Source organism: Leucoraja erinacea, chromosome 21 (genome assembly GCF_028641065.1).
Source record: "Leucoraja erinacea ecotype New England chromosome 21, Leri_hhj_1, whole genome shotgun sequence".
Classification (NCBI taxonomy): Eukaryota; Metazoa; Chordata; class Chondrichthyes; order Rajiformes; family Rajidae; genus Leucoraja; species Leucoraja erinaceus.
In genome coordinates this window covers 19,962,985-20,107,163 of record NC_073397.1, presented here as the reverse complement: position 1 = coordinate 20,107,163, position 144,179 = coordinate 19,962,985, and the positions used below count along the sequence as shown (strand labels likewise).

General features: G+C 41.8%; 2 protein-coding genes across 3 annotated transcripts; one reads left to right on the top strand and one right to left on the bottom strand.

Annotated features, from left to right (window-relative positions):
• The first annotated feature begins 51,901 nt into the window (after positions 1-51,901).
• LOC129707361 (EMILIN-3-like) lies at positions 51,902-85,150 on the top strand. Of its 2 annotated transcripts, none has more exons than XM_055652342.1 (6): positions 51,902-52,137; positions 52,529-52,654; positions 56,670-56,833; positions 59,649-61,523; positions 77,017-77,148; positions 82,621-85,150. In XM_055652342.1, exons 1-6 carry the CDS (start codon positions 51,941-51,943, stop codon positions 82,956-82,958), a joined length of 2,832 nt encoding a protein of 943 aa, XP_055508317.1. In that variant the 5' UTR covers positions 51,902-51,940; the 3' UTR covers positions 82,959-85,150. The 2 variants fall into 2 exon arrangements, with proteins under 2 accessions (XP_055508317.1, XP_055508318.1); XM_055652343.1 differs by having other exon boundaries at positions 51,916-52,228.
• Positions 85,151-89,089: 3,939 nt separating this feature from the next.
• Positions 89,090-123,444, bottom strand: LOC129707360 (phosphatidate phosphatase LPIN2-like). Its single transcript, XM_055652341.1, has 20 exons — positions 123,155-123,444; positions 122,126-122,337; positions 120,077-120,172; positions 119,074-119,357; positions 117,277-117,381; positions 117,072-117,192; positions 116,050-116,524; positions 113,773-113,872; positions 111,393-111,580; positions 109,988-110,081; positions 109,467-109,536; positions 108,041-108,130; positions 105,420-105,493; positions 102,902-103,046; positions 99,691-99,839; positions 96,583-96,669; positions 96,179-96,331; positions 95,036-95,150; positions 94,496-94,599; positions 89,090-91,871 (listed from the first exon to the last, which is right to left on the bottom strand). Exons 2-20 carry the CDS (start codon positions 122,315-122,317, stop codon positions 91,706-91,708), a joined length of 2,808 nt encoding a protein of 935 aa, XP_055508316.1. The 5' UTR covers positions 122,318-122,337; positions 123,155-123,444; the 3' UTR covers positions 89,090-91,705.
• Between the last annotated feature and the right edge of the window lie 20,735 nt (positions 123,445-144,179).

Below are 144,179 nucleotides of genomic sequence, written 5' to 3'. Positions count from 1 at the left end.
GTCCAGAAATGAGAAGATAAAACAACCAGAGATCCTGATCCATATCACTACCAATGGTATAGGTAGAAAATGAAATAAGATTGAACAGGCAGAGTTTAGCGAGCTGGAAATAAGGTTAAAAAGTAGGTTCTCAAAGGTTGCTATAAAATAATGAATCCCTGTGCCATCAAGAGTCAAGAGGCAAGAGTGTTTTATTGTCATATGTCCTGAAATGGAACTGAATTTTTTTTCTTGCAGCAGCACAACAGATATGTAAATATAATACTCTATAAACACCATGATAAATGACAAAGAAGTTCAGTATATAAAAAAATAAACAAACAATAAAAGTACAAAGATAAAAGCAATGCCCCCAAGTCTATGTAGTTGCAGCTTGGTACGCATGACAACAATAAACTAAACTAAAATGGAACAAAACCAAAGAAGGATATGGAAGCTTTGGAATGTGTGCAGAGCAGGGTTACCAGAATAATCCCTGGACCAGGGGGTATTAGCTACAACGAGAGGTTGAACAGACTTGGATTGTTTTATCTGGAACTGTGATGTTGTGGTAAAATCTGATCAAAGTATATACAATTACGAGAGCCAATAGATACGGTGAATAGCTAGAAGCTTTTTCCCAGGATGAAGAAATCAAATAATGGAGGACATCACTTTCAGGGTTAGTTTTTTTACACAGAGGGTGGTGAGTGCCTGGAACGTTCTGCCGGAGGGGGTGAATGAGGCTGATAACTCATTGGAGACCATTGAAGTATCTTTAATCAGACTTTATCTTGCACTAACTGTTGTACACTTTCTCCTCTATCCGTGCACGATGGGCAGCTTGATTACAATCATGTATAGTCTTTTCTTTGACTGGATAGCACACAAACAAAATCTTTTCACCGTACCTCGGCACACAAGACAATAATGATAAACTAACAAACTAAACTCAACTGGCATCATTTATGAGACTTGTTTATATTGTTATTGCAAGGGGCATCCACTGAGCTGCTAAGGAACTTGAATCACTTCATCAGTATGTTTACAGCGCACTGGACAATAGATGTGCGGAACTCATGCGCCACATTATGTCTATGCCCGATTGATCTGTGTGAATATCTCATTAGAGTCGTAAGCCAAGGCTACTGTAGCTGCTCTTCCACGATCTGCATAGTAGCAGAATTGAAAGGCATAAAAGGCTTGTGGAGAAGCTAATACAAGTATAAGCTAATAGAAGAGTAACAGAAGGAGGTCATTCAATTTGTCAATTATCTGCAGACGCAATGTAGATAATCCTATCTTTTCCCTATCCTTTCACCCTCGCTCTGTAATTGCCTTTTCTTTGAAGTACTGATCCAGTTTCCTTTTGAAAGCCACAGTTGAATCTACCTTCAGCACCCTGTCAGCCATTGGCATATCACAAGTGGTCTGTCCCTGCAGAACAAAAATATTTCTTCATGTTGCCTTTGGTTCTATTATATGCCAATCATATTAAATCTGCATCCTCTGGTTCTTGATACCAATGAGAACAAGTCCTCTTCATCCACACTATCACATCTCTCCCTCATCTGTTGTAAGGATTACACTCCATGGTTTTTCAGCCTTCCTTCATCTCCAGAAGCATTCCTGCAAATCCTGTTTGCATGCTTTCCAAGACCTTCACATCCTTTCTATGTGCTAGATCTAAATACAAAACAGCAAATTGTGGACTGATATTATTTTATAAGTTAGATATATCTTCATTACAATTCTTACAAGATGTGGTCAGATCAGAAAACTACAAAACTACAAAACTTCTGGGGTCCAATATTTGGGAAGAGTTTGTGCATTGTGGCTGAAGTGCAAATAAGGCAATTTTATAATGCATTCAATTCATTCAAAGGTCACCAGTGTTTTTAATCAAGTATATTTCTTACTTGACCATGAAAAGCATGAGTTTTGAAAAAGTATTATTAATTTTCTGTGGAATATCAGTGGAATTCATAGCCATGGAGGGCCATGGAGGGCTGTGGAGCGTCAATGTGAGTATTTTTAAAGCAGAGATAGAAAGGTTCGTGATTAGTAAGGGTGTCAAAGGTTACAGGGAGAAGACAGAAGAATGGTCTGAAAGATCTTGACCCGTAACATCACCCATTCCTTCTCTCCAGAGATGCTGCCTGTCCCGCTGAGTTACTCCAGCATTTTGTGTCTATTACCTGTATTAAACCCCATTAAACTTTCTTCAGCCCACCTGGTGCTCTGCTTTTTTCTCTCCCACATTCCAAGTTAACGTAGGTTGGCTTCTGTAAATTGCCCGTAGTGTGTAGGATGGGAGAACATCGCGTTAGTGTCGGCGTATTTCTATACTGAGTCTCTAAACTCTAAATCAAGTTACATGGTTTTTATTGCCAGTTGTGGAAAAAGTTATGCTGTGCCTTAAATAGTTAAATGAAGAATGAGATCACCTTATAGTTTCCATTCTTAAACAAATATTGGAAAGTAACTGTGATTTAATTTCTTTAAAACAAAACAGATTCTCAGAAACTGTCGACACGGAAACCCAACTTGTGTTGACTGTTAATTAACAAGTTTGACACAGATTGATAATTATTTCATGAGACAGCTTAGATTAGTTCTGGTATTCATTCGCAGACCTTATCTCACTCATAGGGCAGTAAAAAATATCCATGTGAGACTGCCCTGTTCTTGGACAACTCACAACACTCTGTTTACCACATTTTACTTTTAAAGTATAACTCCTCTGAGATTTGAAGGATTAGAACATGTGTGTTCCTCTGAACAAAACTCCTCAAGTTCTTTGTAATTTAGATCAATTTGTTGATTGCTACTTCTTTGAAGCCACAGGCGTGGTGGATCAAGAGAAAAAGAATGATATATAGGAGTTTGTTTGAAAGAGAGTAAACAGCTTATAACAAAGAACTGCATTGTTTCAGACTTAGCTGGATAAAGATCTTTTTAAAGTGCCCTAGAAATGCCTATAAACAGAAAATAAAACAAAATTATCAACTGCTTTCCAAATTCTTTAAGACAAACTATTAACTTATCACAATAAAAATGGAAACAAAATAATGGAAAGCAATCCTGTAATTTCATATGTTAATATTTTTAATATACATTTTTAAACTTGCCAATCAAATTTGAACTTTTGACTTTGGATAGAAGGAATGGGTTTCTCCGGCATTTAGTGTCATGCTGCCTGTCATCCATCTCCTCCCCTTTCGGCTTTCCGCAGAGTCACCACTAACTTCCATCCAGCACTCAAATTCACCTGGACCATTTCCGACATCTCCCCAACGTTTCTAGACCTCACCATCTCCATCACAGGTAACAGACTACCGATCGACATCTACTACAAACCCACTGACTCCCATGGCTATCTGGACTACACTTCTTCCCACCCTACTTCCTGTAAGGCAGTGGTTCCCAACGTGGGGCAATTTGATTTTTAAGGGGGGCAATTGAGCGTGACTGAGGAGGTCTGGGTCCAAATTTTCGATTTTTATTTTTTTGGATTTTCCATCAGGTAAACATATGTAGTTTATATGTTTCAGATGTTATTTTGAGTAAATAATTTTTTTTTGGTAAAAAAGGTCTTTATTGTGTAGTTATTACATAATCACCGCGCCATCGCTCTTCATGCACGTCGCACGAAGTGCGCGAGGTCATGGGAGAACCTTATTTATTAAATTGGGTTTAGAAATGCGATTCAAAGAGCTTTTGCTAAGTTACCCTTATAATATCTATTTCCTCTGTTTTCTCTCAAGGGAAAGCAATCCATTTTCTGAGAATTATTTCTTTGTCTGCTCGTGCTAAAATGAGTAGTGCAAGCAAGAAGAAAGTTCGTCAGTATTCAGAGGAATATTTAAAACTTGGTTTATTACCCGCTGTCCATGATGAACGGTCACCTTTCTGCCTCTTATGCTAACAATGCTTGACCAGCGAATCAATGAAACCAGGTCGTCTTGAGGCGCATTTCAGCTGAAACGGAGTTCACTTTTTAAATGATAAGAATTATATATCACCACATGGGGGATGGGGGGGGGGGGGGGGCATCAGGATTTTAGAGGTGATTAGGTGGGGCATGGCAAAAAAAAGGTTGGGAACCACTGCTGTAAGGACTCTATCCCCCTACTCCCAATTCCTCCATCTATGCACCCAGGATGAGGTGTTCCAAACCAGGGCATCGGAGATGTCCCCATTCTTTAGTGAACGGGGTTCCCCTCGTCGACTATAGATGAGGCCCTCATCTGTATCCACCTATCACTTGCCAGGCTTTATCCTGTCCCCACTTCTTTTCCACCTTTCTCACCCCCTCCACAGGTATAATCAGTCTGAGGAATGGTCCCGACCCGTCACCTATTCATGTTCTCCAGATATGCTCCAGATGTATTGAGTTATTTCAGCACTGTGTTTTTATTTTGAATGCTGGCTTTTCTTTAAAAACTTGTAGCTGCACTGGTTTTGAGCGGACAAAAAGAGAATAGATACGTAGATGAACATTATGTTCTGCAAAAATTGTGAATAAACGCCATTAGCTTTTGCAATTAAATCGATAAAAGCTTCAGAATCATAGTATTGGCAAGTGTCTGGTTCCTGATGCTTGATGGGGGGTCATTGGTGGGATTTCTGATTTGAATGTGAACAAAGGAAAACATAATAATAAAACAAAAGGGCAAAACAAAGACTGAAAAAGAGATGGGCGAGCAGATCGGGCATAAGCGGTTCTGTTTTCAATCAGATCTTTAGATAAGCTTTAGCCACAGCCTCCAAGCCAAATGCAGAAGGATATATGCAAACATTACATGGTTTTAAAAAGGCTACAAAATCACGTGGTGACACATGGAATCCTATATTGGCCAACATTACACCCATTTTTTTTTTGACATCATGTGGCATCTGATGGTCAAAGAAAGGTCAAAGAGAACGTGTACACTTCCAAATGAGTCCCTGCATGTACATCTAATGGATGCGGCAGAATGTAGATTAAAAAGATACCGGTGTGCAACAAACTATCCCAGGTATTGCTACCACCTCTGCTTTAAGCAGTATGAGCTGATTATTACCTGATATCTGCTGCCAATGAACACTCCATCAAATGGTAGCACACAGTAATCTTCTGCAACTGCCACCAGCGATGAGTGGTTGCTAATCCCTGAATGGGTTATCTATGCTCTCAAGAAAGATATGGTCTCTAAATGAGCACAGAATAATCCATACTTCACACCTCTATTGTGCCCAAATCAATGAAATCCCAAATGTGTTGGCAAATTTCCATTCATTGCAAAGAGATTGAACAACATTGCTATTTCCAAAACTTTGCTACAACTTTCCCATTAATACTTTAACGTTTCCTTTACCATTAATTCCATCATGTGCATCACTCCTTGGAGGTACTCTTCGGAGGTACTCATGAAATCCTTTCACTGTCATCCTAAATTCTGCTGCAAATAAACCCTGTGTTCGAGTTTCTATGACAGACTACCATGTTCAATTCCTCTGCAAACTTGGAGGGCAGGAAAAAGTTCCTAGTGATGTTTTCTTATGGAAGCTGCAAAAGCTTGCAGCGCAGTGAATGCAAATTTACATCTTTTCCCCCGCTATCTTGGAAATCATCCCAAGTAATGTGATGGCCGGCTTTTTTGCTTCATTATCTATGAAATTGCAAAAATCACAAGGGTAGTTCTTGACTTTGGTTGGGTGGTAAAACAGGCAATAGCAAGCTAACAGGCCATTATCCATCCCAACCCATGTCCTATTGCATTGACTTTAGTGGAGCTATCTGTCTAATACTGAAGGTGAAGATGGCCAGTAGTTTCCGAATACATGTTTTCATAATTTGGTGATGTTTAAGCATTCATAAGCATAAAGATTCTTCGAACACAGTTACAGTCGGTATATTGTTCCCCAATAGCATTGATGCACTGAAAGTTCAGCTCCAGTTTATCTGCTTAATTTAGTAAATGATCTAAGATCTGCAACACCAAAGAATGCTATTCACTATTATCAGATTACAATTTTATTCAATCATTACTTATTCAAGTTTTGTTACAAATATATTAACTTGCTTTGTTCACATACCCCCAAAATACATCCATACAAAATAATCATGCAGTATCTATTATCTATTAACAGATACTTTTGTTGGATGTGGACATATTTTCGAATTTAACCAGGGACAAATAAAACAGACTGCAACTTATTTAGAGCATAGAACTCAAAACAGTACTGCACAAGAACAAGCCCTTCAGCCCACAATGTCTGTGCCGAACACACTGCCAAGACCATCACTTACCCACTTGCACATAACTCATATCCATATACATATCCAAAAGTATTTCAAATACCACTAATGCATTTGCTTTAAGCACCGTTCCTGACAACACTTTCCAAGCACTCACCACCCTCTATATCAAAAATTGCCCGCATATCCTTTAAGCGTTGCCCCTCTTACCTTAAAGCTATGCCCTCCAGTATTTGATTTTTCCATCCTGGGAAAAATATTTTGGCCCTATCAAAGCCTCTCAGAATTTGATATACTTCGATCAGGTGTCCCTGCAACCTCCAGCATTCCAGAGAAAACAATTCAAGTCTCTCCAAACCCCGTAATTAATGTTCCCTAATCCAGGCATCATTATGGTAAATCTCCTCTGAACCCTATCCAATGCCTCCACATCCTTCTAGTAATGGGGCAACCCATACAATATTCCAAATGCAGCCTAACCAAAGTCCTATAAAGCTGTATCGTGACATCCAGACTCTTCTCGTCAATGCCCCGACCTATGAAAGCAAGCCTGCCATCTTGCTCTTTTATCACTCTTGATTCTTGTGTTGCCACTTTCATGCATTCACCTGTCCTATCTTCCTATTTCTATCTTCACCAGCACGTGGCACCAGGAGTGATCCAGAGATTACTACCCTTGGGGTACTGCCTAACTCCCTACATTCACTTTACAGGACATCCCTTTTCCAACGTGCACAATGACATCCCGCTACTCACCCTCCTGTTTCTACAAATTGAAATGGCCACAAAAATCTACCCACCCAACATGCAGCCTTTTTCTCACATGGTTTAATTAATTATTTGAAAGAATTGATCCAGATTTTTCAACTTAAATGCCAAGAAGCAATGTAAATAAATTCCTGACACGTGCATCAATTGTCTCCAAAGAACCCCTGCGGTTGGGTAGATATTTCTCTGCAATGTGAGCATTTGGAAGCTCTCGGCATTTGTCCACTCTATAAACTATAGATGAACACCAGGAAACCTACCAAATTAAAACAGATTCTACAGTCAGCTCATTGTAAAACACTGCTTTAATAGTAATGCTTATTGAAATAAACCCAAAGACTGCCTGGAGTGATGGCAAACTAGTTGAGCACTGTTCAATGGAAAATGAAGTAAAAGATGGTTGTAAAATTGCTGCTGTTTATCATAAAACTGGGTACATAGGTTGCACTTTATGCTGATTTATGACCTGCAGATGAGTTGTAAATCGAGGACTGTGGTTTGTATTCTTGAATGATTCTTGAATAAGAGCAATTATTTTATTCTGCTGAGCAGCACACATGGTGATTTCTCAAATAGCAGCTTTTATTCATTGGAGTATTAGATATTATATTTATCCAGTCATCTCCTTCTATGGTTATGCCAGAAGAATTTAGAAAGCTGTAGCACCACTTTAAATAGTTCCATGCAGAAGGAAAACTTTGCAGCTTTTGGTTCCTGCTTAACTTTCCTGGCTATGGTTGCTGCTTAACTTTCCTGGACCCGAAACGTCACCCATTCCTTCTCTCCAGAGATGCTGCCTGTCCAGCTGAGTTACTCCAGCATTTTGTGTCTACCTTCAATTAAAACCAGCACCTGCAGTTCTTTCCTACACATATAGAATTTAATATCCTATTCACTTTCACAATATTCTTGGAACCCTCGTAAGGATCTTTCACACTGTGCAATGAAATGAAATAGGATAAAGCTAGAAAGAATGATTAACGGAGAAGCAAAGAATTGCAGATGCTGGTTTATACCAAAGATAGACACAAAGTGCTGGAGTAACTTTGCGGGTCAGGCAGCATCTCTGGAGAAAAAGGATAGGCGATGTTTCGAGTCAGGACGCTTCTCCAGACTGTACCAAAGATAGACACAATTGCTGGAGTAACCCAGCGGGTCAGGCAACATCTCTGGAGTACCAAAGTTGGACACAAAATGCTGGAGTAATTCAGTGGGTCAGTTACCAAAGATAGATACAAAATGCTGGAGTAACTCAGCGGGTCAGATAGTGTCTATCTTTGGTATTAAAATGATTAATGACAAGTTTAGTTTAGTTTAGGTTAGAGATACATCACGGAAACAGGCCCTTTGACCCACTGAGTCTGCACTCATTTACACTACCCCACACACACTAGGGACAATTTTTAATTACATTTACACCAAGCCAATTAACCTACAAACTTGTGCGTCTTTGGAGTGTGGGAGGAAACTGAAGGTCTCAGAGAAAACCCACACAGGTCACGGGGGGAATGAACAAACTCCATACAGACAAGCACCTGGAGTCTCTGACGCTGTAAGGCAGTAGGTCTACCACGATGCCATTATGCCGACTAGACTACATGCTTGCATATTAGTGTTGTAGCTAGGGACTGTATTATAATCAAGGCTAATAACTTATCTATCCATGAATAACATATCTATCCATGCCCTGAGTTTATCCGCCTTCCCCATTAGGCTTCTCACAGTAAAATTATTGCAATTCAATCCAACAGTTCTTCCCTGCTCCCTGTCATGTTCCTGCTTATTCTGCCCACTCAACTATCTTTCACCACACTCCATACTGGCATCCAGTATTTCACCTGCCTCAGTTCTGCATTGGATGATGCCAATCAAGTTTAAACCTACCTACCTACCCACTATCAAACCTGTCTGGCAGGATATTAGTTCCCTACCAGTTCAGGTGCAAACTATTCCTCTTGTACAGGTCACCTCTGCCCCAGAAAGGATCCCTTCCCCCTGTACAAACTCCTTGGCATTCATCTATCCTATCTTCCTGATCCTACCTTCACTAGCATGTGGCACAGGGAGTCATCCAGCGATCACTAACCTGGAAGTCTTACTCTTAAACTTTTGTCAAACTTCCTATTTTTTGACAAACCTCATCCCTGATCTCCCGGTTGCTCAGCACCTCAACTCCTCCTCCCCTTCCCAATCTGGCCTCTCTGTCCTGGGCCTCCTCCATTGCCAGAGTGACGCCCAGCACAAATTGGAGGAACAGCACCTCATATTTCGCTTGGGTAGTTTACACCCCAGCAGTATGAACATCAGCTCCCACAAATCCTACTGTCTCCGCCTCTTCCTTTCTTTTTCCCGCCCCCCCCCCCCTTCCCCCGACATCAGTCTGAAGAAGTGTCTCGACTCAAAACGTCGCCTATTCCTTCTCTCCATAGATGCTGCTTCACCCACTGAGTTTCTCCAGAATTGTCTGTCCACCTTTTCCTCCCTGTGTCGTTTGTGCCAACATGCATGACATCTGGCTGGTCCCCCTCCCCCTCCACCTTGAGAACATCATACCGCTGCTCCGAGACATCCTTGATCCTGGACCAAAGGGCCCACCTCTGTGCTGTTCTATGATCTATGCAATAGGATATAGATAGAGTGAGTGCCTGACTGAAAACTGATCAGAGTTTAATATTGGATGTGTGAAATCATGCACTTCCATAAGAGGAATCAACAAGTGGATTATTATCTGAGTGGAAAAAAATGTCAATGATTGAAGTTCACAGGGTCCTATATGTTCTAGTGGATAAAACAGTCAGAAGGCACGGTCCAGCAAGTAGGTAAAAAGGCAAACACCATATTGACCTAAATTACAATGGAGTTTAAGAATAGGGACTCTTTTTTGCAGTTGCACAGAGTGTTGGCAAGCCCACACTTGGAACACTGTGCGCAGTTTTGGTCTTTTTACTTTAGAAAGTAGATGATCCCCTACTTGCTCTAGTAAAATTATTTAATGTTGAATTTTGGCAGTCCAAAGGAGATTCACCAGACTAATTATTGGGATGAGAGTTCTGTTCTCTTAAGAAAACATATTTCCCTGTTATAGGAAAGATGTTGTTAAACCAGAAATGGTGCAGAGAGGATTCACGAGGATGTTGCCAGGACTCGAGGGCCTGAGCTAAGACTTTATTCCTTGGAGAGCAGGAGGATGAGGGGTGATCCTACAGAGGTGTACAACATCATGAGAGGATAAGATAGGATAAGGAGAAGGAGGCTGCGGTGAGGCAGTGTGGAGAGAGCGATGGGAGAAGGAGGCTACGGCTGCGGTGGAGGAGGGGAGAGGCCGTGTGACCAAATCAACAGGCTGGCTGGACGAAGCAACAGCAAATGCGAGATGAGGGAGCCCCACAGTGACCGAGCCCATCCTGTAGGTGGCGGCAGCCTGCAGAAAGTGCCGAACCCAGGGGTTACAATGTGAGCCTCGACCATGTTAACTGGATTGTCCAGCGAGTTACGAAGGGTTGGCTGGTGCACTTTGTGATCCTGGGGTGGCATCGGCAGCCAGGACTGGGTAGATGGTGCGAGCCAGGGAGATAACAGCAGGTCCATCCCATCTAACCAAAATCCGTTATAAAAGGGTCCGTTAAAACGAGGGTTTACTGTACAATAATAAACTAAATTAATTTAACTAATTGAGGATTTGGGGGAAATTGGCACAGTAGAGGATTTGAGGCCAACATAAATCGGCCATGACCTTATTGGGAGGAAATCAATAATCTGCTTCCAATTTATTGCTACCCATTCGGAAAGGTGAATGGAAACCTAACATATTTTCCTTGCAATAGAGCCACTTTGTCCTCTGGCACCTTGCTCCCCTCTCTGTCTCATTGGTGCAAGCTCCTCAATACTAAATTACGATGTCGGCATTAAGTAATTCTGGAGAAACTTTTACATCATTTTCAATCATTACAACTTAACAAGTCCTCTCGAATCAAAGAAAGACAAATTATTTGATCTGTTAGGAGAGGGCGGGGTAAGGTATAATAATTTACCTTTATGCTGCTAACTAAAATTGCACCCGAATGCAACCTCAATCCTGACAGAGAACAATTCCCCCTTTCAAATGCTTTTCCTAAATAAAGTAGGACAGAACAGCCATTGAAGGAATAAAGTCTGCTCTGCAGCTGGCCCAGAGTAAGTGCCAAGATATCTGGGAGTTCTTCTCAATGAAGGAAAAAAGAGATTGGGGGGGGGGGGGGGGGGGGGGGGGGGGGGGGGTCATCATTATGAAATCCTGCTGTTACCAGAGGTCCATCTCTTGATGAGTTCAATAAATGTAAACAAGTGTAAAGGGGCAGAAAGGATTGAAATATTTTGTTTAGTTTAATTTTTTATTAATAGTTTATTTTAATATATTTTAATAGTTTATTGCCACATACACCGAGGTACAGTGAAAAGCTTTTTATTGCGTGCTACCGAGTCAGCGGAAACACTGTACGTGATTACAATCGAGCCGTCCACAGTGTACAGATACGGGATAAAGGGAATGATGTATAGTGCAAAATAAAGTCTGGTAAAGTCCGATTAAAGTTAGTCCGAGGAGGTCTCTGAATTTGTGTGCCAATGATTTGAGCATATTTAAATGATTAATGATGCAGTGGTAAGGGGAACGGGCTCTGCATGAGGCAGTGGTCAACAATACACGCCATTAAGTAAATTTCCATTGATGGCATTGACGTAAACAGTGCGGCAGTATGTAACTGTACTGTACTCGGTTTGATCACTGATGATATCAGCTTTTAGTATCACTAGAAAATTTCACATGAAAGTAAACACGGTGATATACGGCTCTCATTATGTCGTTCATTCTCTGATACTTTAAACTAATTATTTTTATTGTGTTCAATTTATGGGATGCTCATGCAAGGATATAGTCTACCTCACTTAGAAAACAATGTTTTTTTATTAAGCATAGTAATCCTGATACCTTCAGGGCAGTTGAAAGAACCTATCTTCGTACTTTATCTTCATTATATTCTATCATTTGCATGACGTCTCTGTCACTTGATTCAGCAACACTGGGTAAAGTTGCTTGACTTTCACCATAGACATTGTTTACTTGAAAATTATTATTTATTTATTGGCAATACAAGATACTGGAGTTATTTTAGACAAAAGGTTGCAGGGTCCTCAGGCTGAAGCATATTTGAGGCAGGCTCCGCTACACCAAGTACAGAGGGAGTGTATCCTGATGATATGTGCTGTCATAGTCATAGATTCTTGGTGTTTTACAACATGGCTCTTTGGCCCATTTCATCCATGACAACCAAGTTGTGTGCTGAGGCAGTCATACTTGCCTTCGTTTGGACGATATCCCTCCGAACCTTTCCATGGATCCCTCTGATCCATGAAACTGCTTCAATGTTTTTTTAAATGCTGTAATTGTATCCATTTCGACAGTTTCCTCCTGCAGTTTGTTCCACATACCCACCAACATCTGTGTGTAATGGTTGCCATTCAGGTCCCTTTTCATTCTTTCCCCTCGCACTTTAAATATATTCGCTCCAGTTTGAGTAGAAACAAAGACACAAAACGACTCAAAGTGCTGAAGTAACTCAGCAGGTCAGGCAGCATCTCTGGAGAACATGGACAGTTGACATTTCGACTTGAGATCCTTCTTCAGACTGATTGTTGTTGGGGAGAATAAAGCTGGAAAAAGGGAGAGGCGGACCAAAGCAGGGCAGCTAATAGAATGACATAGGTGAGGGTTGGGGTTGATAGGCAGATAGTTGGAACAAAGGCCAAAGATGAGGGGAGTAATCGGTGGGAGTCCAGGTGAGGGGCAAAGGGAGAGATGGAGGGGAGACGGGGAACAGGATAAAGGAGGGGGAGGGGTGTTCAGTAGGGGAAGGAGGTTAGAGGTTACCTAAAATGTAAGAATTCAATGTTCATATCATTGCATTGCAAGCTACCAAATCAGAATATGAAGTGCTGTTTCTCCAGTTTGTGTGTGGCCTCACTCTGGCAATGTAGGAGGCCCAGGACAGAAAGGTCAGTGCAATGGGAAGGGGAGTTGAAATGGATAGCAACCAGGAGATTCCACAGGCCTTGGCAGGCCGAGTATAAGTGTTCAGTGAAATGGTCACCGAGTCTCAGTTTGGTCTCGCCGAAGAACAAGAGGCTCAGGAACACTGGATGCAGTAGATAAAGTCAGAGAAGGTGCACGTGAAGCGTTGTCACACCTAAAAGGATTGCTGGGGTCCCTGGATAGAGGCCAAGGAGGAAGTATAGGACAGGTGTCATGTCTTCTGCTGTTGAGGGAGAAAGTACCTGGGGAGGAGGCGGTTTGGGAGGGAAGGGGTCAGTGAACCAAGAGGTTGTAGAGGGAATGGGCTCTGCTTGAGGCAGAAATTGATGGAGATAGGACGGTGACTATTGGTGGAATTACATTGAAGGTGACAGAACCATAGGAGTATGATGTGCTGGGTGCAGAGACTGGTGGCGTGATGGGTGAGGACCAGGAGAATATCCTTGTTCAGTCTTGTGGGTGGAGGAGCAAGAGCAGAGTTACGGGACACAGAGGAGATGGTGTTAAGGGATCCATCTATCAAGGCGAAAACCACATTTACTAACGAAAGAGGACATCTCGGATGTCCTAGAATGGAAAGCCTCATGTTGGATGCAGATGCGACAGAGATGGAGGAACTGAGAGTAGGGACTAACGTCTTTGCAAGAGGCAGAGTGGAAGGATATGCAGTCCATATATCTGTGGGAGTTGATCGGTTTTCAAAATATGTCAGTTGATAGTCTGTCCCCTGTGATGGAGTGATCAAGAAAGGAGGGAGAGATTTCAGAAATCGTCCACATGAATTTAAGGGCAGGATGGAAGTTAGTGATGAAATCATGAGTGCTGCATGGGTGCAGGAGGAAGCCCCGATGCATTTGTCGAGTCGCATGTATTGAACATAGTTAGAGGAGTTACAGGAAAAGTGCAGGTAAAAAAAATGAGCCATATGTGATGTGTTGGACTCTGATGTCACGCAATTTTTTCCTACACAATTCTTCATTGTAGGAAAAAATAATATTTTTTGTTCAATTATTCAGTCAAGCTGCCAAATATGTGACAAAGCAGTCAGCAGCTCTCTTTAAACAACATCCTCCCACAAGTACAAAATGGATCGGCATGCAATCGCTAACTCGACTAGATGAGAAGAAGCACCTGGTGTAAATTCCAGAGAAGACTCAATTCAAAAATTGCATACAACATGTTTCAAGGTACACTTAACCAGGGGATTTCACAGACAAAAATTCAGAAGTGATACAAGGAAAACATTTGTTGTTGGTGACAGAATGATGCAGCAATATACCTGAAAATTGGTCATGAAATCTGAACTATTCTGCTTAGAGTCTTAGAGTTTATGGGATACAGTGTGGAAACAGGCCTTTTGGCCCACTGAGTCAATAGACAATAGATAATAGACAATAGGTGCAGGAGTAGGCCATTCGGCCCTTCGAGCCAGCACCGCCATTCAATGTGATCATGGCTGATCATCCCCAATCAGTACCCCATTCCTGCCTTCCCCATATCCCCTGACTCCGCTATCTTTAAGAGCCCTATCCAGTTCTCTCTTAAAAGCATCCAGAGAACCTGCCTCCACTGCCCTCTGAGGCAGAGAATTCCACAGATTCACAACTCTCTGTGAGAAAAAGTGTTTCCTCGTCTCCGTTCTAAATGGCTTACCCCTTATTCTTAAACTGTGGCCCCTGGTTCTGGACTCCCCCAACATCGGGAACATGTTTCCTGCCTCCAGCATGTCCAAACCCTTAACAATCTTATATGTTTCAATAGCAAGAATGTCCTTCCTCAAATTAGGGGACCAAAACTGCACACAATACTCCAGGTGTGGTCTCACTAGGGCTCTGTACAACTGCAAAAGGACCTCTTTGCTCCTATACTCGACTCCTCGTGTTATAAAGGTCAACATGCCATTCGCTTTCTTCACTGCCTGCTGTACCAGCATGCTTACTTTATAGACTGAGTGCATGTCAACCAACAATCACACATACTAGACATACTATTGATCCTAGACCCTAGGGACAAATTCCAGAAGCTGGAGTAACTCAGCAGGACAGGCAGTATCTCCGGAGAGAAGGAATGGGTGATGTTTTGGGTCGAGACCCTTCTTCAGACTCATTATTTGGAGGTGATAAGCAGGATCAGAGAGTTTCACAAATTCCAGAAGCTGGAATGGTGGAGAAAACCAGAGCACCCGAAGAAAACCCACATGGTCACAGGAAGAACATATAAACACAGTACAGACACCATCCATAGTCAGGGTTTAACCCGGGTCTCTGGCATTGTGAGGCAGCAACTCTACCTCTGCCCCACTGTGCCACCCACAATGCCCAATGGTACGATACCACTCACAGACAAGATACTGCTTTGTCCCTAGAATTATGGACACAATAGCCCCTCAGGAAATAGTATTCATGTCTTGCAAATCCAGTCAAATTGAAAGAAACCTCCAGGGAATCACCATGGGTCACTTTTAAATCAGACACTGATTGGTGTTGCTTCAGGACAAGTTTCATATCCAGCAACTCATTAAAATAACACAGTATGAACTGGAGGAGCAAAATGGGCCATTCACAGAAACAGTGGAAACTTTGGTCAAATACTGAATTGATCCTTAATGAAATAATCATTCAAGTAGCTTTAAACTCAACCCAAGGCCTATCCTCCACCAGAATAAAACAACGACCTGCAAGATGAATAATAGATGCCCACAATAATGACACCTGACAAATAATGAAAAGAGGAAGACATTTCCAATTAATCTGTGAGAAATAATTTGATATTTTTTGATTGAAGAAATAGCATTTTTGTAGTATATTTGTTTCTGTTATCAAAATTGACTTTTTTTTCAACTATGCATTTTATTACATTTGCATTCGATAAGAGTCTTTCGCAGTTGTACTGCATAGACAATTGCTTTTCACTTCCTCTGTGTGCAGTTTAAATGCCTCAAATAATGTGGTTTTAAAAAAATCTTGACAAAAGATAATTGTAAAAATAAGGTTGTAAAAATGCCTGTCTGTTCAAGGAAGAACTATTTGCGCACATGTTTTATTTTTAAACAGGTTGGTATTTGAATGTCATGCACAGGCAACCAAGTAAAAATGAACTGAAATTATCTCAGGATTTTTACACCCACAATGTATCTCTTTGGACACAATTCAAGCAAATCAATATGCAGTTTGATGCAACCAACGTCCGTTGCTGGTATGTATTCGATTATTTGTGAAACTCTGATCTTGCTTATCACCTCCAAGTAATGAGTCTGAAGAAGGGTCACGACCTGAAACGTCACCCATTCCTTCTCTCCAGAGATACTGCCTGTCCCACTGAGTTACTCCAGCTTTTTGTGTCTATCTTCGGTTTAAACCAGCATCTGCAGTTCCTTCCTACACAATGTTCTCTGAATGTTTATTTAGAATTTCCATTGTTTCTACAGCTAGTTTATCTGTCATATTAAGTTTTAAATCATATTATTTTTAAGTGAAACAGGTTGTAAATACCTGCTTCTAGATATAAATAAGATACTTTATATAATGATCAAAATTTGTTTTCATTTAATATTTACTTAATTGAAGACAATTATTTACAAAGTTAAATGTAGGCACATAGTGTTGGGCACAATGGCCATTTCTTTGCAATATTAAAAACATGCAGAAAATGAGCAGAAATAGTAAGATTAAACCAGTTTGAAGTTTGATCATTATTTTATGAGGAGTAACGTTGAGGGAATACGTGAAGAACCCCGCCAGGACGCATGCGTGTCATTCTTCAAAGCAGCGGTGTGAAATCACAGATAACTGTAATGACTAAACATAGTAAGATTAGAGAAGAGATACCAGTTGAGTATATGATCAAGGGTGGGAGCGGAGGGCACGTATTCCCTCAACGATACTCCTCATGTCGGTAGTTAACTTATTCCATGCATCCAGATAGAAGTGTAATCTCCCACCAACCTCCATGCTCCCTTCAATTCGTAAGGAACCAGACCCACCTACCTCCATGGTTACCAGTGGTAGGTTTGTTACTTTTTCGGCATCCTCCGTGGACGTTGAGGCGCCAGTGTCTGGATCTGTAGTTGGGTCGGTGTTGAGGGTTTGGGCATTTTCCAGGAAGGCCGGTCTGGGCCATGGCCTAAAAAAGACCGATGCTGAGTGTACCTGGCCTTCGAGCTTTCACCAGTTTGTCTTGGCCGACTGGTGGGTGCGTAGGGGTGCTGTTTCTGGCCGAAGTAGTTTTTGGACGTTGCTTTAATGAGCCCCAGGGTTTTAGCCTCTTCGTCAAGTTCTTTTACCTGTTTGGATAAGTCACCTCCAAATAGTAATATTGGTGGTTTGAAGGTTCCAGGTTTGCACAGGCCTGCAAATTTGGGGTCTAAAGCCGGTTGGATGGCACTCTTCCTAATACTATTTAACTCGTATTGGGAGTTGCAAAATAAAGCCAGTGCATCCTGGTGATCTTGTGTCATGTCTTGTTCGTTTAATGTGCGGGCAAAAGCCGTAATTCCCGCTGTTAGGACTTTCAGAACTTTTTGTAGTTTCAAGTCCCTGGCTCTGATTGATGCTCCGACATGTTTCCAAATACACTGGTTGACACTGGGAACATTCAGTGATTTGCAGTTCCCTGGTGGTAAGTGTCTTGCTGTGGTGTCCAATAATGCCTGTCCTTGTAGCTGGTTGAATGACATGTAGTCGATACTTGCAGCTATTTTAGGCTCCAGGTTTTGGCCAGTTTGGTCGGGTTGAATAAACTGGGACACCATATCCAATAGGTTTTCTTGCACCCCATGCACACTAGGGGTATGTTCTGCACACCCCTCTTCAGGGTCAGCCCAGAATTGACCCCCCGTACTCCCCTCTGATGAGGGAGAAACACTGTGCAGCCTACAAGAGGTACTGCTGTAGGACTTACTAGCTGCCCACTGTGACTAGGCTCCATCTCCCAGAGCCTGCCACTTTGGAATATTTGCTCCAACAGTCGCTCCAACTGACTCCTATACTCTCGGGCGCTGGCCACTCGCGGCTGCTCCTGTTCCTCAAGCCGCTCCAACCGGCCCCAATGCTCACGGGCACTGGCCGCTCGCGGCTGCTCCTGAAGCCGCTCCAACCGGCCCCAATGCTCACGGGCACTGGCCGCTGGCGGCTGTTCAAAGTCGGACTCATTGTAGTCAACGACTCTGTCAGTTTTTTGCTTCGCTTTACCGCCCGGCCGCGGTGTTGATTTGGCCGGTGCGGGAGCGAAGTCGGGCACAGCTGTTCCCATTACGGGAGATTGGTGAGCCGTTGGCCACTGCTGGCTGCCCGCAACTCTGCGGTTCTCCCCCGCCAGCTTTTTCACAGCCTTCTTGTTTCTCGTGGATCTGTCCATGCCCCCACCTGTGAAGTAAGTGGAAAGAACACAGTCTCCTTACCTGCTGTTCCCGGCTTTTAAATTCTGCCGCTAAGGGGAACATTGTTCCCCCTGCTGTGACTCGTTGCAATGCGTGTAGCGATATGACACGCATGCGTCCTGGCGGGGTTCTTCACGTAGTCACTCACGTGACTCTGAAGTAAAATCTCTGTTAAACTTTGGTGCTTCTAACATGCCATAGCCTTTGCATAGGCGAGGAAATAGAGAGTGATTCACTGTGGGGTTGTCTTTAATTGGGTTCTATGTTTGGACAGTATACACTACTACTTGTTTGATTTACTCTGTGTGCCAAGTGACATCATTCCAGCAATTCATTTCAAATAGAAATAGAAAAGTCCCATGTGGGCATGTAACTTAAAAGGTTGATGTTGTAGAAAGCTTAAAAGCTCAAACTAACTGTATTAATACAAACCTCTTCAACTGTCCACAGAATTCTCTCAAGTATTGATGGATTCAACAAAAACATATTGAACAATAGACAATTTCTTTTGAGAAAGGTACAATCCATATCTCCAACAAAAGCATTTAATCAAATTGAATTAACCTAATAAAATATAATGTAGTTGAAAGGTACAACAAAATCTAAAGGGCCATTCTAACATTTTTCAGGAAATGATTGGTATGGCAGTTAGCAGTAAAGGTTTTTTCAATATGCAGTGATTATAACTTATTTTTAATTATATTTTGTTTTGTTTGTATTTAACAGGCACCTAATGGTATTGGTTAATACCAGAACGTGCATATGATGCCAATTTGCAATCCTCTTTAATTGTAGTCATCTTTAAAACATAAAATACTAAACTCACATTAGTAGTATAACTTCATTTGGATTTCATGACTTTGGACCATGAAAGTAACTTATAAAATGGATCAACAGTACCAGACTTCCATGCACATTTTAAAAGTGATGTGGTCAAATGTGTTATTGAAGTGTCTCAGGCTTCGATATGCTAGCAAGGAGTTGCATTTATAACAAGATTTGTCCAAAACTCACAAAAAAAAATGTTTTTTTCCATTTTACAACCATCAGGCCCTGGAAATTATGTTTAAAATTCAATTTTTCCAATGGGACACTGGTTAAAATAAGCTGCAGTTGTGGGATTGAACCAGGTCATATATTTGAATTTATCCTTGGAGATAGAAAGAGAAATTGCCTCGCATCATTGGACTGTGAAGGGAAAACTTATAACAGTGGCCCCTACTTCCCAGTCACAAATCGGCAGTCTCTGCAGCAAGGCAACAGGTGAGAAAGATCAGGCTGCAAACAGTCCATGTTCAAAACGTTCACTGACACTCATACATGTGCCATAGATATGGAACAGCCACCTGGGATGAACCACCTGAGGGGTTTTGTCTGTAAAATTAAAGTAGTGCCAGTCATAAGGCTGAATGAGCATGTGAGAGAGAAAATCTGACAGTAAGTGGGAGTGGAAAATGAGGGCAAGTTATTTCTAGAGTAAATCAAATACTGTGCTTCTTTGTGAACATTGCAGTATGAAAATTGCATACCCATTGAATAATTTGTAACAATCACTGTCAGAGTAATTCTGCCTTGAGATAGTTTTCTTCTGAAAAGAATTAAAATTACCTTTCCCAATGGCCATATGGTTATAAGAAAGAACATTATAATCATTCCAATAACAATATGTTAGGAAATATAAGATCCTGTCATTTTTTATTTAGAGTGTTCAAAAGAGGGTTGGTTGGTTAGGCGCTTGAGGGATCAGGTGAAAAAAGTGAACAGAATACCAAAAAGCAAAAATCTGCAAATGTCGGAAATCTAAACTGAAAACAGTGCTGGCAATATTCAACAGATCTTGCATCATCCACGAAGAAAGAAACAGAATTATTATTTCAGTTCAAATACCCTTCATTAGAACTGTGAAAGATTAAGGAAATAGACATGTTTTACTTGCAGAGAAGGGGGAGAGTGCTAGGAATAAACGCAATGTCTGTGGAAACCAAGACAGAATAAATGATGTAATTAGTGGTGATGCTGGCTGTGAGAGGGTCGTGAAGATTTGTAAACCAAAGTTGGTGGGAAAGGTAAATTAAATAGGACAGATGAGAGAGAGAGAGAGAAAGAGAGAGAGGAGACAGAGAATATATATATATTTTTTAATTTATTTTTATTTTTATTTATTATATTTATAATATTTATTATCACATTACAATGATATAAGCCAAAAATAACATAATACATTTCCTGTACCACTTCATATTTTAAACTTTGAAAAGAAGAAAAGTAAAGAGAGTTAGATAGGATAGTAAGTGCGTGAAAGAGTGATCAAGAGTCTCGGCACTTGATCACTCGGCTTGTACTCGTTAGAATTTAGAAGATTGAGAGGGGATCTTATAGAACCTTACAAAATTCTTAAGGGGTTGGACAGGCTAGATGCAGGAAGATTGTTCCCGATGTTGGGGAAGTCCAGAACAAGGGGTCACAGTTTAAGGATAAGGGGGAAATCTTTTACGACCGAGATGAGGAAAACATTTTTCACGCAGAGAGTGGTGAATCTCTGGAATTCTCTGCCACAGAAGGGAGTTGAGGCCAGTTCATTGGCTATATTTAACAGGGAGTTAGATGTGGCCCTTGTGGCTAAAGGGATCAGGGGTTATGGAGAGAAGGCAGGTACAGGATACTGAGTTGGATGATCAGCCATGATCATATTGAATGGCGAATGTTGCAGGCTCGAAGGGCCGAATGGCCTACTCCTGCATCTATTTTCTATGTTTCTATGTTTCTAAGAGAGGCCCTTAGAGACGAAGAACTCGAAAAAGAGTTATGAAGCAAGCCAAAGAAAAAGAAAAAAAGAAAAAGGGAACAGAAGATATATTAAAAGTGAAAAAAGAGATAAAAGGGATATACCAACTTCGTATTTTTACTCACCCCTCACCAGGTCCTGAAACCATTTATTTTCAGAATTATGTTGCGCCTTATACTTGTAGTAAGTCGACAAATGGAGACCAAATCTTTTGGAAATGGTCTGGTTTGCCTGCTAGGAGGAATCTCATATCTTCCAGGTGTAACATTTCGGACATTTGAAATCCACATATTTATCGTTGGTGTTGGGGCATTTTTCCAGAATATAAATATGAGTTTTTTTCCCATTATTAAACCGTAATTAAGTAAGCTCTTTTGGGACGAAGTTAGCTGAAGGCTGACTTCCAATGTTCCAAAAATAATCAATTCTGCGTTCGGTTTCAGTTTTATTTTAAATAATTTTGTAAAAATCTTAAAAATTTCATTCCTAAATGTTTGGATTTTTATACAAAAAACAAAGGCATGTGCTATAGTTGCTTCTTGGGATAGACATTTATCACAAGAGACAGAGAATATATAACTGCAACATGAGCTCCCAACTTTTTTACTCAATACTCCGACCGATGAAGGCCAATGTGCCAAAAACCTTTTTGACCACTCCGTCTACCTGTAACAAAATCTTCAAGGAACTATGTACCTGCACTCCTAGACCTTTCTGCTGTACAATACTTCCCAGAGCCCTACCATTCACTATGTAGGTTCTGCCTATACTAGACTAACCAAACTGCAGCACCTCACATTTCTCTGTATTAAATTCCATCAACCATTCCGCAGCCCACTTGGCCAACCGATCAAGATACCGCTGCAATTTTTGATCACCATCTTCAATAATTGCAATATCACCCACTTTTGAGTCATCTGCAAATTTGCTAATCTTGCCATGTGGATTCTCATTGATAAAGATGACAAACAGTTATGGGTCCAGCACCGAACACTGAGGCATCCAACTAGTCACAGGCCTCCAGTCCAAGAAGCAATCTACCAAGCTCTCTGCTTCCTTCCATTAAGCCAATTTTCTATCATTTCTTATCCCTCCTTGGATCCCATGTAATCCAACCTTCCAGAGCAGCCTTTGTCGAATGCTTGGGGGTATACTGGGGATCGCTCTCCTGAACTTGTCATAGAAGAATTGCAACTATCAGATGGGTTTGAATTAATTGTGTTTATTCAAAAAATGTAATTGGCTTGTGTACTTACTAATGTTTATGTTTCCACTTTTTATATTATATTAATTTTATTTTTTTGGTGTCCAATGGTTCAACTTTGTATTTTTACTAATAGCTTTGGAATGTTTTGAAGATGTCTGAATAATAGAGATATTCACAAGTTTGACACTTTGTAGGTGCGGCCTAGCTGCTATCATAGATTTCTCATCATTACTGTGTTCGTTGCCATTTACATCTGTATTTTGTGGAGTGTTAGGAACCAGCTGGAACAAGCTCTGTTACAAAAGTTGTTGCTCATCACATCACTAAAGCTAACTGTGGACTTAGTGGGCAGATGAGCTGACTGGCTCATTATAACATTCTGGGCTACTATATCCCTGTTTTTAAATGCTCCAACAAATATCCAGGATAAATCATTAACTTTGATAGCTGTTATATAAAGGCAATAATCCCAATTTATTTGTTACCAGCTGAACCTTTAGTCAAATCAAACATCTTTTGCAGCCAACATTCATTTACTGTCTGGTGTCAACAATCAGCTGTGTAAGAAGGAACTGCAAATGCTGGTTTAATCCAAAGGTAGACACAGAATGCTGGAGTAACTCATCTCTGGAGAGAAGGAATGGGTGACGTTTCGGTTCGAGACCCTTCTTCAGACTAACTGTGTAAGATCTCCTCTTCCATTTGTGCTGTAATCAATCTGGGGGGAGAAGCAATTTTCCAGTACTCCTTATCCATTCACTATTCTGGTTTTCAAACTCCTTTTCAACTTTATTCAACCACTTTCCACTATCTTATAAAAACCTTGCATAACCATCTCACAAAATAATCCAAAAAAAAAGTTGGAACAAATGAAAGTGTCAGTTTTGTTTCTCTTTCCCCTGTAAAAGGCAGCTTTGTTCTCTGAGACTGCCTTCTGTAGGTTACGTCACAAACAGACTTTTCTACTACTGACAATTCCAACTGTTATATTCCCAAGCAGAGGTGTGAATTCAACACTCATTTACTTCAAAGTAATTGACGACATTGGGTAATGTTTGTACTAATCCTGCCAATTTAGTTACTACCGAAACTGTGATACCGCACAAGAAAGCAAGCCTTGTAGCGCCACAATGAAACAATAACACCAGATGTAAGCATGGTATGTTTTAACCTGGGGATAGTTATTCAGATTCAGATTCAGATTCAGATTCAATTTTAATTGTCATTGCCAGTGTACAGTACAGAGACAACAAAATGCATTATTGCATTATTGCAAGGGACCTCCTGGACATCAGGTACACAGGACTATCTCCTTCAGATAAAAAAGACAGAAACTGGGCAGAAACAGGTGAGTTATTATCAAGATTGAAGCAGAAAGAAATAATGAAATAGAAAGAGCAAATGGTTCATTATGGTAAACAAAAAAATAAATTGAAAATATTACATTCAAAATACTAAGTGATCGATATGCCACCACAATAAAACTCCATCATTTAGATTGTTCCTTTTCTGACACTCTATTCAATGTCATGGCAAATCCATAATTAACTCACTTTGAATTATGTAAAAGACTGCAACCCAGTTTATTCAAACTTACAGTGAAAACCCAGTAATTTCTTAACCCCCTTCAAGTAGAAAAAGAAAACTTCTATAATTATGAAGTTGCTAGTAACAGGGAGTATTTGAGGACGCTAGTAATAACGTGAGTCTGATGAGTGATCATCTCAAAATGAGGCTAAAGAAAATATGGATAAATTCAAGAATTCTAATTCAGAAGCCATTGACTTTCAGTTGATTTTCATGGATCCTGATCTGGGGATGCCTTGAACCAAATGATATATTTGGCACTGGAGGTGAGTGCAGAGAAGCAAAATTGTGATATGTAACATTAATTCATTTCCCACCACTAAACCCTGTGAGCTTACTTCTGCACTGCGGACAATACTGCTTTCTCAATAAATATTGTCTCATTTACAGGCAGGCCAATTCAGATCCAACTCCGAGAGTGATCAGATCCAAATTGGCAATTGAAGAATTACTTGTTTTTTATGGACTCTGGCAATCCCATTCCTTCTTCATCAGTATTGTCCCCAGACATTCCTGAGTATTATTTTGCAGCTGCTGTGAACAGAAATACAGTTAAAGCTTATTCGATGTATAATATTCTCATTTAAATCAAAAATAAAAGAAGACCAATAATAAACAAAATCTAGGTATTGGCTCCTGCTTTAATATTCTGTGTTTGTGATCTTTTCTCCATTTGATTCCAATATTTATCATTGATCCTTTATGCCAAAACAATAAGATCATCTGTTCCATAGACATCGACACAAATATTATATATATTTTTTAAATACTGCATGAGAATTATGTGTGTACTTCCAGAATTACCCACTGCAGAAGTGTTGGTCATATCAGAAAGCTCAACACCTCTGTGTTAACTTTGGAAATTATATCTTGCTTATTTATGACTTGTGAGGGTCTTCTTGATCTGCAACATTAATCAAACAATACGTGGTTACAGTAGTTTGAACGGCCTAAACCAGTTAGACAAAGAAAGGGGCAAATTGCCTTGCTAAAAGTATGAGAGCAATTTTTGATAAGCACTTTGTATCTTCTTTTGGAAACTATCATCTGCAATTTCTTGTTTCAACATTTCACGGCTCCACTGCAAACTCTCCTCATCCTCCTGGGCTCCAAGGAATAAAGTCCTAACTTACTCAACCTCTCCCTATAGCTCAGGTTCTCGAGTCCTGGCAACATCCTTATAAATCTTTGTTGCACCCTTTCCAGCTTAACATTTTTCCTCTAACAGGGTGACCAAAACTGAACACAATACTCCAAATGTGGCCTCTCTATACTAAATACTCTGACTGATGAAGGCCAATGTGCCGAAAGCCTTCTGGACCAATCTATCTACCTGTGATACAACTTTCAAGAATCTATGTACCTGCACACCTAGATCCCTCTGCTCCTCCACACTCCCCAGAGCCCTGCCATTCACTGCCTAGGTCCAGCCCATGTTAGACTTCTCAAAACTCAATACCTTGCACTTCTCTGTATTAATCTCTATCATTCCTCAGCCCACCTGGCCAATGGATCAAGAGCCTGCAACAAATTTCGATAACAATCGTTGCTATCTACGATACCACCCACTTTAGTGTCAACTGCAAACTTACTGATCACGCCTTTCATGTTCTCATCCGAATCATTTAAAATAGATGACACACACCTCCAGTATGTTCACAGGCCTCCAGTATGAAAAACAACCTTCCACCGTAACCCTCTGTCTGCTTCCTTCCATGAAACCGATTTTCTATCAGTCAACTAACCCTCCCTGGATTCCATGGGATCTAACCTTCCAAACCAGTGTGCCATGCAGAACCTTGCCAAAAGCCTTGCTGAAATCCAGCAACAACATCTACAGCTCTGCCCTCATCAACTTTTTTGGTTACCTCTTCAAAACACTGAATCAGATATGTGAGACATGATCTCCCACTTACAAAACAAATGCTGATTATTCCTAAGATATACATGGATTTAGATGTACATCTTAGCCAAAGTGTCTATCGTCAGTTTGAATCAACATCTGCAGTTCCTTCCTACACATCAGACCAACCATGATATTATTGAACGACAGAGGGAACAAGGGAACATAGGACACACTTTTTTTAAGAGGGAACTGCAGATGCTGGAGAATCGAAGGTTACACAAAAAAGCTGGAGAAACTCAGCGGGTGCAGCAGCATCTATGGAGCGAAGGAAATAGGCAACGTTTCGGGCCGAAATCTATTGCGTCCGCTGCTCTAGATGTCAGCAGATCTATATCGGTGAGACCAAGCGGAGGTTGGGCGATCGTTTCGCCGAACACCTCCGCTCGGTCCGCAATAACCAAGCTGACCTCCCGGTGGCTCAGCACTTCAACTCCCCCTCCCACTCCGTCTCCGACCTCTCTGTCCTGGGTCTCCTCCATGGCCACAGCGAGCAGCACCGGAAATTGGAGGAACAGCACCTCATATTCAGTTTGGGGAGTCTGCATCCCGGGGGCATGAACATCGAATTCTCCCAATTTTGTTAGTCCTTGCTGTCTCCTCCCCTTCCTCAACCCCCCTGCTGTCTCCTCCCATCCCCCAGCCTTCGGGCTCCTCCTGATTTTCCCTTTCTTGTCCCCACCCACCCCCGCCCCCGATCAGTCTGAAGAAGGGTTTCGGCCTGAAACGTTGCCTATTTCCTTCGCTCCATAGATGCTGCTGCACCCGCTGAGTTTCTCCAGCTTTTTTGTGTAACCATAGGACACACTTTGGTTCTTATTTGTCACCTTATGTCCCCTCGTTTAGTTTGAAGGTGAAAACAGTGGAAGGAACGGGCTGATTCAAGGTTAGAAATTTTGGACAAAATAGTTTCCCTTGGGTCCTGCTTTGTTTAATAGTGCAGCCATAGTTTGAATCTGATTTAGAACAAATGATAGTTGTTCAACCTCAGAAGAGTTGCAGTGAAATTAAGTGCTGGACCAATTTGTTCCTGAACTCTGGAATTCCCTTGAGGCACCCTCTCCCTGGATGAAATGCAAACTATTTTAAATTGACCTTAAACAATTTGCCTGTGCTTTAGCTGAACTGTCACTGCTTGATAAAGAATACTGTTCTTCCAGCAATACCGTAAATGATCACACCCATCTGGCTGCAACCAGATTTAACATCTTGTGTAGCATCCGGTCCAGAAAGCATTATGACAAATGCACCTGACACTACTGATTTATGCCTGTTGAGGTTTGAACAGCATATGCACGACACATTAACAGACTGAACCATGTTTACCTAAGGTACCTGAGGCAACTGATAAAGATCAGATGGCAAGTCAAGATGTATGAAAAGAAGGTTCTGAGAATAACTGAAATGCCAAATAGGAAAACTACACACAGAGGCAGAATTATGCTGTTCGAGATATGAAATGGTAAGATCAGATAATCAAATGGCAAAGGAAGACTTTATAGGACATTAATAACTGGAAAGCATTGATTATCAAAAGGAACATAAAAATTACATAAATATGGTACTAAAACAGCGCAAACTAAGAATCTGCAGTGGGTGCAAATCTTTTAAAATAAAAAACATGACCAAAGGCAGATTGAAAAGGCAATTTCTACTATGAAACCTGTCTTATCATACTTACTGAGTATAAAACCTTCTTACAGAAGGTTTGACTTAACAATCAAAATCACTAACCACTTTTTGCGTTTTCACTGTTCACATATCAGGAACTGACACGTTGGCCCATGGGTCATCAAAATGCAGAAAATGAGATGATACTTAGATTTTCTTCATGGATAAACAAGGAGCAAGAACTTGGATTCACAGTCTGATGTCATCCTGTAGTGTTTTGTATCTAATAAAGTAATATTAGATTTACTGTTGTAACTGCAGGAGTTTAAACTAAAAAATCAATTAAATCCAATTTCCTGCCAATATTGTAAAGTTGCAAGTCTTGTTTACAGAACATTAACTCTCATTCACTAATATTTCTCAGCTCCACCCATATAGCCTCGCTGGACGAACCATGAAATCTCTGACCACTGCTGTGACATCCTCCTTAATCAATAAAGTAATACCTCCTCTTTTAGCCCCCCCCCCCCCCCCCCTCCTAAAGCATCTGTACCCTGGAACATTAAGCTGCCAGTCCTGTCCCTCTCTTAACCTGGTTTCTGTAATGGCGATAATGTCCCTGTCGCACGTACCCACCCACACCATGACTTCATCTGCCTTAGCCAACAGGTCTCTCGCATTCAAATAAGTGCAATTCAAACCAATTGATTGTTGGTTAGTTTGCAGTTCTAGTTTCTCCCGTTAGAGGATGAATGTGGAGTCTTTGAAGGTGGATAAGAGTGGCTGACTGGATTTGAGGGTAGTAGCTAGAAAGAGAGATTGAACATACTTGATGTGTAGGAATGAACTGCAGAAGCTGCTTTACACCAAAGATAGATACAAAATGCTGGAGTAACTCAGACTGCTTCAGGGTCCTGACCTGAAACGTCACGCATTCCTTCTATCCCAGAGGTACTGCCTGTGCTGCTGAGTTACTCCAGCATTTTCTATCTTTGGACATACTTGAATTGTTTTCTACAGAGTATCAGAGGCTGAGGGAAGACCTGTGAAGTTTACAAAATGATAAGAGATATAGATGGGATTCAAAGCTAGAATCTCAGGGTGGTAATGCCAAATATTAAAAGGGATAGCTTTACGATAATGGTGTTTAACAGCACATGAATATGCAGCAAATGGAGGGATGTGGATCATGTGCGGGCAAGAAGTATTAATTTAATTTGGCATCATATTCAGCACATATTCCATAGCCTGAAGGGCCTGTTCTGTGCTGAACTGTTCTGCGTTCTATATTGACCTTTTTACCTTGTCCTTTACCAACTGAACTGTCAAACTGAGGTATCTCTGAGACATAATGTTTTTCCATTGTTCTATGAAAATATGTGTTACCTGGCCCCCTGTGAAAATGGTTGATGAAAGTGAGGCAAATAGATCTCTTTCAATAATGAATCATGGAAGGGAAGACTGTTGTTTTTTCAGAGCAATTTTTCCAAAAAAGATCGTATTCTTTAATTTTGTGATCATTATCCTGCATTTCTGGCTGTAATTTTGGAATTCACCCTTTATTCCTGTTGCAATTTTTTGATTGCTACAATTGCAATTCCATAGATGAGTTTCCTAGTCTGCACAGTCATGGGATAAAATTCCATTATCCTTCATAAAGGTTCAAGTAGTCTCATATTTGGGGGGCAAATTAGTGTTAATAAAACTCAGTGTTGTGGAGCAGAGGGATGTAGGAGTGCAGGAACATAGTTCATTGAAAGTGGCATCACAGGTACAGAGGGTGGTCAAAAAAGCTTTTAGCACATTGTCCTTCATGAGTTGAGTATAGAAGTTGGGAGGTCATGTTGCAGTTATATAAGATGTTAGTGATGCTGCATTTAGAGTATTGTGTTCATTTCTGGGCACCATGATATAAGAAAGATATTGTCACGCTGGGAAGGGGTGCAGAGAAGATTTACGAGCATGTTGCCAGGATTCAACAACCTGCTGTATAGGGAGAGGTTGAACATGCTAAGACTCTATTCGTTGGAGTGCAGGAGGATGAAGGATAATTTTATAGGGGTTTACAAAACCATATGAGGTATAGATCAGGTAAACTCTTGCCCAGAGTAGGGGAATCAAGAACCAGAGGACATAGGTTTAAGGTGAGGAGGAGGAAAGATTTAAATGCAACCGGAGGGGTAAATTTTTCACACAAAGGGTGGTAGATGTATGAAACGAGCTGCCAGAGGAGGATGTTGAGACAGGGACTATTGCAACATTTAAGTAACATTTAGACAGGTACACGGATAGGACTGGTTTAGAGGGATAAGGGCCAAATGTAGGCAGGCAGGACTAGTGTAGATGAGATATGTTGGTCGTTGTGGGCAAGTTGGGCCGAAGGGCCTGTTTCCACACAGTATGACTATGACAGGATTTTATAGGCAGATCTCTCATTTTTTAATCGGGGAAGTAATTTTTTTGGGGGGTTTAGAGAGATGGGGGTGAAGGAGATAATTTGTAATAGAGATGGAGTGTTGTCCAATCCTAACCAGGCCAGCTGCATCCATGTACTGAGACACTCCCACAAAGGAGTGTCTGAGGGAAATGGCCTTCTCAGTGAATTGTGCCATCTGCTGGAATCTAAATTAAAATCAAGCTTCATCACAGCGATGTGTTGATTGTTAAGTGAAGACAGTCAAAGCCGTGAATCTATAGCAACAGACGCTTTCTGTACAGTCACAGGGCCATCAAGTAATCTTGCATTGTATGTCACGTAATCTATGTACAAGTAAGATTTGAACAAAACTTACTCACCAACACAAATATTCTTGCAGTGGCAAATTGACCACATGATGGAATGCATGTTTACTGCGTTGAATAGTTCCAGCAGGTCCTTATTCACATGCGTGTACACCCAATATTACTTTGTTTCAGTCTGTGTGAAGAGCAAGGGTGTTTCACCCCAACCCTGTGCCAACTAGAAGCTGCCATTCACTTTAGCTGCTCAATGTCATAACTACCTGAAGAAAATAAATCAACCAAGAGGTCTTATGAAACAGAACTTTCTCCTGTCACTTTTAGCTTGGCTAGCTTGGCAAAATCCAAGGATTTAAAAAAAATATATATATATTTTATTTATTAGAAGCACAATACAGTGGTATCTTTTTTCAGGTGCCGAATATATGTTGACATGTTATTTCTCTGTACAACTTCATTTTTTAATTTTTTTTTAAAGAGAGAAATGAGAAAGGGAGAGATAGTAGAGAGTAGAAACACGTGTAGTGTATAAAAAAAGAAAGAGATAGTGAGGAAGAAGTAAAAAAGAAGAAGGAGCAAGAGAGAGATTAGCAAATAGGCGACAGGAGATGAGTTTTTATATTGTTGATCATCTTTCACCCAGACCTGAAACGATTGTTTTTTACGATACTGTTGCACCACATTTGCAAGGATGATCGCCTGCTGTGGCAGCACGGTGACACAGTGGTAGAGTTGCTGCCTTACAGCGCTTGCAGTGCCAGAGACCCGGGTTCGTTCCCGGCCACGAGTGCTGTCTGTACGGAGTTTATATCTTCTCCCCCTGTCCGCGTAGGTTTTCTTCGATTTCCTCCAACATTCCAAAGACGTACAGGTTTGTAAGGTAATTGGTTTGGTATAAGTGTACATTGTCCCTAATGTGTGTAGGATAATGTTAATGTGTATGTGTAAAGGTATAACTGATTATTTATGACTGATTCATTCTTCACTGTGAACAGAAAAAGGCCAAAGAATGAACAATGAACAATGGTAAAAGCAGTGTCCAGTGTTCAATAATTGAAACAAGAGGTGGGCAATACAGTTATGTTGAGGGACAACACAAGAGAGGATGGATCAAATCAATGTTCTGTTGCTAAGGATGGAATAAAAGAATGATAATACAAAGAAGTGTCTTTTTCAGTGTCGGGGCAGCAGTGGGAGAATTCAAAAGGCAGCTGTTAGATTGGTTGTGTGATCAAACTTGGCTAATAACATGAAGGCAAAGTGTAGCAGAGCGTCACATTGGGAGCGCCCATGTTGGGAGAGAGCCAGTGTTGAGGTGAAGTCTGCGGAAGGATAAGTGTGAGCCTTTGGCTCAAGAGGCTTTGGTGAGGAGGCTGAGCAAGGACTGAGCAGAGGGGGGCAGGAGGTAAAGGTACAGTTTGCTGTTTCTTGTGTGTGATTGTTGCGTTTGTTTTCCTCTTGGTTTGAGTACTGTAGTGATTGCAGGTAGAATGGTCTAAGCCCAGGGTCAACAGTGACATAAAGGCACTTCTCAACCAGAAGAAGGGGGCCTTCAGGAATAGACAGGGAGGAGGTGAAACGGGTGCAGAAAGACCTGAAGGCGAGACTGAGACGGGGTAAGGATCACTACGGGAAGAAGCTCGAGCTGAAACGTCAGCAGAACAACATGAGGGATGTGTGGAGTGGTATGCAGAGCATTACAGGCTACAAGAAGGCCAGTGGCCTGGGGAGGGAAAGCAATCAGGACTGGGCCAATGAGCTAAACCTGTGTCTTAATAGATTTAATGGTGGAGCCTCTGCCCACCCTCCCCCCTGCTCCTTGACAGACTCTCCCCTCAATCGCCCTTCCGCTGCCCTTTCTTTGTCGTGCCTGACCATCAAGGCTGAGCAGGTGAGGAAGGAGCTGAGCAGACTCCGCCCAAGCAAAGCCACGGGTCCCGATGGTGTCAGCCCGAGGGTAGTCATGGCAAGCGCTAGCCAGTTGTGTGGAGTACTCCAGCATATCTACAACCTGAGGGTTGAAGAGGGTTCCTGTGATGTGGAAGACATCCTGTCTGGTTCCTGTGCCAAAGAGGACGCACCCCAGCTCCTCCAATGATTGCAGACTGGTAGTGCGGACTTCACACATCATGAAGTCCCTGGAGAGGTTGGTGCTCACTCACCTGCGACCCCTGATTAGACCCTACCTGGATCGTCTGCAGTTCACTTACCAAGCAAAGATGAGAATAGAGGACGCTATCAAACTGTACAACTCCTCCCCTTTCTGTCATGGGGTAGACTAAGCCTGCCCCCCCCCCCCTCAATCTTTGCTCATCCCCAATCCTTTCCACATCACTTTAATTTCATGTTTCATGTATTTTGTGTTTTTATGACTGTTGGCAGATCAATTCCCCTCCTGGGATAAATAGAGTATTATCGTAACATATCGTGTCGTACAAAGTTCCTCTGGCAAGATGTGGGAAGTCAGGGAAACTGCTGGTATCCATGACGACTAGACCTGTGGGATTTATGTCCAAGTGACCTCCATAGGGAACGGGGGACTCAGCTGGACAACCTCGGGATCATCCGGGAGAATGAGAGCTTCATAGATAGGAGATAGAGAGAGGTGTTCACACCTAAGATCTAGGAAAGGAGTGGATGGGTGATACTAGAATAGGGAGTAGGCAGAGAGTACAGGTGACCCCTGTGGCCATTTCCCTTCAAAACAGGTATATACTGTACGTTGGATACTGTTGAGCAAGATGATACAACAGACGTGAGCAATCAAGTCTGTGGCGCTGGCTCTGAGGTAAAGTGGGGAAGGGTGATGTCAGGCAGAGCTATAGTGCAAGGAGACTTATTAGTTAGGAGGGCAGGCAGGAGATTCTGTGGCACCAATCGAGACTCCAGCATGGTGTGTTGCCTCCCTGGTGCCAGGGCCCAGATGTCTCTGAGCGGCTTTATTTGATTCTCAAGGGAACAGAAGTTGGATACATGTTGGTACAAATGATATAGGCAGGAATAGAGATGAGGTCCCGTACAGCGAATACTTGGAGTTAGGCAAAAGGTTAAAAAAACAGGATCTACAGAGTAGTGATCTATAGGTGACTCCTGTGTACTAGTGAGGGTAGGAACAGGAGGATAAGAGAGATGAATGTTATACTGGAAGGCAGGTTTGCCAGTGCTACAGGGGTGGGTTTAACCAAAATTGGCAGGAGGGCAAGGGGGGAGTGGGGGTCCTTGGATGAAGTCAAGGGGGGAGGGGGGGTTATAGGGTCAGGTGTTGCATCTCCTGCGGTTGCTGAGGAAAGCACCTGGGGAGGGGGTGGTTTGGGTGTGAAGGGCCATTGACCAGGGATTTGGGGAAGGAATGTCTCTGCGGAAAGTGGAAAGGGGTGGAGATGGGAAGATGTGGCTAGTGGTCAGGTCCCATTGGAGGTGGCAGAAATGTTGGAGGATTATGTGCTGTATGCAATGGCTGATGGGCTAGAAGGTGAGGACTGGGGACTGTCCCTGTTATGACTGGGGGGAGGGGGAGCAAGAGCAGAGCTGTGGGATATCGAGGAGACCCTAGTGAGGGCATCATCTTTGATGGAAAAGGGGAATCCCCGTTCCCGAAAGAATGAGGACCTCACTGACGTCCTGGTATGGATCACCTCATCTTGGGTGCAGATGCAGCATAGATGGAGGAATTGGAAGTAGGGGATAGAGACTTTACAGGAAGCAGGGTGTGAAGACATGTAGTCTAGATAGCTGTGGGAGTCAGTGGGTTTATAATAGATGTCAATTGATAGTCTGTCTCCTGTGATGCAGATGGTGAGATCAAGAAAAGATAGGGAGATGTCGAGATTGGTCCAAGTGAAGCCAATAAATAGGAGTTTCATATGTGCCCTTGTAGTCTAGGTGTCCCAGAACATGGGGCCAGGGCAATGGTGTCTGTTGTGCATCTGTTGTGATGATTGGCAAAGTTCAGTGGATCAAGGCTGGCTGGGAGGCTGGGGATGATGTGCGCCTTCACCAGTATCTCGAAACACCAGACCCACTGGACGGTAGTCATCACCTTACCTTTCTGTGGCACCAGAATGATTGTTGCCTTCTTAAAGCAGGAGGGGACCTTAGAATGAAGTAATGAGCCGATATCTCTGAATACCTTTGCTAGTTGGTCCACACAGACCCTCCAGGCCAGTTACGTTCCATGGATTTACTCTCAGGAAGGCTGACCCTATGTCTGCCACAGTGACCATTGGTACAGGGGTAACTGAAGCTGATGTGGGCGGGTGACATGTTCTGTTGACTTTTTGTTCGTTCAAAGTGACTTTTGTTCAAAGAATACGGACCAGTGTATTGACTAAAGTCACAAAGGATCTCATCTGCTTCCTCATATCACTTTATTTCCCAGATCCTCTGACTTCAGTTTCTGTTTATATGCAATGTGTAGAAGCATAGCCAAGTGATCAGATTTACCAACATGCAGCTGAGGGATGGAACAGTAGGCACCTCTAATGGTTGTGCAGCAGTGGTTAAGGTTGTTTGAGACTCTGATTCAACAAGAGACGTGCATGTATCCATTTCTCTAATTTATTGCATCTCACTGATATCAATGCTCGAGAAACTATTATTCTTATAAAATGTCTATTAGATGTTAGCAAAAGCCTCTGATAATTCAAATTGTGCTTTGCTAGATGCTGGTATTGAGATTCACAAAGAAAGAATAGTGGGGATGTATGTGGACTTGGCTTGACAAAACAGCTCATGTAAATTCAGCGATACTTTGCAGCGAGCATACTCGGATTAATCCCCTGGTAAACTATATTGTTTAAATGCCCCAAATAATTGCAGTCATATTGGAGGAAAGGATTTGAATGTATCAGATTTCAAAGGAGTTAAGCAAATGCTTCCTGATGCCTTAATTGCTGAGTGAGTAAGCCATTGTGGCAAGAAGAGTCTGCGGAGTTATTCGATCTCATCTGGGCATTAAAACTGATTCCAGCCATCCAAGTTAAAGAGTAAAATCAACAGGGTTTCATTATCCTGGAATCCCTGCTGGAATCTTACGTGGTAAGGAAAGAGTTGTGCTATTCTATGAACGGCCTTAATAAAGGCACATTTAAATGCTGCCACTTGGGCAAGGCACCAGAAAGCACCTGCAAATTGAGACTTTGGCAACAAGTCAATGCTTTGACAAGAAGAAAGAAAATTATCAAGCAAAAAGAAAGTAAAACCATGTTATTTTCCCAATAGACGTTTGTACAATCTATTGGGGTTGGAAGGGCAGTTTTACTTCATGAAGGTTGTCTGGGTTATGGAAAGAGTGCACAATGGATAAATAGAAGTGACAGGAGTGTTGAGGAGATATATTTGTGTATTACAGAAGTGAAATAGACTACCATAACTCAGCCCATGGATGGATGTGGATGGAGGGCGTTTATAGTGTTAAAGATTCTGGTAACAATTACGGGGGCAGCAATTGGGTTCCACAAACAAAATGTACCATTTTTCATGAGCTCCTTCCTTGTCCTCGCAGAAGTTCAATTTCAAGAGGCAGAGCACTCCAGCTTTAATTACACACTTTAGCAGCTCACTCTGGACGTGAAGCAGGAACTGCACATTTTGACATAAGGGTAAACTTTGGCTCTGACATTCTCTCGTTGCTTGCAGGAATTACAGGAGTGTCAATTTGATGTACATCAGTAACTGTCACAAATTGGACATCTGGTTTAAACAATGTAGAGCCTGGCTGTTCTGAAGAATTTGATGAACTTTTATTGCACATCTGTAGTTATTGAGCTTGGCATTTTCTCAGAGGAATGCACGTTGACCTCCCAAATATAAATCAACCCTGGACATTGAATTTTAAGAGAGGAATTTCACAGTGATAATAGAATCCGATTAGCATTGTTAAAACACGGTTATATTGAAACCCTCACTGTCAAGCAGAAGTGAATGTATCATTTAATGGTCTACCGTTTGGGCCAGTGAGGTTCCTTCAGAAAAAAAATCTCATTTTTAAATGTTTAAGAGTGTCAAATAAAGCAGGCTTTTGCATGTGTATATAGAACCGCAAACATTGAGCTCTCTCTCTCTCTCTCTCTCTCTCTCTCTTTCTTGGCCAGAGGACATCGATTCACAGCCAGACAGCATAATTTCACAGCAGCCAGCTGTAAGATTGGTAGCCACATTTTAACCACAGCCTGAATCACCAGCCCAGAAACATAAGACTCCTGTAAGTTACTGACCATTTCTCATTTCAGAACATGATCACTGCCCTAGAGCCCTTTTAGTTTTGGATGCTTCTTAATACTTTCTGCTTTGAGGGAACATTTTCCTCCTTAAAAGTTTGTTTGTGGCAGGTGATGGCTTCATGCATAGCACAGCATTTGAACATGTGATTATGTGCAAATGATGAGTATTGCCACTGATGGATAAAGGCACAAACAGCCAATTTTGGCTTCAATCAATTAAATGCAAATAGTAAAATATATGTATCTTAATTGCAATACTGCCATTCTAGGTATTATGCTAACAATCCTCAACATCTCAATTCCCAGCTGTTATCAGGCAACTGAATTATCCTACCACAACCAGAGAGCAATGCTGAACTACCATCTACAATACCTCTTTGATGACCCTCAGATTATCCTTTGCTGGCTTTACCTTACACTAAACGTTATTCCCTTATCATGTATCTATACACTGTAATTGAAACCATTGTAATCATGTATGTCTTTCTGCTGACTGGTTCGCACACAACAAAAAGCTTTTCACTGTATCTCGCCCCACGTGACAATAAACTAAACTACTCTTCAGATGAAGATCAAGAATTGTTTCCTTCATAATTACTCTGTTAAGAAATCATTTTCTTAAGGCGATGCTTGGTCTCATGCTTCACCTTAAAGTAGAAATGTGAATTGTTATGATGGATGTTTAATAAAATCTAGAATTTTCATCATTTAAACTACTTTCATTAATGGTCCACCAGCTCTCCTTCCCCAGCGCCAACCAATTTAGCAACCATCACTAATCCAAAGGAAGCAGAAAGCCAGCAGCAGTACATTTCCCACCTCAGTCACCCACCAACTTTGTATATATTACTGTGTGTAAGGAGGAACTGCAGATGCTGGGTTAAACCAAAGACAGACACAAACGGCTGCAGTAACTCAGCGGGTTAAGCAGCATCTCTGGAGAAAAGGAATAGGTGATGTCTTCAGACTGAGAGTCAGGGGAAAGGGGAACGAGATATATAGTCGGTGCTTAAAGAAATGAATGGCAGATATGTAAAAAGCAACAATTATCAAGGAAATGTGGGTCACACAATAGGTCATTGTTGACTGCGAGATGGTTGGGAACGAGTATACAGATGGAAGAACTCAACAGGACAACGGTAAAACTAGTACGATGACTAGGGTAGGGGCGGGACGGAGAGAGAGAGGGGATGCGAGGGTTACTAAAGTACAGAAATCAATATTCATACGGCTGGATTGTAAGCTGCCTGTGGGAAAGATGAGATGCTGTTCCTCCAATTTATGTTTGGCCTCACTCTGGAGCAGGCCAGGACAGAAAGGAAATGGGAGTTAAAGTGTTTGGCAGCCGGGACATCATGTCGGTCGAGGCGGACCGAGCAAAGTTTGGGTCACTGTTCACTGTGATCACTGATGGGTCAAAATTCTGGAATCACATTGGCACACGTAGTAGATTCTGAAGAAGGGTTTTGGCCTGAAACGTTGCCTATTTCCTTCGCTCCTTAGATGCTGCTGCACCCGCTGAGTTCCTCCAGCATTTTTGTACACCTAGTAGATTGTCTGCTTCACAGCTCCAGAGACTTGGGTTCCAATCCGACCTTGGGCGGGGACTGGTGGAGGTTGCACATTCTCCCTGTGACTGTGTGGATTTCCTCTGTGTTCTCCAGTTTCCTTCCACATTCTAAAGATGTATAGGGTGGCCCGTTAATTGACCATTAGTCTTGAGTTGTCCCTGTGTGTGGCTGAGTGGTAGTTGAAATCTGGAGGAGTTGATGAGAATGAATGGAGATTTTGTTTTTAAAGTGGGATTAGTGTAGAATTCCTCTAAAGTGGGTGGTTGACGGTCAGCTCAGACTCAGTGCTGCAGAGTTCCATCAATTCAGCGGCTCAGGAAAGAGACTCACCATCTCCTTCTCCAGAGCAACATTTTACTCCAATTACAATTCCTCAGAAAATGAAAATGTTCATGTCTACATGTACAGTACAGCAAGACTTGACGAGCAGATAAGTGGAAAGCAATTTGTTCACCACTCCATTCCTTTCAATTGCTGTCTCCCCCAACAAAACAAGGTCCACTGACCTAACGTTGATGTTCAATCGCATCACCATAATTGATTTCCCCCCAATATCAAGATGGTGCTGGATCTAGGAGACTCTTTGTATGCTGGTCCCAGAATAGGATCTGCTATCTTCCATTACAATTGTTGCACTCTTTTACATCTTTACTTCCTTTTAGCTGCACACTGTAGATGATTTGATTGTAATCATGTATCGCCTTTTCTTAGGCTGGGTAGCATGCAAACAAAAGGTTTCACTGCACCTTGGTACATGTGACAAATAGTAAACTAAACTAAAACTGAAGATAGCCAGCTGAATAGCCAAATAAATTGTCTTTGCAAGGGAAGGTAACGCGCCTGCTATTCTATTACAAGTAACACCTCCTGACACCACAAACATTTCCACTGTCGACAGGATGCTCAGCACCCGGATGGGTGGAGCACAAACAACACTCAAGAACATAGAATAGTACAGCACAGAAACAAATCCTTCAGCCCAGAATTATCACCTCTGCCGCACATGATTCATATCCTTCCATTCCTTACATATCCATGTCCCCAAGTCTGTGAAATGCCACTATTGTCTCTGCCTCCACCAACAACCCTAGCGACAGGTTCCAGGCACCCACTATACTCTGTGTAAATAACTTGCTTTGCACATCTCCTTTTAACTATACCCCACTCACCTTATAGCTATGCACTCTAGTCTTTCCATGGCGAAAAAAAAATGTTCTCACTGTCTACCTTATCTATGCCTCTTATAATTTATATACTTCTATCTGGTCTCCACTCAGTCTCCAAAGAAAACAATCCATGTTTATACCACCGCTCCTTATAGCTAATACCCTCTAATCTCTTATATTAGGAAGTCATGATGTATCTCTACAGGAAGTCATGAAGCAGCTCTATGGGACGTTGGTTTGGCCACATTTAGAGTATTGCATGCAGGTCTGGTCATCACATTGCAGGAAAGCAGTGGAGGCTTTGGGGAGGGTGCGGATAAGGTTTACCAGAATGCTGCCTAGATTAGAGGGTTTTGGCTACACACACAGGTTGGATAAACTTGAATTGTTTTCTCTGGAACATTGGAGGTTGAGAGGAGACTTGATAGAAGTATATAAAATTATGAGAAGCATCGATAAGGTAGACAGTCAGAACCTTTTATCCCAGGGTGGAAATGCCTCATACTAGAGGGCATAGCCATAAGGTTTAATGGAGATGTGTTATTTTTACAGTGGGATCACAGTGGATTCATCTTCTTGCGTATGGCGTGCACCGCCTAAAGTTGTAGGTCAACTTGGTCTATTTGATCTTTTGTTTGTGAACATTGGGTTGATAGCATTAGTCAAAACAGGGTGGACCACATGAAGGTTGCAATCTCCCACCCCGGATCCTGGATTGCATTGCCAAGGTTGATGGTGGGGGCAGTTATAATTGTGGTGTTTAAGAGGCTTTTAGATAGGCATGTGGAAGTGCAAGTAACAGAGGGATATGGACCATGTACAGGCAGATGATATTAGTGTAATTGGACATCATGTTAGGCACAAACATTGTGGGTTAAATGGCACTATACTGCGCTGCAATATTCTATGTTCTACACTCAACATCCCAACCAATGAAGGCCATACAACGTTATTTCCACTCTATCTACTTGTGTGTCATTTTCACGAAGCTATGGATTTGGACCCCAAGATCCTTTTTACTTCAATGCCTGACATTTGCCAAGGCTTTTCCAAACTGCTCACCAAAGAGTGACAAAGGCAGCAGGTGCACAGGAGCACCACTACCTGCAGGTTCTCCTCCAAATAACATAATTCTGATGAGTGTATTGCTGCCACCACCACTGCACGTTCTAAGTCCTGGAACTCACTGCCCACAAACTCCACACTATCATTCCCCACCAACCCCCACCCCACGTAAGATCCCATTGTGAACCACTGCAGTTGTTCAGCAGCAAATAAACTTTCTCAAGGGAGGCCAATAAATGTTCTTTCCACACCCCTGCAGTGAACAATAAATAACTTGTGATGGGCAGTAATTGGGGGACTCTCTCTGCACATGGGCTAAAGGTGATTCTTCAACATAAAACAAAATCTGGCATACTGTATAAAGTACAGCCTGTTTCCAACTCAATTATTTTTAAATACACACTTGAAGATAATTGATCGGAGTAAGCTACCAGGTTTGTGTTAGTTCAATTTTCAGCTACAGGCTGCTTAAAGGCATCCAGGCAGACTTGACCTGCACTAACAAAGTGATGATGAAGTCAATGAAACTTCGATCATTGTGGGGAGTGTGTGCCTGACTCACATCCAACTGATGTGCCGAGCGCCATGCTTCAACCTCAGGAGGATTGCAACAAATCTTAAGTTTCTAGAGTCATAAAACGTGGAAACAGGCCCTTCGGCCCAACTTTCCCACGCCGACCGATATGTCCCACCTACATTAATCCCACCTGCCTGCATTGGGCCCATATTCCTCGAACAATATCCTATCCTTGTACCACACTAAATGTTTCTTAAAGGTTGCGTTCGTACCTGCCTCAACTACCTCCTCCAGCAGCTTGTTCAATACACCCACCACCCTGTAAAAATGTTACCAAGTTCCTATTAAATCTTTCCCTCCTTACCTTAAACCTATGTCCTCTGGTTCTTGATTCCCCTACTCTGGGCAAGAGACTCCGTGTGTTTACCCAATCTATTTTTCTCATGATTTTGTACATCTCTATAAGATTACGCCTCATCTTCCTGCGCTCCAAAGAATAGAGTCCTAGCCTACTCAACCTCTCACTATAACTCAGGCCCTCGATTCTTGGCAACATCCTCATGAATGTTCTCTGCACCCTTTCCAGCTTGACAACATATTTCCTATAACATGGTGCCCAAAACTGAAGACAATATTGGCTTCACCAATGTCTTGTATAAAATGCAACATGACCTCCCAACTTCTATACTCAATATTCTGACTGATGAAGGCCACTTTCAATGGACCATGTACCTGTACTCCTAGATCCCTCTGCTATACTACACTCCCCAGAGCCCTAGCATTCACTGTGTGGGTGCTGCCCATATTAGACTTCTCAGAACGCAACACCTCACATTTATTTGTATTAAAATCCATCAACCATTCCTCAGCCCTCCTGCGCAACCAATCAAGATCCTGTTGCAATTTTTGACAACCATCTTCACTATCTACAATGCCACGCACTTTTGTGTCAACTGCAAACTTACTAGTCATGCCATGTATATTCTCAACCAACTCATTGATTTTGATGGCGCTATGGAGACCTAAAGTCCAGCGCCAACCAGCTCCGACTCGAGGAAGGGAAAAAACGGGAGAAAACGGGACCTACCTGCAGCGATCGTAATCTGAAACGGCAGCCTGCGTGACGTCATCAGGCCTGCGACTCAAGATATGTCGATACAACACACCCCCCCCCCCCGTGGAAGAAAACCGGGTAAAGGAAGATCCCAGACGGAAGAAGAAGGCCCTACAGAAGCCTCGGCCTCAGTTACAGTGATGGCCCAAGAAGAGCTTCCAAAGAAAGTGATGGCCCAAGAAGAACTTCCAAAGAAACCCAAAGGGAGAAAAACGGAAATGGATGATCTTAGAATCTTTTTGGCTGCTGAACTGAAGATTTTTGGAGAGAAATTAGACACCTTCAAGGTAGATCTTAAAGCAGAAATACACGCCACAGTTGAACAAATGTTTGAAAACTGGAAGCGGACGAGGGAGGAAGAGGTCAAAAACCAGATGGAAGCGATGGAAGCTAAACTCGTTTCGTTGGAAACAAAGGTTCAAACAGAGATGGACCCTATCCGCCACGAACTTAATCAACACAGAATAGCGATAACCGAGCTTGAGAAATGTGCGGCGACAAGTGCAGAAACAGTAAGTCAGCTCCTTATTGAAAACCAACGTCTCACAAGTATGGTGAGCAAACTAAATGATAAATGTATTGATCTGGAAGGGCGTCAAAGACGTAAGAATCTAAGAATTGTAGGGGTGAAAGAAGGAAGCGAGAGGGAAATGGGCACTCGGGATTTCGTGGCAGACCTTCTACATACAGTCTTAAAACTGGATCACAAACCTCTACTCGGTCGTGCCCATAGAGCACAGCGACGTCGTACGCAAGATGTTGCCCACCCAAGACAAATAATCGTAAAAGTCCTACAGGATCATGAATTTGATGAGATAATGAAGAAAAGTGTTCGGAGCGGTCAACTTCTTTTTGAAGGCGTGAGATTTAGCATATACCGAGATTACTCGACAGAGGTCTTCAAGAAAAGAATGCTGTTCAATGAGACCAAAAGAATATTGAAGAGTGTACCGGATCTGAAATACAGCCTACTCTATCCCGCAAGACTAAGAGTCACCTACAATTCCAATGAGTTATTTTTTACAGACCATGAAAAAGCACTCGAATTCGCCAAGGAAGTCGGTAACACACCTCCAGACTGAAGAATCTACATCACTCCTTAGGAGACATGGTCTACGATGACCGCCAGATCTAAAAGGACCTTTAAAATTCGTTCAAGAACTTTAAAGACACTTGGAAACTGAAAATGATGGAGGACATTGGATAAAAACTGCGATCTTTCGAGGGTTTTTCCCTCTTTTTTCTCTTTTTTGTTTGGGCTCTTCTTCGGTTACTAATCACTGCTATTATATATAAATTCATATCAAACTATATAGGTAACAACTAATACTTATTAAATATCTTTATTTCCACTAATATTATTAACATTATTAATTCTTATAAAAGTTAATACGGTATAAGATGGATAACAATGATCAACACTTAATAGTCTTTGATAAATGAAGAAAGGAATTATATAATATAGTACATAGAAAGATATGTTAGAAGTAAATTAACCTATATCATAACTAAGATAGACGGATTTCCTTTTCTTTTTTTCGCTCTATTTTTCAATTTAAAATCATTTTGGTGGCTTGAACCTTCTTACAGGGTTACGCGTTGATACTAATAGGCATGTGGGTATGTATACATATACATATAAGCGTATACGTAGGTAGGAGCATATATATTGTGTGGGTATAAGTATGACTAGGTAAATAAATTTTGATACTCCCATAAGAAGTTTATTGAATGTTAAATATAATTTCCTCCCCCTTTTTCCCTTTTTTTTTTTTTTTTTTTTTTTTTTTTTTTTTTTCCTTTCCTCTTCCTCGGGCACGGAGCTGGGAATTTTTTCGTTTTACAAAGGCTACGGAAGTCCTTAGAATTCTAGCCACGTTAGTGTGGCTATCACTAACTACACCAATCGTAGATGTAGTTTTTTTTCCTCACCCTACACTAACCAACCCTATCACTTTTCTTTCTTCAAATATTTTTCTAACTCAAGGTTTGAATGGAAAAACAAGACCAAGGCAAGGAGATATGATCGGAAGAATGATGTATTCGAATTTAAATTCATCTATCTGAGGTTTGGGAGCAGGGTCAGATTCTATGTGTTGTTCCTTCTGCCCGGTTATAGACCACCTCAGATGCAATATGCAAGATGCTAACATGACAAGAAGGGGTCAGGGAATAACATTTTGTAGTTGGAATGTCAAGGGAATCAATGAACCAATTAAGAGAAGTAAAGTTTTGGCACACCTAAATCTAATTAAAACAGATATAATATTTCTTCAAGAGACACATCTTAAAAAGCAATCTCAACATAGACTTAAAGCTAAGTGGATCGCCGAATCATATCATTCCTCTTTTTCCCACAAGTCAAGAGGAGTAGCAATAGTAATTCGTAAAGGAATACCTTTTGTGTCCTCTTCAATAATAGTGGATATGGATGGCAGATATATAATAGTGGTTGGAGAGTTAAACGGAGAAAAAGTGATCCTCCTAAATGTTTATGGGCCTAACTTCGATAACCCTACTTTTTTCAACAAAACATTTAATAAAATTCCTGAATTTGCACAATACAAATTAATAATTGGAGGAGACTTCAATTGTACATTAGACCCATACTTAGATAGATCATCAAGGCAAAAAAAAACAAAATCCAATTCAAGTGTATTTTTAAATTCATTTATTAATACCACTAATATTAAGGATATCTGGAGAATAGAAAACCCAACCGGACGGGAATATTCATTTTATTCACCAGTACACAAATCATACTCAAGAATAGATTACTTTTTAGTTGACTCTACGTTTATTCCATTTATTTATAATTCAAAATATCACAACATCATAATTTCAGATCACGCACCAGTAACATTTATGATTAAATTAAATGGAATGTCCGAGAAACAAACAACATATATTGGAGACTTAACCCACAAATCTTGAACGAAAGATCATGCCAGGAATATATTACTAAACAAATCCAAATATTTTTTGAGGTAAATGACAACCCTGACACACCTGCTTCCCTTATGTGGGAGACGTTTAAAGCGTATGCGCGAGGTACATTAATCTCTGCACAAGCATTTTATAATAAAGATAACAGGATTAAACAACAAGCACTGGAAAGTGAAATTAAGTTACTAGATATAGAAAACGCGCGAGAACGCCATCTACGTTAAAACATAATAAAATTGCTGTACTGAAATATAAATTAAATAAAATGTACTCAGAACAAGTAATAAAACTTTACCAAAAAAACTAAACAATTACAGTTTGAATTTGGAGACAAGCCACAAAAAAAATATTAGCACGCCAGTTGCGAAAAAAATGGAAGGGGAAAAAAATAATAATTCATAAAATTAGAACAGAGACAGGAGAATTATTAAAAAATGCCCAAAGATATAAATGATAGATTTCTACAATACTATCATGACCTTTATTCAACTAAAACGGTAGCACAACCAGAGAAGGAATAGCAGATTTTTTAATAAAATATAAATTAAAAGGTTTAGATGTAAATGATAGAGAATTATTAGAAAGGGAAAATACGATAAAGGATATTGAGGAGTCTATTGTCTCTCTAAAAAATGGTAAGGCAATAGGGCCAGACAGATTAGGTTCAGAATTTTAAAAAAAATTTCATGATCTGCTGAGCCCACGCTTGAAAAGCCTATATGATTACGTTTACACTCAACAGAAACTCCCCAGACACCTTAAATGAGTCTATAATAACGCTTATTCCTAAAGCCGACAAAGATCCGGAAGATCCGGGATCATACAGAGCAATTGCACTTCTGAACACAGACCAGAAAATACTAACTAAAATACTAGCACGTAGATTAAGTACAGTGATAAATAAATTAATACACCCTGACCAAACAGGTTTTATTCAGAAACGGTATTCATATTATAATCTAAGAAGATTATTTAATATTATATATACCAAGAGAATTATTAATGAAGATTTAGCAATAATCTCACTTGACGCTGAAAAAGCATTTGATCAGGTCGAATGGCCTTATTTATTTTCGGTGATGGAAAAGATGCAGCTAGGGGAGAAATTTTGCACATGGATAAAACTACTATACACAAATCCTACGGCTAGAATACTTACCAACCAAAGACTTTCATCTAAATTCAGTCTATCTAGAGGTTGTAGACAAGGATGCCCGTTATCTCCATTACTATTTGCACTTGCAATTGAGCCACTTGCAGAAAGAATTAGGGGGCATCCGGAAATATATGGGTATAACACTAAAGACACAGTGAATAAAATTTATTTATATGCAGATGACGTATTAATTTACATCACTAAACCAGAAATTAGTATCCCAAACCTATTAAAACTAATAAACCAATTGGGTGCACTTTCAGGATACAAAATAAATTGGAATAAAAGTGAAATTATGCCAATAAGGGAACATAACAAACAGATAATACAACAATCCCATTTAAAGTAGTAAATGAAAAATTTAAATATCTAGGTATCTACGTAACTAAGATATATACATCATTATTTAAAGCGAATTTCCCTCCATTATTGAATAAATTACATAAGAATATCCAATACTGGAAAACATTACCTATCTCAATGGTTGGCAAAATTAATGCCATAAAAATGATTTTTTTACCACAAATATTATACCTTTTTCAGACGATTCCGATATACCTGGCAAAAAACTTCTTTAAAAAAATTGGACTCTATTGTTAATGATTTTATCTGGGATTATAAGAATCATAGGATAAGCAAAAGACACTTGTGTAAATCAAAAAATAATGGAGGCTTGGTTTTACCTAACTTTTTGTTTTATTTCTGGGCAGTTAATATTAAAAATATGAACTTCTGGTTGGGAGAAATAGACCAGCAACCAGACTGGTTAAAAATGGAAAAGGAAGATTGTATGCCTTATGACATTGGTTCGATATTATTTGCTACGTCCAAATTAAACAAGAAAATTTACAGGGAAAACCCTATAATATTTAGTGCTATAAAAATTTGGAAACAATTAAAAAATACATTAAAATTAGATAATTTATCTCTTTCTCTCCCAATCGTGAATAATTCATTGTTTAAGCCTTCATGTTTAGACGGGGGTTTTACACAATGGAAGAATAATGGAATTAAAAATATGGGACACCTTTACAAGGAAGGCTCTTTTTTGACATTTCAGGAGTTGCAACAGGTTTATGGACTTCGAGGGAATGATTATTTCAGATATCTTCAACTTAGAAATTATGTTAAATCAAATTCTAAAAACTTTCGAAATAGAAACCCAGAGATTCTTGACGAATGTTGGAATAAGCATCCTAATACAGAAAAATTAATATATTTTATATATAATATCTTATTAGACAGTGACATCCCTATGACGGACTTACATAGACAAGCATGGGAAAAATAATTAAATCAGGTAATAACGAAAGACACTTGGGAAGAAAGTTTACAACACATACATCAGTGTTCACTAAACGCCAGACACTCTCTAATACAATTTAAAGTAATACATAGGTTACATTACGCCAAAACAAAATTACATAAAATTTTTCAACATATCTCACCTATATGTGATAAATGTCAACATTCAGAAGCTACGTTATCGCACATGTTTACAAGCTGTACAAAAATTAAAAATTTTTGGGTAAATATTTTTAGTATAATATCCAAAGTAACCAAAACACAACTGGAACCAAACTCAAAATTAATAATACTCGGAATATTAGAATTAAATCAAACACTTAGAATAACACAAAGAAACTTTATCGATTACAGTTTAATAACAGGAAAAAAATTAATCCTAAAATTTTGGAAAGGCCCTACGGCCCCCACAATCAGAATGTGGATTATAGAAATGACGGAGACCTTAAACGTGGAAAGAATTAGACTTGCCCTGTTGGACAAACAGGAATTATTCGTTGGAACATGGTCTCCTTTTATTGAGTACTTAAAGGGTCAGAATAGTTCAGCACAGGAACCTGACTAGCACCCGGACTAAAGATTGGATGAAATACTACACTTTGAAATATACGAACATATCTCGAATGATGTCTTTAAACTTAAACAAACTTTTCCATTCTTCCTTAATTACCTTTTTCACCCCTCTCTCCTTTTTTTTTTTTTTTTTTTTTTTTTTTTTTTTTTTCCTTTTATTTTCCCCCTCTTTTTCCCTCTTCTTTCCCTCTATTTCACCTATCCTTTTAGTTCTATCTAGTTATAAAAAAAAAACGAAGAAAAATGTAAAAAATATTGGAGACAATGTAATAATAACTGTCAATGTTATCATTTTAAAAATGTAAGACAGTAATGATGTAATAGACTATGTACTTATCTCCAATAATAATAAAAATATAAATAAAAATAAAAAAAAAAAGAAATCTGTAATCACAGCTGGAGAAAGAACAAGATGCAACAGATATTAAGGAAGTACTTTAGACTTTCGAGATACAGTGCTGAAACAGGCCCTTCGGCCCACTAAGCCCGTGCCAACCAGTGATCGTCCTGGAATATCTTTACGGTACTGCTGCATCACATGATTCCAAAAAGTCGATGAAAGGAGACCAACTCCTTAAGAATGGGTCATATTTATCTATTAGTCGGAGTCTCATTTCTTCAAGGCGTGCTATGTCCATCATATTCCTAATCCACATTTTAACAGTTGTTGTGGTTGTATTTTTCCAAAGTTTAAGTATCAATTTCTTTCCAATTATTAACCCATAATTAAAAAAAACATTTTGATCTTTATTTAAATTGGTATCTTCTCCTATTATTCCAAATATAATCCATTCCGTTTTGGGTTCTATTCTTGACTTGAAAAGCTTTGTAAATATATCAAATATATCACTCCAAAATGTATTCAACTTTGTACATCCTACAAATGAATGTGTTATATTAGCTTTTTAAAACAAACATTTATCGCATCTGGGAGAGACGTTTGGATAAAATTTATTCAACCTCGTAATTTGAATTGAATTAAATTATGTCTTGCATTAATAAAAAATAAAAAATAAATTAAAAAAAATAAAATTAAAAAAAAAAAATAATAAAAAAAAATTAAAAAAAAATAATAATAAATAAATAAAAAAAAAAAAAAAAAAAAAAAAAAAAAAAAAAAAAAAAAAAAAAACAATGCAATGGGACCCAGAACAGAACCATGAAGCGCACCACTAGTCACAGGCCTCCAGTCCGATAAGCAACCATCCGCCATCAACCTCTGCTTCCTTCCATGAAGCCCATTTGCTAACCATTCCGCTTGCTCTCCTTGGATTCCGTGTATTCTAACACTCCAGAGCAGCCTGCTATGCGGAATATCGTCCAATGCTTTGCTGAAACCCATGTATAACAACGTTTACAACTCTGCACTCATCAACCTTTTTGGCCACATCCTCAAAAAATTAGACACTCCTCCCACATTGCTGGCTATCTGTTTTAGTTTCATTTAGTGATACAGCGTGGGAACAGGCCCTTTGGCCACCGAGTCTGTGCCGAACTGCAATCCCCGTATACTAGCACTACACACTAGGGAGAATTTACCACATTTACCAAAGCCAATTAACCTACAAACCCGGAGGAATCCCCATGTGGTCATGAGGAGAACGTACAATCTCCGTACACACAGCGCCCGTAGTCAGGATCGAACCCGGGTCTCTGGCGCTGTAAAAGGCAGCTCTACCACTGCGTCACCGTGTCGCCTGCGGTGTCCGGCTCACTGTTCCAAGGCTTTTGCCTGCCGCCCTTCTTAAAAAGAGACACAACATTTGCCACCCTTCAGTCTCCCTGCTGAACCCTTTGGTTTAAATGGAACGGACGCAAATTAATTTCAATGGTGCTCCCAGATCACTGGAGAAAACAAGCCATTGTGGACGGGTTTCAGCTGATTGTATTAATCAAAGGAGGAACTTAGCGAGTCGGGCAGCATATGTGGAAAGAAACGCACATGCGATGGTTTCTGGCCGAGTAAATCAGTTCTGAAGAACGGCGCTGTCCCGAAGCGTCGGCTGCCCATTCCCTCCACAGATGCAGTCTGACCCGCTGAGTTCCTCCAGCGGAAGTACACAAAAATGCTGGAGAAACTCAGCCGGTGCAGCAGCATCTATGGAGCGAAGTTCCTTCGCTCCATAGATGCTGCTGCACCCGCTGAGTTTCTCCAGCATTTTTGTGTACCTTCGATTTTCCAGCATCTGCAGTTCCTTCTTGAACACTGAGTTCCTCCAGCGGTTCGGTTTGTTGTTGGCAAGATTCTAGCATCGACAGTCTCACAGAAGGACCCGTTGATTATCAGTCGCTTTGGGCCGTGGGGCTTGTTTCGGCCTGTATGACCATTTCGCCCTCTTCCTCTACAGTCGATGGAAGACGCATCCCTTTTCTTAGTGAATGGCAGAATCTCTATACTAAAGTAGATTCCAGAGTACACTTTATATCAATTATAGTGGCAATGTACCCATTCGGCCGTGGAGATGTTGATTGACGTTCGACTTTATTCCTTCGAACAATGTAAGCCCTTTCCCCTGCGGCACGGTAACGCCTTTCCCACTGCTGGGGTGGAGAGACGGTGACCAGTCCGTTTCTGCAGCTTGGGGGGTGGTATCAGAACCAACCATAGCTGTAGCCCTCTCCCTCACTTCCCTGCAGTTTCACATTCCTGCTCCCACTGCCACCTTTGACAGTTACGTATATAAATACACAAACTGTGTACAAATTATCTTTCCGTTTTTCTTAGATTAGATTTTCTTCCTCAAAAACCTGCAGCCAAGTATATTAGAACCCCTTCAAACCAAATAAAATACAGTTATCTCACAATACGCAAACCACTTCTTAAAAACAAATTCCGAACAACTTACTGATCCATAATTTGATGCAAAAGGGAGATTTTGTTTTCATGTATACATTTGAATGAATACAGAGAATTGCTACTGACTCCGTTAGCACAGTGGTGCCTTACCATTTTTGTCAAAGGCTATTTCCAGTTCAGTCATGTGCTGGACACCTTAAAAATTGGCACCATGATCAAAGCAGTTGAAAAATTGAAATAAATGTGTCTTCGTGAAAATGTTTCTCATTAAGTCACTGTTTTGGCCAAGTTCTGTTTCTACAGACATCATTTTCCAAAAAGTTGGAGCAGATGCCACCTTGAACCCCATGAATGAAGGGCAGCAGCAACCGGTCCAATTTGGGCTGCAGATGTTACATCTGCTGTAGCAGAGGTTTGTACAACACATTTTTGTATTCAAGGCATTTCTGACTTAAAATATAATGAATAAATAAAACACATGTCTGATCGTCTTGAACATTAAATGACTTGTTTGTTTCCTCTGGTTACTTGCAAATTTGTATTATTAACAATTATACATTGCCTCTTGTATATAGGTAGGCAAGTGGTCCGATCAACTTAACACGTTACTTCATTGCTGCTGCTGCTGCTGCTGCTGGGCAAGCGGCTGATCTTTTATAAAAAACATTTCGCTCTCTCACTTAGATGGAGTCTATTACGACCTGTGGGTTTGCCCGTGCATCTAATAGTCAGTGACTGAATGAGAAAAATCCTGTACAGCGCTGCAGACTTGCGTCAGGGGGTCTTTCGTTGAGGAGGAGGGAAGGAGGTGGAGAAACAATTTCTCTTTAAAACCGGGGACTGGGTTTGGAAAGAAAGATAAAAGGGTTGGCGTGTGTCCGAACGGTAGTGCGCGTTGCTGGCGACCGGTGCCTGTGTCTATGTTGGAGGGGGGAGGAGGGAAGAGGTTACTGCACCCTCATTGGTAGTGCTGGTGAAGAGAGAGAGGAGGGGGGGGGGGGGGGGTGGTGGCGAGGGTTACGACTGCTCTAATGTCAACGAAACGCCCACTCGCACGAGTCCGCTAAGTTGTGGAGGTGGGCGAGCGCTGGCGGCAATATAGACTCAGGACCACAGCTAATGGCTCATCAATCGCCCCCTGTTCAGCAAAGTCCCGCATCCAGGCTCTGACCCCGTGTGTGTGTGTCGCTGTCGCTTGCTGAATTCCGTCCCCTCGCCCCATTCCTTGTTGTTTCTCAGCCGATGCTCACTTGCTCCGAGTCTCAGGCGGCCGACGAGTTCTGTACCGCTTCCAGTGAAGGGACGGCTTCGACTGGGCTGCGCCGTTTCATCTGGATATTAAAAGGCTGTCACGATGTTAAAAAGCGCGTTGGCGTCTTCTTCTCTGATTCTCTCCTGCCTTGTGGCGTTGACCCTTCTCACATTCCTCGATGCCAAGGGTAATTTCTACGTTCCGTACCGTTATAACCTCTTCACCTCAGGGACAAGTCCCAGTCTGAAGGGAGCAGGGCGGAGCACAGGCCGGCAGAAGTGAGTTCCTTCTACTTTGCTGAAAGATTAAATACTTGTTAAACCCCTCGCCGTTTCAAACCTCAGCCTATCTTCTGTAGTGTATAATGGACGCGAACTTTGCAAAACTAAACGCGAACTAAACTGGGACGCAAACTCAGACATGTCCACGATTATTGTCTACATTTTCAATCTAAGTTCTTGTTTTCCAAAATAAAATAGATCATTTGCACCATTTTCTGGAAAAGTAAGCTCGTTTGATTTATGCTATGTGCACTTTGTGTAAGGAAATGTATAAACGCGTGATTTGTTTTTCTGCAGGAATTATTGTGCCTACGTTGTGAAGAAAAATATCACTTGTACGATGCTGGATGGCACAGATACTTTTGTGAAAGCCGAATACCATCAGTGTACTTGGGGTCAAATCAAGTGCCCAGGAGTGGTCATGTAAGTCCCCCAGCGCTGCAAAGAACCGAACACCAACCGAGAGGAAACTGCCTGCGAATTCGCAATTCCACCGCGTGACAGTTTCCAGTCTAGTGGTGCTCTGAACACAATAGACTTTTAGAGTCCCTGTCACGGCGGAGTGTACTCTGCAGATTTATATTGACGGCAGCCTCCATCCGTCACGTTTTAAGGGACACGTTTTAATCCGAGCCAAAACAATAACGTTTAAGCAGTGGGGGGAAATTAATGGATGTTGATTGATGTTAAATTCCTTAAACTCCAAATTCATAACTGGACTTCGTAGTTAGCAAGCAATACCAACTTTGTTTACTATGTACAAAATATGCACTGGCGTGGTGTTTAGTTGTAGTTTGTATTGAGTGGGTTGACCTGATTTACATTTAACCTCCTCGCGTAATATTAGATATTTAGGACTATGGGAACTAGTAGATTGAACTGTAGTCAAACAGCCGCAGTGTTTTTATGCACTGGTGCGCAAACTTGGAGTAATTTACGCTGAATAAAGGGGTTGAGTTTTTGAACGAAGAAACCGCCCTGCACTGCACTGCACATGATCATTTATCTTTGAGGGAGTGGAAGCCTCTTTGGTGGAAGCTTGTGAACTCTGGTGCTTTTGCGGCCTCTAGTGGGCAACAAAGGATCAGCGGACATCCCTGTATAGGTATAATAAGTACAATACCTATTCGCAACAGATAGCGTGTTCCATCGTCTTTTGATGGCTTTCGTGACATTAATGTGACTCCCTACCGCCATTAGCATGTTGAAATTGCATTAAGATCAATTTGTAGTGTCTTGTAGATTGAATTGAACAAAGACTGCAGTCAAGACCGATCTTGAAAAAATAACTAGCGTATTTTGTCATGCAATCATTTTAAGTACACAAAATTAGTCACAACACTTTGGAATTGTTTTTAATGGTGTATGTATGAGAACATGAAGATTTTTTAAAAAGTTCTTTTTAAGAACAGAGATATTTAAGGGAATGTGACAATTGTGATAAGTTTTGTACTTCTGGGTGGATCAGAAACTGATTTAAGATAACTGGCAAAAAAAATCACAGGTTTGCTGATGGAAGCTTTGATACAACTTTTGTTACAATCTGGGATGCATTGCCTCGAAGATGGTTCGAAGCTGATTCAGTATTAGTTATCATAGAAACTTACACAATTCTTAAGGGGTTGGACAGGCTAGATGCAGGAAGATTGTTCCCGATGTTGGGGAAGTCCAGAACAAGGGGTCACAGTTTAAGGATAAGGGGGAAATCTTTTACGACCGAGATGAGGAAAACATTTTTCACACAGAGAATGGTGAATCTCTGGAATTCTCTGCCACAGAAGGTAGTTGAGGCCAGTTCATTGACTATATTTAAGAGGGAGTTAGATGTGGCCCTTGTGGCTAAAGGGATCAGGGGGTATGGAGATAAGGCAGGTACAGGATACTGAGTTGGATGATCAGCCGTGATCATATTGAATGGTGGTGTAGGCTCGAAGGGCCGAATGGCCTACTCCTGCACCTATTTTCTATGTTTCTATGTTTCTATCATTTAAATGTATACTTGAAAAGGAAAGTAAAAGTATTGAAAAGCTTGGAGAATGGGTAGAGAGTGTGGTTAATTGAATAGCTCTATTAAAGAGCTGACCAAGACATGAAGAGCTAAATTTCTTTCCAACATGGACTAAGATTCACTGATCCATAATTTGATGCAAAAGGGAAATTTTGTTTCCATGTATAAATTTGAATGAATACAGAGAATTGCTATGCCGACTCTATTAGCACAGTGGTGCCTCAACATTTTTTTTAAAGGCTATTTCCAGTTCAGTCATGTGCTGGTCACCAAGAGCAAAGCAGTTGAAAATTTGAAATGTGTATTTGTGAAAATACTTCACATTAGGGGTCCTGTCCCACTTGGGCGACCTAATCCGCGAGTTCTGGCGAGTTTGCCCTCGACTCGTACTCGCAGCATGGTCGACACGAGGATGTAGGAGGTCTTCTTAACTCTCCTTCATGCTCGAGAGTGGTCTCCGCATACTCGAGGCCTCAGCTAGGTCGCGGTGTTTTTTTCAATATGTTAAAAAAGGACCACTAAAAAAGGTCGGCTTGGAAAAAATCAATACTTTTTTTACTCGTAGGTCGAAGTAGGTCGGCATGTTATTCGTAGGTAATCGAGGGTAGTCAAAGGTATTGTAGATAGTCTTCATCATAGTCGAAGGGAGGTCGAAGGAGGTCGTCTTCACTCTCCACTATTCGATGTCCAATTTTCCCAAAGTTAGTCTTAGCTCGTCGTAGCTGGTCTTCAACGTAGTCGAAGGAGGTCTTCAACATGTCATTTTTTTCAAACTCTCCTAAACTCTTCTAAACTCACCAATTAGGTCGCCCAAGTGGGTCAGCCCCTTTAAATTACCGTTTTGCCCAAGTTCTGTTACTACAAACATCATTTTCCAAACACTACCTTGAGCCCCATGAATGACGGGCAGCAGCAACCGGTCCAATTTGGGCTGCAGATGTTACATCTGCTGTAGCAGAAGTTTGTACAACACATTTTTGAATTCAAGGCATTTCTGACTTAAAATCTAATGAACAAAAAAAAAACATACCTGATCATCTTGAACATTAAAAGACTTGTTCGTTTCCTCTAGGTCCTTGCAAATTGGTATTTATGACCAATTATAAATTGCCCCTTGTTTGTAGGCAAGTGGTAGAATCTGGGGGTAGTTGATGGGAATATGGGGTGAATAGATTACAGGGAAAATTAGTGGGATTAGGAATTACTTTCTGAATCCATACAGACTCAATGGACCAAAATGACCACCTTCTGTGTCATGAGAATAATTTAGCATTGTATAGAGGGATTCCCAACAGCATAGCTGGGAGCATTGACAGGCATTTTATAAATTCCACATTAAGCATCGGATTATGGGTAAAATAATTGCATTTGTTTTTTGTTAAATTTGGAGTATTCAGTTATAAACATCATGGGAAGTAAAGGTTGGTCTGATTGAGAAACTTAACCCGGTTCTCATATGTTCCCCCTTGTGTGTCCTGATGTAACCACAGTATATGTCTAATTTTAATGAAAAACTCATTGCCTAATTTGACCAGCTATTTTAAGACAATCAAGAAAGCTAAGCAACTTTGATCAATCAGGTGCTGTAATGAATTTCACAGTTGTCCTTTAATTTAGATTTAATAATAATAGTTGTATTCAAAGTTGCCGAAGGACGCTAAAGCCCAAGATACTCATGCATTTCCAAATAAAGCGTTTTGTTTTCCCATCGATGTTGTGGGCTAAGTTTGGAAACTGCATAAAGGAAACCCAAAAATAAAGGTAATTCGTTCCACTCTATCTGTGCTCAGATTGAGGCTGATTGTATTAAAGAACACATTCTGCATATTTGAATCAGGATTAACTTTCAGTGCATATCCTGTTAGGATCATATTCAATTTGGCTCCAAACTGACAAGAAAAAAAACAATCTTTCATCTCTTTAACCCAATTTCCACCAATCTGAATGATCTGGAAATGTAAAAGCATGCTAATGACATCCTTAACATGCCACAAATACATTGTACTGATTAAGAAGTATTTAATTGGAATGGTGCTACTTTTGCCGATGGTTCCATGTCATGTAGGAAACATAGAAACATAGAAATTAGGTGCAGGAGTAGCCCATTCGGCCCTTCGAGCCTGCACCGCCATTCAATATGATCATGGCTGATCATCCAACTCAGTATCCCGTACCTGCCTTCTCTCCATACCCCCTGATCCCCTTAGCCACAAGGGCCACATCTAACTCCCTCTTAAATATAGCCAATGAACTGGCCTCAACTACCCTCTGTGGCAGAGAGTTCCAGAGATTCACCACTCTCTGTGTGAAAAAACTTTCTGAACTTTCTGAGTGCTGCTACAGTGCAAAATACATAGTTGGTTATAAATTTCAACTGCCCAGTTGTAATACATTTTATCGATGACAAAAAACAACAATTTATTTATACAGGTATCGGACTTTTCTAAGACCTAAATATAAAATTGGATACAAGACGGTGACAGAATTGGAATGGAGATGTTGTCCAGGGTATTCTGGTGAAGCTTGCCAGGAAGGTCCCATGGGGCTTCCTGAACTTGGACCATCACACCCAGGACCAAGGAAAGGTTATTATGGTAAGCATTAATGTCATCAACAAAAATTGTCCTTTTTTTAACTATAGATGAAGTGTTTTATAAAAATGCGCTTGGGGGCTGAATCCAATACAAATCAGCAAGAAACTCGAAGACTAATCTTACAATGAAATAACCATTTTTTATTAAGTTGTAGCATACTTGTAACTTATGAAGTAACAATTTTTTAGTTCAGGATTAATCTAGTGTGATTAAAGCTGGTTACTCTATTTCTATTTGCATATCTTTTATTCATTTGCATCTTGATGGAGTTAAGGGTAGGAAAACGATCCTTTTATTGTTTAAGAATGTGTAAGAAAGAACTGCAGATGCTGGTTTACACTGAAGAGAGACACAAAATGCTGGAGTAACTCAGCAGGTCAGGCAGCATCTCTGGAGAAAACGACTCCTTCCAATAAATATCCTTTTATTGTTATGTCAGGCAACAATATATAGAATCAAGACATCAAGGAATGCTAAGCAAGCAGAAAAATATGCTGAAAATCAACAAACTGCAGATGCTGTAAAACAGGGAAAGCAGTAACTTGCCAGCATTGTCCACATCTTGTAAAATAATGAATTAAAATGTAATCATGAATGGTAAATTGATTTTTTAAGTCTTAGTGAAGATTTGCATATAAGATTGGTTATAGTCTTGGGAATTACACAGTGAAAGCTAATTAGCAGGCCATTTTAATCTAGGATCAAGGAACTGCAGATGCTTGTATACAAAAAAGACACAACGTGCTGAAGTAACTTAGTGAGTCGGGCAACATGTCAGACCCGGAACAACACTTATCCATGTTCTCCAGAGATGCTAACTAACCCGCTGAGTTACTCCAGCCCTTTGTGGCCATTTAAATCCCTTTTCTATTGGCTTGAAAAAAAGGGGTTGTATGTAAAAAAAACAGCCAATTTACAGCCACCCGTTTTGTACCATTGACAAACTGTGACTTCAGCCTCTTGGTTTTAATTCCTTCAACTTTCATCGAAAATATCTTTACTATTAACCACGTTATGCCAGCAGTGTGAGAAATCTCACAATTACTGAAATATTAAGAATGCACACAAGCCACTTGTTTGACTCAATATAATCATTGATGAGAAGGCTGATGATCATTGGCACTTTACTAGAGAATCTGTCTTGGAATTCCATGTACAAATTCCCCAGTTCCGTTGTTTAATTTCCATATTCAAACAATCAGATAAAAAAATTCTAATTTCTGATTCAAATTTTACAATGTAAAAAATATATTCTCTTTAGCCAAGTTAAGCTTGGACTTGTAATACTTGGAAGATGTTCTGTATTAAGGTATTAGTTGAACGCCGATTTTCTGGCACCCTCGGTTCCAGAGCCTTTCTGGATTATCCGTTTTACTGGATCAACAAATGGCACACGATATTGAAATGGCAATACAACCTCGTCCACTAATGACATCCCTCATGTATATCTCTAAAGCAACATGGAGTGCCAGAAACTTAAATAAGGTCAATAGAAAATGTAAACTGAAGGTACACAAAATTGCTGGAGAAACTCAGCGAATGCAGCAGCATCTATGGAGCGAAGGAAATAGGCAACGTTTCGGCCCAAAACGTTGCCTGTTTTCTTCGCTCCATAGATGCTGCTGCACCCGCTGAGTTTCTCCAGCATTTTTGTGTACCTTCGATTTTCCAGCATCTGCAGGTCCTTCTTAAACAAATGCAAACTGAATGTCAGTGGAATAATCTACTGACACATCCCCGGCTCCCACCATCTCCCGGGCCGTTTAGAGGCCCAACTTCCAATCCCACTCCCTACTTGCAACGTGCACCATCGAGCCCTTTTTCACCAGTAAAGAGCTGGTGGGATGCTCAGGACAGCCGGAAGGAAGTGTTACAGGTTCAAAGACGAGTAGCTGAAATGGAGGGTGTGTGCAGTAATCCTTGTTGCTCCATCTGAGGGGCGGGGGGGGGGGGGGGAAGAGGGGGAGTGTCACCTATCAGAATGTTCCTACTCGAAACATCTCCTATCCATGTTAGTCATAGTCATACAGCAAATGTTCACCAGAGATGTTGCCTGACCCGCTGATTTACTCCAGCACTTTGTGTCTTTTTTATTTAAACCAGCATTTGTGTCCAGCAGCCACTCATAGTTGCCTTAGAGATCACTTTAGCTCAAGCCCATGGAAATTGAACTTCTTATAATCAAAAGCATTTTTTGTGTATTTCCATTTGATGAATCAGTCTTTACATTAAGTCCTTCTATTAACAACTTTGTGGAGAATAAACATTAAATTTAGGCACATTTGTTTCATCAATTTGGGGAAGTCCAGGACAAGGGGTCACAGTTTAAGGATAAGGGGGAAATCCTTTAGGACCGAGATGAGAAAAACAAATTTCACGCAGAGAGTGGTGAGTCTCTGGAACTCTCTGCCACAGAAGGTAGTTGAGGTCAGTTCATTGGCTATATTTAAGAGGGAGTTAGATGTGGCTAAAGGGATCAGGGGGTATGGAGAGAAGGCGGGTACAGGATACTGAGTTGGATGATCAGCCATGATCATATTGAATGGCGGTGCAGCCTTGAAGAGCCGAATGGCCTACTCCTGCACCTATTTTCTATGTTTCTATGTATGTTGGGAGCCAGGAAATGGGAGTCAAATGTGATTCCATTCAATTGAGCATCAACCACACAGTTGATTTCTATTAATACATGCAACATGTTTCTTCTTGCATCCTTCTTATTTCATCGTTATGATGAAAATTGAAGGCAAAAAGACATAGATTCTATGTTTCTATCCCAATTTGTGTGTATTAATTTTATAATACTTGTCCTTTCTAGGCCCTAAAGCTCCGGATATATACGGGGAACGAATAGACCGTTTAGAGGATGAAATGCGACGATTTTCACAGTCATTTGAGAAACTCCAAACAATGGTTAGTGGAATAAGTGATAGCCTCAGGCTCGCAATTCAGGAGGACACCAACAAAATGATTGTTTCTTTGCTGAATAATCTTAAATACCCTGATGCCGCAGTAGGCTTTGGATATATAACTGATGGCCTAGAAAGCCTGGGTAAAGGAGAACCCACATATCCACCAGCAATGGGAGACTTGGTCGTCAAGGTGACCGAGGTTAAGGATGTATTGAAAACAAAGAGTGACTTGCTTGATGAAGTTCATGGGATGGTGATTGGCCATGATGGGCAACTCAGGCAACTACTGGAGGCTAATAGACCCTCTTCGCCTATAGCAACTGTGGATTTCATTGATACTTACATAGATACCAAACTCACCAAGTTCAGAGCAGATCTATTAGATGGCTTTGAAAACAAATTGACAGATGTGCAATCTGTCTGTGATTACAAGGTAAAGTTGGTCCAACAGCAATGTGATGAACAGAAAGACATAAACCAAAGGCTTCAGGAAACGATAGATGGGAAAGAATTGGACCTAAAAAAGGAGATTAATAATTTACAGACTCAAATTGATGGATTACCTGTAACCGAAAATTGTTGTGACACAGTTAACTATTTGATGGAAAAAGTCAATACCCTGGAACAGAACATACATGAAATTTCAAACTATCAAAGTTCACTAACAACTCGATTTGAGAATGAACTCCCACAGTTTTCTACCATTAATGTAGAAAATATTTATGACAGCAGGTTTGATTACATTGAGGCTAAAATCAATGCAACAGAGCGAAGTATAGAAGACAATTGTTTGACTGTTGAGAACAACATAAAGGGACATTTTGGAGTCGAATTAGATGGCATGAAAATTCAACTGCATGATAAGCTAAAGGAAATCGAGGGTCAAGTTACAATTATCATTGAAGAGTTAAGTAACGTAACCACACCTGCAAACCTGGAGGGAGAGGTAATCCCAATGCTGGAAACAGAAGTTGCCTTGCTTAAAAAGCAAACTCACCACGATTTGGATAAATTGGAGGCAAGACTTATTGCCCTGGAAAATCTGTGTCCAACAGATTGCATCTCAGTTGTTAGTAGCATTGACATTCTCAGAACAGATATTGATGGCTGCCAGAAAAACTGCCGAGATATTGTGACCCAGCTAGATAAGAACTCTGGCCTACTCAATAAACTCAACCATTCCATGTTTGAAATACAACGAAGAATTAAAGAAGAAGAAGAATCCAGTGGCGTGCATGGAGAAATTACTTTACTGAAGATCAACATCAGCTCTGTTAACAGAACACTAAAAGGGATCAAAGAGGCTGTCAGCAAGTATGCTGAGGATTTTGCAAATGTTAACTCAACCTGGGATGAGCATGAACGCAAGATGGTAGATGAAGTTCATCTGATGCAACAGATATTGAATAGCCAAGGTTCCCAGCTTGTGTTTAATGACAAACGTGTCCATGAACTCAAAGGAGATCTGCAGCGAATTAACCACAGGATAATATCCGACCTCCACAACTGCAAGCACAATGCTCAGGACATCCAGAAGGAAGTGTTACAGGTTGACAGGCGAGTAGCTGAAATGGAGAGTGTGTGCAGCAAACTGAATGCAGTAACAACCAGTCTGGATTTTATTAAGGATGCTTTGGATAATCATGCTGGTGATCTGTGGAGTTACTTAGACCAAATGAATGGAACTCTAATGACATACGGTCATGAAATCACTGGTCTGAAGAATTCAGTGCACGAGTGCAATTCCGTGATTGCTGGCATTGGAGACCAGACATTAATTGGTGAGTATTGTATATTCTTTACTAGTGATCAACACAATGTTTGCCAACTGGATGCAGAGTACTAGGCTCAAATTCTTCACCCAGTCCCTTGGAACAAATTCATTTCTATTCCATTATTTTAACTAGTATATATGAAATCAGGGCGAAAAATGTGGTTAAACCCCATATTCAGTATTAATGCTGTAACTGAATCGTGTGATAATACTTCGGAGAATACAGTTAAGACAACATCATAAACTGCTGAGGCAAATTTCAATTTACTTTTCATTTGAATAAACTAATTGGAACATTGCCTTTAATCTAAGGATTTGGTTTCCAATAGTTGCCATTAGTTTCCAACAGTTTGAAGGGGTGGCACAATGGTAGTGTTGCTGCCGTACAGCGACAGAGACCCGGGTTCGATCCTGACTGTATGGAGTTTATCTGAGACTGCATGGGCTTTTCTCCGGTGGCTACGTTTCCCTACCACACTCCAAAGACATGCAGCTTAGTTTGTTTCTCTAAATTGCCCCTAGTCTGTAGGATGCAAAACTGGGATAACTGGTGATTGTTGGTCTATGCGGACTCGCTGGGCCAAAGGGCCTGTTTCCTTTCTGTACAGGGCCTGTCCCACCAGCATGTGATTGCAAGCGTCTAGTGCGACCAAACGTGGTGGCTTGAGGCGTACGGCCTCGCGGGGCCGGTCCCACTTCCAACCGCAGAGCCGTCTGGAGTTGTGCAGGGCTGGTCCCGACATCATACTCACCAATCAGCTGGGCAGGAGGCAGGCCGACTGAATTTGGACATCGCACGGCATCGGGCGGTTACGTCATCATGCAACGGCACGCCGGGCGGTGATGTCATCGCGCAACGCCACGCGCTAGGCATACGCCGTCAAGACGCTGCGTACGGCGTCGACACGCTGCATACAGCCTCAATGTGGCTGCGGGCCGACAGGCCGTGGTCGCTTGGAATTATTGGACAGTGTCAGTTTTTCAGAGCCCCGCGCGATGTCTGGACCAACCCCGCACACCTTCATACGGCTCCGGCAATCAAAGTGGGGCCGGCCCCACGAGGCCGTACGGCTCAAGCGACCAGGTTAGGTCACGCTTGCCGCATGCAGTCGCATGCTGGTGAGACAGGCCCTTACCTCTAAAAGTAAAACTAAATCAACTCGTTTTTAAAAGTTAGAATAGGGAGTTAGGCCGGAGGGTGCTGAGGGATTTCAGTTCATGAAAGAAAACAAGGATTGTTTTGCCAGAACAAAAGGTCATACATTTCTGATAATAAAGGGAAAAACCTTTGCTAATAGGGTTGTGAATCATTAGCCCAGATGCGATGAATGTTCAGTTTATTTTGGAATGAAATTGCTGTATAGAGAATAAGAGATTTATAGCAATATACAGTTAATGGCCAGGCCTTTAAAAGCGTTGATATGCAGAGGGATCTTGGAATCCAAGTTCATAGCTCACAGAAGATCATAGAGTTATACAGCACAGAAACAGACCCTTCAGGTCAATCTACCCATGCCGACCAACATGCCCCACCTTCTCTAGTCCCAACTGCCTGTGGTTTTCCCCATATCCTTCTAAACCTATTCTATCAATTTACCTGTCAAAATGTTTCAGGTGGAAGCACAAGTAGATTGATTAAGAAGCCATATGGTATACTCACCTTCATTGCCAGGGGCATTGAATATAAGAGTCATGAAGTCATGATGCAGCTCTTAAAGACTTTGGTTTGGCGGCATTTGGAGTATTGCATTGTAGTTCTGGTTGCCCCAATAGAGGAAAGATGTGGAGGTTTTAGAGAGGGTGCAGAGGAGGATTAATAGAATGCTGCCTGGATTAGAATTGAATAGGGTTAGAGGGAAAGGTTGACCTGCAAGTCTTTGGGATGTGGGAGCACCTGGAGGAAACCCACGTGGTCACAGGGAGAATGTGCAAACTCCACACAGACAACACCCAAGGTCAGTATCAAACCTAGGTCTCTGGTGCTATGAGGCAGAGCTGCTGAGAAGAACTTGGCAGAATGAAGTGGAATGTATGCTTCTTTGCCAAATCTGTTGCCTCGGTTGTGCCAAGTGGCCCATCTGTTTTGCATTAATTAAGATTTATCATAGTTTGATATATAGTAGCTTGCTAGGCCATTTCAGAAGGCAGTTAAGAATCCACCACATTCCCATGGGTCTGGAGTCACAAAAGCTTAGTTTCATGTTTATAATTATGGACACAAGTTTGTTTTTGTTACAGATAATCTAATGAATTGAAATTGGATAGGACAGTGTTAGAGGCATATGGACAAATGCAGGTAGATAGGACGTGTTGGCTGGCGTGGGCAAGTTGGGGCGAAGGGCCTGTTTCCATACTGTAAGACTCAAAAGCACTTTAAAATTGAATTCTACAGAACCTGATAGGGTCATTAGTCAGGTGAAGCTCCTTAAAGATGGCATTAGGGAACTGGAGCTGCAGTTGGATGACCTTGGGCTTGTTTGCGAAAGTGAGCAAGTCATAGATAGAAGTGATAGAGGAGGTCACACTTGAGTTGTAGGCAAAGAATAAATGGGTGGCCACCAGAAAAGGAAGTGGGCAGTGAGTTCAGAAATCCCCTGTACCCATTCCTCTGCAAAATAGGTATATGCTTTTGGATACTGTTGAGGGGTTGATCATTAAGGGGACCAGCAGCGGCCAGGGTTGCCTCAAAGGCACAGTGGGGTAGGGTGAAGTCAGGCAGAGCAGTAATGATAGGAGATTCATTAGTTAGGGGAACAGACAGGAGGTTCTGAGGCATTAAACAGGTCTCTTGGACGATCTGTTGCTTTGATGGTGCCAAGCTCTGGGATGTCTTAAATTTCCCACAGAGCATTCTTAAGAGGGAGATGGGGCAGCCACAAGGTGTTGTGCACGTCTGCACAAATCAAACGGGTGGCGAAAGGGACGAGATTCTGCAGAGTGAATATTGGAAGTTAAGCAAAAAGTTAAAATGCAGGCTGATAATCTCTGGATTAGTACTGATGCCACGTGTTGGTGAGGACAGCAACAGGAGGACTGGACTGATGACTACATGGTTTAGGTGCAGTAGACAGGGATTCAGATTTTTGGACTATTCGGATCCCTTCTGGGGCAAAGGTAACCTGTACAAGAGGGAAGGGTTGCACCTGAACTGGAGGGGTACCACCATCCTTACAGGGAGGTTTGCTCGTGCTCTTTGGGTGGGTTTAAATTAAATTAGAATGTTAGGGGAGGGGGGAGGGGGGGGGGGGGGGGGGGGGGGGGGGGGGAGGGGACCAGAGCAACAGGTCAGCAAATGGAAGGTCTGATGAGAAAGTGGAGGTTATGACGAGTAACTCTCAAAGGAAGGACAGGCAGAGGGAGTGGTTCGTGACTATGGTGATAATGAAGGGCTGCAGTGTGTTTACTTCAACGAACTTAGAGCCTGGATCAGTGCCTGGAATTAGGATGTTGTGGTTATTATAGGAAATTGCTTGAGATGGACTGGCAATTCAACATGCCAGGGTTTCAATGTTTCCGACATTATAGAGAGATAAGAGAGGTGGAGGAGTTGCTTTACTTATCGGGGAGAATGTCACAGCCTTACTCAGAGAGGACATACTGGAGGGTGCATTCTACTCAAAAATAAGAAAGAAACAGTTACTCATGAGATGATATGGCCAATGGGAGATAGAGGATCAGATATGTAGACAGATTACAGGAAGCAAGAACCACAGGGTTGTTGTAGTGGGTGACTTTAACTTCCCCAACATTGACTGGGATCTATTCATTTCAAGTTGATCAGATGAGGCAGAATTGTTAGGTGTATCCAAGGAGGTTTGCATAAACAGTAAGTGGATAGTCCATGCAAAGAGGGACCATACTGGACCTTGTATTGGGAAATGAGCCTAGCCAGGTGACTGATGTTACTGTGGAAGAACATTTTGGATATAGTGATCAAAGTATTAAGATTGTTTTGAATAGGGATAGATCGGGATATTGGAGGAAGGTACTTAATTGGTATAGAGCAGATTACAATGTCATTAGGCAGGAGCTAGGGAGGATAAATTAAGAGCATTTATTGGGTAAGTGTACAGTTGACATGTGGGAGTTGTTTAAAGGCTGGCTGATCAAAGTGCATGCTCAACATGTTCCAGTAAAGAGGAGTGATATGGACAGCAATGTAAGAGAATTGTGGTTGACCAAGGAGGTTGTAAACTTGGCCATGAAGAAAAAGGAAGCACATGTCAAGTTTCAGAACGTGCCATCAGACAAAGCTTATGAGGAATATAAAGTGAATAGGAAATATCTCATGCGGGTGGTTAGAATGGCCAAAAATAAGAGGGTGACCAGGGAGAAGGTAGGGACAGTTCAAGGATAAAGAAGGGTATATATCCTTGGAGTCGGAGGATGCAGGTGTTAAATGAGTACTTTGCATCTGTGTTTACCGAGAAGGATTTGGAGGACCAGGTGGATGAATACAAATATGCTCTGGCAGTTTACAAGAAGGTAGTGGTGATGAGGCTCTTGGAGAACATTAAGGTGGATTGGTTCCCAGGGTCTAATAGGTTCTAATCCAGGTTATTTAGAGAGATGAGATCGTGTAGGGCCTTGATGAGGATCCTTATTTCATCTCTAGCTGCAGGCGAAGACCCGAAGGACTTGATGGTGGCCAATATTGTTCCATTGTATAGGAAAGGAAGTAGAGAGAATCCAGGGTACTATAGGCTGGTGAATGTCACATCAGTGCTAAGGAAACTATTGTAGAGAATTCTTCAAGAGAGTATTTACTCCCAATTGGAAGATAATGGGCTAATTTTGGATAGCCAGTATGGCTTTGCATGTGCTGGTCATGTCTTACTAACAATTGAGTGTTTTGAGGAGGTGATGAAGGATGTCAATGAAGGCAGATAGTTGGATGCTGTACACATTTTGGTAAGGGTTTTTCTAATGTCCCTCGTGCTAGGCCGGCCCAGAAGATTAAGATGCATGTGATTTATAGTGACTTTGTTGGATGAATTCAGAACTGGCCTATTCATAAAAGACAGAGGGGTGTAATGGATGAAAGATATTCTGGCTGGAGATCTAAGACCAGTGGAGTTCCCTAAGGATCTGTGATGGGACCTCTGCTGTTTGCGATCTTTTAACTAATTTGGACATAAATGTAGATGGGTTGATGAATGTGTTTGCTGACGACACTGCTGACCCACCTACACACCCCTGTTTGGCCATTCCAAAGTGACTTCAAGGTCCACTTCAGGACCCACAGAACTGGAGTGGAGGAATCATTCTAAGTGCCAAGGGAATGACTAAGAAGAAATCAGAGTAAATAAATTGGTCTTTATGAACCTGCACTTTTTATAATTTTGATTTATTTTAAACTTGATCTTGCAATATTTTATTAAAAATGTTCTTGGTTTCTAAAAGTTTCTTTCTAACAGTTTGGGGGGCACCTTTACTATGTAAACCAGTTAATTGGTGTTTGCATATGAACAAGATATAAAATAATCTCAGCGGTTGCAGCAGCATCTATGGAGCGAAGGAAATAGGCAACGTTTCGGGCCGAAACGTTGCCTATTTCCTTCGCTCCATAGATGCTGCTGCACCCGCTGAGTTTCTCCAGCATTTTTGTGTACCTTCGATTTTCCAGCATCTGCAGTTCCTTCTTAAACAATATAAAATAATCTGTTGTATCTACAGTTTGACACTTAGAAATTTACTTTATGGTCTTAAATCCTAAACTCCAATCTTTTAAATTGCATTCAAAATGAACTCCGGATCTCAGATCCCATCTAATATATGTGGCAATATGCCCATGCTTTCTGCTTTTAATCTACTTCAGCACTGCTTCCTCTTTTAGATGACAGCATACAATAGTTCAGTTACAAGATTTTAATACACATCTGCACTGCAACTAGGAAACCAATCTTTTACAGATTAAGCTAGAAAATGACTTTTGGAATATCAGTTAAAGTGACATAAGGTGTTCTTTATCCTATTCTTCAAAATTTGGCTCAGACCTTTTAAAGTAATACCCAACACTGAACTACAACATTAGGGTTGTGAAGTTGAAAATTGGTGTTGGACATAGGGATCGTACACTTAGAATTCCTGACCTCGGAGGGAGTCGGAGGCAAAATAGCCACATTGTTTTTTCCATTTTGCTATATCTTACCAGAAAGTACATGGTTCCCCTCTCCCATCAGGCTAAAGGTAAATAAGTGTGTAAACACACACCTCCAGATTCAGGGACAGTTTCTTCCCAGCTATTATCAGGCAATAAACCATGCTACCAACAACCACAGAACATTCCTGAACTACTATCAAACTCATTGGAGACTCTCGGACTATCTTTGATTGGACTTTACTAACTTTATCTTGCAATTAACGTTATTCACGTTATTCTCTTTATCATGTATCTGTACACTGTGGATGGCTCGACTGTAATCATATATTGTCTTTCCGCTGACTGGTTAGCAGGCAATAAAAGCGTTTCACTGTACCACGTGACAATAAACTAAACTCCTGTTTTGCAACTGCCAGGCTAGGTCAGAATAGGATCTTCCTGTTACCTTCTCAGTAGCATGACGTTGATATCCCTCCTCTCCCAATGTTCCACCTTGGGAACCAATACAATACAATACAATACAATACAATACAATACAATACAATACAATGGTTTATTTGTCACATTGCACAAAAAGTGCAAGTGAAATGATACGTCAGCAGCGATACAATGATAAAGGGCACACACAAAAACACAATAATTTTTTAACATAAACATCCACCACAGCATTCATCACTGTGGTGGAAGGCACACAATTTGGCCAGTCCTCCTCCATTTCCCCCCGTGGTCGGGACCTCAACCCTCCGCAGCCGTTGCTGCGGGCGTCCAGATGGTAAAGGACAAGGTACAAGTCCAGGTAAGTCCAGAGTCGGCTCCTCCCCACCGGAGACCGCGGCTTTTAGTTGGTGTAGGCCGCAGGCTGGCGGCCGAAGATTTAAAGTTCCCTCCACATCGCAGCCATAAGCACCGCAGTCTGCAGGGCCGGCGGTCGAAGCTCCCCTCCAGGGGTGATGTAAGTCCATACCGGACCCGCGGTAGAAGTTGGCCGTGGGCCGGCGGTGGAAGCTTCTTCTTCCCCCCGGGTCCCCCACGAGGGATCCCGGGCTGTAGACGCCGCGCCAGCTGGAGCTGTGCAGACCGCGGCTTCAGGCTGCCGTCTGCTGCGGGCCAACGGAACGGAGCGCTCCCCTCCAGCGAGCCCCAGCTCCGTGCTGACAGTCCACGCTGCACCCGCCGCCGGAGCCCCGAGCCCCGGGCGCGTCTCCGGGAAAGGCCGCGCCGATCCTCGCTGTTAGGCCACGGGGGAGGCGACCTGGAAAAAGTCGCCTCTCCTTGGAGGAGGCGACCAAAACGGTTTCCCCCTCACCCCCCCACACCACCCCCCACACAAAACACACTAAGAAACACTAAAAACAAACTTTAAGACATACTAAAAAAATTTAAAAAGATGAAAAGACTAACACGCTGCTGACAGGGCTGCTGCCAGTGCAGCGCCCCCACCGGACTGTGAGCAATATACTATATGTAATAGCAACCAGGACTGCACTATGAGGGCTACCGAATGCTTTTGTCTGAGAGGCAACGTGCTTTTTGAAAATGGTAACTGGATTTGAAATTGCCTAATTAATCCACAAATTTCTATCACTGTTACAGTATTAGTCCCTTAAGGGCCTGTCTCACGAGCATGTGACTTGCATGCGGCAAGCGCGACCAAACCGGAAGCAGGGACCGCGCGGAGGTCGAGTGATCCCCGTACAGGGCCTGTCCCATCTGCATGCGGCGAGCGCGACCAAACCGGAAGCGGAGGCCGCTCCTAGGTCGAGTGAGTGACGTGAAGATCGAGCGAAGTCCGCTGGAAGTTCGCGCGTGACGTACGGCGTCAAGACGCTGTGTACTACGTCGAGACGCTGCGCACGCCTGTCGAGGCGGTGCGTACGGCGTCGAGGCGTATGGAACCAGCTCGGGACCAGTTCCACACAACTCCATACGGCTCCGGCGATCGAAGTGGGACCGGCCCCGCGAGGCCGTACGGCTCAAGCGACCATGTTAGGTCGCGCTTGCCGCATGGAGTCGCATGCTCGTGGGACAGGCCCTTTATGAATTAAAAACAAAGTACAGGAAATGCTTCAAGGGTCAGGCAGCATTCTGCGGAGAGAGAAACAGAGGAGGATCATTGACAGGAAATGTTAACACTTCATCTCTCTACAGAATGTTGACTGACATGTGGACTATTTCCAGCACTTTAGTTTTTATGTCTGCTTTTCAGCTTCTGCGGTTTTGATTTCCATACAAAACCTGTTAAATAATTATTTCCTTTAATCTGATGAATGATTGACAGCAGGTGATACCGACAGAACCTGTTTGACCAGCAAGCTGCTTTTCCCAACTGCTTGATGAATAAGCAGATTTGCCACAACTTTAACACGTGTTGTAAAATAATGATTTGCTTTTCATCAGAAATCCAATTTAGTTACAGTATTTATTTTAATCAAATTAATATGTCAGTCATTACTGCACTTAAACTGAAATATGTAGGAACACCGGATCAAAGTTGACGACCTGGAGTCTGAACTTCAAATGCTGTGGCACATCAGGGAAGGGGAGATTTACCAGAGTGTTGTGTTTCTGGAGGCAGTCACACCCATTAGAGTAAATGTTTCCAATTTGCTCTGTGGTCAGAAGGAGAGCGTGACTGCAGGTGAGGTAGGAATGGGGATGGTGGCAGATGCAGTGTAAGAGGAAGCTCAGCCCTTGAGCTTGTCAAGCAGGTCTGAGATTCTTGCTCCACGTGCAGACAAACGTGAGGGCTGTCGGAAGGGCGAGCAACTTAACCAAGGCACGGTTGATCAGGGATTCAAGAGGGGAGAGAGAAGAAATGCATAGTTGTTATTGGGGATAGTATAGCGAGGGGAATAGGCTCTGTCATGAGTCCCGAAGACTGTATTGCCTGTCTGGTTCCTGGTCTCGGGACACCTCATCTAACCTACAGTGGAACTAGGAGTGGGAGGGAAAAGATCCAGTCGGTGTGGTCCATGTGGGTTTCAATGACATGGGTAGAACAAGGAAAAAGTTCTGCTAATGGAATTTCAGCAGCTACAGACTAAATTGAAAAGCAGAACCAATAAGGTAATAATCTCTGGATTGCTACATGAGTCATGAACAAATTGGAATTGTGTTGAGAAGATGACGAGCTGAACGTGTGGCTCAAAGTTGGGTGTGGGAGAAGTGGATTTGTATTTGTAGGACATTGGCTCCTGTATCGGAGAAGGAGCTGTTCTGATGAGTATTGTGAGCAAGTTTGGGCCCCATATCTAAGGAAGGATGTGATGGCATTGGAGACTGTTCCAATAAGGTTTACGAGAATGATCCCGGGAATGATTGGGTTAACGTATGATGAGCCTTTGATCGCACTGGAATTTAGAAGGGCGAGTGGAAGACCTCATTGAAACTTACCAAATGGTGATAGGTCTGGATAGCGTGGATGTGGAGAGGATGTTTCCACTAATGGGTGAGTCCAGAACCAGAGGGCACAGCCTCAGAATAAAAGGATGTACTTTTAGACAGGAGATGTGGAGGAATATATTCAGCCATAATCTGTGGAATTCATTGCCACAGATGGCTGTGGAGGTCAAGTCATTGGGTGTATTTACGATGAAAATTGACAATATTCTGATTAATAACAGTATTCAGAGGTTTTGGGTAGGCAGGAGAATGGGGTTGAGAGAAAAAGATATATCAGCTATGATTGAATGGCAGAGTAGACCCGATAGGCCAAATGGCCTAATTCTGCTCCTTTGACTAACAGTATGAACATATGGACTTTATTGTTTCCTGGTAAAATATATAGCTTTGCGAAGCTGCAGTTAAAACCTATGAATGCATCCAGGTCTTCATTAACACATCTTCTGGGCAGCAATTTCTTTCAATACATGTACAATGCCACAGTGTCACCATATTCATTGAGATTTATTAAGAAAGTTGAGGTTTGATGCAGTGATGAAAATGCTTGGATCTTGCCTGGTCAGAATACCATAAAAATAAGTGACGTACCACTTTTTAGTTTATGAAGAGTAAAATAATATTATTGGCACTTATTGCATGTTCAACCACATTGATCGTAAAAAAAATAATTTGACAAGGTCACAAGTTTATTTCTGAACAGAATATGCCAAAATTATTTTCAAATTTGCTCCAATCCATGGTTGTAATCTATTTGGAAGAAATAACATAAGTATGACAACTTTCACATCCATTGCTTTCTCAAAAATGAATTGATTATGGTTAATTGAATGAGTGTAGATGATTAATGATTGTTAGTATCACTAATATCCAAGGCTTAGACAGAAATAGGTGACGTTTTGGGTCGAATCGTCGCCTATTCCTTTTCTCCAGAGAGCTGCTGTCTGGCCTGAGTTACTCCAGCTTATTGGGTCTATCTTTGGTTTAAAACAGCATCTGCAGTTCCTTCCTGCACATCCAAGGCTTAGACTATTGATTCTAAATACGCATCCATATGGGCTGGAGAATTGAGATTCCAACATTTAAATAAATTGGAATAAATTGGAAAAACCTGAAGAAACTATCATTTTGTCCATTAATTTCATGTTGCTTCCACGTATCTTTCAAGAATGAAATCATCTTACTCAGTGAATGAAGAAGGGTTTTGACCCAAAATGTCACCCATTCCTTCTCTCCAGAGATGCTGCCTGACGTGCTGAGTTACTCCAGCTTTTTGTGTCTATCTTCCCTAAACCAGCATCTGCAGTTACTTTCTACACATCTTATGAGGTTTATAGCAATGTAACATAATTGCCTTTAATTGGCCCAACAGGTCAGTAAATTCATGGGCTATTAAAAATGAATAATAAACAGTGGCTTTGCCATACATGTCGAATTTCAATGAAGACAGAAATGCTTTTAATAAATAGCTGGTGTTTTTATAATTAAGCATTGCACCCTGCTTGTTTGCAAATAATATCCAGGCGTAAGGTTTTAAAGATGCTGGAATCTTGAAAAAACAGTGCTGGGAGTACTCAATGGGTCGGGCAGCAACTGTGGAGGGAATGGACAGGCGACATTTCGGGTAGGCACCCTTCTTCATTGTTGACAGTCTGAAGAAGGGTCCCAATCCAAAACGTTGCCAGTTCGTACTTTCTGCCGATGCTGCCTGACCTGCTCAGTTTCCCCAGCACTTTGTGCTTTACAATTAATATTAATTTGCGTATGTCAGTCATTAGGGCCATACATTAAAAAAAACTTGTTCTGTTTTGAAGTGTGACGTGCGATTATTAATATCCATTAATGCGGTACAGTGTCAATTTAGTTTTAATCCTAGAGTCGTACAGCGTGGAAATGGGCCCTTCTGCTTAAGTTGCCCACGCCGACCAACATGCTCCATCTCCATTTGTCTCACCTGCCTGTGTGTGGCCCACACCCCTCTAAACCTGTCCTATCCATGTACCTGTCTAAATGTTTTGTAAGTGTTGTGATTGAACCCGTCTCAAGCACCAGCTCATTGGATATACCTACCACCATTTGTGTAAAAAATATATATAGTGACCTCGTCAATGTTTTGTACAACTGTAACGTGGCCTCCCAACTTCTATATTCAATACGCTGACTGATGAAGGCCATTGTACCGAACGCCTTCTCGACCATCCTATCTACTTGTGATGCCACTTTCAAGTAACTATGTACATGCACTCTTTGATATCTCTGCTCTCCAGCTCTCCTCATAGCCCTGCCAGAAATACAACTCCTTGCACTTATCTGTATAAAACTCCATCAACCATTCTTCAGCCCATCTGTTCAACCGATCAAAATCCTGCTGCAATTTTTCACAACCATCTTCACTATTTACAATATCACCCACTTTAAAATAATCTGCAAACTTACTAATCATGCAGAGAAAGGAACTGCAGATGCTGGTATTAATTGATGATAGAGACAATATGTTGGAGAAACTCAGCAGGTAAGGCAGCATTTCTGGAGAAAAAGGGAGAATGTGCAAACTCCGTACAAACAACAGTAGTCAGGATTGAACTAAAGCAGAATCCCTAATTATCAAGCCTAATGAATCAATTTCTGACCTTGTCATCCAGTTTACAATTTTTTTTGCAGTTTGGTATCCGATAGTTAGTTATGCTTCAGACTGACACTCCAGTGGAGTACTGAGAAGGTGCAGTGGAGTACTGGGAAGGTGTGGCACAGTGGTAGAGTTGCTACCTTGCAGTGCCAGATACCCGGGTTCGAATCTGACTATGGGGGCTGCATGCATACGGAGTTTGCACCTTGTCCCTGTGACCGCATGGGTTTTTTCTGGGTGCTCCGGTTTCCTTCATCATTCCAAAGATGTGCAGCTTTTGTAAATTTCCCCTAGAATGTAGGATAGAACTAGTGTATGGGTGATCGCTGGTTGGCGAGGGCTAGGTGTGCCGAAAGACCTGTTTCCACACTATCTCTAAACTAAACTTTGATTTAATGTTTTAAGAGGGAGTTAGATGTGGCCCTTGTGGCTAAGGGGATCAGGGGGTATGGAGAAAGGCAGGTACGGGATACTGAGTTGGATGATCAGCCATAATCGTATTGAACGGCGGTGCAGGCTCGAAGGGCCGAATGGCCTACTCCTGCACCTAATTTCTGTTTCCATGTTTCATTGACAGCACATCCACAGACTATCCACTCTCATGTGCATGAAGAAAAATCACATGGCATTATTTTGAACAGAGATGATTTACCCAGAATGCTGATTAATATTTATCCTTTGCTATACTTTGATAACGAACAAATGATCTAGACATGAGAACTCGATGTGCTCAAATTGACTGCCACTTTTCCTACACAAACTAGGGATAAACCAAAAGCACCTCAAATTCTTCAGTGGTTTGGGGGTATCAGAATATGTATGCAAAAGATGATAGAAATTCCTTTCCTTTCTTGTGTACATGAAATTATTAAATTGCCACGATCTTTCAATTAATACCATTACAAAGTGAACATAATATCTGGGTATGTCAGAAGGTCGTGTGATAGGAGCAGAATTAGGCCATACGGCCCATCAAGTCTTATTTGCCATTCAATCACGGCTGATCTATCTCTCCCCCAACTCCACTCTCCTGCCTTCTCCCCATAACCCCCGACACCTGTACTAATCAGCATTATATCTATCTGTGCTTTAAAAATAACCATTGATGACCTCCATAGCCTTCTATGGCAAAGAATTCCACATGTTCACCATCCTCTGACTAAAGAAATTCCTTCTCATCTCCTTCCTAAAGGAACGTCCTATAATTCTGAGGCTATGACCCCTAGTCCTCGACTCTCCCACTAGTGGAACCACCTTCTCCACATCTATCCAAGCTTTCCACTATTCCAACACTATACACTATTATGTCTACATTAAAAGAGTAGTTTACAGCATAGTCACCACTTACTGTATAAGATCCAAAGGAGTGCATTTCCTCTCAGGCCTGTTATAAACCAGTAGTACAATCAAGTCAGACACAAATGTTTCTTTAAAAGGGGATCAGTAGGAGCCTCTTGAGAGGAGACAAAGCTAAAACCTTCCAAACTTTGATTCTCTCCCACTTGGCACGATTTTGTACCCAGTAGCTTAGCACAAAGTGCCCAGTTTTCTTAACCTGAGAATGATATTCTAGCTTTTCTTTTCTCCTCCTGCAATCACTGGGCAATCACTGTTATCCCCATCACAATCAGTGGTAGGAAAATGACTAATTTGGCAGGTTTAGCAGCCATAAGCAACAGCCATGATATGCATTACATGCTGAATGTATTAAGAAAGCTGCATTGCAAGGTCAATGATCAACGGCAACACTTCAGACGGAACCATATTGAATGCATCAAAGGTGTTTCTTTTTGAACTTTGTTCAAGTTTTTGAATTCTCTGCATGTACTGGTTTAATATGAATAATAGCAGAGTTCGGGAATATTTTCCTTGATAATTGTGCCAAGTTTCACTTCAATTTATCCTTTGTGTTTCTATCCATCTGGCGTTGAAAGTAGTTTTGTTTAGATTACAGATACAGTGTGGAAAACTGGCCCTTCAGCCCACCGAGTCCATGCCAGCCACCCGTACACTAACTGTATCCTTTGCACCATGGACAATTTACAGAAGCCAGTTAACTGACAAAATAGCAAGTGTTTCGAATGTGGGAGGAAATCAGAGCACCCGGAGAAAACCCACACTGTCACAGGGAGAATGCACAAACTCCGTCCAAACAACACCTGTAGACAGGATCGAATCTGGGTCTCTGGCGCTGTAAGGCAGCAATTCTACAGCTGCACCACTGTGCCCCCCCCCCCTCTAAATATAAATGAACTGGTTTAGTTTAGTTTTAGTTTGGAGATACAGCGCAGAAATAGGCCTTTCAGCCCACCGAGTCCACACTGACCAGTGGTCCCCGCACATTAACACTATCCTACACACACTGGGAACAAATTACACATACACCAAGCCGATTAACCTACATACCTGTATGTCTTTGGAATGTGGGAGGAAACCGAAGATCTTGGAGAAAACCCCCGCGGTTACGGGGAAAACGTACAAACTCCGTACAGACAGTACCCTTAGTTGGGATCGAACCAGGGTCTCCGGCGTTGCAAGCAGTGTAAAGCCCCTGTCCCACTTGGGAAACCTGAACGGAAACCTCTGGAGACTTTGCACCCCACCCAAGGTTTCCGTGTGGTTCCCGGAGGTTTTTGTCAGTCTCCCTACCTGCTTCCACTACCTGCAACCTCCGGCAACCACCTGCAACCTCTGGGAACCGCATGGAAACCTTGGGTGGGGCGCAAAGTCTCCAGAGGTTTCCGTTCAGGTTTCCTAAGTGGGACAGGGGCATTAGGCAGCAACTCTACCACTGCACCACCCTTAATGTGTGCAATGTTTAGTCCATATACCTGTATTAAGCGCATCTACCTCAGGTCACAGCATTGAAGCTGAGCCCTCAAATCCTAATGACAGTGTCATCAAGTATTTTAATTGGCATGAACAATTTGGAGCAGAAGAAAAATGATTCACCAACTGTACACTGTGATATTATAAAACACTGATAACTCTGTGGTCAATTAACTATATAGCACTGCCATAAACCCCAATCAAGGAAAGCATAAAGTACAAAAATTGACCTTATTTTACAGTTCTATTTACTGTTCCCAACATAGGAGGAGATTTGAACAGATTTTTCCCATCACAAATATTTCCTGCGTTGGCAGTATCCAGCTGGCCAAAGCAGATTTTATTTATCCCAAGAATACTTACGTTAAATAGATCCAATATGCACGACTGTTTTCCATTGTTGAATGTTGCTGTCCAGGTTTAGTAATGGATTTTATTGGTGAATTTTCAATTCAATCAGTAAACTCGTCTAATTTTTCCTCTTAGTTCTATCACTGTCTCCTTCGTTGATAAGTATATTCATCACTCATATTTTATCAACAGGAAACAAGGGCGTTACAAAACACGTTATATTTTCTGTTGGTCTAACTGAAGAGCCCTTCACAGCTAATAATGGGGTTTTAAGGTTCAACAAAATTCTCATCAACGATGGAGGTCATTACGCAACCACGACAGGTATGACATCACTGGCAAAGCATGCAGTTGAATGAATGATACTTTATTGTTACATGTATGTAAGTTACCCCTAGTGAAATGCAACAACCTAAGCTGTACGCATGTGTCGCCACGTATTGGCGGCAACAATGTTACATAAGTATCGAACAGTCCTATCTACTGTCAGCTGCTGCACGTGGCAGTGAACCCCCCCCCCCCCCCCCCCTTTGCTGGTTCCCCCCCTTTGTTCTCAACTCGGGTCAGGTGGCAATTGCATGGTTGGTGCGGTAGTTTATCACTTCAATCCATCTTAAACCATTACACAAGTCACAGAAGCAAATCATTACTGTAAATTGCTGATGTGGTGTTGGAGTCTGCAGCGTGGAGGCTGTGGGCCTGGTGCTGAGCATGGAACTGGGGTGAGGCAAGGCTCCGGCCCGCTGGTGGGTCACCATTCCTTCTATCCAGAGATGCTGCTTGTCCCGCTGAGTTCCTGCAGCAGTTTGTGTCCTTCTACACCTATCCTATCCATGTACCTGTCCAAATGTTTTTTAAATATTGTGATAGTATCTGCCTCCGCTATCTCCTCTGGCAGCTCGTTCCATATAACCACCATCCTTTGTGTGAAAATGTTGCTGCTAAGGTTCCTATTACATAGAAACATAGAAACATAGAATTAGGTGCAGGAGTAGGCCATTCGGCCCTTCGAGCCTGCACCGCCATTCAATATGATCATGGCTGATCATCCAACTCAGTATCCCGTACCTGCCTTCTCTCCATACCCCTGATCCCCTTAGCCACAAGGGCCACATCTAACTCCCTCTTAAATATAGCCAATGAACTGGCCTCAACTACCCTCTGTGGCAGAGAGTTCCAGAGATTCACCACTCTCTGCGTGAAAAAAAGTTCTTCTCATCTCGGTTTTAAAGGATTTCCCCTTTATCCTTAAGCTGTGACCCCTTGTCCTGGACTTCCCTAACATCGGGAACAATCTTCCTGCATCTAGCCTGTCCAACCCCTTAGAATTTTGTAAGTTTCTATAAGATCCCCCCTCAATCTTCTAAATTCTAGCGAGTACAAGCCGAGTCTATCCAGTCTTTCTTCATATTAATCATAATCATAATCGTAATTTACAAGCCAAGTATATTTTGCAACATACGAGGAATTTGGTTTGCCATTAGTCATAATAAAAAGGCAACAAGACACACAACTACATAAAAATTGACATAAACATCCACCACAGCGGCTCCTCCAGGTTCCTCACTCGGATGGAAGGCAAAAAGTCTTATCTTCTTTCCTCCCGCGGTCGGGGGAATTGAACCATCCGCGACCAGCGATCGGGCTCCCACGTTGGGGCGGTCTAAGCTCCTGCATCGGGGCGGTCGAACTCCTACAGCTTGGTTCCCAAAATCCGTCTCTCACCAGAGACTGCGTGCTTCATGGTGTTAAAATCCGCGGCTCCCGCAGGTTCGAGCACCAAAGGCCGACCCCCGGCAAAGGGATCGCCCACTCCGATATGTTAAAGTCTGCAGGCTCGGAGCTCCAGAAGTCCCAAACAAGAGGGCGCCAACTCCACAATGTTAGGCCGCAATCCAGACGAAGATAAGACACGGAAAAGGTCGCATCTCCATCAAGGAAAGAGACAAGAAAAGTTTCCCCCAACACCCCCCCCCCACCACCACCACCAACAACACCTCACACATAATACAAAATTAAAAATATACTAAAACATACATTTTACAACAAACTAAAAACACAAAATAAGGAAAAGACAAAGACAGACCGTTGGCGAGGCAGCCATCTGGTGGCATTAAATCTTTCCTCTCTTACCTTAAACATGTGTCCTTTGGTTCTGGATTCCACACTTACCTGTGGTTCAGAGAGGACATCTGAATACTGCCCAAATACTCTTGTCAAATTGCTATTTGTGAATACATTCAGAGAACCACACAGCATGGATACAGGCCAAACAAGATGCCCCATTGAAGCAAATGCCAATGGCCTGCATTTGGTCCATTTTCTTCTAAATATATCCTATCCATGTGCCTGTCCAAGTGTCTTTAAAATGCTGCTATACTTACCTGTCTCAACTACTGACAGCTGTTCCATATAGCCACCAAGGGCTGAGTGAAAAAGTCAATGTGTAGTAACCTATCGAATCTTTGCACTCTCATCTATGTCCTTTGGATCTTGATTAGACTCACCTAGGTAAAAAGACTGCACATTTACCCAATTTATTCCCCTCATAGAACTGAACAGTACAGTGCAGCACGGCAAAAGAACAGGCTCTTCAGCCCACAATGTCTATGCTGAACACGATGCCAAGATCTCATATCAACCTGCACATAATCCATATCCCTCCATATCCCTGCATATCCATAACCCTGGCAGCGTGTTCCCGGCACTCATCGTCCTCTGTGTAAAAATAAAGTTGCCCTGCACATTTCCTTTAAACTTGTGTCCTCTCACCATAAAGCTATGCCATCGAGTATGTGATTTATTTCCTTCCTGGGAAATATCTTCTAACTGCCTGTCCTACCTATGCCCCTCATAATTCTACATATTTCTATCAGTTTTCCATGCAGCCTCCAGCATTCTGGAGAAAACAATTCAAGTCTGTCCAACCTCTCCCTGTAGCTAATACCCCCTAATCCAGGCAACATATTGGTAAACCTCCTCTGCACCCTTTCCAAAGCCTCCACATCCTTTCTGTAATGAGGCAATGAGAACCGCACACAATATTCCAAATGTGGCCTAACCCCTATAAAGTTGCATCCTGACATCCTGACTCTTATACTCAATGCCCTGACCAATGAAGGCCAGCACACCATTTGCCTTCTTTACCTATCTATCTACTTGTGTTGCCACTTTCTGGGAGCTACGGACTAGGACTCTGATCCCTCTGTATATGCTGGTGAGGGAAATGCCATTCATTGTATATTTTCCCCTTGCATTTGACCCCCCAATCTCGCACATGTGAGATTAAATTCCATTCGCTAGTTCTCCGCTCACTTCTGTAGCTAATCTATATCCCATTGTATACCTTGACAGCCGTCCTCGCAGTCCATGACCCCAGCAACCTTGGTGCCTTATGCACTCATTAACCAACCAGTCTACGTTTATGTCCGTTATTTATATATATATCACAAATAGTAGAGGTTCCCCCTTGAGATTGTTCTACAACGGTCAGAGACATCTTGGACATTAGCGCCAGGGAGGCTACACACCATCTGCTGCCTGTCCCCAAACAGGTCTCCTATCTCAATTGCTGTCTGACTTTTCCATTCCTGCCTGAGGCTCAGAGCCAGACCTGACATTGCACATCAGACCACTGCTGCTGCTACTCTCTTCCAGCCTTTCCTCTCCCACAATAGTAGTCAAAGGGGCATGCCGGTTGTAGAGGGGAACACCCCAGAGGATCCCTGCCCTTTCTGCCTACCCCCTTTCCTGGTGGTCACCCAACTACTTCCTATTTGTATTTGGGAGCGATCACCTCACTGCCCGGATAATCCCGAGGTCATCTAGCTCCAGTTCCTTCATGTGATTCTAAAGGAATTGCATTTGAACACACTTACAGCAAGTGTAGTCCTCAGTGGGACGTGAAATCCCTGCAGGTGGAGCATTCCAATATTCCACCTGTTTGTTCATTCGCTCGTGTGTCAGACGATGGAACTCGCTGTTGGCCTCCGTCGCCGTCCTGTCATCTCAATGACACAGACAGTAGCTGAACCTGCCATTTCCTTTTCCTCAGCTCTTCTCACTGAAGCCTCTTGAGCCAAAACCCCAGTTCTGCACTTGGCCTAAAACACAGCACTTCAACTGTACTGCATATTGGCCACACCTCCGCCCGGCTGCCCTCTCCCAACACCACCACTTCCAAAAGGACAGTCTGCTGAACCTTCCCTTCCTTCTATTGAGTGCTCAGTCAATCAAAACCCTGCTTCTTTAAATGCCCCCTCCCCCACCTTCTCAAAACAAACTCAACCTTCCTGCCAATTTTTCAAAATTGAGATCTCTCCTCTCAAAATGGCCACTTACCCACTCTCTCCCTGACCTTTGTAGGTATAAAAAACCTCTGTTCTGTGACTTCCCTTCTGTTTTATTGGCTGTTGTGTCTCTTTCTCAGTCAATTAAACACTCGCAAAGGCCCACAATGTTTGTGCTGAACATGCTGCCGTGTTAAACTGATCTCATCTGCCTTCATATGATCCATATCCCTCTATCCCCTGCAATTCCATGTGCCTATCTAAATGCCTCAAGCATCACCAGCATATCTGACTCCATGGCCACCCATGGCATTATGTTCCAAGCCCCCACCACTTTCTGTGTAAAAACATATGCCCTGCACATCTCCATTAAACTTACCCCCTCTCACCTTATAGCTTTACCCTCTGGTGTCGGACATTTCCACCCTGGGAAAATGACTCTGACTATATATCCTATCTATGCCTCTCAAAATTCGATATCTACTTTTGGGAGCGATGACCTGGTCTATGCCAGGGATGTGCAGCAGTCAGTCCTGTGACAGAGCCTGGCTCTGAGGCAAAGCCATAGCGGCAGGAGACTTGTTAGGGGGCAGACAGGCAGGAGATACTGTGGCACCAATTGAGATTCCAGGATAGAATGGTGCCTCCCTGGTGCCAGGGTCCAGGGTCCCAACCAGTCTCAGAGCAGCTGCATGACATTCTCGAGTGGGAGGGAGAGCAGCCAGAGGTTGTTGTGTATGTTGGCACAAATGGCATACAGTAGGTAGGAAAAAAGGGATGAAGTCCTGCAAAGGGAGTGGCAAAAGGCAAAACAGCAGAAACTCCAGGGTCGTGATCTCTAGATTACTCCCATTGCCAAGTACTAGTGATAGTAGGAACTTGAAGATAGGACAGATAATGCATGGCTGAGAAGGTGGTGCAAGGGGCAGAGATTCAGATTTTTGGACCATTGGGATCTCTTCTGGGGCAGGGGTGACTTGAACAAGAGGAATAGGTTGCACCCGAAGTGGAAGGAAGCTAATATCCTGGCAGGCAGATTTGTTAGTGCTGCACATTGGTGGTAGAGAAAGTGTTTACGATGGTGAATAAAATGCATTTAATGGTGGATAGTGCTAATCAATAAATTGTTTTGTCCTAATCATCCTGGGTGATGTTAAACATTTTGAGCATTTTGGACCTTATTAATTCAACCAGGTTGAAAATATTCCATTACATTTGATCTGTGCCTTGTAGGTAGAGGTGTGACTTTGAAGGTTTAAGAGACCATTCATCAAAGCTTACCCATTCTCTTACTCGCTATTTTGGGCTAATTATTCAATTGAACATTTATTATCTTCAGGATGCTGATCTGCATGTGGGAAATCAATGGTAGGTGATGCAAATCTTATAGAAAATACTTATCGCCAGGCCATTGTGTGGTGTGAATGGAAGTGGAACTTCAGACCAATGCATCAGTTCTAGACACTGCTCAATAGAATATAAAGCTCTCTTTATCTTTGTTTTGCAGGTATATTTACTGTTCCTCACAGTGGACAGTATTTTATTAGCGCTGTGTTGACTCCGCAGAGAAATGAACGCATTGAGGCGGTGCTGACAGTATCCAACGTAAGCATTGCACGAGCGGATACTGCGGGCTACAGGACTGAACTACTAGAAATTGCAATGGATAAAACTGAAAAACATCCTGGAGGTGGCCTTGCTGTATTCAGCCTAATCTTCAGGCTGAAAGCTGGTGACGAAGTCAGTGTTGTTCTCATGTCAGGAAAATTAGCTTACACAGGAACAGAGGAGCTGTACTCGACTTTCAGTGGTGTTTTACTGAATGATTTACCAATGCATAGCTGACAAAGCCAACATAGCATGAGCAGCTAGAACTGAAAGAAGTGGCCACCATTTGATTTTAAATGATTCCTGTATATCTCACAGCGAACAAACTGGAAATACTTGTTTCAAACGTAGACCTCTGGCAATCTGAACTACAGTAGAATGGTAATGATGCATGGCCAATCTAGATTTTAAAATCAAGAACCACTAAGTAAAACAAAACTGAGTTGCTGTACATTCAAGCTAAATATGTTTGAAAATAAGGACTTTAGATTGCTGTCCATGTGTTAATCCTCCGATAACAGTAATATCTTGCCAGAAAAAGACAATGCTGCAGTAACTCAGTGGATCAGGTAGCATTCCTGGAGAGCATGGATGGGTGATGTTTTGGGTTGGGACCCTTCTTCACCGGTCTGAAGGTGGATCCCGACCAAAATGTCACCTATCCATGTTCTCCAGGGATGCTGTCTGACTCACTGAGTTACTCCAGCAATTTGTCTTTGTCTGAATGAGTTAAATAGCTTAAGATTTTATGAGCGACCTTAAAAGAAATGTTTCAGTTGGGGCCATTTAATCTAACTAATTTTTCTCTTCAAAGTACAATCTGGTGCACAACAAGTGCTGGGGTAAATCAACATTTGGAGTTCAAAAATGTCCTGTATTGGTTTGAATATTATACTGGCATAACCATTGGCTACTAAACTGTATATCAGGGTATTAGCGACCATCAGCCAGTATAATACAGTTAGATAATACAACCAGGCTAAGTTTTGTTTTCTTAGACATTATGATTCAGGTAGCCTAAAACGTCCATGTAGTTGTCAGTGTAATTTATTTTGAAATGTAAACTGTAATACTTTATGAAAATCCTTCATTCCCTTATGCAGGCTGACCTACATAATCCATGGCAATTTTCATTTCTTCACTTTAAGTTGATGGACATTGCCTTTCATATTAAAATATCCAAAGATTTAGAAAGTAGATAAATTAAATTAACGGTAGTTACCTGGACTCAACAGCAATAAAGAGAAAATTGAGAAATGAGGGAACATACATTTATCCTCTTATGCGCAATAACATTATTTCTATCAATATGCCAATCATGGTCAGTTATAACAGAGAATTTTGATCAAGGGGTCTTAATCTTTTAGCAGTTGGCAACTCGTAAGCTTTCAGTGTTTGAACATTATTGATCGATAAATTGTTTTTACATCAGAGCATTAATTAGATTAGTGCTATATTGCATTTGTAATATTCAGTAACACACTTTTATGGCAGAAATTAAAAACTGCATCTTCAATATTGGTATAACATGTTACTGAGTGGTTGTGAATGGTTAAAGATTGTGAAGTGGATGAATGTATTTAACTGAAACTAGTTGTGTTAAAAATAACATTCAAGTACAGATTATAGCATAGTAATTACTTAAGTACTTGATCAATTTACTATTTTAGTGAGTTGACGGTAGACTGTAGTTTAGTTTAGTTTAAGAGATACAGCTTGTAAACTGGCTCTTCGACCAATCGAGTCTGTGCCGACAAGCAATCACTCCCGTACACTAATTCTGTCCTACACACGAAGGACAATTTACAGAAGCCAATTAACTTACAAACCTGTACGTCCTCCAGAGCACCTGAACAAAACCCACATGGTCACAGGGGGGACATGCAAACTCCGTACAGACAGCACTAGTAGTTGGGATGAAACCCAGGACTCTGGCGCTGTAAGGCAGCAGCTCTACCCACTGTGCCACAGAGGAAACTGCCAGAACATTTGTAGTGATTTGAAATATTTGTCCAAAAATGTACTGAGAAAATCTATAATTGTTAATATTTAGTAATTAATGCTAGCATTACATTGCAGTTCAGACATTTTTTTTAAATATAACTAAGAATTGTTCAACATACACATGAACTTGAAATCCTCTTGTTTTGTATATTAGTGTACATCTTTGAACATATGAAACTTGGTGAAAAAGCAAGTTTCTGGTGCTATTTCTGTAAATTAAATACACATTTTCTACTGTTTAATTTAATGTTTGCAATAAACATGGTTTAAAATTATGCCAAATACAGAGTGAAATCAATTATGTAACTTGTTATAGTTCATACACGATGACAATCTTGGATGTTCATGCGAGTTAAAACAGTGTACAATGGAAAACTGGGCAATAAAAATGGAAAACTGGGCAATAAAAATCTTTCAATTTGTAAGCACGTAGATTTTTTGAAACATAGCAGATCTGTCTCAGAATAGGCATCATTAACAATGGCATTGGGTTTACTACAGAAAATGGACTGGGCACTCCTTATCAAATTGGTCTTGCCATTTCCAATGCCTGATGCCAATGCAGCAACGTAATTCCCGACATATAGACAAGGGTTTCGACCCGAAACGTTGCCTATTTCCTTCGCTCCATAGATGCTGCCTCACCCACTGAGTTTCTCCAGCACTTTTGTCTACCTTCGATTTTCCAGCATCTGCAGTTCCTTCTTGAACATAATTCCCAACATAATGTTCCTTTACACACGCGCCCTTCCCAATCATGAAAGGCACAATGTTACAACCTGGCCCTGAGCCACCATAGACTGCACTTCACTATCAACCTCTAAATGTGTGCATTGGGCTACTTTTTCCCACAGAACCTGAGATCTGGACATAGCTATTAGCTCTGCACTAGTAAGTGTGCAAAGAAAAGATGGCCTTGATCCTCACAGACCCACACACAATCAGTTCTGGCGCACCTTGCAGCAACTGACTTTTTAAAAATATATTAGTTGTTCAGAAGCAGAACATAAATATTTGGAAGACATAATTGACTGCCTCTCAGAGACAAGAAAAATATTAGTGGTGGTACGACAGCGGTGGATTCTGTATTAGGTGTTGATTTTGGTGTTAGACAAACTTATTGGAATCCGTAATGCCCTGAGCAACATTACCTAAATATGAAAGAGAGACTTCTTTGAAGGTATCAGCAGACTTTAGCAACAAACCACGTTCCAGCTTTGGAATAGAAAGGGTGAATGCAGAGTAGGGTAATCAAGGACCAGATGACATAGGTTTAAGAAGGTGAGAAGGGGAATATTCAATAGGAACCCGAGGGGTAACTTTTTCACACCGAGGTGGTATATATATGGAACAGCAACCAGAGGAGATAGTTGAGGCAGGTACTACAATGATTTAAAAAAAATAAAAATATTGGGATGGATACATGGATAAAAAAAGTTTGTTTAGAGGGATATGGGCCAAATTCGGGCAGGAGGGTCTAGTTTAGATGGGGCACCTTGGTATGGACATGTTTACAGATACAGTGTGGAAATAGGCACTTCGACCAACCGAGTCCATACCAACCAATGAGCACTAATACACTAGTTCCATCCTATACCCTATGAACAATTTACAGAAGCCAAATTAACCTACAAACCTGCAGACCTTTGGAATGTGGAAGGAAACCAAATTATCCAGAGAAAACCCACATGCTCACAGGAAAACATGCAAACTCTGTACAGACAGCATTTGTAATCCGGATTAAACAGCGGATAGCGCTGTAAATCAGCAACTCTACCACGGCACTATTGTGCACGCAATGCTCCAATTGCAGCATAACCCAAGGTTTATCGAGCTGCATTTTGAGTCTTATAATATTTCGACCAATGAAAGGAAGCATACCATAAGCCCTCATCACCATTCTATATTCATATAATGCCACTTTCAGGGAGTTATGGACCTGGACCCCAAGATGCCTCTGTACATCAATGCTGGCAAGTGTCTTGCCATCACCGTATACCTTAACCATTGTTATATTAAACTACCAATAGTTTTCTCATTGATTAACAGATTAACTTCCCCCACTGATATCCCACCTGGGCTACATTCAGACCAACATTTGTCACCTACACAGATTTCCTCTTTGTAAATCTATCCCCGAGATTTCTCATTATAATTAAGGGAAATTATGTGTTTCCGACTTTCTGAAAATTCAGTTTAGACAGTTCTCTGGAATTAAACCATTACGTAACCCAAGGACCCCAGTACATTTTAAATATCCTGAATTCAACTTAAAGCTCAAACTTTAGGGAAGTATGAAGCAGTGGCAATCATCCACAGTTGAGATCAATGGCAACACATTAAGATTAGGTGCACAAACCATTGCTCTCAAAATAGGCCCAATATATGCAGCACTCTTGAAGTTGCCAATATCTAACGCAGCAAAACCCAGCCATGCACCAGCACTCGGACAACTCCTCATGCGTACTGCTTGACCATGACCCAGGTCACCATCTCCCATACTGTTACCAATCTCATCATCTCTAGCGATTTCCCCTCAACGGTATCCAACCTTATATTTCCCCTACCCTGTATGGCCTGTTTCTATCTCCTTCCCAAAACCAGCAAATAGGACTGTCCTGGCAGCTTCATTGTTCTTGCTTGCCACCCCAAACCCATCTCCAAATATTTAGATTCTACCTTGTCCAACCCCCCCCCCCCCCCCCCCCACATAATCTACATCCAAGACACCTCCTGATTTCTTCAACACTTCAATAACAATTCCAAGGTCCCAATTGCCTCATCTTTACCATGTATTTGCAGTCCTTTTACACCTCCATTCCATACCAGGAAGGTTGCAGCCCCCCCCCTCGTTCTTCCTTGAACAGCTCCAATCTGTTCCCCTCTACTTACCCTCTCTGCCACCTGGCAGAACTTGTTCACACCCTCTACCTTTGAATCCACTCACGTTTTTCAAGTCAAGGGAGTGGCCATGGGCACTCTCATTGGCTCCAACTATGCCTGGCTTTTTATTTTGGTTATGCAGGACAGTGTTTGTTCCAAAAACATAATCCCCAACTTTCCCCAAACACTGGCATAATCCCCAACTTTCTCTGCTACAGCAATAACTGCATTGGGGCTGCCTCCTGCACCCGTGCAGAACTCATTGATTTCATCAACTTTATTAACTTACACTTTGCCCTCAAATTCACTTTGACCATCTCTCTCCCTTCTCTTGATATGTCTTTCGACATCACAGTGGACTACTGTCTACTATAAACCCACTGACTCGGTTATCTGGACTGCACCTCCTCCCACCCTGCTTCTTGCGAGAATGTCATCTCCTTCTCTCATCTTCAACTTCTCTGCTGCATCTGTACTAAAGGTGTGGTTTTCCACTTTAGGAAATCTGAGATGTGATCTCTTTTGTAAAACTGGTTTTCCCTCTGCTGCTGAAGATAGATCCCTCACGCACGTCTCTGTGTCCCACCGTTCTGCTCTCACTCCCCATCCAGACGGAATAAGGAAGGGTACCGAACCAAAACGTCACCTGCCTATGTTGTCCGGAGATGCTCCCTGACCCGCTGAGCTACTCCAGCACATTGTGTTCTCCGGAACAAGGATGGAGATCCCAAGGTCCTTATCTTTCACACCAGCCTCCACAATCAACACATATTCTCCAACCTTTCTGTCACCTTCAACATGATCCCACCACTCACAACTCCACCATATTCTAGACCACTCCCTCTACAACTCCTTTGTACACTCCCTCTACAATTCCCTCACCCCAAACTGTCCCCTCCACCTGTATTTTCCCCTGCAACCACAGGAGATGTAAAACCTGTCCCTACACCTCCTTTCTCACATCCATCCAGGTACTCCAGATGTCCTTCCAGGTGAGTCAAGGACTCACATTCACTCCCCTAACCTCGTCCATTGCATTCGGTGCTCCCGATATGGTCTCTTTTACATCGGTGAGACCAAGTGAAGATGAGGCAACCATTTCACCAACAAATTACACCCGGTCAACATAGGCATGTCGGTACTCCCGGTCGCTAACCATTTTTCTCCATACCGACCTTTCTGTCCTGGGCCTCTTCCATTGCCAGAGTGAGGCCACATACACAGTCGAGGAACAGCAACTCCTAATGATATGATTTGTTCCTCCTAATGACATGAACATTGAATTTTTCAACTTTAGCTAATATCCACTCCTCATCCCCTTGTCCTCCCCCTATTTCCTGTGCTCCTTTCTGGTGAAATGCTTAATGATATTCCAGTTACTAAATATAAATATTCATATATTTATTTCTTGAATGTGTTACTTTATATTTGACCCAGGACAAAATATTTAGTTCAAAAATAACATGTCAGGCACACAAATACAAGTTCATTTTTTCTTTAATTATTCCAGTTACATCTAAGACATATTTAAGAAATAGATAATAGCATTCGTTGGAACAAGTTTACTTTAACAATTGTTAAAATTACAGTAACCTGCCAATGTAATAAATAAAATAGTTTTGAAAATTCTGCTTCCCTTTCCATGGTATATTACAGTTTGATTCAGGTGTCATTTTCTTGCATTATAGTTAAGACGTTCCTGGATATGCCATGGATCAAAAAATATCCTTTGGATGACATATGAAAATTGAATGCATCAGGTGCATACCTTGTAAGATTGAGCCATTTTAACTGAATCTGTAACTACAAATTAGAACTGCAAAATAATTAAGAATTAAATAAGTGCTTGCATTACTGTTCAAGAAGCCCATTTTGTTCCAGACTAAATAGAACTGCAATTATAGCATTATAATTAGCATTATAAGCATTTGCTTTTGGTGCTACTCTGTGCATTGATTCAGACTCAGAGTGTTTGTTTTATATCAGGTGAGCATCTACTATGCAATTTGTACCTTACAAAATGTTGATTTCATACAGGTAGCACAAACAGCATTGTTAAAATAGAAAAATAGCTTTAAAAAGTCATTGTTTACAAATGTTTGAACTTTCACAGAAAGAACATGCATTCAAATGATCTCCTCCACCAATGTCCAACTATTGCTTGCTGCATGGTAACAAAATAATTCCTACATTCGGATCAAAATGGGACCTAGCAAGTTATGCATTTATATTGAGTGAAATAACAAGGCAAATATCGCCATCTTTAAAAACTCCTACATACCGTGTGATAACTATTTCCATAATGCAATACAACTGCAGTTGTACAATTTACTTGTTTTCTCTTACAATCATCTCAATATCATGCGCATCTCTCTATTAAGGACTGATCTATACTCTTAATGCTTGAAAAAGAACCACTGGCTATAAACTAAGCCACAAAAGAGTCATGATTGAAACAAGAGGAAAAATAAGATTTTTGTTTTCCTCAGGATTCTAATGCACATGGCACACCATCTCACCACCATCAAGCAGTTACCTCAATGCCTAGTCAGTTTAAAGATTAAAATTCATTGGTCCGAGGTTGACCACACATGCTTGTTAGCTTAATCTACCAACTGGCTTTAATTTCACTATTTAGCATATTTATTAAATATTTTAATCTAACTCATTAAAAACCCATACATAAGGTTTTTAATGGTTTACTTTGCTTTACTGCATTTAATTTTACTATTGATTTCCATGCCATACTATAGTGTTTCAGAAGAGATTTTCAGGCATAGTAATTAAGACTTACGGTAATTCATTGCACAGGCATGGGCAAGTTGGGCCGAAGGGCCTGTGTCCATGTGCTATGCCTCTATGGAAGCTGAGGAAATCTAATTATGGAACTGTAGAAGTCTTCATGACAGCAACAAAGAAATATATAGATGGCTGAATTCATGTATTATGTGGTAACTTTTCCTTAAAAAGCTGAAATGAACAGATGTCATATTGATTGTCCAGTTTTCTCAGATTACAGGTAAATGTAACTTCTTATCAGGTGTCTTTCATGGAACATGTTAGGGCTCACTGCAAATACTACATCTCATAAAGGTAGTAAACCCACCATCAGACAGTGGCATTTTAAATTCCTTACAATTATTCCATCCTTCTGTATCAGAGGAGTCACATTTCAAACAGTTAAACATTTAGTTAGGGTAAAGCCTCCTTTCTGTTGAAATGTTTTGCAGTTTCATATGATGCTAATTTGTTCTCTTAACGTTCGCTTTGTACCACACCTCAGCAGTTGGGAAATACCTTACAGTCCAGTAACATTATGACATCCCCCCTCAAAACTCTATAGCATGACCTCCAACTGCATACTTGATGTTTAATTCACGTTATCTCTCTGTGGCCTAGCCTCTAAGTACCTTTCCCCATTCCCCCTCTTCATCAAGTCCTCTTGTTACTTGCTGCTCTTTCCTCCACATTTGATTCTACAATGTGTTAAGACAAAGACCCTTCTATGTATTCATGTCCATTTTGTACTTGTTTTGCTGAACCCCTCTCACTCCCACCCACAAAAGCATAATCGTTGGGTGCAAATTTTCATAGCTCTTTTACAGGTGAAGACTGAGAATTCAAGAGTCTCAGCCATTAACAAGAACTTTACTTCAGATTTGCATCTAATTTCCACCATATTGATATGGCAAGTTTTGATTAATTTGGAAAGAAAAGATTTCTACCACCTCTACCCTCTTAGGAATGTCATAAAACTATTCTCTCGAGGTGAAAGTGCTATACCACAGGGCAATGTCTTTCAAAGCCAAAAGGGAATCTCTAATCAACTGCAACTTATCAATAAACTAATTGTAGTTCTTTGAGGGGTTTGCATAAAATTATCAATGTTTAAAGTGCAAGATGGAGGAAACAGCAGTGCGAGTCTCATCACAAGTTGCAACTATTGAAACTCCACTTGAATTCACAGATTAATATTTACAGCGAGCATTTTAAGTCAATTTTGAGATCTATGGCCTTCAAATCAGAAGTTACAGATCATAATATGCTATTATAGAATTTTATAGGCCTAAAATCATTCAGAGTTCTTGCAAGGTCTATTACTCTTTGGTGTTTTTAAATTCATTGAGTTCATCCAGATCAAGCTGAAGAAGTGGTTCACGCCAAAATGCAAAATGGCTGTATTCAGGGTAAACAAAAGCGGAGATTCTTTCTTGTGCTATTAGTGGAAATACATGTTCGACTAATTCACCCAATCGTGAATACCTGAGGAGAGAAAAGAAGACTATCTCAGATTTATAGACAATTTCCCATGAATCCTGACAGATAACATGCAACAATGCAAACAATCTATGCTATAATCACACCAGACATGTGTAACTTCAAAAAGGCCATGCTGATCACAAAGGCAGTCACTAATGTTGTCTAGAAACAAGCAGAAATTAGAATTGGGTCACATTGAATGTCATAATGATAAATATCAAATTGTTCTGCAGTTAGCTCACAGAGACACTTATGTAACATTAAGCTGCACCACCACGAATGCTAAAGACTTTATTTATAAACACATTGTTGTAAAAAATTAGTTGGCTAAAAGATCATTTGTTAAGACAAATTACAGATGAGTCAGAGTATAGGAGGGAGATTGATCGACTGACGAAATGATGTCAGAAAAACAACTTTGCTCTCAACATCAGTAAGACCAAGGAACTGATTGTGGACTTTGGTAGAGGAAGAACGGGGATCTACAAACCACGTCTTAACCACAAAATATTTTTTGCATGATTAAAATCTTAGCAGACTTTGGCATTTTACGTACCAGCACCATAATCATAACAATGCTATGCTGCCATTCTGCCTCACTTTGTGTGAACGTTAGGAGCTCAAGGGCTAAATAATGTTCTCCAAAAACATCTTTACAGAAAACAGGTTTCAGACAGGTTTGTAAGTTTTGTTTAAATAGTTTTCAATTATTTACCCGAGGCTTCAGGATTTTCTTCTCTCACACGCCACACAAAACTGGCACAGAATTAAAAGCAGAGTACTGTGCAAAAAAGTACGATGTACCTAGCAGGCAATTTTAAGCACTATGAGAAGGTGTTCATTGTCTTAAAAAACAACTATACCCACTGCTAGTAGTAAAACACAATATGTTGGAGTAACTCATTGAATCAGGCAGCATCTGTGCAGTGAATGGAAAGGCAACATTTTGGGTTGGAACCCCCTGTTCAGACTGATTGTAGTGGGGGGGGGGGGAAAGCTGGATAAGAGTTGATGGCAGGGGAGGGGGGGGGGGGGCGGGAAAGAACAAAGCGTGGCAAGAGATGGATGGATACGGTTGAAGGGGTTTTGTTTGGCAGATGGGTGGACAAGAGTTAGAGATGAAAAAGGAAACAAAAGGAGTGTCAGCTAAGAAGAAGAGTGAAATGTAAAGCCAGAGAAAGGAATATAGGTGGAAGGACATGCGAAGGGAGCTGGGGCACAGGATAGAGAGGGGAGCGGGGAGGGGGAAGTTCGAAAGGGGGGAAAGGGGGGAGTTGGAAAGGGGGGAAGGGGGAGTTGGAAAGCGGGGAGTTTGGGTCTTTGCCTAAAATTGGAGAATTCAATACTCATACTTTTGGGTTGCAGTCAGTTAACTGTGGGAACCAGTTGGTTTATAGTACTCAAAAACTAAGAAATCCTCTATCCATGTTGAAGAAGGGTCACAAGCCAAAATGTCGCCCATCCACGTTCTCCAGAGATGCTGCCTGACCTGCTGAATTACTCCAGCATTTTGTGCCTTGGGATAAAGTAGACATCAGTTGATAATCCGTCCCATGATGGTGACACAGAGACGAAGATAAGGGAGTGAGGCGTCAGAGATATTCCAAGAGATTTTGAGTGCAGGATGGAAATATGTGGTAAAGTCGATCAAATCAACGTTCTACAAGGTGCAGAAGGCAGCATATAGCTACGCGCACAGCTGCACAGCAGAGACGCACAGGTGATGAACATGGAAGAGTACAACACAAGAACAGACCCTTCAGCCCACAATGTCATTGTTCCTCCCCCTTTTGATCACTCAACCCATCCACTGGTTATGTTGCTCATGCTTCCTACAACCCCCTCACCCTTCTGCACAGGGAGCATAAATCTTAGACCTGCTAAAAAAGCTCAAGGGCTGAGGCATCCTCTAACACTGCCTCTGGAATCCCCGCTATATGCCTTGCTTGCAGTCAGACCCACCTTTGCCCGACTACGGACCAAATGGGAAGTAGTCAATCTAACCGGTGTGACTACCTCCAAAAACACAGTGTCCAGGTAACTCTCCCCATCCCTGATGTGCCACAGTATTTAAACCTCAAACTTCGGGTCATCAGCTTTGAGCCCGAGTTCCTCAATCATGCAACACTTGCTGCAGATGTGGCCATCAGGAACCACCAAGGGGTCCACCAGCTCCCACATCAGGAAGCTGTAAGAGGATCGAAGGGATCAGATGAAAGATTTATTTCACCTAGAGGTTGCACTTTGGAACATATTACCTGGGAAGGTGGTGGAGACAGGTATTCTTACAACATTTTAAAAGTATCCAGATAACATTTGAATCACCAATGCATAACAAGCTACAGACAAGTGTTGGCATCTGGGGTTAGTATAGATGGGTACTTGACTGCCGGCATGGACAAGGTGGGCTGAAGAGCCTATATCTGTGCTGCATGTCTCTACGAACACCACCTTCTCTGGGTAATCAAATATATAAATAAGCAATGTATATTACATATTAGCTACATGCATTTCACTAGAATTGTTATTAGTTGTTGGATATCTGCTATGTTCATCTAGCAGTAATTTTTAAAACTACCTTCACTTTTAATAAACTAAATTTACATTGGATAATATCACTGACTTACGAAGATTTGTTGCTTTTAGTTTGTTCCTGAATTAGCTCTCCTTTTGGATTTACAATGAAAATTCGACTTTCTTGCACGTTAACTTCTTTATAGGCATAGGCATCCTATAACAAATATGAAAGAAAAACCGTAAGCATTTAAGTACATCTGATTTGATTACACTTAATTTTATTCACCCAAACGCACTTCCAAGAATTGGTTTTACATTCACACTGGCTAGGCACGGCAGCAAAACATTGCTAACTTCAATGTTAAAACAATACAAAATCCAAGCCTCAAAATTACTTGACACATGAAATTTGCTGGTTTCAACAGTGATGTTTTATCCAACTCAAGGTATGAACATTCCTGAAGAAATGGAATAATCTACACAGTCCATTTACTGTAACTGCAAGAATTCCCCATTAGTTGTTTAGAGGGTACCAACGTCTTCTCAGCAAGACGATGCCCTTTCAACAGCAAAGGCAACTCACCCACCAGTCTCTAGAAATATTTAAGTACAAGATGCAATCAGTTTTTATTTCAGGATACTTCACTTACATTAGTCCTGTTTCCAAAAGCAGCATAAAATGGGGATCTGTGTGGATTAAATAGATTCCTGATGTCATTCAAGCAGTGAATTTTGAAAAGTTCTGGTTTCTTCTCGATTACTTCTCTGAAAAATAGAACAAAAAGTTTCAGCTGCTGTATCACCAAACCTACTTTTATCTTTACCAATAAATATACATTGACAATCAAAAGGAACACCTATTTTTTAAACGTGTTCAACAAATAATACCCAGGGAATATTCTAGTCAATGCTACAAATGATAGTGGTGAGAGAGCATTTGGAAATCTTAAGGACCCATGGTTAGTGATCCTGGGTTGAGGCACAGAAACAATCAGATATTTACTGTGGTAAGTACCTACTATATTGTTATAACAGTGAACTATTGTTGGGGCCTGGAGAATAAGCAGGCTTTAAGTGCATTTATGCATGGGTAATGGACTGCTATTATTTGACCTCGCCCAAAATGGGAGAGGCACATCTGTGGTAACTGTAACTTTTGGGTCTATAGAATACATCCAGAATTTGAAAAGTAGGTTTTATATATTATATTATTTTAAAAACGCTGACAGAAAAACAGGTCCCTGAAATTCCAGGAGCATTGTCAATCAAATAACCCATTGTTCATGCACAAAAGTCAAGTGTATTCAAGTATTAGAGTTACAATATAGTTAAATACATTTTATTTGAAAACAGTATCGCTGAATGTTAAAAGAAAAAGAAACATAATTAATATTTCTATCTGGAAGTAAAAAAATCACCAGTATTCTCTCCCAGTGCTAAACAACTGTACAGCAGCATAACTACAGTATTTAATAACTGATGTGTAAATAGCAGAAAATAAGAGAGAAATCTTAGTTGAGTTAATAGAGATGTCGGTTATCATAACGGACAGATTTACCCATTACGAGTAACAGTACATTTTATAATTGAGCAGAAATGGTGTATATACTGATATGGCAGTATTAAAAATAGAAGTTATTATTTAAAGTAGAAAACCATTATGGAATTTTCACCAATAAATATGTATGCACTCCAAGGCTAAAATTATGCTTTTAATAGCTAGATTTGAGGGCTGAGAGATAATGGCAACTTTGCCTTTCTTAAGATAGATAAAAATTGAAAAGTATAGTTACCTGTGTAATGCTGAAATTAAACTACTAGGAGCTAGCAGGAGTGGTCCTCTAGGAAGTACAGTACCTCTGTCATTAACCCAGTGTAAGTAACCCCTGGTTATATCTGCCATTCCTATTGCACGTGCAGAACAGTAAAGAAATTTGTAGCCATTCCTGTATAAAAGGCAAATAATATCAATTAAAATGGTATTCTTCACTATGATCTTGTATAAAAGCCATCACCACAAATTATTTTGTGGTCATGATATTTAACAAAGCGGATATGATTTCAATAAACCTACCAATTCAGTTTCAGGTTTTCAAATTCAGGTAAAACAGTTTAACTGAACATTCACTAAAGTAATAAATATATAAAAAATAAACAATGTATATTGCAGATCAGCTACACGTGAAAAAATACATACTCGTGTATCTTATGATAGAGTTTTGCAATCCCCTGGTGAGTCCAGTCCTTGCCCAGTTGTGGTAAAATATGACCCAAAGCATCGGATCTGAAAATAAATAAAATCATTAGTATTTAACAAGTACATTTAAAAGGGACACTGAAAAGTCATTAAACTAAATTCAATTTAATAAATTATTTAACAAAAGCAGAAATTGTCCAGATGTGGCCTGACAAAAAAAATTATTTTGGATGAACGAATTGGAATTAACTTGACTTGGTTTAAATAGTTTCCAGCAGCACCTGGCTTTCGGGATTATAAGACATTAGGAATTATTCAGGAGTTATAAAAAAAATTAAATGGAAGTAGCAGCCGTTAATTCATACCAAGCACCAATTACCAGAAGGTCTGGCCTTATATACACTAAAAGCAGTAATCAGTTTGAAGTTGACACTAATGTGGGTGCTAATGTAGATAATGACAATAGTTATTCGAAATTACAGCAAGATCTTCATCAGCCAGGCAATGAGGCTGAGGAATGGCGAATGGAGTTTAATACAGATGAGTGTGCTGTGAGATATTGTATTTTGGAAAGTCGAACCAGGGCAGGACCTTCACAGCGAATGGCAAGACCCTCTACATTGTTGAGCAGAGGATATAGGAGTGTAGGTACACAGTTCCACGAAATTGGCATCACAGGTAGGTAGGGTGGTCAAGAAGTATAGAAGTTAGGATGTTATGTTACAGTTGTATAAGATGTTGGTGAGGCCACATTTGGAGTATGGTGTTCAGTTTTGATGACCCTGCTATAGGAAGGATGTCATTAAGCTGGAGAAAGTGCATAGAAGATTTATTAGGATGCAGCCAGGACTTGAGGGCACAAGCTATAGGGAGTTGGGACTTTATTCCTTGCTGTGCAGGAGGATAAGGGGTGATCTTCTAGATGTGTATAAGATCATCAGGGGGATAAGTACATGCTCAGAGTCTTTTACCTAGAGTACGAGAATCAAGAACCAGAGGACATAGGGTTAAGGCGAGCGGGTAACATTTTTTATAGGAACCTGAGGGATAGCTCCTCTCATTCACGGAAGGTGGTGGGTGGGTGTATGCAATGAGCTGCCAGAGGAGGTAGTTGAGGCAGGTACTATAACAACATTTAAAAGACATTTGGACAGGTACATGGATGGGTAGGATTTAGAGGAAAATGGGTCAAAAACGTGTAGTGGGACAAGCGTAGATGGGACATCTTGGTTGGCATGGGTGTCAGAGATTATGAGGAGAAGGCAGGAGAATGGGGTTAAGAGGGAAAGATAAATCAGCCATGAGTGAATGGCGGAGTAGACTTGATGGACAGAATGGCCTACTTCTGCTCCTATCACATGAACTTATGAGCCCAAAGGGCCTGTTTCCAAAATGTATGGGTGGGTGTGAACACCAAATGAGCTGGGACCTTGCAATGGGAGCCAGCTAGTGAAAGGGCAAACCAGAAGGGAGTGCCTGACCCCGTTAGGAACAACAGTGAACACCCGTACACTACATACATGCCCCAACCTACGTAGGGGTTATGTCCCTTTAAATGTCAGGTTTTACTCAAGTCATCACCTTGAAACAAGGTAGAAACAAAGAACTGATGAAGCTGGTTAACACTTAAATACACAAAATGCACAAAGTGCGAAGTAATTCAGCAATCAGGCAGTCTCTGGAGAATATGGACAGGTGACATTACGGGTTGGGACCCTTCTTCAGACTGGTTCAGTCTGCTGAGTTACTCTAGCACCTTAAAACTAGGCACTGACGCAGCCGGTCTGAATCATACAGATACAAATAATTTTTTTGCCAAGTATGTAAAAACATACAAGGAATTTGATTTGCCATACAGTCATACCAAAAAAGCAGCAAGACACACAACTACATAAAAATTAACATAAACATCCACCACGGCGCACTGTGATGGAAGGCAATAACGTATTAACTTCTTCCCTTCTTTTCTCCCGCAGTCGGGGCAGTCAAACCATCCGCAGTTGGGGCGATCAAAGCTCCCGCAACCAGGAGATTGAAGTTCCCGCAATCAGGGCGGTCGAAGCTCTTACGGTTGGAGCTCCCGGAGTCGATCCCCAGCAAAGGGACCGCCAGCTCCACAATGTTAGGCCGCAGTGCGGACTGAGATACGATACAGAACCAATGAGCCCATCGTGACCAGCTGCCGCAACGTCTGGTTGACGCGGCTGTCATTGGCGCTCACGTTGTAACCCCTGGCCGACAGCACTTTCCTGATGTCGCTGCCACCGACTGGATGCACTCGGGTCAACTTGGGGCTCCCTCCCCTCTCACCAGCTGCCGCTTCTTCCTGTCAGCTATGGTTTTGGCCGCTCCCCGTCCACCTCCACCACCTCCTCCTTCTCCTTCTCCCCAGTCGCCAACATCTACCACCTTGAACACTTTGGCTCTGGAGAGAAGTAATGGCCTACCGGTAGAAACAGCAGCTGGTGAGAGGGGAGGGTGATCGAGCGTGTCCTGTCAACGGTGGCCGAGCGTGCCCTGTCGGAGGCAGCAGCCTGAAGAAAGCGCTGCCGGCCAGGGGCTACAACGTGAGCCTCAACAACAGCAGAGCAGCTGCATCAACCAGACGGCGCGGCAGCTGGTCAAGATGGACTCACTGGTGCGCCTTATAGAAGCTTTTGGTGACTCGGCTGGAAGTTGTTATCCTCTCCTTCCTTCATTTTCGCTCGCCTTCCCAGTGTCACACTGGAAAAGCAGTGAGCCCAGGTGTTTATATCCATGAAACAGGCGGTATGCCCTCTCCGTCCTCTCCACACTCCCGTTGCAATAACACAGGTAATTCAGGAAACAGGACAACCTATTACGCATTAATCACATGTGCGAGTTTATCTAACTCATCTATTTCACAAGTCAGGAGTATCCAGAGAAAACCCACGGGGTCATAAGGAGAACATACTCTGCGTTCAGCACCCACAGTTGGTATCAAACCCGGATCTCTACCACTGTGTCATCGTGCCATCAGCCCAATTTTATGTTTTCTCCTCATCATCAATAACTTAGCTGGAGATTCCTAATAAGTCCTGCTTATGAACGTAAACCAGCAAAAATAACGATTATAGGCAGACTTACTTTGTTATTGTCCCGTCAATATCAGATATAATAATCTTATCATCCCAGTTCCAGAGATAAATGGTACCTTCACATCGACAGGTCCCCTGATACTGAGTTGTCACACTGAACACGGCATTATTTGGGCCATCTTTCAGATTAAGGCTGCGCTGTAAATTATAAGACAACAAATAAATGGCGAATAATTCAACATTGTAAAATTAAATATAGCCATTTGGGCTAAACAATAAAATGCCATCTGTCTGAACTACTTAACCAGGAAAAAAAATTCAACTTGCCAATGTTTCAAGGCTGCTGTATTTCACACATTCATGAACATATTATGATGGTGATTAAATGTAAATGCACAAATTTCATGAACTGTTTTAAAATAGAAATTAGACGCTACAACTGCAGCATTTAAACAACAGCATTAAACCATGATGTCTAACAGCAAAACCGACAGAACAAAGCGTTCCAATATTGGCTTCATTAGCTGCCTCATAACCAACTAAACTGAAGAAGTTATTTTGAATCCCTGGAGAATGCTTAAAGAGAGTTGGAAAAGCTACAGAAAAATAATCCGAGCTTTAAAATCTACACATCCCACAGGTTTTCCACTTCAAAGTATTTCTCCCTCGGCCGATCCGTTGCCAATGTCGAAACTAAAAAACATATACACTAAGAACAAGTGAAATCACCTATATGAAGCAAACAATAGATTAGCAGGTAATTAAGAGAAAGGAGTAAAACAGGCAGTCAAAGTATTAATTTTATACCTTAATCACAAAGTAACATTTTGGAAAATAACTAATCTTGGTAATTCTTGGTAAGAATTCAGTGGATCTGCCTGCACTTTCCTAAAGCCTTTCTTGGTGATGTGTGGAAAACTGCTGCAAGCATGCCATGCCCATCAGCAAGCTTAGCCTTTAGGGGGAACAAGAAGTTCCTGTGCATACAACTGCACATACACAAATTTAAAATTTACACAACCTCCATCTACTTTTGTGCCATCTGCAAACTTACAAATCATGCCAGGTACAATCTCATCTAAATCGTTGAAAAGCAATGGGCCCAGCACTGATTCCTGAGCACACCACTGGTAACGGGCGTTCAGTTTGAAAAACAACCTTCCACCATCACCCTCTGCTTCCTTCTAAAGAGCCAATTTGCTGCGTAGTCAGCTAACTCTCCCTGGATCACATGTGATCTAACCTTCCAGAGCAGCCAGCTATGCTGAACTTCGCTGGTCCATATTGACAATATCTGCGGCTTTGCTCTCATCAACCTTCAGCTACAATCCTAGACTGCATTGAGGGATTTTGAGGTACAGTCCCATAGATTTTTGAAATGGCAACACAAGTAAATAGAGAGGTAAAATAGGTTTATGGTAGGCTTACTGAATATCTATATTACTAAAAGTCTGATCTTGACCGCTTTTGACCCACTGTTCTGCAATTTTTCCGAGAGGACCCCGCCACCTACGGCTGTCATTTTTGGCCACCTCGCTCAGAGCCCCCGTCCACCTTCCGGGACCGGAGCATTTTTCCCCATTGATGAAAAATCTATTAATGTTTTTTAAAAATCCGTTATTCTCTCTGCTGCCCCCGCTGGCGGCAAGGTGGGAGGAACTATAAAACCAGGAAGTATAGTGCCTCATTAAGTGTCTGCCAGACCCAGGAAGCGAGAGGACCACGGCTCTCTGAGCTGCGAATAACGCTGTACGCACGTCTACTCCACGGTGAGTCCCCTCGATGCGGCTGCAAAGTGGCTGCTGCCTAATTGTTTACCTCGCCTTTTTAAAAAGTTTGTGTTCACAAAGTGAATTTTGGTTGTCAGGTGGCCGCTGCCCAATTGTTTGCCTCGCTTTTTAAAAAGTTTGTGTTCACAAAATGAATTTTACTTCGGAGTCACGTGAGTGACTACGTGAAGAACCCGTCCAGCATGCATGCGCGACATTGCGGTCACGCAGATGCAACAGCGATGAACGCGAGTACAGGCACTCTCGCTACAAGCCTGAAGGAACGGACCGTTAGATAAGTACTTACCTACAGGTTTAACTTGCGACTTTGCTTCTCTTTGTTGCTCCAGGGGAACTGGAGACAGCAAAGCAGCACAGATGGAAGAGGCCCCCGTTCAACTCCAGGGAAGGAACGTTCCGTCAGTGGAGGGGGGAGAGGCGGCACCGGGACCTCGCACGCTGCGGTCCACAGTCAAGGTACTGAGCCGATGCCCAGTCCGCTAACAGCTGTCTGACCATCAGCAGCGGACTGGAGGGAAATTCAAATACCGGCCGGTAATCCCTGCATCTCCCGACAAGGAGACTCGCCGCCCGAGAACCGCTGAAATGCCGCCCAAAAACGGCAGGCAGCCTCTAGCAGCAAAGCCAGCAACCAAACCTCGGGCTGGAGACAGACACAGAAGATGGAATCGGCACTTCAAACGAGAGCAAGTGTTTGTCCTCCAAGCCAGAGTAAGGTCATGGAGCCAAAAACTCCAGCGAGACTTGCCTCAGGAGCAGGAGCAAGTCTGCCAAGGGAGCATAACACTCCCACTCCAGTGACTACAGCATTGGCCATCTCCCTTGTCGAGGGATTGATGGCGACCAGGGCTGGGCTGGTCAAGAAAAGGGGTCACTGGCTGAACAACATCGGGAGTATGCTTGAGGTACAGGATTGGGAAGACAGTTTGAGTCAGGATCCTTCCTCAGACTGTCTGGCATTGATGTACACCAATTTGCTCTTGCCTTTCTCCAAGTGAAGAGCCATCACACTACACAAGCTTTTGCATTTGAAGCACTGTGGAATGTCCTGGGGGGGGGGATTGGGAGACTATGTATAAACACTGCTGTAATTTCTACATGGTGAAACCAAAATGTATAAAAATGGCTTTTATTAAAATCTGGCAATGTACACTTTAACCACGTGATTTTTATCTATTCCAAATCTTAAATTGTGAGGTACAGAGGCAAATAAATAAATGATGGGTCTTTGTCCCAAACATTATGGAGGCAAACCATGCTCTTGTGCACCCCAATAAGATGTTTTCTGCAGCGCATCTGTAGAAGTTCGTGAGAGTTGGTGGTGACATGCCGAACTTCCTAAGCCTTCTAAGGAAGTACAGGTGGTCATGTGCTAACCTTACAAGCTACACCAAATATTAAAAACTACACTTTTTTTCTGGGTTAATTTATAATATATTTGTTGCAGAGATTTAAGAACTACTTTCTTACCAGTTTTTCAGCGGACAATCGGAGTGATTTTTTGTATGTTGCTGTGCTGCTCGGACAAGGCGAATCTCGACATTTAGAAATAGGCTTTGGACGGTCCTTAATAGTACTGAAGTCATCATCACTAGATGTTAGTTCTTCCTTACGCCTGTCCACAACGCATTTAAAAGTTATCATTGGCAACATATAAAAGCAGTGACACACAGGTATCCTCAAAACATGTATAAAGGAACAAGTATGAATTAGTATGTATAGTACAGGAACAATACAAAGCACCAGCTGGCAAAAGTCTAATGGTGTTGAAATACAGAACATCAGTGTGCATAAAGACACAAGACAACAAACTTACTCAACTCGCACCTAAAGAAAACTAAAGGAACTGTTCTAACCTAAAAGCTTTATCACAAAGGAAAGCTCTTTTCACTCAAATTATGGTCAAGGTAACTAAAAAGCCTTTGGAGATCAGTGTCATTCTGGTCAATATATGCTGCGCCCCTTGCAAAGCCAACATCTATATAATTTGAGCATTCTCATATTACTTATATATTTTATCTGGATATATTTCTTATATACTTGCAATGGTCAAGGCTTTTGGCACATTGGCCTTCATCAGTCAGAGTATTGAATATAGAAGTTGGGAGATCATGTTACAGTTGTACACAACATTGGTGGGCAACATTGAGGGTATTGTGTTCTGCTTTCATCACCATATTATTGGAAAAATTGTGTCATGCTAGAAAGGGTGCAGGGAAGATTTATGAGGATGTTGTCAGGCCTCGATTGCCTAAGCTACAGGAAGAGGTTGTAATAGCAGCGCATTTGGAAAGTAGTGACAGGATCAATCAGTCAGACAATAAACAATAGGTGCAGGAGTAGGCCATTCGGCCCTACGAGTCAGCACGGCCATTCAATGTGGAAAGCATTGATTTATGATGGGGAAATCATGCTTGACTAATCTTCTGGATTTTTTTGAGGATGTAACAAGTAGAATGGATAAGGGAGAGTCAGTAGATGTGGTGTATCAGGACTTTCAAAAAGCCTTTGACAAGGTCCCACACAAGAGTGTGGGTAGGATATTGACATGGATAGAGAACTGGTTGGCAGACAGGAAGCAAAGAGTAGGAATTACCAGGTCCTTAGCAGAATGGCAGGCAGTGACTAGTGGGGTGCCGCAAGTCTCAGTGCTGGGACCCCAGTTATTTACAATATATAATGACGATTTAGACGAGGGAATTAAATGTAACAGCTCCAAGTTTGCGAATGCCATAAGACTGGGTGGCAGTTTGAGCTGCAAGGAGGCTGCTATGATGCTGCAGGGTGACTTGGATAGGTTGGGTGAGTGGACAAATGCAGAATAATGTGATGTTATCCACTTTGGTGGCAAGAACAAGAAGGCAGACTATTATCTGAATGGTGCAAGATTTAGAAAAGGGGAGATGCAATGAGACCTGGGTGTCATGAAAGTCACTGAAAGTAAGCATGCAGGTACAGCAGGCAGTGAAGAAAGCAAATGGCATGCTGACCTTCATAGTGAGAGGATTTGAGTATAGGAGCAAGAAGGTCGTACTGGACTCGTACAGGGCCCTGGTGAGACCACACGGAGTATTGTGTGCAGTTTTGGTCTCCGAATTTGAAGAAGAACATTCTTGCTATTGAGGGAGTGCAGCGTACGTTCACCAGGTTATTTCCTGGAATGGAGGGACTGACATATGATGAAAGAATGGGTCGACTGGGCTTGTATTCACTGGAATTTTGGATGAGAAGGGGATCTTATAGAAACATATAAATTCTTATGGGATTGGACAGGCTAAATACAGGAAAAATGTTCCCCATGTCGGGGGAGTCCAGCACCAGGGGTCACGGCTTAAGAATAAGGGTTAGGCCATTTAGGACTGAGATGAGGAAAAACCTTTTTACCCAGAAAGTTGTAAATCTGTGGAATTCTTAGCTAAAGAAGGCAGCGGAGGCCTATTCACTGGGTGTTTGCAAGAGTTAGATTTAGCTCTTAGGGCTACGGGATATCGGGAAAGCTGCCAGAGGAGGTAGTTGAGGCAGGTACCTTTATAACTTTTAAGAGATGTTTGAACAGGTACATGGACAGGACAATGTAGGTGGCGTATGTCGGTCATCGTAGGCTAGTTGGGGTGAAGCTCCTGTTTCGATGTTGTGTGACTATCACGATATGCTTTCCATTGGTAGTTATGTTACATGAATGCCATGATCAAGATCCTGTAACACTATTTCTTGAAACTGAGACCCACTACGTCCTTTACAGAAATAATCAAGAAACCAACTGCCAATCTCTTTTTTACAGCTTTGCAAATGTTTGATGCGTGTGTTTTTGTGCATTGTATAAATAACCAGTAAAAGAAGGAAGATGCTTCCTGTTTGACAACAACGTGGTGATTTTTTACTTGTTAAAGAATTCAGTATATATTCAGTTTTTGCACATTAAAAACAAAATACCTGTAAACTGTACAAAGTTTTTGAATAATCTGTGTAGTTGGCAAGCGACTATTACCTGCAACCTTCGCCAGTCTGTTTAGCATCTCCTGTTTGACTTTGATCTTCACCCTTTTTGGTAGCAGATTCTGGCTAAAAAAATAACAGAATTAAATTTAGTAACACCGTAACATGGTGTCAGAACACCAATTTCTCCCTCGATGTCAGCAAGATGAAGGAGTCATCGATTTCAGGAAGCATAGTGGAGTACATGCTCCAGTCAGCATCAATGGTCCCGAAGTAGAAACTGTTGAGAACTACAATTTCTTTGGCATAAATATTACTAACAATTTGTTGTGGGCCAACCAGACTGAAGTGACAGACCAAAAAGCACATCAACTTCCTCAGGAGATGGAGGAAATTCAGCATTCTCCAATGACTTACAAACCTCTACAGATGCTCCGTAGATACTGTTGGGTTGCATCAGAGCTTGGTTTGTGAACAGCTCTGCCAAGAACGCAAGAAGTTGCAGAGAGTTGTGGATGTAGCCCAGTCCATCACACAGTCTAGACTCCCCACCATTGACTCTAGTTATACTGGAACTGTTACACTACAATGTTGAGAAACTATATGCTGCAATCTGGTGTTATTCTCTTTGATACTTTTTAAAAACCATTCCAAATTGATGATGGGTTTAGTTATTATTGTCACTTGCACCGAGGTTTTGCATGCTATCTAAAAAGATCAGATATACTATACATAAATACAATCGTCAAACTGAAGTACAATAGAGCAAAGAGGAAGCCACGGAGTGTATGACTTTATTGTATTTATGTATTTCACTGTACCTTGGTACATGTGACAATAATAAACCTAACCTTAAGATTTCATACATTTATGAAACCTAAACCAGGCAACAGCAAAATTATCATGAAGAATTAATTACTCGGCCTGTACCTTAAATACATCTAAAGGGGAAAAGCAAATGTCCAGTTTTATAAAGTTATCTTTTTGCTATGTATTACACTTCTTACCACTTCTTAGTTATTGTTCTGACACCATTCTCTAATGCATTAGGAGAGATGGATTATTTCTAAAATTAATCAAAATGTATTCACTATTTACCACTATCAGCTGTCCAAATGATTTACAACCAATTTAAATCATGCGTAAAGTTATGTAACTCTAAACAGATTTGCAACAGGATTAGAAACATAGAAATTAGGTGCAGGAGTAGGCCATTCGGCCCTTCGAGCATGCACCGCCATTCAATATGATCATGGCTGATTAACTGGCATGTCTCCCATGACCCTTAAAAAGCACCATTGAAAGCATAGTCAGGTTGTATAACAGCTTGGTTTGGGAACAGCTCTGTCAAAGACCACAAGAAATTGCAGAGTTGTAGATGTAGCCCAGTTCAGCGCACAAGCCAGACTTCCCACTGTTGATTCCATCTACATTTCAAACTGCGTTGGAAAAACAGCCAACATAAAGACGTAAAACACTTGTCCAACCCCGGTCATTCCTACTTCTCTCTTCTCATGTCAGGCAGAAGGTAGATAAGCTTGAAAGCATGCACCACCAGACTGATGGACAGCTTCTTCCCCTCTGTTATATGTCCAATTCACCTCTACCTTATTGTGGACATTGGACTTTGTCTATGGAACTGATGCGCTACAATGCTGAGAACTAGACACTGCACTTCCAGGCTTCCTCTTTGCTCTATCTATTGTACTGGAGTTTTACTTTACTGTATTTATGTATAGTATATCTGATCTTTTTGGATAGCATGCAAAACAAAGCGTTTCAATGTGAGGTACAAGTGACAATAATAAACATAAACCCATCATCAACTTTGTTGAATGGTTTTCATTTTGCTTTATTTAGTATTCCACTGAAAATGGTAAACCAGAGGAAGGATCAGACAGGTTATGTAGGAATGCAGAAAGATGGGGAAAATTTGAGGTTTATTACTTTAAGACGAATATTATTTAAATAAAACATTGGTAATCAGAGAGATTTGGATGGCCTTGTGTAAGAAACAAAATTAGCTTGTAGCTACACCAAATATTTAAGCAGGCAACTGGAATATTTTCTTAATGCAAGGAGAAGGTTTCCTTACTGCAAGAGTATAACAATAAAAAAGTTTTGCTGCAACATTGGAGGGCTTATTTAAGACCAATCCTGAAACACTGTACAGTTTAGGTGCCTTTATCTAAGCAAAGATGCATTGATAAGGCCGCACTATATTAATCTCTTGGATAAGCATCTCAAAAGGAAAGATTAAGAGTGTATCTTATTGCTCACACATTGCAAAACATGATGATTATTATTGAAATGCATTATATTCTGAAGATTTAACAAGATAGCTGATATGTGGGTGCTTATTCTTGTGATGGTCTAGAATTTAGGGGCAGGATAAGGAATTGTTCATGTAACACAAAGGTGAGGAGGAATTTCTTTCAGATATTCTTTCCCTCAGAAATGCGACTATTGGGTCCCACTTAGTCCTGTGCTGTATAAATTTATAAACTATGTAAAGGAAAATTAATTATTATTGGCACTAAGTGGGAATATGGGGCTAAGGCCAATGATCAGAACAGTTGTAGTTGGATTGTAAGTTAGAACAGGCTTGATGGTCTGTATAGCCTGCTCCTGTTTCTTCTTTATATTTTTTGATTTGTGTGGAAAAAAACATACCTCTTTCGCTGCATTTTTTCTGCGCCAGGAGAACCACCAGCCACCAGTCTTTTTTGGCATCTTTTCTTTTACCAACTTGTCTATGGTAGCCTGCTCAGTGGTAGAAAAATTAAAGACATTCAATTAAGAATCAAATAACATGAATGAAATTATTAACGTCCCACATAAATGCATCACATTTTTGGTTTTCTTCTCTATAAATCCCATAATTATGTGATTCTAATGATTTATGATAGCAGGAAATACCACTGAACATAATCATATAATTGAATTTTGAGCTGATCTAGGTAACAGCCTTGAGAATATGTTGTCATATCACAAATAAAAACAGAAAGCACTTGATGTCCACAGATCAAGCAGCATTTGTGAAGAGAGAGAACTAAAACATTGCAGGTGTCAGCTTTCCAGTATCTACAATTTGTTTAAAATATTAGGACATGGTTCAGTGTCATTGAAGAATGAAACCTCAAACAGATATGTAATTATCTTCTGCCTTAATGCTTTATTGTAGCTTGCACCTTTTCTCAAGTGCACCTAAAAGGTATGACTTCACAGCTGCTTCACAGAGCTGTACAAAATTCATGTGATTCACCATCGACTTGAACACTTCAGGAATGCTGCAAGATTAATTACTGATCTAACTAGTATTTCAATTTTATTGAAATATCCTAGGGGTTATGAAATAAAAGTCTTTAATAAAACAGCATAAGCAGATATTAAGGAATTTTTTCAAGTGTTTTGTCAATTATATTTTAAATAAAGGAGCAAAGAGTGAGGTTTAAGGAAGCGAGAACTAAGGAGAAAATACAAGAAGCGAGGGTCCTAGCAATTTAAGTCATGAATAACAAACCAAATTAATATAGGAAAATGCAGAAGTACAGAAATGGAGGAACACAGATGGAAGACCATAAAACCCAAGGAAGAGGTTAGAGATAAAAAGGAGCTAAGCCATTGAACGATTTAGAAAGAGGGTAAAAATGTTTAAATTACACATTCCTTGGCTGTGAGCTAATCATAGCTAGTGAAGGCAGGCTCATAAAGACGGGCAGGATGAGAGTTTAGGATATTTAAATTTGAGAAAAGGAAGATGAAACAGACAGAAATGCATCGTACTAATCAAATCATGCAATAAAGGTGGGTATAAAGATGATATCAGATGAACTGATGCATAAGTGAATTTAGGAGATGGTTCAGAGGTGAGAATAGGCCATCTTATGGTTCAGGTACTGGTATTGATTTATTATCGTCAGGTGTAGCGGGCAGAAGAGTAACCATTGTAGTTGGGTGTGCATAACCTCTTTGGTGAAAAGGATTATAGGGACAGCAGTAAGAACTTAATCTCTCCAGTAGGTCTTTCAGGTATAGTTTGTTACTTAAACTCCATGAAACATGAATCAAAACATCTTACAAAACAGCATAACTGTACCTTGGGTAAGCTTTTCTGAAAGGCTTGAATACAGAGAATCATGGGAGCAGCAACAGCCCAGTTGTAATACCTGTGAGAAACGAAACATTGAAAAATATAATGTTAATATTAAAATAATTTATACTTTTTGTAATGACTTCACCTCTGATTTGCTACGTTCATGTAACTGTGTGGGTTTCCTCTGGATGCTTTGGTTTCCTTCCACATTCCAAAGACACGCAGATTAGTTGGCTTCTGTACATTGTCATTAATGTGTATGATAGAACTAATTATCGTTGATCGCTGGTCGGCGCGATCTCGGTTGGCCGAAGGGCTGCATCTCTAAGCTAAAACTAAAGTCAACTTTATTTTTGTCAATATTATATCTAGATAAATACAATACCTTGATAGAAAATTTGCAGGCTAATGATTTCAATTTTTTTCCCCCACTTTTGTGAAAATTCTACAATTTACATTTTAAAATACCACCGTTAAGAGCTTCAATCATTCCGTTCATATTTATTTGGAGTTAACAAACTTACTTTTTATTGATTCCAATAACCAGATTTGGATCATCAATTATTCCAGGATTTTCCACCAAATCTTGGTAGGTGACCATATGTTGGACAAATTTCCCTGTGATGCAGATAATAGCCAATTATTTCTAAGAATATAACAGAAAAAGTTTCTTGGGTGCAGATAAGAGCAGTAATGGCAAAGCAATAGATCTGCTGCTTCACAGCTCTATGGACCCGGGTTCAATCCTGACTACAGGGGCTGTATGCACGGAGTTTGTATTTTCTCCCTGTGACCGCATGAGTTTTCTCCCAGATCCTAATCACAATCAGGTTTGTAGGTTAATTGGCTTCTCTAAATTGCCCCTAGCACGTAAGACATAGAACTAGTGTCAACTAGAACAATAATCGTCATGGACCCGGAAGGCCCCGTTTCCATGGTGTATCTCTAAACCCAACTATAAAGAATTTAACATTAACATCTCAGATTCGTAAACAGAACAAAAATCAAGCTAAATGATGGACTGATATGAAAATGTCCAATACACTCCAATGAGGAAAAATTGCTTGTGAATTGTTCTCTTGGTGATGTGTGTTAATTTATTGTTATCCTTCTCAGCAAGTACTGATAACACATTCCTATTTAGATAATTCTGTATAATCTGTGAAAAATAGTTAAACAATGGATATATTGTACTATTCCAAACAATATTTTTGAAAAATAACAAAATATTAATTAGTGGACTGCAATTAGATGTATTAATTTTAGTAGTAGCATCTAAATGCTGTGTTGTGACACTAGGCTGATGACATTGGTAGCAAACTTAAGGGCCTGTCTCACTTGGGCATCATTTGTACGTCACGCGTCAGGTGGCGCACAAAGATTTTGTGAATCCCAAAATCCTGGGTTGCCGCGCGCGACTACGCTTCACTGCCTACGCCACCACGTCTCACCACGCACCATGCGCGCGTCACTACACAAGCGTGACGCGTAAATGTCTCGTCGTGTATCGTGACGCATAAATGATGTCGCGCAAATAACGCCCAAGTGGGATAGGCCCTTTAGCCACTTCTTGGACTAATCTTCAGCTTTCTTCTCCTACAAATGCTTGAATGTGGACCAAGACATTAGCATGACTGAATCATTCGGCACCAGTAAGGTAGGGGACTATTTTAAGCATGACTATTGAGATGACCTTTGCGATATTGCACCAGAACAAGCCTTGTTAAATGTCTATTTACATATTTTCACACAAATCTGCTGAGAAATAGCAAAAATACTTTTAAGAGAACTGAAAAAAAAGTGACACTTCACATCCCTATGAAAACCAAAATAATAAAATTCTCCAAATAAAATCTCCAGAAGTTAGCAGTCAAATAAACAGTGGATAATTATCACTTCAGGCAGCAATTGTACTTCAATTTACTATACCTTGAGATATCTCATTGTTATCACTGAGACCGCCACAGAGGGAAAGATGTACATCGGTTAGCTCACTAGCTGAATCGGACAGATATTCCGTGCCACTATCTGCAGCTGCACTGCCTACCGATTGTGGAGATTGGGACTCTGAATGTGTGCCAGATTCATTCAACAGTTTAGAACCCAAATCTTGTTCACTGGAAAGAAAGCAGCCAGTTAGGTCCAGTACATATATAAAAATAAAACTAAGATATTTGACTGAAATGACAAATAACACTTTAATCTTTAATGATCACAAACCATAAAACAATGGTAGGAAGGAACTGCAGATGCTGGTTTAAATCAAAGATAGACACAAAATACTGCAGTAACTTAGTGGGACAGGCAGCATCTCTGGAGAGAAGGAATGGGTGACGTTTCGGGTCAAGACCCTTCTTCAGACAATGGCAATTCGATTACTTAACTATAAGAGGTGGCCTATTCAATCCTTTGAGCCACTACAGCCATTCAACAGGATAATGGCCGATCCAATATACAACAGGATAATGGCTGATCCAATATTCCTCAACCCCACTTACCTGCACTTTATAGTTATCTTTGGAATATATGTTATTTTGAAGATGGATGCAAAGTTTTGGTTCACTTACGTGCTATTTCACTGTCCCCTGTAATTAATGCCACATTCTTGCTCTTTAGGGGTCCCTCAGTTACCCTCTTTCTTTTCAGAAATGCATTGAAACTCATTGCTTATTTTGATATTACTTCCCAGTTATCTCTCATTCACTTATCCCCCCCCCCATATTTTAGTCTCTCATTGTTGATCCTTGAAAAGTTCTGGTCTACCACCTGCCACTGAGAATGATCTGTTTATTGATTTAATGTTTTCTTTCATTTCCTTTGTTAACCAGTGAAGATAAGATCCACTGTACTAGAAGGAATTCAACTCTCATTGCAATTTGAGGAGCGATCCAGTTCACCGGAAGGAAGTGGTTGAGGAAGACCTTGTTGAGTTTCCGTCTGGCAAACAGCAGGGGAACCATTTTATAGTCAGCACAGTCATATATGTCTCCTCTTGAAGATGGTCACCCTGAGAGATTTGCTGGCATTCATGTAGCAACATTTGCAACCACAGGATATCCAAAAGTACTTCACAGTTGATGGAAATTACCTCATAAGTGTGGTAATCTAAATAACTAAGTAATGCTACAACTAATATGATGTAAAGCACTGTACACAATGCTTTGTAATCCAGAATTACAAAAGATTAGCAAGCAGCTGGTGAAAATAGGAAGACAAATGGCATTGATGGCAAGGGGTTTGTAGTTCAGAAAGGGGTATTATTATAATGGTTTGGGACATTGGTCAGACCACACTTGAAGTGCCGTGTAAAGTTTTGATCCCTGTATTTTAGAAAGGATATACAGGTATTGGAGGCTGTCCACAAGAGGTTCATTTGGCCAACTCTTGTGAAGTGAGGTTGATGCTATCATGAACACCTAAAGAAGATGGATCTGTATTATTTGCAGCTTAGGAGGAGCAGTGATCTTCACAACATATGCAAGATCCTAATGGGTCATGACGTAGTTCAGATGTTTTCACGTGGAAATCGAATCGAGGTTATTATCATATGCAGAAGTACAGTAGGTAAAGGTACAATGAAAATTTTGATTGTGGATTTTTGGGAGGTTTGAACAAGGTTCAAAAGGATTCTTAAAACATGGGAGCAGATTTAGGCCATCCACATCTACTCCACCATTCAATCATGGCTGATCTATCTTTCCCTCTCAACCACATTCTCCTGTCTTCTCCCCATAATCTTTGACACCCTACCTAATCAAGTACCTATCAATCTCCGTTTTAAAAATACCCACACAGTCGTCTGTAGCAAAGAAATTCCTCCTCATCTAATTTCTAAACGTACGTCCTATTCTTAACGCTGTGCCTTCTAAACTCTCCCACTAGTGAAAATATCTTCACGTTCACTCTATTCGGGTCATTCAATATTCTGTAAGATTCAATGAGATCCCCCTTCAGTGAGTACAGGCCCAAAGCCATCAAACACTCATTTAAATTTGAGTTGTGTAAGAATTACATCTTATTGAGGATGAATGAATTGATTCTCATTGAATCTCTGGAATTCTCAACTATGGCGCGTTGTGGAGGCTAGATCACAGGATGGATTTGAAGAGGAAATGGATAAAGTTTTGAACGGTCAGGGTGATCGTATTGAGAACTGATAAAGTGGGCAATATGCAAGACCCAGTAAGTTTGCCTTCAGATTCTTCATGATTAATACAATAAATTAAAGTACTTTTACTGAACCTTTTTACTGACTTGGTTTTATCTGTACATTTAGCTGTTCTTTGTTTATACATTTTGATCACAATACCTCTTAGGAAAATACAGAGCTGCAACGTTAGGATCCAGCTTTTGTAGGTCATCCAAATAGATATCACAAGGACCTAGATGTTGGCTTCTTTTAGATCCACCTATCCAAGAAAAAAATACATTAGTATGTACTCTTCAAACATGCCATTTATTAAAAAATTAGCAACTAAAAGTAGAATTTAAATATGGTTGTTACATTTTGGTTTTAACACCCGTTACATATGATTACTTTTAAATCAAATATGTTAGTTTAGAATGGGCTATTAATATTGAAATAGTGACTCAGCATGGAAACAGGCCCTTCGACCCAACTTGCCCACACCGGACAACATGTCCCAGCCACACTAGTCCCACCTGCCCGCGTTTGGCCAATATACCTCCAAACCTGTCCTATCCATGTACCTCTCTAACTGTTTCTTAAATGTTGGGATAGTCCTTGCTTCAACTGCCTACTCTGGCAGCCTGTTCCATGCCCCCACCACCCTTTGTGTGAAAAGGGTACCTCTCAGATCCCTATTAAATATTTTCCCCTTCAATTTAAACCTATCTCCACTTATCCTTGTGGTGCCTACTCTGGGCAAGAGACTCTGTGCATCTACCCAATCTATTCCTCTCATGATTTTATACATCTCCATAAGATCACTCCTCATCCTCCTGCGCTCCCAATAAACCTCTCCCTGCAACTCAGGCTCTCTAGTCCTGGCAACATCCTCGTAAATCTTCTCTGAACCCTTTTCAGGTTAACATCTTTCCTATAACATGGTGCCCTGAACTGAACACGATATACTACAAATGTGGCCTCACCAACGTTTTATAAAACTCCAACATGACCTCCCAACTTCTAAACTCAATACTCTGACTGATGGCCAATGTGCCAAATGGCTTTTTGACCACGCTATCGGCCTGCGACTCCACCTTCAAGGAACCATGCACCTGCACTCCTAGATCCCTCTGCTCTACAACACTCCCCAGAGCCCTGCCATTCACTGTGTAGGTCCTGCCCATGACAGACTTCCCAAAATGCAACACCTCACATTTCTTTGTAATAAATTCCATTCCTCAGCCCACCTGGCCAATCGATCGAGATCCTGCTGCAATCATTAACAGCCATCCTCACTATCTGCAAAGCCGCCAACTTTTGTATCATCTGCAAACTTGCTAATCTTGCCATGTATGTTCCCATCCAAATCATTGAAATAAAGTGCAGACTATGACAAAAAAACTACTTCTTTAATCATTGAAATTTTTGATCTTACACTCCTTCCCCATCCCTCCACCTCTCTCTCCCACCTTCCCTCCCTCTCTCCACCCTCTGTCTCAACCCTCCCCTCTCACATCCCCCTATCTCTCTCTACCTCCCTCCCCCTCAGCGAGGCTCCGACTCCGCGCCGCAGACACTGCAGCCCCCCCCCCCGGCTCGGAGAAACGGGCACTTCCGCAACGCAATATTCCGCTACTTACCTGCAGTAGACACCTAGGATCTTTTGTAGACACGAGGCATCGAGGTGATTGTGTGGAGTGCAAATGGATATCTGAACCCGCCCGGGCCCACTGCACATGCCCGGAGAGATAGCGTCACCGGCTTCCCCCAACTGCACATGGTCGCAATTTTTTTCCCCCAAAACCTCCAGCAGGTCGGAACCAGAATTTCGGGTAATTTCCATCCAAGTAGAAACGCTGATAGCGCTCCAACTTTTTTTTTTTGGGGGGGGGGAATTTTTTTACTCTGGGGAAAAAACACCTTGACCGGAGGCCCCCTAGGGTTTGAGGCCCTAGGCTTCAGCCTATGAAGCCTGTAGGTGGATCCGGCCGCCGAGGTCCCCCTACATCTCGAGGCCCTAAGCTTAAGCTTGTGAAGCTTGTGCGCAAATCCGTCCCTGAGGATATGCTTTGTGGTTGCTCACTAAAAATGGATAATATGAATCACGTAAATCAGCACCTCTGAACCTTTGTCACTTGTGTGGAAGGGACCTTTGTTCTCAGATTGGTCTAATCAGCCATCTCTGTAAACATCTTTATATTAGATACTAGATGTCATGGTCTTACTCTAAAATGAGTGCCAAACACTAACAATATTTTAGCTTTTATCTTAACTAGCGTGAATGGGTGATCAATGGTCTGCGTAGACTCAGTGGGCCAAAATGCCTGATTCCATGCTGTATCTTTCAATCAAAAACAGCATCAAAATCAACATAAATGTAAATGTAATGTAACTAAACTTATTTCAAAGGTGAAAATAAACTTTATGAATGATGCTAATTTGTTTTTCATCATTTACCTTTCTTTTTATCCATTTCATCTGTTTTTGCACTCCCATCTCTGAGTGTTGGCTGCTGCAGTGGACTGTTATTGCTTTCTAAAGGTGGATTTTCAGTTTCTGGCTGCAAAGTTGCCTGGAAGACTTCACCTCCCTCTGCTGGCATAGATGTTTCAGCTTCTGAAAGTGAACTTTGGTCCAGAGTATTTGTCACAGAAGACACAACTTCATTTTGTTCTTCCAATGGCCATGAGCTGTCTTCTAGGAATGCTGGTCCTGCCTCGGATGGAACTGCTTGTTCCGCAGATGTTTCAAGCAAGGGGCTTCTTTGGGTCCGAGGCTGTGGCTTGAAAACTGTTATGGTGTTGTTGATTTCAGAGGAACCCGATGTAGTGGTTTCTGCTATACCATTGTCCATGATGACTCGGAAATGTGTATGCTCAGAAGGCATAATGGTAGCCACTCTTGGTTGCTCAGACTTTTCTATTTTACTCATCTATAAAAAGTAAAGGGGTATTATTGTGTTTGGGAACATACTTTGCTAAAATTTCATTTCACAGAGGGAAGAGAATTGTTGGTTGAAACATGGACAATTCCCTTCTCCCCCACAAATGCAACTCAACCTGCTAAATTCCTCTAGCAGATTGCTTGTTGCTCCAGATTACAGCATCTGCAGTCACTTGCATTTTGCTAAAAATTCGTGAATAAACAGTCAACAAAAATGAGAAAATGCTAGGAATAGATATGTATCATCAGGTTTGGAACATTGGCATTTTCCAACACGTTCCAGTTAAATAAAAAATAAACAATCGTCAGATCTTTTGTGATATTTCTCTTTCATCTACATCATGTTTGTGAGATTCAGCAGCTCACCCCCAAGATCATTGCTCTAAATTTACTGAGATGAATCATGTTGGAGATGGAACTATTTGAAAAGCTCTAGGTCAGCGGTCTGCCCGAGTTTATGAAATACAGAAATGTTTTACGAACTGCCTTGAACTAAAAAAGATTAAGTAGCTTAAAGTTATTAATAAGTACCGTACCTGTGGAAAACCACCCCATGCCCACTGCATCCGAGACTCTGTTCCTAAAAAGGATCCTTCATGTGACTTTACAACCAATTCGGAGTCACTTTTTGGTGATGACATTCGGTCATAGGTATGACTAAAATACAAAATAAACTGTAAGGCAAACTTCATTACTACATCAGAAACATGAACTTAAATGTTCTTTAACCAACAATTGTACCTCTCAATAGAAGACCATTCACCATCTGAATATGGGTAGATTTCTCTTGAATGGAATATGTTTGAATCTTCATCAGGTAATTTAGAAAATAAAAGACACATTTCACTGCAGTAGAAAAAGAAGTACAGAACTAAATTTTACATATCTTGCAGGGAAATCTTTCATCAGGCAACTGCAGTAAACATTGATCTTTTTTAAGAATTGGCATTTAAAGATCTATGACATTATTTCAATTGAGTGGCATTGATGGCATAGAGTGATTCCTACTTCCCTACATTTGGCACACTGCCCTTTGCTATTCATATATCTGTTCAAATTTCCTTTAAAAGTCGTAGTTGTATCTTTCTTCTATAGCTTCCTCTAGCAGCTCATTCCAGATACGGACTGCCCTCGTGAAAATGTTTTCACAGAGATCTCTCTTAAATATCTCCCCTCTTACCTTAAGTCTATGCCCCTTATTTTTTTTAATCCTCTACCCTGAGGAAAAAGACAGCGTTATCTTTATCAGTGCCAAACGCGATCTTGAAGCAACAAGGAATAGCAGGTGCTGGTTTACCAAAAAAAGACACAAAATTTTGGAGTAACTGAAGAACACTCTAAAGGAGCATGACCCAAAACATCACCTATCCATGTTCTCTAGTAATTCAGCCTGACCCGCTGAGTTGGTCCAACATTTTGTGTCATGATCCCTCATGATCTTGTACACCTCAATAAGGTCATCCCTCAAGTCTCATACGCATTAAAAAAAAACTACCATCCTATTCAACAACATCCTATAATTCAAGCCTAAATAAAATCCTTCCGCACTCTTTCCAACTTATTGACATCCTTGCTGTAGTTGGGCGAGAAAAACTACACTCCAAGTGAGGTCGTACTAGTGACTTGTACAGCTGCATTATGATGCCTCAGCTTTTGCATTCAATCTATTTTCCAATGAAGGCAAGCATTCCAAACACCTTTTCCACCACATTGACATGCCACTTTTAGGGAACCATGCACCTGCACTTCCAAACTCCTCTGTTCTGTAATACTCTCTCACAAATCTGATAAAGATTTTTTAAAGAGGATACCAAGAGTATTCATGAGGGCAAGGCAGTGGACATTGGCTATATGGAATTTAGCAAGGCCTTTGACAATGTCCTGCATGGTATACTTGACCAGGAGATACTTTAAGCCTCTGCCCTTTGACTCCAAGCCAATTTTGTATCCAATTGGCTATCTAACATTCCAGACAAGCTACACACATGTGCAGGAGTAGGCCATTCGGCCCTTCGAGCCTGCACCGCCATTCAATATGATCATGGCTGATCATCCAATTCAGTATCCTGTACCTGCCTTCTCTCCATACCCCCTGATCCCTTTAGCCACAAGGGCCACATCTAACTCCCTCTTAAAATATAGCCAATGAACTGACCTCAACTACATTCTGTGGCAGAGAATTCCAGAGATTCACCACTCTCTGTGTAAAAAATGTTTTTCTCATCTCAATCCTAAAAGATTTCCCCTTTATCCTTAAACTGTGACCCCTTGCTCTGGACTTCCCCAACATCGGGAACAATCTTCCTGCATCTAGCCTGTCCAACCCCTTAAGACAGGAGAGAAATAGTTACGCGTCCAGATGGGATACAGGGGAAAAATAGGTGCAAGTCCAGGTGGGGAGGGGAAAGGTGACGGGGAAGATGGGAGGGGGAGGGTTTTGTAGTTACGTACATTGGAGAATTCAATGTTCATACTGTTCAGAATGCAATGTTCAAGCGGAATATGAAGTGTTGTTCCTCCAATTAATAAATACCCTACCTTGCAGCTGCACTTCGTAGCTGGTCTTCTGAACTAACATCCATCTCAGGTACATCTTGCTCATCAGAAGAGGACTCCTGCTCATCTTTCTTTGAATTCTCTGGTTTGTGCTTCCTTCTGCGACGTCTTTTCTTTTTGGTTGAAGTGCTATTTACTGTATTATCGATTTCTTGCCCAGTAAATGGACTTGGAAAAATTTGATTCATAGCCAAATCTGTTTGTTTTGTAAAATAAGCTCCTTCAACAGGAATTGGAGACGTTGTTAAGTGTGTGGGAACAATGCCCTGAGAGAAAAAGTGTCAAATTGACAACGTCATCATGTTTAAACTTCAGGTGGTTCCTTGTCATTTCTAATGGTAACTACAGAAAGAGCCGTGGCTTTATAAAATATCTATTCCTGACCTCTGGACAAATGTAATCATAGATCTGATGTAGGAAATCAGTGTAAGCAACCAATGTGCACATCACAAAGACAGAAATATAAAGAGAAAAAAATATTGACATCTTGGATATATAAACCTTGATTAGTATAGATAAATAGGATTAGAAGTGGTGTACGAAAGGGCGTAGTAGACTAGTTCCCACTAGCCACTTACAGAAGTCAATTAACCTACAAACCAGCACAATTGTGGGAGGAAACCAGAGCACCCGTAGAAAAACAACGCGGTCACAGGGAAAACATACAATTCCGTACAGACAACACGGTCAGGATTGAACCCGGGTCTCTGGCTCTGTAAGGAAGTGACTCTACCACTGCACCCACTATATGCTTTGGGTTGAATGGGAATTGAAAACAAAGATGTCCTAACATTAGAGCTCTGCTATTGAGAAGCAAACCCAGGAGAACATTTCGCCCAGAGCACTAGTGGATTCAAGATGATAGTGAATGTCAGAATTTTAGAGATTAAAATAAATTTCTGTTACGTAACAAACATGAAGTTTAAGTGCAAAATAGCCCTAATTTAACTGCATTCAATTCTAGAGACAGTAAATAACAGCATACCTCATTTTTCTCTGTTTCTTCCACAAAGAAAGCCTCCCCATTGTGACCAAGTTTCATCTGCAGCTCTACAGGTTCTCCATTGATTTCTATGTCAACCTGAAATACAAATGATTAGAATGTAAAGCAGTACTGTAGTATATCATTATTCCTGTCAAACAGCAAATCTATATACAAAGGTTTGTTCTTTTTTTTTTAAACTGCAGATGTTGAAGGTCTGAAATAAAGATATAAAAAGGTGGGAAATAGCATCTGTGTAGAGAGAAACATAATTAAAGTTCATTTCGAAGAGCCTTCATTCGAACAAGGAAAAAGACAACAGAAGCTGATTTTAGCTTGCAGAGAGGATGGAGGTTGGGAGGGAAAGAACAAAGTTGATTTCTCTGAAAGCAATGCGAGGCTGGGACAGCACATCCTGGAGCCACAAACCCTCAGCATAGGAGCACCGCAAAGCTGCGTACTCTCCCCTCCTCTACTCTCTCCACACAATGACTGCACCTCCACTGACTCCTCTGTCAAACTTCTCAAGTTTGCGGACGACACAACCCTGACGGGACTGATCCAGGATGGGGAGGAATCTGCCTACAGACAGGAAGTGTCACAGCTGGCGTCATGGTGCCATCGCAACAACCTGGAGCTCAATGCTCTTAAGACAGTGGAATTGACTGCAGAGCTCCCCCTCCCCTCACCCCACGCACCATCAACAACACCACAGTCACATTTGTGGAGTATTTTAAGTTCCTGGGAACCATCATCTCCAAAGACCTTAAGTGTCCCTACCATCGACTCCACAGTCAAAAAGGCACAACAGAGGATGTACTTCCTGCGGCAGCTGGGGAAGCACAATCTACCACAGGCAATGATGGTCCACTTCTATACGGCCATCGTAGAGTCTGTCCTCGCCTTCTCCATCATGGTTTGGCTCAGCCACCAAGCATGACACCCGGAGGCTGTAGCGAATCGTCAGATCAGCCGAGAAGGTTACTGGCTGCAACCTTCCCTCCATTGACGAACTGTACGCGGCAAGAGCCAGGAAGCGAGCGGGTAAGATCATCTCTGATCCCTTTCATGCTGACCACAAACTCTTTGAATCACTTCCCTCTGGACTGTCAAAGCTGCCACAGCCAGACATAAGAACAGCTTTTTTCCACAAGTAGTAGTTCTACTCAATAACCAAAAATCTGTAGCTTCCTTTTGCTATGGTATTTAATTTAATTTACATGTTTAATCAATAATGTTTTATTGTTGTTTAATGTTTTATGTATCACTCTTAACTGTCACTGTCTGTCATGTTGTCACTTGCGGGCGGAGCACCAAAACAAATTCCTTGTATGTGAATGCTTGGCCAATAAACTATTCATTCATTCAAATTACTTCCTCAACAGCATATTTCTATGGCAAACCAGATCTAACCCTATCATGGAAATAGACAAAAAATGCTGGAGTTACTCAGCGGGACAGGCAACATCTCAACTTCTTCAAAGCAGACATACCTTGAGGAGATTTCACAGTGGAGCGGTCAAAATGTGTAGGAAAGAACTGCAGATGCTGCTATAAATCGAAGGTAGACACAAAATGCTGGAGTAACTCCAGCATATTGTCTCTACCTATCATGGATATTTCCTTTATTCTTTCCAAGCAGAGACAAAAACTGTCAGCTCACTTAAAAAGCACCTGGATTAGCACCTGATGATGCGTTGTAAAAGCATAAAACAAAAATAGCCCAAATCATTATTTTTTGCCCATGTGGACACAATAAGCTGAATGAAAACACATCAAAAAAGAAATGCTTATAACAAACATCAAATGCATGTTATTATTCTAGAACCTTGCACAATAATTCACTTAAGGTATCTTCATATGGAACATTTATAACATTAATTGTCAAAAGACAAAGGAATTTAATGAAATGAAAACCATAAACATCTCACAAGAATTATTGTGATGTTAATTAATGATTTTAATTTGGTTCAGATGTAAAATACTTTGAGGACATCTGTAAATTAGACCGTCGCTGAGGACAATGAATGAAGCTCATGCAAAAGAACTTACCACCTTCTCTTTTGATCGTAATACACCCAACTTGCCAAACCGAACATGGAAGGGTGAACAAAGCAATGATCCATCTGGCTGTCTCACCACTATGACATCAATACATCCGGTCAAGGTAGCTGGATTCAGTCCTTTGTAAAGCTCCTTAACAGTAACGAACACCTGCTCTGCCAACTGCCCCACATAATTCATGGTTTGGGACTACAATTAAACTAAGAAAAAAAAGTTAGAATCTGTGGCAAACTCAGTATATGCTCCACATTTTTAAATAAATATAAAAGATGATTAAAAGTATGCCTCAAATCTGCACCTTCAAATTATAAGCTCTCATAATTTGGTCAACATAATCTTCCTGCAATATAATATAAATTAACAATTAAAGTGACTTTGTATCTTGGAGACATTTTATTGTGCTTTACATAGTCATAGAGTTAGTCATACAGTGTGGAAACAGGGCCGTCTGCCCAACTTGTCCACATCAACCAACATGCTCCATCTTCCATACACTCTTCCCACCTGCCTGGGTTTGACCCATATCCCTCCAAAACGGTCCTATCCATGTACCTGTCAAAATGTTTCTTAAACGTTGTGATAGTACCTACCTCGACTACCTCCTCTGGCAGCTCTCCCCTCCCCACTCTCGTCTGGTCGCCTCCCCACCCTCGTTTCCCCACCCTCATCTTCCGACTCTCATTCCCTGATATCCATCCACTTTCACCCTCCCCACAATACTCTTCACTCCTGGAGTCCCCTTCACACTCCCCCCCGCGTTCTCATCTCCTTCTCCGTCCCCACTCACCTCCTCCCCATCTCAACTTCCCCACCTCAACTTCCCCATCTCAACTTCCCCATCTCTCCCATCCTCCTCGCCACCCTCTCCTCCTCCTCTCCACCCCTTCCCCCTTCCCTCTCCCCCGCATCCTCACACTGGAACCCCCGCACTCCTTCCTTCATTCACTGACACACACTGCACCGCTCCGGATTGTCACCCTCCCCCTCCCCCCCCCCCTCTGTCACTTGCTCAAATACCGAAGATCACGGCCTCTGATGCCAGACATTGAGCCGTCAGTGACCCGTTTGGAGCCGGTTCTCGGGCCTCTCTCTCAAGGTCTCCATCCGACCAGCTCCACGGCGCTGCTCTTTGTCCACTGACATTGAGAGGAAAGACGCAGAGTTGCTGCAGGGGCCGCCCTCACCGCCAAGCCGGCGCCTCGGTGAAAGGTAGCTCCCTGGCTGGAGGCGACTGCCCTGGACCGGCGTCACCGGTGGCCGCGGCTCAAAGTCCACAACATCCGCCAGCTCGCCCGCCCCTCGACGGCCACGCGCATGCGTGCTGGGCGCCGCGCTGGGTGTGTGTGCATCAGAGCTCCTCAAGGAGGCGCTGGAGTAACTCGGGGAGTGGGGGAACAGACAGGAAGCATCTGGAGATAAGGTCTCCTCCACTATCAGAGTGAGTGAGGCCCAACATTATTTGGGGGAAACAGCACCTCATATTTCAATTGTAAACACAAAAAGCTGGAGTATCTCATCAGGACAGGCAGCATTTCTGGAGAGAAGAAATGGGTGACGTTTCGGGTCAAGACCCTTCTTCAGACTAATTAGGGATAAGGGAAACAAGATGTGATGATGTAGAGTGATAAAGAACAATGAATGAAAGATATGCAAAAAGTAACGGTGATGCTGCTGGAGTCAATCATAAAAGAGGAAATAGCGGCACATTTGGATAGCAGTAACAGGATCGTACAAGTGAGCATGGATTTATGAAGGGGAAATCATGCTTGACTAATCTTATGGAATTTTCTGACGTTGTAACTGGGAAAATGGACAAGGGGGAGCCAGTGGATGTAGTGTACCTGGATTTTCAGAAAGCTTTTGATAAGGTCCCACATAGGAGATTAGTGGGCAAAATTAGGGCATATGGTATTGGGGGTAGAGTGCTGACATGGATAGAAAATTGGTTGGCAGATAGGAAACAAAGAGTAGGGATTAACGGGTCAGAGTGGAACACACACATCGCTTCCTTCACCAGCCCGTTATGCAGGCGGGGGACAAGGCATGCGGGGCGAGCGCTGTCTGTGTGTAATTCACACGGGGCAAAGCCAAGGTGATGCCGCGATGAACAGGAAGGTTGGCGCGTAATTAAGATGGCTAAAGCACAGTGTACAGTAAGTCCTTTAAAAGAGGGGGGGAGACGGGGTGGGAAGAAGGAGTGGAGACACTTTTAAGAAGCCAGAGATACATGGCTGTGAAGCTCGACGGACACGTAAAAATATGCTTGGTTCTGAAAACTACTGCTTAAGTATTTTTTCCCAATAAGTCAATGAAATTCACCAGTCAGCACCGGCTACGACCTACGAGAACCTTCGACCTCCTGGCAACCCATGGGACCTCCTGGCGACCCACCTAAGGCATGAGAATTCTCACCACTCTCCATGGCAGTTTCATTCTAGTCGCCGCTAATTTTTCAACATGTTGAAAAATTCGCGACGACCATAATGAGGCCGTTACTAGTTCCCAGAATGTGGGAACTCCTCACGACCATGAAGGTGCCTCCACGGCAACCACTCGCGGACATGTGGCGACTGCATAGTTTCCTGCAGTCGCCTAAAAAGTCACCTAAGTGGGACAGGCCCATTAATAATCACAATTTTTCTAATCTCGACATTAAAAGTTTCTATTAACTTGGCCTACACAAACATCTGTGGGAATGAATTCCATAGATTCATCACCATCTAATTAAAGAAATTCCTCCACATCACCCTTCTAAGGTACGCCCTTTTATTCTGAGGTTATGGCCTCTGCGCCTAGACTGTCTCACTAGTGGAAACATCCTCTCCATATTCACTCTATCGACAAGTTTCATTGATGTGTCCCCTCATCCTAAGCTCCAGCGAGTGTCTTCAAACACTCATCATATGTTAACCCAATCATTCCTGGGATCATTCTTGTAAAATGAGATGATCATTCTTGTAATATGCACCAGGAATGGAATAATGATATTCTGAAGAAGGGCCCTGACCCAAAAAGTCACCTATCCATTTTCTCCAGAGATGCTGCCTAACATGCTGAGTTACTCCAGCGCTTCGTGCCTACCAATGAAATTCTTACCTGCTGCAGCTTTATAGTCACATTAACACAGCAATGTGATGATTAAACAATAAACAACAAATAAATATACAATATATCATAAGTTTACTAGGAAACAAGAGCTTAATAGTGCAAACCCAAGTACGTTGTGCAGCCTTATACATAGTTCATAATAGATCGTTGTCTGGTTAGAGTTGTGCAATGTGGTTGAAGAGCTTGATGGCTAAAAGTAAGAAGCTGTTCTTTAACCTGAAGGTCTTGGTTTTCAGGTGCATTCTTCATGATGGTGGCAGCAAAATCAGAGTATTGGAATTATGGAACTAGACTTTTTGCAGTAAGTAGAATACTTTTTCATGCGTTTGGCAATAACTTTTCTTCAGAAGTTTGTACCACCAAATAAAAGTTTCCAATGGATACAGCACTATGAATTAAATATACATGTACTTTACAACAGGTTATTGCAAAACTCTGTTTTGATAATGGTAATTGAATGTAGCATAGCTACTCTATATTGGAATCGTCTAACTAGACTGTTTACAGTGAGTGGAATACTTTTTTATAGGGTTGGCAATAACATTTCCAAGGAAAGCTGTACCACCAAATAAATGTTTGCAAATGATCGAGTGCCATGAGTTATATATTCTAATGCAGTTTACAACTGTTTTTTGCAAAACAGTGTGTAGATAAAGGCAATTGAATGTAACTGTGGTGTCTTTGGAATTGTCAAACTAGAGCATTTGCAGTAAGTAGAATACTTTTTAATACTGAAGAAGGGTTTCGGCCCGAAACGTTGCCTATTTCCTTCGCTCCATAGATGCTGCTGCACCCGCTGAGTTTCTCCAGCTTTTCTGTGTAACCCACCATACTTTTTAATACGTTTGACAATAACTTTGCTTCAGAGAAATGTACCACCAAAGAAACGTTTCCAATCAATACAGCGCTATGATTTACATATACGAATGCAGTTTACAACAGGTTATTGCAACGCTCTGATTAGATAATTGCAATTGAATTGCAATATACTCTGTATTTGAATCGTCAAATTAGACTATTTGCAGTAAGTTAAATACATTTACATATGTTGGCAATAACATTTCCTAGAAAGGTTATACAACCAAATAAAATTTCCATTTGTCCGGCGCCATGAGTTACATATTCCATTGTCGTTTTCAACTGATTATTGTAAGGTTGTGCTTCGATAATGGCAATTTAATGTAACCTGCCTATTCTGTGATGGAATCTTTAAATAGACTGTTTGCACTACGCAGAATACTTTGTCATCTAGTTGGCTATAACTTTTCCTAGGAAGGTTTTACAACCAAATTAACATTTCCAATCGATCCAGCAGCATGCATTACATAAGGTAATGATGTTTTCAACAAGTTACGTTGAAGTTGTGCTTAGATAATGGCAATGTAACATAATACAGCTTTCCTGTTATGGAATCGTCTAACTTAACGGTTTGCATTAAGTAGACTTCTTTTTCATGTGCTTGGCAATAACCTTTCCTAGGAAATTTGTAGTACCAAATATACATTTCACATCAATCCACCACCATGAATTACATATACTACTGCCATTTTCAACAGATTATTGCAAAACTGTGCAATAGTTAGATAATTCAATGTAATATACAGTGCCCTCCATAATGCTTAGGACAAAGACCCATCATTTATTTATTTGCCAATGTACTCCACAATTTGAGATTTGCAATAGAATAAAGCACATGTGGTTAAAGTGCACATTGTCAGATTTTAATAAAGGTCCATTTTATACATTTTGGTTTCACCATGTAGAAATTACAGCTGTGTTTATACATAGTCTCCCCATTTCAGGGCACCATAATGTTTGGGACACAGCAATGTCATATAAAAAAGTAGTTTAGTGAGACAGGCAGGTTGAGTTAAATAATGTTTATTGGCAAACAAAAACGATAATTAAACTCGGTGCATGCGTAGCTGGTCAGCTAACACCAGAATAGCTTGTGCTGCTGGGAGAAGATTGAAGAGAAAACCCGCAAACGAACCCCCGCGGTCACGTGATCGAGCCAACCAATGACGAGGGTTTGAACTTCCCCTAACCACCACTCAGTGCCGCTACAGCAGTCATGTTTAGTATTTTGTTGCATATCCTTTGCATGCAATGACTAATTGAAGTCGGCGATTCATGGGCATCACTAGTTGCTGGGTGTCTTCCTAAGTGATGCTCTGCCAGTCCTGTATTGCAGCCATCTTTAGCTTATGCTTGTTTTGGGGACTAATCCCCTTCAGTTTTTTCTTCAGCATATAAAAGGCATGCTCAATTGGGTTCAGATCGGGCGATTGACTTTGTCACTCAAGAATTTACAATTTTTTAGCTTTGAAAAACTCCTTTGTTGTTTTAGCAGTATATTTGGGATCATTGTCTTGCTGTAGAATGAACTGCCGGCCAATGAGTTTTGAAGTATTTGTTTGAACCTGAGCAGATAGGATGTGTCTATACACTTCAGAATTCATTGTGCTACTACCATCAGCAGTTGTTTCATCAATGAAGATAAGTGAGCCAGTACCTTCAACAGCCATATATGCCCAGGCCATAACACAACACCTGTGTTTCACAAATGAGGTGGTATGCTTTGGATCTTGGGCAGTTCCTTCTCTTCTCCATACTTTGCTCTTGCCATCACTCTGATATGTTAATCTTCATCTCATCTGTCCACAAGACTTTTTTTCCAGAACTGTGGTTGCTCTTTTAAGTACTTATTGGCAAATTGTATGCCAGCCATCCTATTTTTGCGGCTAACCAGTGGTTTGCATCTTGCAGTGCAGCCTCTGTATTTCTGTTCATGAAATCTTCTGTGGACAATGGTCATTGACAAATCCACGCCTGACTCCTGAAGAGTGTTTCTGATCATTGGACAGGTGTTTGGGGTGGGGGTTCTTTATTACAGAGAGAATTCTTTTGTCATCAGCTGTGGAGGTCTTCCTTGGCCTGCCAGTCCCTTTGCGATTAATAAGCTCACTAGCCCTCTCTTTCAGATTCAGATTCAGATTCAGATTCAGATTCAGATTCAATTATAATTGTCATTGTCAGTGTACAGTACAGAGACAACGAAATGCATTTAGCATCTCCCTTGAAGAGCGAAATAGCAAACGATTTGAATAAATAATAATAAGTGTCCGGGGGGGGGGGGGGTGGTGATTGGCAGTCACTGAGGTACGTTGTTGAGTAGAGTGACAGCCGCCGGAAAGAAGCTGTTCCTCGACCTGCTGGTTCGGCAACGGAGAGACCTGTAGCGCCTCCCGGATGGTAGGAGGGTAAACAGTCCATGGTTGGGGTGAGAGCAGTCCTTGGCGATGCTGAGCTCCCTCCGCAGACAGCGCTTGCTTTGGACAGACTCAATGGAGGGGAGCGAGGAACCGGTGATGCGTTGGGCAATTTTCACCACCCTCTGCAATGCCTTCCGGTTGGAGACAGAGCAGTTGCCATACCATACTGTGATGCAGTTGGTAAGGATGCTCTCGATGGTGCAGCGGTAGAAGTTCACCAGGATCTGAGGAGACAGATGGACCTTCTTCAGTCTCCTCAGGAAGAAGAGACGCTGATGAGCCTTCTTGATCAGAGTAGAGGTATTGTGGGTCCAAGAGAGGTAATCGGAGATGTTGACTCCCAGGAACCTGAAGCTAGAAACACGTTCTTTCTTCTTAATGATGTTCCAAACAGTTGATTTTGGTAAGCCTAAGGTTTGGCTGATGTCTCTAACAGTTTTATTCTTGTTCTCAGTCTCATAATGGCTTCTTTGACTTTCATTGGCACAACTTTGGTCCTCATGTTGATAAACAGCAATAAAAGTTTCCAAAGGTGATGGAAAGACAAGGCGCTGAGAGCTCTCTTATACCTGCATTAAGGAGGCAATTAAACACACCTGAGCAATTACAAACACATGTGAAGCCATGTGTCCTAAACATTATGGTGCCCTGAAATGGGGAACTATGTATAAACACAGCTGTAATTTCTACATGGTGAAACCAAAATGCATAAAAATGGCATTTATTAAAATCTGACAATGTGCACTTTAGCCACATGTGATTTTTTCTATTACAGATCTCAAATTGTGGAGTACTGAGGCAAATGAATACATCATGGATCTTTGTCCCAAACATTATGGAGGGCATTGTAGCTACTCTATTGGAATTGTTAAACAATGTTTGTAGTAGATTACTTTTTCATATGGTTGGCTATAATTTTTTCCTAGGAAGGTTGTCACACAAAGTAAACATTTCCAATCAATCCTGTGCGAAGAATTACATATACTATTTCAGATTACAACAGGTTATTGATTGTAATATAGCTACTCTGTATTAGAATTGTTGAACCAGACTGTTTGCAGTAAGAATCAATTGCTTTTCATAAGGTTGGCAATAAAGTTTCCTATGAAGGTTGAGCAACTAAAGAAACATTTCCAATTGATCCAGCACCATGAATTACATATACTAATGTGTTATACTAAGCCGTGCATAGTTACTGGAAATTGGATATAATACAGCTACTCTGTATTGGAATATTCTAACTAGAGTGTTTGAAGTAAGTAGTTGTGCAGCTCCGTAAAGACCACGTTAGGCTTATTACCTTCTAGGATTTGTCCTGCCACTCCTCTCTTTCAGCTTACTTCCTCCCCCCCTCCCCCTGACCCCCTACTAACAGCCAGAAGGGTCCCAAACTGAAACAATGCCTATCCATGTTCTCCTGAGATGCTGCCTGATCTGCCGAGCTACTCCAGCACTCTGTGCTTCTATACTCAATACCCTGACTGATGAAGGCCATCCATTTACCAAAACCTCTTCAGATCGTTTACCTTGTCATGGTGAAGAGGCTTGCGTGCCCCCATGATACCGAGAGCGATGCCGTCTGAAGCACCAGCTTCTGGTAGGGCCACCCATGGCGGTAAGGTCGAGGATGAGGGTCCAGACTAAGAACGATCCAACCTACAAGACCGTAACAGCGGACCAGGCGGACAAAGTTATCTTGAACTCAACGGCTGTGAAGGCGGATGAAGGCTGCAACAGATCTATCAGCTCCAATCGTCTTGGTTCCCTTGCCATTGGAATTAGTTGGTTGATTTGTGAAGGACCGTGTGCTTCTTGGAGTGCAACATCAAGTACACGTTAATCAAACACACGCACAGGCGTCTTCGTTCTGCCAGCAAAATTACCAAAAGCCTTTTTTACCACTTATCTACCCGTGATGCCACTTTCGGGGAACTGTGCATCTGTCCTCCTCAAAACCTCTGTTCTACAACACTCCCCAGGGCCCTGCAATTCACTGTAAAGGTTTGACTTCCCAAAATACAACACGGCACACTTATGTGCAATGAACTCTATTGGCCATTCTGCAGCCCACCTGCTCGGCTGATCAAGATCCTGTTATAATTTTTGATAACCCTCCTCACTGTCTATAATACCACCTACTCTAATGTTATCTATAAAACTACTAATCATGTTGTTGGAGGGAATTTTGTCTTTAACCTGTAGCCTGAATCTGGCTTCATGTCTGGGCCAATCGTCCACTTAATTACGGCTCAGATAGGAACACTTTTGTGTCATCTGCAAACTTGCTCATCATGCCATGTAAATCATCCAAATCAATGATACAGATGACAAATAGCAATGGGCCCATCACCGAATCCAGAGGCACACCACTAGTCAGGGGCCTCTGGTCCAAACAACAAACTTCCACCATCACTCCTCCTCCCATTTAATGAATTTACTAAAATCTATTACATTACAGAGAATGTTAATATTTCATCTCTGGTTTACATTAGTCAATAGGTCATTTTTTTAATTTCTTGCTTCCATTCAATCGTCAGTACAGATGAATCAAATTTCAATTCATGTAATAAAATCTTTTAACACAAGAGGTCACTGTAGCCCATCATGCGTTTGTGAATGATAGTTCTACAAGCAACTGGCAATTATAATCCTATTTCCAGGTTACGGTTGAGATACAGACGAAGGATTTTCATCGAACCTGTATCTCAATGCATCTGGCCTTTAACAATAAATTCAACTTGACAAATGTATCTAATTCCTCCTAATTAATGCTTTCCTGACCACTACACATAATGGCATATTGTAAGTCTCTTTACAATCAATCTATCCATGTACCTGTCCGATTGACAATCTCACTAATTTTACTCATTCATCATTGAAAACAATTCAATATTTACTTCCTCATAAGCACTTAAAATAGCTCCATTAAACATGTTCCTGAACAGTGACACCAATAAATATTTCTTGTATTTCCCTGTTAAAGTTGGATTGATAAAACTTGAAAATGAATGTCTAAACTAAATTTGTAATTAGTGGCTTCTCTGAAATGATCAGGGAATGACAGTGTATGTTTTTTTATTTTTTTATTTTATTTTAATTGGAAGCAATTGTACCAAAAAAAATGACTTGACAGCTCTACAACGCTAGCACAGCTTCAATTTTAACACTTTACAAACAGAATATTAAAGTGAAAAGAGAAGAGAAAGGAAAGAGAAAAATGAAAAGAAGGATAAAGAAGAGGAGATATGTCCGTCGACCCACCCATGTGCCAGCTCACCCAGCCTTACAATCAGTTTTGAGTTTGTGTTCAACCATTGTATTGCTCAAGAAATTCAATAAAAGGAGACCATATTTTTAATAATTGTTCCGGTTTGTCAATCAAGATAAACCTAATTCTTTCTAGATGCAGTGTATCTGTCATTTCCATAATCCACGACAGATTATGGACTGACGTCTAATTTGAAAACACGTGCCCTATATTAATATTTAAAACACATGTTTTGTATTCCCCCGTTTCTCTCTTTCCCCCCTCTCTCCCTCTTCCCCCTCTCTCTTTTACCACCCCTCTCTCTTCCCCCTCTCTCTCTTACCCTCTCCTCCCTCTCCACCCTCTCTCTCTCTTCCCTCCTTCTTCCCTCTCACTCCTCTCTTTCCCCCCTCTCCCACATCACTCCTCCCCTCTCTCTCCCCTACCTCTTTCCTCCTCTTCCTCTCTCTCTCTCTCCATCACCATCTCCCCCCCTCTGTCTCTCCCCTCTCTCTCCCCTCTCTCTCCATGTCTCCCTCTCATTCCCCTCTCTCTCTCTCCACCTCCCTTTGAGAGTCTGTCCCTTCGGCACCGAGACTCTTGCGGCAGCGGCGCTTCCGACGCCTCCGACGGCCCAGGACACTCGCACAGGCCGGAGCTGCTCCATGGCCGAAGCTGCAGCGAGCGACTCGCTAGCCGCGCAAATACTCGTCAGCCCCGCAAACTCACCAGCCCCGGCTCCCCACGTCTGTATCCGCCCGCTGCTTCCATCCCTCCCTCAGCCCCGGCTCTCCAACACCCGCGGGCCATGCAGTTTATCCGAGTTTTAACATTTTTGTTGATCACAGAATTTCTCATCACAGAGAGTGAGAAATTTCTGATCAGCGCGAGGGCGTGAGAGTTTGCTTGAGGGCGTGATTCTCACGCTCAAAGCGTGAGAGTTGGCAGCCCTGAAAAGGGGCAGCCAAAATAGTAATTGAGCACCAAATTAAAAAAGGATATGGAAGAATTGGTTTGGTGCCAATGTATCCAATTCTGATGTTGGTGGTGTGGTATTGTGACTATCGTTGTCAAAATTTGCAGAAGGATCTTGATAAGGTGGGCTGAGGAATGGTTGATGAAATTTAATACCGAGAAATACGAGGTGTTGCATTTTGGGCAGTCTAACAAGGGCAGGACCTACACAGTGAATAGTAAGGCTCTGGGGATTGTTGTAGAGCAAAGGGGTCTAGTAGTGCAGATACATAGTTACTTGAAAGTGGCATCAGAGGCAGATAGGGTGGTCAAAAAAGCTTTTGGCATATTGGCCTTCATGAGAGTATTGAGTATAGAAGTTGGGAGGTCATGGTTCAGTTGTACAAGACATTGGTGGTGCCACATTTAGAGTATAGTGCAATGCGCTATGCAGATGGCGCAATGGGCTAAGTGTTCGGCTGGCGACCAGAAGGTAGCGGTTCGAATCCCGCTTGGAGTGCATACTGTCGTTGTGTCCTTGGGCAAGACACTTCACCCACCTTTGCCTGCGTGTGAGTGTGAGTGATTGGTGGTGGTGGTCGGAGGGGCTGTAGGCGCAGATTAGCAGCCACGCTTCCGTCAGTCTGCCCCAGGGCAGCTGTGGCTACAGAAGTAGCTCACCACCACCGAGTGTGACTGAGGAGTGAATGAATAATGCGATGTAAAGCGCCTTGAGTATCTAGAAAGGCGCTATATAAATCCCATCCATTATTATTATTATTGGTGTTCAGTTTTGTCACTGTTATAGAAAAGATGTTATGGAAATAGGCCCTACAGCCCAACTTGCCCATTCCTACGAAGGTGTCCCACCTAACCACATTTGGCCCATATCTCTCTAAACATATCCTTTCCATGTACCTGTCTAAATGTTTCTTAAATGTTGTAATAGTTTCTGCCTCAACTACCTCCACTGGCAGCTCGTTCCATATCCTCACCACTGTCTACATGAAAAAATTGCCCCTCAGGTTCCTATCTTTCCCCCTTTCTCCTTAAACCTGTGAAATCGGAGTAAACCGCTAACGAATGGATATGAACAGTCCCTCCCCCAGACTAACAAGACAACTAGGGTGGGGGAGGGACACACAGAGAGAGATAAAGCAAGGGTTATTTGAAATTAGAGAAATCAATATTTATATCGCTGTGTTGTAAGCTGTCCAAGCAAAATTTGAGCTACTGCTCCTCCAACTTGCATGTGGCCTCACTCTGACAGTGCAGGAGGCCCAGGACAGAAATGTCAGTATGGGAATGGGAAGGGGAGTTAAAATGTTTGACAACCAGGAAATCGCGATTCACTTCATATCCCTTCCTTATCATCTTCTCAACAGCCAACAATGAGCCATTGTAGGCTCCTTGGCCATCGTTGCCGGCTCTGTACCTTTCCATACCTCTAGTTTCCCTCTCCCCGACTCTCGGTCTGAAGAAGGGTCTCGACCCAAAACATCACTCCTTTTCTCGAAAGATGTTGCCTGACCGGCTAAGTTACTCCAGCATTTTGCGTTTATCTTCGGTCTTATCCAGCATCTGTAGTTCTTACCTAAGCATAACTGGTATACTTTTATCAAGTCTTTCTGCAACTCCAGCCTTCTCTAATCCAGGCAGCATTTTGGTAAATCTCCTGAACCCTCTCCAAAGCCTCCACATCTTTCCTATAATTGAGCGAATAAAACTGCATGCAATACTCCAATTGTGTCCTACAGAGTTGCATCAAGATTTCCTAACTCATATATGCAATGCCCTAGCCATGAAGCCAAGTATACCATATGCAAATCGTTGATGTAAACCACAAATAGCAATGGGCCCAAACTCAATTCATGAGCATACCACTAGTCACAGGACTCCAGTCCGAAAAACAACCTTCCTCCATCACTCTCTGCTTCCTTCCATGAAGCCAATTTTTAATCCAGTCGACTAGCTCCCCCTGGATCCCATGCAATTTAATCTTCCAGAGCAACCTACCATGCAGAAGTCTTTCATCACTCCCTACCATGCTCCTGCATATTCAGTGCACTGAATAATCTTTAATCATCACCCATACTGACTCCCAGTCCCTCATATGCCTCAGTCCTGCATTGGATCCCACCCTTTTTTCCAATCCGGATTAAACCCACCCATGTGCCTGCAGGATATTGGTTCCCTTCTAGTTCAGGGAATCTGGAGATCACTACCCTGACATCCTGCTTGTTAGCCTGCTGCCTAACTCCCTAAAATCATTTTGCAGGACCTCATTCCTTTTCCAACACATGTCATTTGTCCCAATGTACACAACAACATACGGCTGCTCACTCTTGAGAATGACATGCAGCCACCCTGAGGCATCCTGGACCCTGGAACCAGGGAGGCAATGCACCATCCTGGAGCCTCGATTGCTGGCACAGAATCTCCTGTCCACCCTCCTAAATAGCGAACCTCCTATCATTAACGGCTCTGCCTGACATTACCATTCCCAACTGTGCCTCAGAGCCGGGCTCAATGCCACAGCCCTGCCCGCTACTGCTGCTCACCAGCGACAGGTCATTCCCCACAACATTGTTCACCTGTCTTGAAGAGGAATGGCCACAGCGGTCACCTGCACCCTATATCTACCCACTTCCTAGCGGCCACACACATACTCTCTTCCTGCACCTTAGGCGTGACCACCTTGCTATGTCTTAACTAAGACATAATTTATTTTTCTTATTATACTTATTTTTCCAGATATTCCTGAGATCATCCAGCCAGTTCCCTAATTCCCGAATTCCCGGCTTGTAATGGCACCTGGCCACATTCCCCACAGGGGTATTCATCAGGGACACCAGTAGTTTCCATGACTTCCCACATACTGCAGGAGGAATATTGTACCATTCTACCTGCCATCACTACTGCATTAACTAAACCAGGAAGGAAAAATCACATGAATCACGCACAACAGCACACTGTACCTATTCCTCCTGTCCCCTTCTGTTCAGCCTCCTTTTCTCGGACTCCTCGTCGAAGACTGTTGAGCCAAATACTCACACATACCCTCAACAGCACTTCAGCTCAACACAGCCTCCCTCCTGACATGATCGTTACCAATAGGCAGTTTCGCTACATCTCGCCTTCTTTATTAACAGGGTGCAATAATCCCCTGGCTAGCTTTTAAATTCCCCCACTCCTTCTCCAACAATAAAAGTAATGGGTTGCATCAATCCACCAGCTAACTTTTAAATTCTCCCGCTCCTTCTCCGACAATTAAATCAACAGGCATGAGTCAAAGGGAAATAGAACATACTAGACAAAGTGGGACCCGTAGGGTCCCATGTTCACACGGGAGGGCTGGTCCCCCGACGCAATATTCCACCTCTCCACCAATTCCAATATTGGTGGCCAGTGAGGGGGCTTTCTGGAGTGCTGATATGGGTTCTTGGGGTGGTAGCGCAGTCCCTCAAGCCCAATCTGCTGCAGCTAACTCACGGCTAATGGGCTGGCAGTTGACTCATGACTATTCCTTGAAATTCCATTTCAAGCTGGGTGCAAGGCCACCAAATTCAAGTGCAGTTTCATACCACTTCAAGCAGGATGCAAGGCCGCCAAATTCAAGTGCAGTTTCATTCCACTTCAAGCAGGGTCGAAGGCCACCAAATTCAAATGCAGCTTCATACCATTTCAGCAGGGTGAAAGGCCACCAAAAAGTGCACAAAACACCACTATGACAGGGTGCAAGGCCATTTCAGTGTGTTCAGTTGATTCACAGCCCAGACAGAGTCAAGGCCACCAAATTCAGTGCCCCATCATACCACTTCAAGCAGGATGCAAGGCCCCACAATTCAAGGTTTTTTAATTCCCCTTCCCAGGGTCGAACCGGAAAAGGTGTGCAGCTTCATACCATTTCATGAGAGGGTGATTCTCAACATTTTTTAAACACAAATACCACTTTTATTTTCAGTTGACATGGAAAGTTCAGTTCTCTCACAGCTGCAGGCAGAGTCATGACTGAGTAAGATGGCCAAAATGCAGAGACTGAGCCACACCCACACTTCCGCATTTTATCTTAAATTAATATACAGTGCAAACAGAAAGTAAGTGCATTTGCAGTAGTTCCTTTTAACTTCAAGCCAAAACACCCATAACACCGCCATTTTTTCATTGAGTAAAGACTTTCTCTGCACTTCAAGCCAAAGCACCCAAGGGACCATTTGCAGTAAGTAGTGCCTTTCAACTTCAAGCCATCCGTAAGTGCCACCATTTTATCTTAAGTAATATTTCAACTTCAAGCCAGGAACCCAAGTGCATTTGCAGTAAGTAGTTCCTTTTAACTTCAAGCCATCACCTGCCACCATTTGCAGTAATTAGTGCCTTTCAACTTCAAGCCAAAGCTCCCAAGCCATCATTTGCAGTAAGTAGTGCCTTTCAACTTCATGCCACCATTTGCAGTAAGTAGTGTCTTTCAACTTCAAGCTAAAGCACCCAAGCCACCATTTGCAGCAAGTAGTGCCTTTCAACTTCATGCCACCATTTGCAGTAAGTAGTGTCTTTCAACTTCAAGCCAAATACCATTTGCAGTAAGTAGTGCCTTTCAACTTCAAGCAAATCACCCGCCACCATTTGCAGTAAGTAGTGCCTTTCAACTTCAAGCCAAAGCTCCCAAGCCACCATTTGCAGTAAGTAGTGTCTTTCAACTTCAAGCCAAAGCACCCAAACAACTATTTGCAGGCAGTGCCTTTTTACTTCAACTGTGAGTACCCTTAATGTGGTTTGAAAATGAAAATATGGTTATTCTCAGTAATAACAGCTCAGTGTTATTCACAGCTCAGAGAAACGTGACCCTCTGCCTTCCTCCAGCTTGCAGACACTGATTGAGGCACACCACTTCCTGGTTTTATAGTCCCTCCCCCCTGCCGCCAGCAGGGGCAGCAGATAATAGGGAATTTTGTAAAATCATTAATATATCTGTCATTTCTCATCGACGGGAAAAATCCTCAGCACACATACGGCGGAGGGTGGCTCTGAGCAAGGTGGCCAAAAATGACGGCCGTAGGTGGCGGCGTTCTCTTGGAAATCGCAGCACAGATGGCCAAAACCGGTCAAGAACAGACTTTTAGTAATATAGATTGATTACAGGTAAGAAAATGATAGTTTGGGTCAGCTTGAAAGAAAATGGGGGAGGAAGATGGACAGATAATAGTTAAAGAAAGTCATCAGTTTCTGGTAAATCAGAATCAGCCTGTGAGATGAATGCCCAACTCTTATAAGAGAGCAACATAAATGGCAAGAAAAGCCGAACAATGGGTAATTTCATTGCATTATTTGTTTTGATTTTCTCCGTTATTAATTTCCAAATTATGTTGATGGCAGTATCAATTTCAACATTAGTCTATAGTTATAACTATTTCAATTTTTCAGTAATTAGTAATCAGTAACTATAATTTCAATTTGTGTTAAAACGTCATCTAAATGAGGGCACGTGCATCCATGATTACATGGATATGGGTTCTGTGCAGGTAGATATGTGTTGGTCTTGGCATCACATTTGGTACAGACATTGTGGGCTGAAGGGCCTGGGCTTGTGCTGTACTGGTTCTATCTTCTATGTTCTGTAACTTAATATGTGAATCTGAGTTGGATTTCTGTTGTCAGAATTATGAGGGAATTTGGGCAAAAGGTGTGTGGCAAGAGTTGGTTCCCAGGTTAGTTGCAACCTCCTACGAATGCTAATCAACTGTGAGGATGACCGTCCTTGAGCTGATCCTGAAGCCCACGTTTCGGATGCTCCGGGACACCTCTGCCCAGGTGTTTCAATCCACTTTAATGAGTATGTAGACTTCCTGCATGTACAGTATTATAAATCATACTGCCACCAACAGTGGATATCTTATGACAGACTGACAGCTCAGAGAGGAGTTGCAAGCTTGAAAATAAATTCTCAATCACGACTGACACATTCATTAACATTTTACAAGGAACGGCAACAAGCAACGAGCACCTTAGAGAATTTCATTGGCTGAGCTTTGCAAAAAATAATGTCAGAGTCCAACTCAAAAAAAGGAATGATTTTCCACAGAACTGCAGTGCTGTTCGAGGGCTGCTCCAAACAAGAGACGATTTGTGATTCCTTCCATTGCCCTGTTCAACTTATTGTTTAAAGTCATACAGTGTGGAAACAGGCCCTTTGGCCCATCTTGCCCATACTGACCATGCTGACCAACCTATCAACACTAGTCCCACCAGCCTACATTTGGCCCCACATCCCTCTAAACCTTTTTTATCCATGTGCCTGTCCAAATATCTTTTAAATATTGCATTAGTACCTGCCTCAATTACCTCCTCTGGCAGCTCGTTCCATATAACAATGTATGAGAAAGGTGCTCCTCAGGTTCCTATTAAATCTTTTCCTTCTCACCTTAAACCTATGACTTCTGGTTCCTGATTCCCCTACTCTGGGTAAAAAACAGTGTATTCACCTGATCTATTCCCTTTATGATTTTGTATACCTTTAGCAGATCACCACCTCAACCTCCTGCATTTCAAGGAATAAAGTCCTAGCCTTCCCAACCTCTCCCTGTAGCTCATGCCCTAAAGTCCTGGCAACATCCTCGTAAACCTTCTCTGCACCCTTTCTAGTTTAGCTACGCTAATTGTCATCTGCATTAGTATGGTGAGAAACAGGCCCAGTGACAATCTTGCTGGCAGCAATGACATATACTCAGATAATACACAAAAACAAAAATTACACACAAAATTCTAAAAGAAAGAAGACTGCGCAAAACAAGAAATTAGTGCAAGAATATATTTGGAGAAAAAAACAATGGTAGTGCAAACAGTGTTGTTGTCTTGTCCCTGCTAGCATTCCCGTCCGTCTCCTCTGCACCATCTCTGAATAAACCAATTCTTTATCAAGTTTATCCATTGGTCCGTGGGTTTCTGTTTCATCAAGCAGTCTCTGCGCGATGCTGTGTCAAGCACTTCCTCAAAATCCATTTGGCAAACATCCACTGCGTTCTCTTCATCAACCTTCGCTCTTCAGCAAAAAATACAATTAGGCACGTCAAACATGATCTGCATTTTACAAACCGCTGCTGGCTCTCTCTGATTAACTCAAAGTTCTCCATGTGTCAGTGAGGTTTTATCGTGATAATTGTTTCTGAATCTGAACCCACCACAGTTTTGGTTTTAGAGATACAGCGTGGAAACAGGCCCTTCGGCCCACAGAGTCCACACCGACCATCGATCACCTGCACACTGCTTCTATGTCATCTCACTTTCTCAAGAGTTCAAGAGAGTTAATTGTCATGTGTCCCTGAGAGGATAATGAAATTCTTGCTTTGCTTTAGCACACCAGAACATAGTAGGCACAAATACAGAACAGATCAGTGTGTCCATATACCATTGTATCAATATATACACACATGAATAAATAAACTGTTAAAGTGCAAATAAACAGATTATGGGCTATTAATGTTCAGAGTTTTGTCCGAGCCGAGTTTAATAGCCTGATGGCTGTGGGGAAGTAGCTATTCCTGAACCTGGTCGTTGCAGTCTACAGACAATTTACAGAGGGCCAATTAACCTGCAAACATGCATGTCTTTGGGAGGGAACCAGAGCACCCGGAGGAAACCCACATGGTCACAGGGAGAACATGCAAACTCCACACAGACAACACCCGAGACGCTGTGAGAGTAATTCCAAGTTCACTTGGAATATTGGGTTCAGGTTTGGTCATCCTGCTATTGGAAAGATGTCATTAAGCTGGAGGGGATGCAGGACAGATTTACAAGGATGTTGCCAGCACTCACATCAGTGCCTTCAAGAATTCAAGGCACAGCACAGTGGAGCAATGGTAGAGTTGCTGCCTTACAGTGCCAGGGTCCTGGGTTTGATCCTGACTACGGGTGCTGTCTATACGGTGTTTGTACATTCACCCCGTGACCGCGTGGATTTTCTCCAGCTGCTTCGGTTTCCTCCCACACTCCAAGATGTGCTGGTTTGTAGGTTAATTAACTTTGGTAAAATTGTAAATTGTCCCGAATGTGAAGGATAGTACTAATGTACGGGGTGATTGCTGGTTGGCGCAGACTTTGGGCTGAAGTGGACACTCTGTATCTCTAAACTAAACTAATCTAAAGTAAAATATCAATGCAACTTCCCTGCTTTTGTTCCCTATGTCTTCATCTATGAAAACCAGGATCCTGAAGCTTTCTTTGCACAATTTCATAACCTTCAAGTTTTAAGCAGTGGAAAATGCACAGAAGGTTTGCTCAGCTCCAAGTCCCACCAGTTGAGAGGTGAGTTGTATGCACCAGTCAGGCATGGCTCCGTCAGTGACGCCCGGAGGTCTGTAGCAGAAACACACGGATAAGTGACACAGATAATGTTTTCTCGCCCCCCCTCGCATTCTGATTCACATTCTGAAGAAGGGTCTCAACCCAAAATGTCACCCATCCGTGTTCTCCAGAGATGCTGCCTGACCCGCTGGGTTACTCCAGCACTTTGTGTCTGTGTTCGACAGAGACACTGTTTGGCATCACGTGCTCAGAAATTGACAACGTCACTCAGAACTAAACAAGACGTACAAGGAAATATTGTCCCTGTCACTAAAATCAGCAGATATTGAATGGAGAATATTGCAGAAACAGGTCCTTCGGCCCACAATGTCCATCCGAACATGACACCAAGTTAAACTAATCTCCTCTCCTTGCATTCCCTGTGTATCCATGTGTCCATCTAAAAGTTTATTGAATGCCACTATCGTATCTGCCTCCACTACCACCCCAGCAACGTGTTCCAGGCACCCACCACTCAGTGTAAAAAACATTCCCTGCACATCTCCTTTTAACCTTGCCCCTGTCGCCTTAAAACAATGCCCTCTAGTTGCATGTTTACCCTGGAAAAAAACACTCTGGCAGTCTACCCTACCTATGCCTGTGTGTGTTTTTGTGTGTTTATTAGTGAGTTAGTGTGTGTGTATGTGCATTTGCGTTCATTTCTGTGTGTTTGTCTGCATGCACATGTGTGTGTGTCAGTATGTGTCTGGGTGTGTGTGTGTGTGTGTATGTGTGAATGTGGGTGGAGCTGACACTTTTTACACACAGCCTGTGAGACAGACAAGCCCTTTGTATGCTCTCTGCTGCTTAAATGCAGAGTTAGTCCATGTGACCTCAGATATTGTGCTGTTCAGGTTAGCGGCATGTCTCCTGATTAATTGCCGTATCGCGGTGTAAGAATAGCAGCTTGGCTTGTGACTGCAGCTATAAATAGATCTGATGTTGCCTGCAGTCTATTAAGACCCAGCTCTGTAAAGCACTAATGGAATAATGGAGTTTTGAAGCGTAGTGGCACATTGCAAAAGGCAATGGTTAATTAGTTGTTCTCCCTCCCCCCCCCCCCCCCCCCCCCTCCATCCAGGTATATTATAGCTCTGTGAGACATTACGGGCCATAAAGAAATTAACCAGCTAGGGACTCAACGATGCCAGAATTACAGTATAATAAATGTCCCTGGTCCACCCAGTTCACCATTATACGATTCACAGTTAGTCCTGATGGAAGGTCCTTGAACAAAAATATGAACGGTTTCTCCTCTCAAGCTGCTGCCTGGCTAAAGTGAAAAGCTTTTTTGTTGCATGCTATCCAATCAGCGGAAAGACTATGTGTGTTTACAGTAAAGCCGTCCACAGTGTACAGTTACAGGATAAAGGCAGTAATATTTAGTGCAAGTTAAAGTCCAGTGAAGTCTGATTAAAGATAGTCTGAGGATCTCCACTGAGGTACATGGGAGGTCAGAACTGCTATCTAGTTGGTGATGGGATGGTTCAGTTGCCTGATAACAACTGAGAAGAGACAGTCTCTGAATCTGGAGTTATGCGTTTTCACATCATCTTCTGCTTCCCGCACTGTTCATAGATGCACCAAAACATTTTAATATAATGCCCGAGCATTAGCAGGTGGGGACCTTACATTAAGTTTCCGTAGCAGTCTTCTTGACCTCAGGACCTCACGAAGTGCCTCTCTTGCTTCAGGAGTCTCAATGTGTCAACAGGTTGCATATCCATGTGCCTATCTAAAGGCCTTTAAAACGCCACTATCGTATCTGCCTCCACCACCACCCCCGGCAGTGGGTTCCAGCCCCCCACCACTCTTGTAAAACAAAACATGCCTGTAATCGTACCACAAAATACGGCTCCTGTCACTAAAAGTCAGGAGTCATAGAATGAGGAATAATGTAGAAACAGGCCCTTCGGCTTAAAATGCCTATGCAGAACATCATGCCATTAAACTGATCTCCTCTGCCTGCATATGATCCATATCCCTCCATTCCCTGCATATCCATGTGCCTATCTAAAAGTTCCTTAAACACCACTATTGTATCTGCCTCCACCACCAGCCCTGGCAGCGTGTTCCAGGCACCCACCAGCGTCTGTGTAAAAGACTTGCCGCACACATCTTTCTAACTAAAAGTCTCATCTTTTAGTTGGATGATCAGCCATGATCATATTGAATGGCTGTGCAGGCTCGAAGGGCCGAATGGCCTACTCCTGCACCTATTTTCTATGTTTCTATCTTGACCACATCCTGTTTGCGCTGTATATTGATTTTAGAAAAAGGGCTACCATATATCGCTAAGATTTTTGGCCATCTTACTCACAGTCCTCCTCCGCTGAGGCAGCCTGAAGGATTTTTCCAATCGATGAAAAATAAAAAAGTTATGAATGTTTAAAAAATCTTGCTATCAGCTGATTGGGCCTCTCGCCTGTCAATCACCACGATGAAGATAGCGCCCCTTCCGGATGGGGAGGACTATAAAACCCTGGATGCCTGGACGTGAGTCAGTAACTCTGGAAGAACGCGAGGGAGAGTCCACAACTGTAATTCTAAGCTGTGAATCAACTGAACTGCCCTGTGCTTCTCCACAGCTGAATACGCGTGCTCAAGCTGGAGCCGCTCCCACCACACCAAACTGGTTGACACAGCCCTCAACGACACCTGCCGCATTATCGCGGGATGCATAAAGACAACGCCAGTCCCGTGCCTCTACGCCCTAGCTGGTATTGCCCCCCCCCCCCATATCAGACGATCCATCGTCGCCCAAGACGAGTGGAGAGCACAGTAGATCGATACCAGGCACCCCCTGCACGGACACACAGCACCTCCACCCCGACTGAAATCTAGAACCAGTTTCTTGCAGACAGTCCCACCTCTCCAGACAACCAAAGAAACAGCAAGGAGCAACATCTGGAAAGATGAATGGAACCAGCTCAACACACGAGCCCACGACTGGATGGAGAGAGGAATCACTCCGACTGAATGCTTCGCCAGCGGGCACAACCTCCCATGGCCAACCTGGAAGACCCTCAACAGATTACGAGTGGAGCAGGGGAGGTGCAAAGCACTTATGAAAGCATGGAACTACCAGGCAGAAGACACATGCAGCTGTGGAGCAGTA

Excerpts from the sequence above, each read along its gene's own strand:
- LOC129707361 (XM_055652342.1), top strand. The coding sequence starts at position 51,941 with ATGCTCACTTGCTCCGAGTCTCAGGCGGCCGACGAGTTCTGTACCGCT. Across the intron at positions 56,834-59,648 it reads ACCAAGGAAAGGTTATTATG|GCCCTAAAGCTCCGGATATA; the intron begins GTAAGCATTAAT and ends TGTCCTTTCTAG. Across the intron at positions 77,149-82,620 it reads TCATTACGCAACCACGACAG|GTATATTTACTGTTCCTCAC; the intron begins GTATGACATCAC and ends TTTGTTTTGCAG.
- LOC129707360 (XM_055652341.1), bottom strand. The coding sequence starts at position 122,317 with ATGAATTATGTGGGGCAGTTGGCAGAGCAGGTGTTCGTTACTGTTAAG. Across the intron at positions 117,382-119,073 it reads CTACGAAGTGCAGCTGCAAG|TGAAATGTGTCTTTTATTTT; the intron begins GTAGGGTATTTA and ends TTTCTACTGCAG. Across the intron at positions 117,193-117,276 it reads GAATGGTCTTCTATTGAGAG|TCATACCTATGACCGAATGT; the intron begins GTACAATTGTTG and ends TTTGTATTTTAG.